The following is a 130,564-nucleotide window of genomic DNA, read 5'->3' on the forward strand; positions in this document are numbered from 1 at the left end:
AGGAGCGGAGGGATCAAACCTGGGTCAACCATTTGCAAGGCAAGCACCTTCCCTGCTGTACTATCTCTCTGACCCCCTTTATTAATATTGTTTTGTAGTAAAGTTTGATGACAACAGCATGATTCATATTATTTTTCCCTTTCAGGATTGCTTTGGTTCATCCAAGTCCTTTGTATTGTCATACTAATTTGATAACTGTGTTCTATTTCCTTGAAGAAAAATATAATTTGGGGAGCCAGAGAGATAGTACAGTGGATAAGACATTACCTTGCACAAAACTGACCCGGATTCAATACTGGCATCATATAAGTTCCCCCAAGCACAACCAGGAGTGATCCCTGAGCACAGAACCAGGAGTAAGCCCTGAGTGTTGCTGAGTGTGGTAAAGAAGAAAGAAAAGAAAAGATACAATTTGGACATTTGATAGATTGCATTGAAGTAGGTTATATGCATATTAACAATATCCTTCTAATTCTTGAGTATCGGACAATTTTCCATTTCTTTGTGCCTCCTAATACATTTTTGTATGTTTTTTGTTTTGGTTTGGTTTTGCTTTGGGACCCCACCAGACAGTGCTCAGGGCTTATTCCTGGCTATGCTCTCAAAGGTCCAGTCTGACAGTGCATAGGAGACCATATTACTATGCCAGGAATTGAACCTAGGATGGCTGCATGCAAGGCAAGTGCCTTATCTGCTGTCCTTAACCTCTCCTACCCCACTTATGACCCTTCTATTCCCAGCTTATCAAGAGTTCCCAACATAATAAGTACTGAGTCTTACCAAAAGACTTTTCAGCATCTTTTACTATGCTCATGTGTTGTTTTATCTTCCCTGTTGTTGATGTGGTATATTATGTTCATTGATTTGTATATGTTGAACAATCCTTCATTCCTAGGTATATGGCCATGGTGTATGATTCTTTTGATGTTTACTGGATTTGATTTGCCAAGATTTTGCTGAGGATTTCTACATTTGAGTTTATCAGAGATAGAGGTCTGTAATATTATTTTTTGGGTTTTGTCTTTGCCTAGCTTCAAAAGTTCGATAACGTGGGCTTCATAAAATATGTTTAGGAAACATTTGTTCTCTTTAATTTTTAGAAGAATTTAAAAATATTGACATTATTTTTGCTAAGTTTGATAGAATTTAGAAGTGAAGCCATACTCTGAATCTTCTCTAAACTTGATTGTGTTATAATATATGCACTTGTAATTAGCCTGTTCGAGCTGTATATTTCTTCCTGATGCAGTCTTGGAAGATTACATAAATCCAAGAATTTGTACTTTATCCTAAGCTATGCAATTTTGTTTGCATATGTGTAAAATCTCTTGCTATCATCAGTGTCTCTGTGGTATCTGTTATGATTTCACATCTTCCATTTCTGATTCTCTCATTAGAATTCTGTTTTTTTTTTCTTAGTGAGTATGAACAGTTGTGTTCATACTTTAAAAAATGAGTTCAATCTCCAGAGCTGGCATGCCAGATAGAGCATTCTTTTGGGGAACCCCCAGGGTGCCCACTGAGTAATAGCAAAGACCAAAGAAATGTTTTATGTATCCAGATTGCATTACCTGCTTCTGGTATTCAAAAGGCTCCTTTCTGTGAAAAGGATTGTAATGACTTGGGGGGGGGGTTGTTTTTAGTTGGGGGAGAAGGGGTGAGGGGAGATTGGGCCATATCCATTGGTGCTCAGGGTTTACTCCTGGCTCTGCTCAGGGAGCACTTCTGGCAAGAGGCTGGAGGACCATACATAGTGCCAGGGACGGAACACGGTGTTCCGAGTTCAAGGTCAACGTTCTCTCTCTCCAGCACCTGTCGTGAGTACCCTTCAGGTAGCTCACCACTGTGTTGCTGAACTTCTTCTTGTCATTAGCTTGCAGTTTCCACACAAATACCTCCTGGGTGTTTTGGCTTGTACTGATGGAATAGATCCGTTGTGAGAATTGATGACTTTAAAACATCAAGTTTCCAATCTACTTATCCAAAGAAGTATATCCTTCCTTTTAGAAATTGGAGGGTGGGGGAAGTCGGGGGGTGCTGAAGGAATACTAGGACAAGCCTCAGAGCACCAGCATTGCCAGCATCTGGCCACTAGTCAAATCCCAAGTCTCTCTCGTGCACCAAGCATCATCCTGGCAGCGACAAGCCTGACATCTCCACTGGGTGCGATTCCCAGCTCCACAGTATCCAGGCATAAGGAGGGGGTGTGTGTGGGAGACCCCCCACCAAGCATCAGCACTATATGTATGCCTCAGGTAAGAGTGAGCACTGGGGCCGGAGAGAGTACAGCAGGGAAGGTGCCTGCCTGCCGTCATGCATGTGATCCGGGGCACCCCATTAGGTCCCCCAACGCCCATCAGCAGTGATCCCTGAGCTCAGAGCCAAGAGTAAGCCCTGAGTGCAGCTGGGTGTGGCCTAGGAAGCACTGAGCAGAGCATGCAAACATCCCGACCTCCTGTGAGACCCCCACGAGCACCACAGCCAGGCGTGCGCGTTGACCCGACAGCAACAGGGAAGTTGGAAAGAAACACAAGAGAGCGTTTTCCAGGAGTCTTTCAGGTCTTCTAAATTTTGCTCAGTGAATTCCAGGAATTAGCAGTCAAAATCTTACATGTTGTGTTAGATTTCTCAGTGTTTGGACATTTTATTGTAATAATACCAAAAATGTATTTTTTATTTATATATAATAAAAAAGCATGATAAAAAATGAGTTCAATTTCATTGATCTTTGTATTGTTTAATTTTTTAGTTTCATTTACTTCTGCTCTGATTTTTATTGTTTCCTCCCTCCTACGAACTTTTGGTTTTGTTTGTTCCTTTTTGACTTTCTCTGGACATGAGGTTAGATTACTTATTTGAGACTATTTATGTCTATTGGTGTGGACTCATATTGCTATGAACTTCCCTCTTAAAACTGCTTTTGCCTGGAATCAGAAAGATAGAACAGAGATGACGGTACATACCTTACACACAGATATTAAAATTCCAGTTTAATATCTGGTACCACATGGTACCTTGAGCACAACCAGGAGTGGCCCCTGACCAGCTCTCCAGCTGGTCAGCTCTCCAGCTCGCTCCAGACAAATTTTTGTTTGTTTCTTTTTCAGTTTGGGAACTGCACCTGACAGTACTCAGAGGCTACTCCTGGCTCTGTGCTCAGAAATCACTCTTGGTCGTGTCCAGAAGACCATATGTGGTGCCAGGGATCAGACCCAGCTTGGCCAAGTGCAAGACAAGTGCTGTACCCACTGTACCACATCTCTGGCCCCTGATTTTTCTTTTTTTGCTTTTTTCTGGGTTATACCCGGCGTTGCACAGGGGTTACTCCTAGCTCATGCACTCAGGAACTACTCCTGGCGGTGCTCAGGGGACCATATGGGATGCTGGGAATTGAAGCTGGGTTGGCCCCGTGCAAGGCAAACGCCCTATCCGCTGTGCTATAACTCCAGCCCCTCTAGCCCCTGATTTTTAATATATTTATTTACCATTGGACTATCTTCAACCTCTCCAAATAATTTTTTACTTCTCCTTTATTTCCTTATTTACCCACAAATTGTTCAGGGACATTGTGAAGTCTCCACATGTTTGAGCCTTTTGTCTTCCAGTTTTCTCTTTGCAGTTGATTTCTAACTTCATACCATTGTGGTTAGGAAAGATGTTTATTATTATTTCAATCTGCACATATTTATCGAAGTTTGTTTTGTTCCCCAATTTATAACACATCCATGAGAAACTTTTACGTGTACTGAAGAAGAATCATTGTGTGGCAGGGTGTGGGGGGTGGGAAGCTTCATCTTTGTGTATTTTCATATTGTGTATTAAATCCATATGGTCAATGATTTCCTTTAAGGCCTTTGTTTTCTTATTAATTTTCTATCTAGATTATTTCCAGAGATGTCAGTGGTGTCTTGAGATCCCCTACTATTATTATGATATTGCAAATGTCTTACTTAGAGCTATTGGTGTTCTGTATATCATATATGTCATATTTATACATACTAGGTCTACATATGTTGGGTACATATATATTTTTATAGATAGATAGATAGATAGATAGATAGATAGATAGATATTTAAGGACTGGAGCTATAATAGCACAGGGGTAGGGCTTTTGCCTTGCACACAGCTGACCGGGGTTCGATTCCTCCGCCCCTCTCAGAGAGCCCGCCAAGCCACTGAGAGTAGCCCGCCCGCACGGCAGAGCCTGGCAAGCTACCTGTGGCGTATTCAATATGCCAAAAACAATAACAACAAGTCTCACAATGGAGACGTTACTGGTGCCCGCTCAAGCAAATCAATGAACAGGATGACAGTGTTACAGTGCTACAGATATTTACATCCTCTTTATTATTGTTGTCCCCTTGACCATTATATAGTATTGTCTTTGTTTTCTATTCTCCATTTCCCTTCTCCATTACCATTTTTGTTTGTTTAGGTTTTTGTTTTGTTTTGTTTTTCTTTTGTTTTGGCCACACACAGTGGTGTTGAGGGTTTATTCCTGGCTCTTCAGCGGTCACTCTTGGCAGGACTCAGGAAAGAGCATGTGCAAGAGAATCGCCCTACCCTCTGTACTGTCACTCCAGCCCTCCTATTCCTGTTTTATAGGAGGTAATAAACCTCTTTCCTAGTTTATCAGGTATGAATACAGCAATTTATGCCTTTCCCCGACTCCAGACATCCACAATGAGTCTGTAAGTCTTTAGATCTAATACATACTTATTAAATGCATAATTTGTTTTCTACAACCTAATAATATTGCAGCATGGTATGCTTTGTATCTATGTAGCTACCACAATGTCTTTAGATTGATGAGTTCACACCATTTGCATTCAGGGTGTTTATTTGGCTTATTTAATGCCATTCTATTCTTTGGTTGTTTTATATTTTATTTTGTTTTGTTTTTGAGCCACACCCAGTGGTGTTCAGGGCTTACTTCTAGCTCTGTGCTCAGGGATCCTTTCTGGCAATGCTGAGGACACAGTCCAAGTCCACAGCATGTAAGGCAAGTGTTCTGATCCCTGTATGATCTCCTAGGCCCCAATTTTATATTTTATGCTTTCTTTATAAATTTTATATTTATAATGATAAAGTTATAATGTTTTTAATTTTATGTATTTTTATATCTTATTTTCTGAGTTTATTTTTGTGTGTGTGAAGCAAGATAGTTTTTACTGAAACTTAGTTAGAAATATGTGAGGGGAGAGAAAGGGAGAAGTGTGTGTCTGAGAGAGAACAAGGGCTTCTCCAGAGAGGAAATAGGCAAGTGTAGACCAGAGACAAGCAAGCAAGCTGTGTGAGGGAGAACACAGGCTTGAAGAACAAGCTTCTCTCTATTTGCTCTAAAGAGCTTCTTTCTCTTCCTTCCTTCCTTCCTTCTTTCTTTCTTTTTTCTTTCTCTCTCTCTTTCTTTATCTCTTTCTTTCTCTCTCTCTTTCTTTATCTCTTTCTTTCTTTCTCTCTCTCTTTCTTTTCTTTCTTTCTTTCTTTATTTCTTTCTCTCTTTCTTTCTCTCTCTCTCTCTCTTTCTTTCTCTCTTTCTCTCTTTCTTTCTTTCTTTCTTTCTTTCTTTCTTTCTTTCTTTCTTTCTTTCTTTCTTTCTTTCTTTCTTTCTTTCTTTCTTTCTTTCTTTCTTTCTTTCTTTCTTTCTTTCTTTCTTTCCTGGCCACAGCCAGCTGTTCTCAGTGCTTACTCCTGACTCTGCACCAGGAATTACTCCTGGCAGAGCTTGAAGGACCATATGGGTTGCTGAGAACTAAACCCAGCTTGGCCATGTGCAAAGGAAGCACCCACTAACTGTACTACTTCCCCAGTCCCCTCGCTATTTACTCTGACAGACAGATATACACTCAAGGAAATACAGCAAAAACATTAATCACTGCACCCATGTGATGCACAGATGGATATGTACTGCACAATTCTTTCCATTTCCCCCTACACTTGAAAAATCTCAAAATGTGATGGGTAGCTTTCTCCCCACCCCCCTTCAAAGAATCCTGTGATTCCAGAAAAAATAATTAAAGACTTTTGTTCTGTTTGGGGTCTATACCCAGAGGGACAGTTCTCAGACTTATTCCTGGCACTGTACTCAGGGATGACTCTTGGTGGAACTTGAGGGACCATATGGAACCATATTACCTTGTGATATTTTTAATATCAGGGTAATTTTTGCAATTAAAAAAATAAATAAAATAGTGAGGGCAGGAGTGATGGTACAGCAGGTAGGGCATTTGCCTTGCATACAACCGACCTGGATTCGATCCCCAGCATCCCATAAGATCCAGAGACTGCCAGGACTGATTCAGGAGTGCAGAGCCAGAAGTAACCCCTGAGCTGTAGGACAACATTGGTTTGTCCCTCCTCCCTTGACACAAGGAGTTTAGGTTTAAGTGCTCTGGAGACTGTCCCATTCCTTTGTTTATCTGTAAACTCTTCTCTGCATCCTCCTTCCCAACCAGTTAATCACCTTTTCCTAATCAGATTCTGTAAGATTAGATTCTTCTAAGGATCCTGAACTTGTATTGTAAGTTAGTGCTTTTTGCATAGTTTACCTTAAAGCAATGGCCTTTCTGTATGGACACAAGAAGACAATATTATGATTTTGTAACTTGGGATTTAATTGGCTTCGAATATTATTCATTCCCGGGCATCTGCTTTCTCCACTTAAGCCTCAGTTGCCCTCAGTTCCTAGCACCCCAAAAGCAGGGTCCCAACGAGGGACAGGACGGATCCAGGGCAAGCGGTGAGTTAAGTGCTACCCTGGCATCAAGATAGGCCAAGCCAAAGGGCCACAATACTCAACTATAAGTTGAGAGCATGATCATGGACAATGCTGTCATGATCCAAAGGTAACGATGAGACTAGGACCCTGCTGGGATTAGGAAGATTGACCTGGCCTGAGGACTGTATAGTGAGATGTCCTCAGGAAGAACCAAACTTCATATCTCTTACTGTGCTCATACAGAATGACATTGCTAGAAATATTACAAGTAGATTTACTGTAACTATTTAAGCAGATTGCTAGCTCACACCCTTGTTTGGAATCACTCCCTTGAACACATTTCCTTAGGTGAGATTTCCTTAGATGAGATTTTGTTAATCTCCTCAAGAAATGGTCTTACCCTTCTTTGTTGATTTGTTGATGTTAAACCCACCTTTGTGCTACCGCCCTATGTAATTTGCTATATAAACTAAGACTGTGGGGCAAAGGAGGGGGCCAGACTCAGGAGAAGCAGAGAGAACAAAATAAACCAATCGAGCAACCAGTTTGGCCTTCTTCCTTCTGTTGCCTGCCCTTGACCAACAGCACAGAAGTGGGGTGGGGTGGGGTGGAGGGATGAGGTGGGGGTGGGGTGAGGCACACTAGGATCATTGGTGGTGGAAAATAGACACTGGTGGAGAGATGGGTATTGAGCATTGTATGACTGAAACGTAACCACGAAAGTTTGTAACTCTGTAACTGTACCTCATAGGGATCCATTACAATAAATAAATAAATAAATAATATTTTAAAAAATTTTAAAGTGCCGGTCAGGGGGACAGAGCAATAGTACAGAAGGTAGGTCGCTTGTCTTGCATGCAATCTACCAGGATTTGATTCCCAGCATCCCGGCGCCCCCAGGAGTAATTATTGAGTGCAGAGACAGTAGTTACCCCTGATCATCAACGGGCATGACCCACAAACAAACAAACAAACAAACAAATGGAAGCGCCTGTCACAGGTTAGCTCTTCAAGTCTGTTCTCCCCTGAACAAGTATGTCACTTGCTTGTCTCTGCTTACTTGCTCTTCCCAGTTACTGTTCTCTCTGAAACATGTGTTCCTTTCCTTCTCTCCCCTCCCCCTATACCTTTCTAAGTAAGTTTTGTTCAATAAAATCTATCTTGCTTCACTAAGGGGAAAAAAATGTGCTTGTCATAGAGGCTAGTGGATGGGAGGGAAACTAGGGGCATTGGTGGAGGGAAGTGGAAACTGGTAATGGGATTGGAGTTGGAACATTGTATGCCTAGAACCCAATCATTGATAATTTTGTCATCCACAGTGACCAAATTTAAAAAAATTTAAAGACTCAATAGGTAGATTGAAATGAGTCAACAATTTAAGGTAGGGGCTGGAGCGATATAGCACAGCTGGTAGGGCATTTGCCTTGAACTCAGTAGACCAGGGTTAAATTCCCAGCATGTCCCACCAAGCACTGCCAAGAGTGATTCCTGAGTGCAGAGTCAGGAGTAGCTCCTGTGCATTGCCGGGTGTGACCCAAAAAGAAGAAAGAGAGAAAGAGAGAAAAGAAAGAAAGAAAGAAAGAAAGAAAGAAAGAAAGAAAGAAAGAAAGAAAGAAAGAAAGAAAGAAAGAAAGAAAGAAAGAAAGAAAGAAAGAAAGAAAGGAAGAGAGAGAAAGAGGAAGGAAGGAAGGAAGGAAGAGAAAGAAAGAAAGAAAGAAAGAAAGAAAGAAAGAAAGAAAGAAAGAAAGAAAGAAAGAAAGAAAGAAAGAAAGAAAGAAAGAAAGAAAGAAAGAAAGAAAGAGAGAAAGAAAGAGAGAGAGAAAGAGAGAGAGAAAGAGAGAGAGAGAAAGAAAGAAAGAAAGAAAGAAAGAAAGAAAGAAAGAAAGAAAGAAAGAAAGAAAGAAAGAAAGAAAGAAAGAAAGAAAGAAAGAAAGAAAGAAAGAAAGAAAGAAGGAAAGAAGAATTTGAGGTTAATTGAACAGGCACGATTCAGTTTTTATTTTAATATTCAACTGTTTACTCTCGGACCCTTCTTGGGGAAAATCGGAGAGACAAAGTTCTCATGATCACATCTTGAAAAGACCTTGCAGATTCGAGGCCCAGAAACTCACCAATTAATAAGCATTCAATATAGTATTGTTATCATTTGGAACAAAGAAAATGGACATAGATCAGAAGAGCACCAAAATAAATTTTTTCCAGGTCTTCAGCTTATTTGTATTATAATGTAAAGTATGGGGATCCATGCTTCTGTGTAAATTTATTTCAGTGATTTTCGGCACTGCGCTTCACGTTGCCCTTTTTTGTTTTGTTTTGTTTTTGTGTTTGGGCCACACCGTCAGTGCTCAGGGCTTACTCCAGGCTCTGCATTCAGTCATCGCTCCAGGTGGGACTTGGGGGATCATATGCAGTGACGGGACCGAATCTGGGTCGACTGCGTGCAAGGCAAGTGCCCTGCCCACTGTTCTATCGTCCTGCTCCCATGTGACTCATATTTTAGATAAGGAGACTTAAACTTAGTTCACTGCTTTTTTTCTCATTTTTATAGTGAATTTTTATTATTATAACTTTTAAGATATATTCTCATCACGCTCTTCAAACACAGCATTACTATTACTAACTAAAGTCAATATGAAATATTTGACAACTGGAAGATTGTATCTTTTAACCCCTTTCACCATTTTGTCCAACCTCCATCTCTGGCAATCAACAGAGTTCTCTGTATCTTTAAGCTCAATTTTGGTTTGTTTTGCTTCATAAGATTTCATACATTTTTTAATTTTAATATTGCAGTTTAAAATATCAGAAATCCAAAACCACGCGGCCTCAATGCGGCTGTGCGAGCTCATATATTCTTCATTCTCAGCAATGGAAAACAAATTATCAAATGATGCCTTTTCAGCAGGTTTGATTTGTTGGGGGAAAATTCCAAATAATAATAGTGAGTTTTCTGTTGAAATATTGAATGTTTTCAAAGTATAGAGAGAATAAAGTGAAGATCATTAGCCACACATTTGGGGGGGTGGGATGGGGGGGTTTACTGGGCTTCTTTGTGGTGGAACATGTGCACTGGTGAAGGGATGGGGGTCTGATCATTGAGTGACTGAGAATTGAACTTGAAATCTTTGTAACTTTTTTCATGGTGATTAATTAAAAAAATGAAAATCACTGCTGTTTTGAAGTACTGGCACCTGCTCCCTTTCCAAACAAAAGGGGCTTTCCTAACGCAGGTCCCTGAGGATTTCCTGACTACATTTCCCATGATTCCCTGCCAGCGTCGGCGTTGCGCAGCTTTGTCGTCATTCCGCTCCCCTTATATCCACTTCCGCCCACGAGCCACTTCCTTTCTTTTTGGCTGCGCGCGGCGGCAAGATGGCGGTGCAGATTTCCAAGAAGAGGAAGGTGAGCAGCCGGGACCGCGCCGCGCAGGGTCTTCTCGAGATGCCGTCAAGAGGCCTCTCTCCGTGCCCTGCCCCATCGAGGGGGCGCGGGCCGCGCGGAACCTCTGCCAACGGCGGATGGCGGCGGATTGAGTGCGGGCCCGAGCGGCGGGCGCGGTGTGGTCGGGGAAGGGCAGAGACCGGGCCCGATTCCGCTCGGGCGGAGATAAGCCAGCCTGCCCCGGCTTTGGGGGCGGGAGGTCGCACTCGTGTGTTCTTCGTTTTGGCGCGTCTCGGGGTGCAGAGGAGCAAGGGGAGAGGGTGGAATCCTGCGCTCTTCAGTATTCCCGAGTTCGCTTCCCGGCGGGAGGCCGATCGGCTTTGGGCGTTGTTCGGGGAGGGGGGTGGGCAGTCCAGGCGGTGCCCGGGGACCTACCAGGCTCTGCCGGGCCAGCTGCGTGCGGGGCTGTGCGTGTCGGTGCTACCGCGGTGCCCGCACACTGCGGGTTCGGATTTTCCGAGCCTTTAATAGGCTCAGGGGAGCCCAGGTGACCGGGCTGCCCCCCACCCGCCGGCAATGACACTGAACTGTCAGCCTTCCCGCTGAGACCGTTTTCGAGAAGCGCGTGTACCCGCGCGTCACAGGCTCCCCAGAAACCCTTCAATGAAGAGAGGATGACGAGTCTGACTGGAGGTGGCCGCTTTGCCCGGGAAGCCCCTGCTCTGCGATGTGTTCTGCAGCACAGTTGTAGGGGCCCTGGGCCAAAGTAACTTCCAGAAGATGACCTCCGAGGCATTTGTCTGAGAAGGGTTGATTTCGCCTGCCCCTGCCAAGGGTGATGGGTGGGTGCAGGATTGTTTTTGCCCATTCGATTTGGGGCCAAGGCTGCGCCTGGGAGATTCCTTAAGTTTGCACATTTTGGCTGTTTGGTTAGTTTGTAGCTGATGGCATCTTCAAAGCTGAATTGAATGAGTTTCTCACCCGCGAGCTGGCTGAGGATGGCTACTCAGGAGTCGAAGTCCGGGTTACACCCACCAGGACCGAAATCATCATCTTGGCCACCAGGTAAATGCTGCTGTCCTAAATGTTACCTGTAGCTGCAGTAATGGGTGTATTCTGCAGTACGGTTTTGGTCTTGAAATACACTTTCTCATCTAATTCAAGTCCAAAACTTGGGTTGCCAGGTGAGGTCTTTAACGTTTGAAGAAAATTGTTTTTTGTTTTTGGGTCACACCAAGTATTGCTCGGAGATTGAACCTGGGTCAGCAGTGTGTAAAGCACCCTGCCCAGTCTCCAGCCCCTGTATGTAACATTAAACATTGCATGTTGGGCAGGGAAGGTTGGGCTGTGCTCAGGAGACCATGCCGTGTGCTAGGGTGCAAAGCAGGCACGTGCAAGGCTTGACCACCGTGTTATTGCTGTCAGATATGTCAGATTTTGTGAGCGCCTCAACATTTTCCTTTTCACAGGACACAGAATGTGCTTGGTGAGAAAGGCCGGCGGATTCGGGAATTGACAGCTGTGGTTCAGAAGCGGTTTGGCTTTCCTGAGGGCAGCGTTGAGGTGAGAATCCTGGCTTTTCTTAGCATCACTCCGAAGACTTGTTCTTGGTAGATGATAGACTTGGTGAGCTGGCTGTGCACATCAGTCTTGTGGGGAAGGGCGGCCAGGACAGATCTCATGGGCTGCATATGAGAGTCATGTGTGTGGCTTTTTGAGATGCTTGCTGAGTGCTGGTCTTTTATGGAAGCCGTTGGGGTGGCAACAGGCTTACGGATGTGCCTTCTTTTCCTCTTGAAAGCTTTATGCTGAAAAGGTTGCCACGAGGGGTCTGTGTGCCATTGCCCAGGCAGAGTCTCTGCGCTATAAGCTCCTGGGAGGTCTCGCCGTGCGGAGGTGAGTGTCGGGAGATGCAGCGATTGTGCTCCCTTGCCTGTGGGTCAGGGTATGGTTCCTTGGTTCTGTTAGTTAGTAAGGGTTAATGGATAATGGTTTTTCTCATCTTTACCCTCAGTAACAGTCTGGTAAAATTGGTAAACAAGTTTTGTGTGGTTGGGGGGGGGGGTCATGCCCAGCAATGTTTCCATTACTCTTGGCTGTGCTTGGGGAACTATATGCGATGCTTGGGGTTGAATCCGGGTCACCACGTGTAAGGCAAATCCCCTACCCACTGTGCTATTGCTCTGACCCCAAGCAGTCCTCAAAGTAAACTGATTTGGGGCTTCAAGTGATGGCTGGCTAGCTGCTCAATAGCTGTCTTCCAGGGTGCAAATGAATGAGTGGGGGGTGTGCATGCTACTTAAAGGTTACCATCCCATTTTATAGACCCAGATATATTTCCCAACATGCTTCATCAATGTAGTTAGGGTTTTGCAGGGGTGGGTGAGGAGGCTACACTTTATGGTGCTCAGAGCTTATTACTCCCGGCTCTGAAGTCAGGAATCATACGGGATGCAAAGGATTAAACCCAGGTCGGCAGTGTGCAAGGCAAACTCCCTGCATGCTGTACTATGATTCCAGCCCCTGGAGTATGACTCCTAATGAGCATGAGTTCTAGAGATTGGGGGATTTTGCAGTGTGAGATCCTTTTAGATTCTTCTGGATTCTTTCTTTCTGGTTGCTTTCCTGATTCAGAAATCCTAAGAGTTTGCGTTGGTGATGAGTTTATTTTAATGTGGTTGGACCACACTGAGCAGGGGGGCATTTTCAGGATAGAAACCTTGATCAGCCTCCTACCCCAATACTATTTCTCCCCCTGCCCCCATTTTTTCTGTGTCTGGAACTGAGCTATTGTCTCGGCCAAAACAGTAAGTATGTGTCTCCAACTCCCGAAGGGCCTGCTATGGTGTGCTGCGGTTCATCATGGAGAGTGGCGCCAAAGGCTGTGAGGTCGTGGTGTCTGGGAAGCTCCGGGGCCAGAGGGCTAAGTCCATGAAGTTCGTGGATGGTCTGATGATCCACAGTGGGGACCCTGTTAACTACTACGTTGACACCGCCGTACGCCACGTGCTCCTCAGGCAAGGTGAGTCTCAGTGTGGCCTTCGGCGTCTCCTTACCCCTGTGGGAAGTTCTCTGTGGGAGTATCGAGGCGTGTGGGTTCCTGGACTTTCTGAAGCAAATGGCTGCGATTGAGTCAGGCTTGCTCTGTCCTTGTCTTGACCTCCTGGCGCCCTTCAGTGATGACACGATGACGAGTCAGAATGGTCACATCCTGCTCTGGGTCCGTGTCGGTGCCACGTTCTGTGGTGCTGTGCACGGTTCCTTTTGCAATAGTGTCCTGGTAACTGATTGATTAGAGGCATTTGTCTGAGAAGGGGCCAGACAGATGCAGGTGTTCCTCTGGGGCCCTCTCTTGACCCTGTCCTAGTGGGGCGTGGGGGGGTTGGTGAAACTCCCAGGTCCTGACTGGGGCGTCTTGTAGGTGTGCTGGGCATCAAAGTGAAGATCATGCTGCCATGGGACCCAAGTGGCAAGATTGGCCCCAAGAAGCCGCTGCCTGATCACGTGAGCATTGTGGAGCCCAAGGATGAGATCCTGCCCACCACCCCCATCTCAGAGCAGAAGGGCGGGAAGCCAGAGCCGCCGGCCATGCCCCAGCCAGTACCCACTGCGTAACAGGTATGCGTGTCTGTCTTCCCCTGCCCCGGTTACAAATACGGAATAAAAAATGGGTTATGTTCACTTTGCATGGTAAAGCAAAATTAGCTGTCCTTTCGGCCTCCTTAAAAACTGCCACCACACCTATGCCTAGCAGAGTTTTGTTGTTTCTAGGTGTTTGGTTAAAAAAAAATCTTCATATAAAGTCCTTAGTGGGATTGTATGCTGGTTAGGTAAATGAGAAGTCCCAATACTAAGGTGAAGTTTTGGCTCTTACTGTTCTTTATTTGGTTTCAGGGTCTTCTTGGCTGCTGCATCTGGAGTCTGGATGTTCTGTAAGGACCTTTAATAAATATTTTTAAAAGACAAACTGCCTGGCCAGACTGTGTGCAGATTTCAGGCTGAGGGTCGTGTCCCATACAGGGGCTTTTCCTCATAGGTTGTTGGGACTGCCTGGTCACTTTCCTTCCCTGAAATCCTCTTGGTTTCAGCTGTGCATGTTGAGCAAGGACCCGACCTAGATGTAGCCAAGGAAGTGTCACACCTGGCAGAAAGAGCAAAAGGCTGCAGATGTGGAGCCCCGGGTCTGATCTCCAGCACCAGCAGGTGTCACCCAGAAACAAATATTGAGGGGATGGAGTTAATAGAACAGTAGGTGGGTCACCTTTTACGCAACCAACTTGGTTCAATCTGCAGCACATAGTCCCCCTGAGCACTCCCAGGTGTGGCCCCAAAACCTAAACAAACATCGATCTCTTGGCAAAGTAAATCTTATTGGCGGGGAAGGTTGACTGCTAAGAGGGTCACCCCTTGAGTGATTTGCCTGAACAGGGTTACGGATGGGAAGACGTGTGCTCCAAAGACGGCCACATCCCAGTCTTACATTATAATTTGGGGGTGAGGAGGATTATACCTAGCTGTGCTCCAGGGTTGCTCCTGGGTTTGCATTTGGAAATTATTCCAGGCAGTGCTCAAGTTAAGTGTTGATATTTTGTTACTGAGATTGAATGTCTTCTACATTACATCACATCTGGTGTGCTACTCCTGGTTTTATCAGTGTTGCAGAGTTTGAGGCAAATGCAGCCACTCCAAGAAGTCCAAAATTTTTAGCAGAGTGACAAAGCTGGAGTTGAATTTTTAACTGCATTTTGGGGTATTTGCATGACTGCCAGAGCTTCCAGAAGTACAGGGACCATGGTTAGCGGTATCCCATCACCAACTTCTTGGATGCCTGGGAATTTTAGTCACAAAACCAGGTTTTGACAGTTTTTCAGCAGAGAGCATTGAGGTTTGTCCGAGCAGTGGAGTCAAACCAGTGGAGGCAGCAGTTGTGGATTGGAGGTTTTCAGCTGAGGAAAACCTCAGTTTTTGGGCAGGTGGGTCCAAAAAGAATGCAATTTGTTGAACTCCTGCGAAATTGATTTATGAGTCTCTGGATCATGGCCATTGGAATGAATCCCTTCCCTACATTTTAAAGGATTTTTTTTTTTGCCCAAACCCATGTAAAAACCTGTAATGCACATAAAAGAATCATATTTGGGCCACTGTACAAATTATTTATTAGGGCAGATTGGCTTGTACATGGATAGTCTAAAGGTATAGAATTTGCTTAAACAACGTAGGTTGTGTTTAGAATCCATGTTACTGTCATATTTGAAATGTTAACAATGCTCCTGCCTTATTCTAGTGTAACTAGTAACCAACAGTGTGAGATAAAGACGACAGCTGTTCTGATATTTCAACGTTGCTTTACATAATTGAAGGGAACGCCCCGCCCTACCCACTGCAGTTCTCAGGGCTTAGCCTGGCTCTGCTCAAGGGTCATTCCTGATGGGCTTGAGGTACCGGGGATCAGGCCCACATGAGAAGCAAGTGCCCAACCCACTGCACTGTCTCTAGCCCTTCTATTCCTATTTTGTTCTGCACCATATGTAGTTCCCTTGTGATGGGACTTTTAGTGAAATTTATTTCAATTAAGAGTTGGAAGCTAGAGTCTTGGTCGTTTAAGATCTTAACTGTTCACGGTGGGAGAGAACACAGGTGGGTGGGGTGTGTTGCTTGGACAGAGCCAACCCAGCTTCATCCAACCCTGGCACTCCATATGGGCCCGCAAGCACAGTCAGGGGTCCCTTTTTATCACAGCCAGGAACAGCCCTAGGTGCGACCCAAAACCAAAAGTACTGTTTAGTGCTTGGTTAGCCAAGTCTGTGTAACAGATTGTGTATAACAAGTGGTGCTCTTAATTTGCCACTAGATGGGGCTGTAGCATAAAATTGCTCTAAAAGTAGTTTGGTCAGGGAGGGAAGAAGCGTCAAAGAGCAGATTGTTATATTAGTATACAGGTGTACAGCTCAAATTACCAACCTGAAAGTTTCGATAGTGTCAAATAAGAGTGTTTCTTTTTTTTTCAGGGTGTTCCTTTTTTTTCTTCAAATCTTTATTTCAGAAAACCATGTGTGAAAAGTGGAGAACTTTTATAGGTGAACAGCACCCATAAGCCAGGCTCTTCCAGGAAAGGAAGATCCTCGGCTATGCTGCTTCCATAGTCTTCAGCTATCCCCTTTCTGACTCTACCTTTAGAGCCCCAGGTTCCTGGCGTCTAGTGCCACTGTGGCCTTTGGCTTCTGTGTGGAGAAGGGGCTTAGACTATTGTGAAACGCCTGTCCTTGGGAGTAAGGGGCCAGTGGGTGCAAGTGCAGAATCTTTACTGGATTTTCCACCAAGAGATGGCTGTTGGGCTCTGGAGAGTTGGGGTTCCTTGCAGCTGGTGACAGATGGGGGCCTCCTGGAAACAGAATTGGGCAAAGAAACAGCTTGAGACTTAAGCGAGAGGGCAGGCGAAGGCGGGGAGCCACAGGACAGCACCAGAGAAGCAGATTCTGGAGAGGGTGGAGTCGGGCAACAGAAAGGGGCTTGTGCCCCCAGACAGCATTGGAGCGAGCCTGCTAGAGCTCCCACCTGTTCACGACTGTTCTCATTTCCACGGGGAGGTCCAGGAAACAACCACAGTCCCCAGCTCACCTCCAGCCAGTCTCATTAGCTGAGAAATAAGGCCAAGCCAAGAAGGCTGCCCACAGTAATTTTGGCTGAGGGGGACCGTTCCCTGCAGAGTATTGGACCCGGGCTCAAGTCCAGGCTCAGTGTTGTTGGGACGTGTTGTACGAATATTCGTTCAGTTGGAGGCACTGAGACAGGGAACGTGACAAATTATTTTTCACTGAGGGCCCGGGTCCACTCAGATCCTGTGACAAAGGTAGAGCGTCCTGAGATCTTTATTACCATCCTACCATACACAACTCTAACAGGCTCAATACAGTGACTTCATCAATAAAGAGTTACAGGAAGAACTTTGAGGTATTCAGGCATGTGTTGTTTCATTATGTCTACAAGCCAGTTAGTTTCAACCTCTAGAAAGAAATGCAAAGCTGAGAGCAAGAGCTTCTAGGGTTTGCGTACCAAACACAGGCTGGTCTGGGATCTGTTGGAAGAGGAACACTGACTCTTACACTAAGATTTAGGCTATTTACTGAAGGCAGTTTAAAGAAAAAGATGTTCAGCCTTATCCAAACCAGTCCAGACACACGAGTCACAGCTCGCCCATTTTCGTGGGTCCTGGTAGTCCTGCCCGTGTGTGAGTCTACAGGCTCATCCTGACCGTCCAGTCTGGCCCGAGCAGGAACGGTTTGAGGGGATGTATTTTTTAGCTCTTACTTGGAGACCACTCTTATTTCAAGCCAGTCTGCGACTTCAGGCGTCTGGGCCTGGGCACATCAGTTACTGTGCCCGGTTGCTTGTCCGTCAGTGGGCTCTACCACAGTGGCTCCCCCACGGCCAGTGCTGGGAAGTGGCACAGCCTTTTAGAAGTTACAGCTCACAGAGGCTGGCATCTGCCTCTCCTAAGGGCCCCACCTGGGGTTGGGCTCTATTCTGTCTTCTCGATGATTCTTATAAGGGGAGAGGTGGAGTGTGTGGCAGTTTCTATTACTGACCTTATTTTGAAGTAGTGATAATTTATCCTTGCATGTTGGGGGTTTGGGGAGTGTGTGGTATCTCTTACGTTTTTGGGGCCACACCTGGCAATGCTCAGCGTTTACTCCTGGTTCTGTACTCAGAAATTATTCTTGGTGGTGCTCATAGGGGATGCCAGGGATCAAACCCGGGTCAGCCACATGTAAAGCAGACGCCCTACCTGCTGTACTATCACTCCAGCCCCAGTATTTCCCTTTTTGTCTGGAGAAATGTGCTGATTCACGAATTTCTCCATCAATTTAAGAAATCAGAGCTATTGCATGTTGCTACATTTATGTCTGATTTATGTGAAATTACCTTTGTCAGGTTTCTTTTGTTCTCAGGGAAATTAAAAAACCCTGAATACTTATTGCTCTAAGCCCTGACACCTTCCTGAAAGGCAGGACACACAGTGGAACCCTACAGAGAATATGTCAGTGGTTTGTCTTCTACACAGTACTATTGTCCTTCCATATTTCCCTTATCTTAATCTTGATTGGCATAGTTGGGAAAACTCATGTGTCAGAATGAAATAATTTTAGAATGATGAAGTAGTTAAGCTTTTCAAGATAGAGGGAAAAGCCTAAATTCATTAAGATCTCAATGTATTTTTGATTTTTAAAGGAATGCAATTCATTTGATTGCAAGGTGGAATGAATTTTTTTCCTTTTTAAAAAATAGATTTATTCATCGTTTTGGAAAAACCTAAAAAAGAACGGCCATCATTAAACAGTGAGCTTTCAAATGTGTTACGCCCCTCTTCCCTTTGTTACAGCAGCCTGGCTGTTCCCCTCTTGGTGCCCGGGGAGATATGTGTTGGCTGCTGTGGTGTCAGACCTCAGACTGCCACCAGAACTGCATTTGGCACGTGGGTGGTGCTGGGGACTGAACCCATGCCCACAAGGCAGTGCTCTGAGGACAAATTCACAAGCCGGACCTTCCCATATTGCCTGGTGCTGCCTTTTTGGTCTGGGAAGGAAAAAGAAATCCCAGTTGCTCAGAGGAAATCGAGCGTCTCCGATACTGGGATGATGAGTCAGCAAACCGCAAGTGCGGGGTTCCCTTTGGGAAAGTGGGTTTGGCCAGGGAGAGCCTGTCATCACCGCGGGTCGTGAGAGAAATGTGTATAAATTACACGTCTTCTCCGGGCCTTTGCTGATGGCCTGTGCTGTCTCCGGGAGTTACGGTCATGTGTACGTAACGTGTGCCCACAGACCGTGGTTCCCTCCAAATTTGGTAGGAAGTTCCAGAACATGGGTCCCAAATTTCTATGTCAGAATCGAATACTGTTGGAAACTGAATTCCAAAGACAGCACTAGAGAACACTGGGTATTCTTCTAATTCTTGACAGTTGCCTCTTATCCATCCCAAATGCAGAACCCCAAAGATAACACCACGTCCCTTGTCCTTATGTGTTTTGTGTGACCATATTTCATGTTTCTGTTTCCCATAGCAACAGGTTAGAGCACAGAAGATTGCATGTGATCACTGATTCTAACGCTTTCACTTTTGTTTCTGCACTTCTTTCCATAAAGCACAAGACTGCTGGCATTCACTGTATCACTGTCATCCCGTTGTTCATTGATTTACTCGAGCGGGCGCCAGTAATGTCTCCATTCGTCCCAGCCCAGAGATTCTAGCAGCCTCTCCTTACTTGTGTTTCCCAACAATTGGAGGCTCTTTTCAGGTTCAGGGGAATAAGACCTGTTATTGTCACTGTATTTGGCATATCAAATACGCCACAGGGAGCTTGCCAGGCTCTTCTGTGCAGGCGGGATACTCTCCATAGCTTGCCGGGCTCTCCAAGAGGCATATAAAGATAAATAAAAATAGATAAAAATATAGTTATATATAAAGATAAAGGGTGGAAAGGTTTGGTTGCAGTGGTGGGCCCACCCGCGCACAGGTAGGACGTGGAGGCGGCGTTCAGTGGTCGGGAGCGGCCTTCCCAGGCTCGTCCAGGGCAACGGGTGGACTCCTTGGCATCGTTTGATCTCTCCCTTTACAGCGCAGCCTTAGTCTTCATTTTGGCCGTAATCCTGGGCACCAGAGTTCCATCATCCGAGTTTCCTCACAGACCTCAGTCTCCAGAGTTCTCCTCATCTTCAGTGTCTCGCCGTCCACCTTCTCGTCCTCAACATCTAGTCTTCAGCGTCTAGTCTTCACTCTAGGTCTTCTCTCGGCATCTTCTCTCCCCCCAGGTCTCTGTCTTCCCCTTCCGTGTCCTGCCTCTATCGTCCTCAGTCTGTCTCTCTGTTTCCTGCTCTCTAGTCTGCCACGGTTGTCTTCCTTTTATCCGTCATCTTTTCCCTTTTAGTCTTTGCCTCTATCTTCCTCTGGCCATTGCCTTCTTCTTCTCCCTCTAGTCTCCTTCGTCTCCTCAGTCTCTTCAGTCTCTGGTCTCTCTCTTCTCTGCAACTCCTCTGCTGCTGCCATGTGATTTCTGCCCAGTCCTCTGAATGTGTCAGAAAAGTTACCCCAGGGATAACTGCTGACATTATTTTCCTTACTGACGGAGCCAACAGCACAGGAAGGGCCGATTTCGCAATCGTGTGCGACTTCCTTGTCAATCTCCTTGTGCTGTACAAACGTTCGATTAGGTGGTCTGAGGCGCTGAAACAAGGAACGTGAGAGAAACTTTTCCACAGAAGATCACAAGACTCGCTCAGCTCTTGTGAGGAAGAGCAGCCGGCTCGCCTCCTTTTATTTGCTGGCTTGTTATAATCAGGTCCAATGAAATTTGACAGAGTAAGAGGAATCAAAATAAGGAAACAAGAATGGAAACAAGGAAACCTAGGTACAGGATGAGCATGTATCAAAGTGTATATTGTCTTGCCCTGTTGAGGAGGCAAACAGTAACAGTGACAATTCCCGGGGAGGAAAACAAGGTGGAGCACTAGGCTTCATTGGTCGGACCTCCTGGCTCCTGGGGTCTGTGATAAACAGGAGCGGGTGTTTGCATCTGAAGGTTAGCCAGGTCTGAGATATGTGAGAAGCGGAACTTGCTTCTTTGGCTGTGGGAACTTGCTGGCCGCAGAGGGTCGGTTTGGCCTTTTCCACATCAGTGGGACTCACAAGCTTAGGCTCGCCCACTTCGTGCAAAGCGAGGTCCTGGGTCTGCTTCCTGCTTGCAGGGCAGCGTCCACGGACTCATCTTCATGATCTAGTTGGGCACCAACCTCTCCCCCTTTTTTGTTTAAAATGAAAGATCAGACACAGAATGGTCAGTAACAATAGCATAACACCCATTCTCACAAACCTTCCCAGCAATAACTTAATGCTGGTTTGAGAAAACTCAAACCATCAAAAAAAGCCTCGGCTAAATTTCTAGAGACTCCAGAGTAGGAAGGTGAGTCTTAAATATACTTTAGAGTTCTGTTCTCCTCGGTGAACTATTTTATGCTTTAACAAGTCATTTCTAACCTTTTTCCCACAGAAATTCTATCTCATTATACAGCACAGGGTTTACACAAAATTAAGTAGCATTCCAGTCCCAGACTACCTAGCTAGTCTCCAAGCAAAATGACACTTTAAGCAACAGCCAATTCAGCCTGCAGTTCTGCAGTCCATAATGTTTCAAAGTTCTCTCATGCCATTATCTGGACAAATTCCACAGTCCGGGTTTTTCTTTGTTCAAAGTCACATCAGCAACCGTCTTGGCCGTAGTCACTGTGATGATTCTAACTGTAGTGATATGCAAACTCAGGAATCTCTTGGTCCGTAGAGAGAGGTGGATGAGTGGCTGCTGAAGAGCTCCCGTTCTCGGACTCTCCTCCCGTGGTCGAGGAAGAGTCACCAGCATCCTGACACCTACTTGGGCCCTGAAAAAATAGAAGCTTCCTCCGCTCATAGATGAGTTAATGCAAATATGCATGGAACACTGCTCAACGTAGCATAAGGAAGGGGCACACAAGCTCAGACAGGGCGGGTTAAATTTCTGTTGAAATAGATAGCGTCAATAGTGCTATGGCAGGGGCTGCAGCAATAGCACAGCAGGTAGGCGCTTGCCTTGCACACAGCCGACACTGGTTCGAATCTCAGCATCCCATATGGTCCCCCAAGCACCGCCAGGAGTAATTCCTGAGTGCATGAGCCAGGAGTAACTCCTGTGCATCGCCGGGTGTGACCCAAAAACCAAAAAAACAAACAAAAAAATAGTGCTATGGCCGTTCTTACTTTGGCCACCCTGCCAAGATTGCCCTTTAGTAAAAGCCCAATAAGTTAGGTTTTTGAGGAGAGGCATTTACCCGTAATGTCAGGAGAGATATGATGGCTAAAAAAAGAGCTTCAGGGGGCTGGAGTGGTAGCACAGCGGGTAGGGCGTTTGCCTTGCACGTGGCCGACCCGGGTTCGATTCCCAGCATCCCATAAGGTCTCCTGAGCACCGCCAGGAGTAATTCCTGAGTGCAGAGCCAGGTGTAACCCCTGTGCATCGCCGGGTGTGACCCAAAAAGCAAAATAAAATAAAAATAAAAAAAGAGCTTCAGGAGTTTTCTCCGTGTTAGTGTTATGTAATACCTCTTCAGCACGTCTGGTCAGCCGTGTTCCCCCGTGTGGGGATGCTGCTTGCCGTGTTGCCGGAGGGCTTCTGCATCGAGGAGGTCCATTCTGGTCCAAAGCCTGATGGCTGATCCGGAGCCTGCTTATCCCGTCCTGCAGTCTTTTCATTTGCCGTCTCTTGAGATTCATGGAGAAGCCTGAGTCTTTTGGTCAGACGCCAAAAGTGTTCCTGATCTGTGTAAGTAAAAGCCAAACCTCGCCCCCACCTTTCTACCTGACCTGGCATCCAATTCCCAGAGACCCGGTCCCTATAAAGGACTTTCCATCTCTGAATAGTTTTATCTGAATTATTTCTAATTATATTAGAACTTGTTTCTTCCGAGCTATTTTGAACTTCCCAGTGTTTTTCTGCAGCTGTTATCAGTGCGGTTCAAAAAATTTTAAGTAAACAGTGCTCTGGATAACTTGCTGTCTAGGAGAATCCGTATATACTCCCCCTTTTTGTTTAAGTAACATGTCTTTAAGTGAGCTATTTGCCCGTTCAGTAATGGCTTGTCCTGTACTATTATAAGGAATTCCTGTAGTATGATTGATACCATAAGCAGAGAAAAAAGCACGCATTTTTGCGGAGGTATAAGCAAGAGTATTATCAGTTTTCATGGTTTTAGGAAGGCCCATAACAACAGATGCTTCTACAAATGAGTAATCTATTAATTGTTTAGTTCTTTTTCTTCTTTGAGAATTATTTGAGATATTTTATACACATAAGTGACGAGTTTCTTAGTACATTTGTTACATAAAAAACTCCATTCCACAATATTAGTTTCTTGTACCATATTTTCAGTGGGAGAATGTGAAGTACCCAACACTATCAGGTTTAAATTCTCTAAAGAATCAATTCTATCTAGCTGAGCCTTATTAACAATTTCCTCAATTAGTTTCAGTTCTCAGTCAGCTGCCAGGCTGAGTTGCCTTGGGCTCTGTAAAGAGGAATAGCCAATGTATGAAACAAATTTTGTAGGGCCTAAATCGGAATGCCCAGAAAAGGCCATAGCCAATTTATACTTCACAATAGTTTTTGAAAATCATTTAAGGTTTTTAACTTGTCACTCCAAATTTGGACATTTTGAGGCGTAATTTTACTCTCCCATATTATTTGTCCCAAAAATTCCCAAGGAACCTGATGTTGAATTTTGTCCTGTGCAATTTTTAAACCCCATGACTCTAATTCATAAGTTACAGCTTCATACAACTTCTCAAATTAGTCTGAGGTGCATCAGTGATTAGATCATCTGTATAGTGAATAATTTTGACTTCGGGGTACTGTGTCCTTAGTACATCCAAAGGTTGATCAACAAAATACTGATATGGGGGCTGGAGCGATAGCACAGCGGGTAGGGTGTTTGCCTTGCACTCGGCCGACCCGGGTTCTAATCCCAGCATCCCATATGGTCCCCTGAGCACCGCCAGGGGTAATTCCTGAGTCAAGAGCCAGGAGTAACCCCTGTGCATCGCTGGGTGTGACCCAAAAACAAACAAACAAAAAAAAATACTGATATGTTGTGGGACCATTCATCATCCCCTGGGGCAAAACTCCACTGGTATCTTTCAGCGGGAATTTCATTTTTTAAGGAAGGCACAGTAAAAGCAATTGTTCTTTCTATCCTCTTCTCTTAAAGGGATGGTATTTTTTAAAAAAATTTTATTGAATCACCGTGAGATAGTTACAAACTTTCATGTTTGGGTTACAATCACACAATGATCAAGCACCCATAAGAGACGGTATTTGAAAACAATCTTTTAAGTCAGTTATAATAATATTGCACTGTTTGGGAATAATGGCCAAATTAGGCAGGCCCAGTTGTAAAGGGCCCATTGGTTCCATGCAGTCATCAACATTTCTTAGGTCAGCTGACATTCTCCCCATTTACCATTCTCTTAACAACAAATACAGGTGAATTCCAAGGACTAGAGCTAGAAATGATATGTCCCAAATTAAGCTGCTCTGCATCCAATTCATACAAAGCCTCAAATTTCTCTTCTCGGTTGGTGGTCGCAGCTCGGGAACATGGCTGAGCAGGCCACCAAGTCGGTGCTGTTCGTGTGTCTGGGTAATATTTGTCGATCACCCATTGCAGAAGCAGTTTTCAGAAAACTTGCTACCAATCAAAATGTTTTAGATAAATGGGGAATAGATAGTGCAGCGACCTCCACATATGAAATAGGAAATCTTCCTGATTACCGGGGGCAGAATTGCATGAAGAAGCATGATGTGCCCATGAATCACATTGCCCGACAGATTACTGAAGAAAATTTTTCCACATTTGATTACATATTATGTATGGATGAAAGCAATCTGAGAGATTTGAATAGAAAAAGTAATCAAGTTAAAAATTGCAAAGCTGGGGCTGGAGCGATAGCACAACGGGTAGGGCGTTTGCCTTGCACGCGGCCGACCCGGGTTCTAATCCCAGCATCCCATATGGTCCCCTGAGCACCGCCAGGGGTAATTCCTGAGTCAAGAGCCAGGAGTAACCCCTGTGCATCGCCGGGTGTGACCCAAAAACCAAAAAAAAAAATTGCAAAGCTTGGGGCTGGAGGAATAGCACAGTGGGTAGGGCATTTCCTTGCACGCGGCCGACCCAGGTTCAAATCCCAGCATCCCATATGGTCCCCTGAGCACCGCCAGGGGTGATTCCTGAGTGCAGAGCCAGGAGTAACACCTGTGCATCGCCGGGTGTGACCCAAAAGCAAAAAAAAAAAATTTTTTTTTTAAATTGCAAAGCTAAAATTGAGCTGCTTGGAAGCTATGACCCACAAAAGCAGACCATCATTGAAGACCCCTATTATGGCAATTAGTCCTATATATTTTCAAAAGGTTTACAATGCTCATAATTATTAAATATTTTATGATATAGAATTCTAAACTGTAGGAAATCATGGATAAAAGAGGGTTAAATGTTCACAAGATTCATATATTTCATTTACCTACATATTCCTCCAATATTCGCCCACTTCATCATTTCCAATGGACTGCATTTTGTGTTTTATTCTATTAGATGACTTTAACCTCCAATTTTTAATTTTCTCTCCAATATACAGCTCAAATGGCCTTATACGCAATTCAAGCTTGTATTTTAAACAATCATTGAAATCACATATATAGAGAAAGGGAGTAAAGTTTTAGATTGTCTATATCTGTCTTAGTATGAAAGTGAAATATTCCTTCCAATTTCCTGTTTTATATCCTATTTCTTTTCATAATTCTTGAGATAAAAATCTCTTCTGCCAGAATACTTTAAACTTTAAATTCCTTTTACTGCGAATAAATATTTTGTTTTTTGGATACTCAATCAAAAGGCATTCAAGACTTGTAACACTTTAGATACTAACTTCCTAACTTCAAAACTGAAATCAGATGGCTGAGAAAGGGTGGACGGAGAAGAAACATCTGAATCTAGTCTGGCATTTCAGCAGGAAAACCTGTTATCTCTTAGAACTTTTACAAAGACACAATGTGGTGACTTCAGGCTATCAGGCTGATATCTGACATTAACCCATTATAACTCCTTGCTAATTAGCTCTAAAAATTTTAGCTACCAAGAGTCTCAGAGATCAAATAAAACACTGGTAGGATAAGTTTTGCAACCAATTTTATAACTCTAGAAACTCATGTTTTGAACCAAACCAGTACCTTTTGAACCTGTTTTTAGAAACAATTATTTCAACTCTCATTTTAACAACCCAATGCAATGCAGATGCAAACAAACAAAAATATTATATATACATATATATAGACGTACTAGCATAAGAAAAACTTGGACCAATTTTTACAAAACATGAGGAAAACACCTTTTGGCTTCATTTCAATAGATCTTATACCTTAGTTATTTAATATCATGAATTTTCTATACCAAATACTTCAACAATTTTTACTTTAGTTTCAGGCTCTAATTCTGCAGTTCCTCTTTCATAGCAGCATATTCTGAAGTTCAAAATAATTTCAACTGTTAATAACCATTAATGTTTTTTTCAATAAGAGATTTTAGAGAGAGAATACCAATTTCTTTGTAGGCGCCACATTGTTTTTCTGGTTTTTGGTTTTTGGGTTTTTTTTTTTTTTTAGCTTTTTGGGTCACTCCTGGCTCTGCACTCAGGAATCTCCCCTGCGGTTCTGGGGGACCAAATGGGATGCTGTAAATAGAACCCAGGTCGGCTGCGTGCAAGGCAAACGCCTACCCACTGTGCTATCGCTCCAGTCCCAAGGTGCCACATTCTGATTAGTAATCTTTGTTTAAATCTTTGTCTAACAAGTTCCCAAAACACCTAAACCTTTTAAATTGTTGGTTGCATATCACTGACCTCTAAGATGGGCTGCTTGCCCAGTGTTAAGGATTTCTACATCTGATTTGAACCTGTCTCTAACATTTGAGTACTCAACACAGACAGACAGACAGACAGAAAGACAGAAAGACAACAAACATCACATGTACATGTGCACACATATATACTTGATCGATCGATCTGACCCTTCAAGAACCAGGGAAAAAACTGATGGACTGAGAAAGTAAGGGCAGTCCCCAGGGTAAAAATTCCCCATTGGCTGGTTGGGATTATCCCCCATTTCTCAGTCTGACTACCCTGTCTCCTGCTTGTTAAAATTGGGTCCAAAAAATCGCTTTTGTTACTATAAAGCCAGTGAAATAGATTCAGAGGAAACCCATCCTGATGGGTTTTGGACTCATAGTACTTTTTGGCTTAATTTTAAAAGTTCTTAATTACATTAAATCATAAAATCCTCACCCCAGACCCAGACACTAACAATTTCACACTACAGACATGCTTTCACACACACACACACACACACACACACACACACACACACACACACACACACAGAGACATTGCCACTCACTTAACTTTTAAATAGCAGCATAAGGAAACACCTGAACTAATTTTATCTCTGCACTGTTTCACAAAGCTCCTGTTCTTAACCTAGGCAGGTTAAAAATTAAGAGTTCAGCTAACTCCTGCCAGATCAGGAGGCCTTACCAAACAGTGCCCTGTTCCCGGGGTGTCCTGGGGGCAGTGTGGACGTCTCCTACACTCTCCGACCAGCGACCCTCCATTGCACAGCGCATTTTGCATTCACACTCACCGTCCTCCCTGGGAACAAAGGACCAGGGAGGAGCCTCTTTCGACTGGAGTCGGACTGGAAAGGAATCAGGGCCGTGGTGATTACACCGCACACGCCCCGTCCTCTGCAGAGGTCAAGTCCCCTTTCCGATGTGCATGACGCAATTCTTTCCCTACTCTCTTCCACGTTTTCAAATTGAACTGTTCTCTATTTCTGGGCTAGAGCCAATAGCAATACTTACGTTACCTCTCAAGGAGGTGCCGCATTATTTCTTCCTTCAAAGGCAACTCCCTCTGCTTTTGTTAGAGTTCAGGACGTCAATACAGGCATCCTGCTGCAACGTTACAGAATTATCTATCACCCCTTTTTTCTCCGATCTGCCGAGAGGCTATGCAAGCCCAGTGCAATGTTTTCCCGCTCAGTTTCTCCCGTACCAGCCCTTACCTTCGGGCCCCACGTTGGGCGCCATCCTTGAAAGGCTGCCTGTAGAAGGTCAGCAGGTCCGAGTGGGGGTGGTCAGTACAGCAAGGAACCCAGGCCTGAGTTCCCACTGGACGCCAACCCTTTGGGTGCTGCAGGAGCAATGGCCTCTGGAGCCCAGTGGCGGGTGGCGGCAGCCAAGTCCTCTGCTCCTGTCACATGTGGTCAGAGCAGCCCACGCGAGGGAGTGTGTGAGCAGGGCATCCCTATAGGACATGGCAAGGCCCCATGTCCCTCATGCCCAGCTGCATACGTGTGTCCCTTGTTGCTGGTGGGAGGTGCCAGGGTGCCAGGTGCCATGTGTGGCGATACCCCTGCCTTACACCCACAGGAGCCTGGAAAGTCTCTGTCCAGCCCATCACTCTAGTCTGAAGCTGGACGTTATGGTGAGTGGATGCCACCAGGGTCCGGCATGAGGGGCACCTTGCTGCTGCTGACCCCTGTGAAAGGCCGACACGCCTGCCTGCAGGTGGCAATGCCCTCAAGAGCACTGTTTTGGGAGCGCCCAGCTCTGGCTCCCACCCAAGACTCAGACAGTCACCTGTGTTTGGACAGTGGACAGTAGGCGCTATCACGACCACTCGGGCAGTGCCCTGGCCAGACTGCTGTGCCCTTGGCAGGGTGCTGGGGTGCCACAGCCTCAGGAGCTGACGGAGACAGTTCAGATGCCCCATTGGATCCGGGTTTCCTGCTTGTGAGATTCAGGGGCCCCGTCACTGTGTCCCAGCAGAAAAGGGGGTATGTGGGGGATCAGCCCTGCCATGGCGGAGACTCACAACCCCCAGGCTGGAGTCAGGGCTGCTAGAAGACACTGAGGCCACAGTCTGGCCGGGTCTAGGAGACGGGAGGGGCTGGGATGGATCCGTGTACCCTCAGGAGGACCCGGGAGGTGGGCCAGCCGCATCTGTGGCACGTGTGTGCTGTGGCCAGAGTCCCCTGCTCTAACCCACGTCGCCTGCTCTGTGCAGCCGGTGGTGGGGCCGTGGGACAGTGGGCGGGTGGGGCCGAGCCCCTGACTCTCCCCGTTGCACCCGCAGTCGTCGAGGTCAACAAGAGGGACATCGTGTTCCTGGTGGACGGCTCCTCGTCGCTGGGCCAGGCCAGCTTCAACGCCATCCGCGAGTTCCTCTTCAAGGTCATCCAGAGGCTGGAGGTCGGCCAGGACCTCGTGCAGGTGGCCGTGGCGCAGTACGCGGACACGGTCCGGCCCGAGTTCTACTTCAACAGCTACCCCGGCCGCAGGGAGGTACAGGCGGCCGTGCGCAGGATGAAGCCCATGGACGGCGCCGCCCACTACACAGGCTCCTCGCTTGACTTCGTCCGCGAGCGCCTCTTCTCCAACGCCGCGGGCCACCGGGCCTCCGAGGGCGTCCCCAAGCTGCTGGTGCTGGTCACGGGCGGGCGCTCGCTGGACGCCGTCAGCCGGCCGGCCCAGGAGCTCAGGCGCGCCGGCGTCATGGCCTTCGCCGTGGGCAGCCAGGCAGCCGACGAGGCCGAGCTGCGGGAGGTGGCCTTTGACGCCTCCCTGGTGTTCACGCCCGCCTCTGGCCTGCACTGTCCTCCCTGGTCCGCACCGCCCCCCTGCACGCCCTGCTGCCCAGCCTGCTGGCCCCGCTCAGGACCCTCTCCGGGACCTCGGAAGGTGAGAGGCGTGAGAGGCCGTTGGGGGCCCCGGGGGCAGCGTCTGGGTCACGGCACTGACACGGCGTAGTAAGGGGCCTTTGGGGCCACAGAGAGTGGGGGGTCTGGAGCATGGGAGGTTCCGGGGGTAGGGAAGGTGGGACTCCCGGGCTGTGAGCAGGGCCAGGGCTGCGCTCAGGGAGACAGAAGCCGGCTGCCCCGTGCCCAGCCCTGACCGGACACTCTGGACGACGTGACTCTCACTCGGCCACCAGGGCGGGACCAGGGAGGACAGTGCAGGCCAGAGGCCCTGGGGGCAAGCAGGAGCCACAGCCCCCGGGGCCAGGTCACACCCACACCAGTGCCCGGGCAGTGGGCACGCGGGCTCCCGGCCCAGTGCTGGGGCCCCAGCCCGCATGCGCAGGCGGCAGGCCCCGTCCAGGAGGGAGACGGATATCACGACCAGCTTGCCGCCCTCGCAGTCTGCCCTCTGGACCCGTGGCTGCACGGCCTCTTGCATGCGCCCGCTCAGCCTCGCTGGGCTTCTAGAAGCTTCTCTCCCCACGGCCTCCCTCCCTCCCTCTCGCTCTCCTCCCACCGCCCACGCCGCCTTGTCACAGCAGATGCAGCTTGACAGAAGCCGGTGGGATAAGGTGCTGTGGCACCTTCCCGGGCTGAGCAGAACTGGTTTCGGGGTCTCTCCCGTGCTGTTCCCGCGGCCTGCGTGGATCAAAGCAGGTGTCCGGTCTGTCCACGAGCCCCTCGCTGGGTGGTCGTCCCCTGCCGTGGGCCCTGGAAAGAGAATCCAGTAGACAACGTGGACGTGGAGTCAGGGCTGCGTCCACGCGGGCTCTGGCCGGCTTCGTGGCACACGCCCCGTGGCCGCATGGAAAGCCTGAGGCCGGGGGTCCAGGCCTGCCCGAGACGCATGGGGCCCCTGCAGGCCACAGACCCCCATCCTTGCTGCCACGCTGTCCTCCTGCTGCGTCACGCCCCACCTCACGCCAGCCCACCGCCACCTGCAGGACGCGCTCTGCCCGTATCCCGGGCAGCCCCTGCCACGCGTGGCCATGTGTGTGCCGTGCGGCGGGCACACATGGCCGCCCCGTGTCCGTCTCACTCTGTTCTCTGTGCCCACGCAGCTCACGCCAACCGGAGGGATATCGTCTTCCTCCTGGACGGGTCCCTGGACGTGGGCGAGACCAACTTCCCTTACGTGCGGGACTTTGTGTCCAGCGTGGTCCGCGGCCTGGACGTCGGGCGCGACGGCATCCGCGTGGGGCTAGTGCAGTTTAGCGACACTCCGGTGACCGAGTTCAGCCTAGACACTTTCCACGCCAAGGCGGACGTGCTGGCTCGCCTGGGGCAGCTGCGGCTGCAGGGGGGTGCGGGCCGGAACACGGGGGCCGCCCTCGGCCACGCGCTCGCCCGGCTCTTCACCCCCGCGGGCGGCAGCCGCATCGCCGACCACGTGCCGCAGCTGCTGCTCCTGCTGGCGGCCGGGCTGGCCCACAACGCCTACCTGCTGGCCGCCCGCAGCCTGGCCCGCGCGGGCGTGCTCACCCTGTGCGTGGGCGCCAGCGCGGCCAGCCGGGCCGAGCTGGAGCAGATCGCCTTTAACGCGGGCCTGGTGTACCTCATGGACGAGCTCAGCTCCCTGTCCACCCTGCCAGCCCAGCTCGTCCAGCCCCTGAGCACCTACGTGAGTGGGGGCCTGGAGGAGCTGCCGCTCGCCCAGCCAGGTAACGCGCCAGGGTGAGAGTCCGGCCGCCGCCCGCGCCCCCAGCCCTCGGCGGGAGTGGCGGCGCTGGGCTGCCGCAGAGCGGTCGGGGCCTTCCTGGTCTGGGGGGTCCCCGAGCAGGAGGGCTGGGGTCCGGCGGTCCCTGGCCTTGGGGCCTGGGGTGAGCACAGAGGCCCGAGGACGCGGCACAGAGGGGGACCCCCGGCACCCCATGCCAGGGCCGCTGGGCTGTCCCAGGCGATGCTCGGGGACGACATTGTCCCGGGGGTCGCACGGGGTCAGCCACACCCAGCCCGCAGCCACCGTCTCGGGCTTCCGTGTCTATGAGGCGTTTGCCCAGACCCCGCTCGGGGTGAACTGGACGGTGCGGCCAGGAAGGTTTCCGCAGGCAGGAGCACCGAAGTCACGGCCACTGTCACGACACTCACCGGTCAGCCACGCCACGGTGCACTCAGGGGCTGGCAGGCCTCGCCACAGAGCACGGGGACCATCGGGGGTTCAGCCCACAGCCGCACCACAGGGGAAAGGTCACCGCAAAGATGTGTGTGCTGGGGACCCCCCTCAGGGACCACGTCAGCCCTGATCACCAGAGACAGATTTGTTTTTTAAGTAAAAAATTTGTATCCAGAAATATGAGAAAGAGAGGAAGGAAAGAAGGAGAGAAAAGGAGAGGAAGAAGAGGAAGAAAGTAGAAGGAAGGAGGGAGGAAGGATGAATGAAGGAAGGAATGAAGAAAAAAAGTAAAGAGGAAGAAAGGAAGGAAAGAAGGAAGAAAAGTGGAAGGAAGGAAGGAGGAAACGAAGAAAAGAAGGAAGGAGGAAGGAAAAAGGAAGGAGGAAAAAAGGAAGAAGAGAGGAAGGAAGGAAAGAAGGAAAAAAGAAGGAAGGGGGAAGGAAGGAGGGCAGAAGGAGGAAGGAAGAAAAAGGAAGGAAAGAAGGAAGGAAGAAATGAAGAAAGAAGAAAAGAAAAAGGAAGAAAGGAAGAAAGAAAAGAGGAAAGAAGGAAGAAGGAAAGAAGGGAGGAAGGAAAGAAGAAAGGATGGAAGAAAGGAAAGAAAAAAGGAAGAAGGGAAAAGGAAGGAAAGAAGGAGGAAGAAAGGGAAGAAGGAAAGAAGGAAGGAAGGATGAAGAAAGAAAGGAGGAAAGAAGGAAGGAACAAGGGAAGAAGAAAGGAAAAAAGGAAAGAGGAAGGAAGGAAAGGAAAAAAGTGGAAGGAAAAAAGGAAGGAAAGAAGGAAAAATAAGAAAGAAAAGAGGAAGGAAGTAAAGAAGGAAGAAGGAAGGAAGAAAAGAGGAAGGATGAAAAGATGGAAGGAAAGAAGGAAGAAGAAAGGAAGGAAGAATGAAGGAAGGAGGAAGGGAGAAAGAGAAAGGAAGGAAAGAAGGAAGAAGTAAGGAAGGACAAAGGAAGAAAGAAAGGAGGAAAGATGGAAGGAGGAAGGAAGGAAGAAGAAAGGAAGAAAGGAAAGAGGAAGGAAGGAAGGAAGGAAAGGTGAAGTAATAAAGGAAGAAAAGAAGGAAAAATAAAAGGAAGGAAGGAAAGAAGAAAGAAGGAAGGAAGGAAATGAAGAAGGAAGGAAGGAGAAAGGAAAGAACGAAGGAAGAAGGAAGAAAGTAAAGAGGAAGGAAGGAAGGAGAGAAGAAGGAAGGAAGAAAAGAGGAAGGATGAAAAGGAAGGAAAGAAGGAAGAAGAAAGGAAGGAAGAAATAAAGGAAGGAGGAAGGGAGAAAGAGGAAGGAAGGAAAGAAGGAAAAAGTAAGGAAGGACGAAGGAAGAAAGAAAGGAGGAAAGATGGAAGGAGGAAGGAAGGAAAGAGGAAGGGAGGAAGGAAGGAAGGAAGGAAGGACCCCCAGGAAGTCAGTGAGCTCACGTCAACCCCGCACGACTCCAAACAATCTCCCCCTGACCTCACACCCACACACAAGCACACACACGCACGCACACACATGCACACAAATACACAGGAAGGAAGGAAGGAAGGAAGGAAGGAAGGAAGGAAGGAAGGAAGGAAGGAAGGAAGGAGGGAAAGTGGAAGTAAGAAAGGAAGAAGGAAAAATAAGAAAGAGGAAGGAAGGAAAGAAGGAAGAAGGAAGGAAGGAGAAAGGAAGGAACAAAGGAAGAAGAATGGAAGAAAGTAAAGAGGAAGGAAGGGAGGAGAGGAGATCAGGCGGGAGGGAGGTAGGGGGAAGGGGGAGGGCAGGCTGAGAGGTGCGTCTGAGGCAGCAGGGCGCAGCCCCTGGGGGCAGGGAGGGCCTGAGGGTGTGCAGGCAAGTGAGGTTCCCGTCGCTTGGGGCCTCACTGGGCTGCTCCTGGCCGCAGTGCCCGGTGATACTGTGGGGCCGGGGCCAAACTCAGCCCCTGGTTTGCTGGTGTCTCAGGCCATGAGGTGAGCACTGTCCGCTGAGCACACCCGGGCCTGGCCTCCCGGTCCCCCGCTGTCCGGCCAGCTTGCGTCCCTCAGGTCTGCCGCAGGCCGCGCGTCACCATGGGGTCTTCTGGGCCGGGTTTGGGGCGGTCGGCGGCACTGTCCCTCCAGCCCTCATGGACGCTGCCCTGTCCCTCACAGAGAGCAAGCGGGACGTCTTGTTCCTGCTGGATGGCTCGGCCAACCTGGTGGGCCAGTTCCCCGCCGTGCGCGACTTCCTCTACAAGGTCGTCGAGGAGCTGGACGTGCGGCCGGGCGGCACGCGGGTGGCCGTGGCACAGTTCAGCGACGACGTGCGGGTGGAGTCGCGCTTCAGCGAGCACCAGCACAAGGCGGAGCTGCTGAGCCTGGTGAAGCGCATGAAGATCAAGACGGGGAAGACTCTCAACCTGGGCTACGCGCTGGACTTCGCCCAGCGGCAGCTGTTCGTGAAGGCGGCCAGCAGCCGCGTGGACAAGGGCGTGCTGCAGTTCCTGGTGCTGCTGGTGGCCGGCAGGTCCTCGGACGGCGTGGCCGGCCCGGCCCAGGCCCTGCGCCAGAGTGGCGTGGTGCCCTTCATCCTGCAGGCCAAGAGCGCCGAGCTGGCCGAGCTGGAGCTCGTCGTGCCCTCCCGCGCCTTCATCCTGGTCACCGAGTCGCTCCCCAAGATCGGGGACCTGCAGCCTCAGATTGTGAACCTCCTAAAGACGGTGCAGAACGTCTCCAGGGCGCGGTGCCTCCAGGTACGCGCCCCTCGCCGCGGGTCCTCTCCCCTGCCAGCATGCGATGACCTTCGCGGGTCACCTCCTGGGACTTAGGGGAAGGGCAGGGTAGGGGCGAGGGGGCCACTGCCTCCACAGGGCTCCCTGGGGCCTTCCCTCCCTCTCAGGCCCCTGGACAAACAGGGGCTCGGGCACTCCCGGGAGACTAGAACAGTTGCTCATAAGGATTCAGATGACAGCCGCACGAGGACCCTCCCCGAGCACAGCCGACAGTCGACCGAGGCTGACTCCCTGTCACCAGTGACGGCCCCTGAGTCTCACCAGGAGGGAGCCCTGAGCACAGAGCCGGGAGTGAGCCCTGAGCACAGAGCTGGGAGTGAGCCCTGAGCACAGAGCTGGGAGTGAGCCCTGAGCACAGAGCCGGGAATGAGCCCTGAGCGCAGAGCCAGGAGTGACCTGGTGGTCCCTGCCGGCATCACATCCCCTGGCCCCTGCTTGGCCGAGTGAGGCTGGAGAGGCCCCGAGTGTCCTGAAGGCCGGCACAGAGCCCGGCAGTCCCCATCCTCATGGTCCCTGAGGTCTCACCCCGGCTGTCCCGGGCCAGCACATTCACTTCCTGCCCTCGCCACGATGCCAGGGCTCAGCAGCAGCGGCCGAGGCCATGACAGGGCCACGGGACAGTTGCCACCACCTCCCCCTGCCAGGAGCAGAGCACGGCCAGTCCTCCCCTGTGGTGGACCCCCAGGAAGTCAGTGAGCTCACGTCAACCCCGCACGACTCCAAACAATCTCCCCCTGACCTCACACCCACACACAAGCACACACACGCACGCACACACATGCACACAAATACACATGCACACACACATGCACACACACGCACGCACATACATGCACACACATGCATATACACATGCACACATATGCACACATGTGCACGCACACACGCACATGCACATACGTACATGCACACACAGATACATGCACAAACACACACATGCACACATGTGCACACACAAACACATATGCACACACATGCATGCACACACGCACACACATGCACACACACATGCACGCACATGCACACAAACACACATGCCCAACGGCTGTACTGTTTCCTCGTGCTCTGGACGGGAGCCAGGACATCTGGGTTAGGGGTCTTGTGAACGGCTGTGCCGTGCAGTGGGTCACTCAAAGCCGTGGTTGGTTTGTGCGTCCCCGCCTGTCTCCCGCTGCTCAGGCCTGGGTGCCCAGCTCCCGGGTGGCTGTCCTGCCAGCGTCCCAGTGCCCCTGTGTCCCGGCATCCCGGCCCCCTCCTGCAGGAAGTACTTGGCGCCTCAGTTAGGCTCTGAGGCAAAAGAGGAGGCGCCAGACCCCAGAGCTCTGCCCCGAGGGGGCTCCGGGAGCAGCGTGACTGTCCTGGGAGGGCCGGGCCACCCCCGCCCGCCACGGAAGGTCGCCCGCAGGGCCTCTGGCAGGGGGCAGAGCCAGCAGGTGACCTTCTGTCACCCCGAGTGAACGCTGCCCCGAGTCACGTTCACTCTTGGACCCGCCCTGACTCGGGTCCCCTTTTTAAACTGTGGCAGTGTCTGGGGGTGACTGTCCCCTGGTGGGGTCAGGGGCTGTAGTGCTGGGGCTGACCCTGGGGTTCCTGCAGGCAGAGCCTGACCCCCCAGCCCCGGTCCCCCGGCTCCCGCTCCCTCTGACCCTGTTCTTCTTGGAGGGGGTTGTTGGGCCCCAGACAGAGCTCAGAGCGTCTCCTGGCGCTGTGCTCGGGGACCAGGCCGGGGTCCGCCGGGGCGGTGCTGGGGACAGAGCGAGGCCAGGGCCCTCCCGCCACCTGTCTCCCGTGAAGCCCGTCCTCTTCTTGAATTAGCATTTACTTACTTTTGGGGGCCACAGCTGGCAGTGCTCAGGGCTTCCTCCTGGCAGGGCTCAGGGGACCCTGTGGGATGCCGGGGATGGAACCCGGGTCGGCCGCGTGCAAGGCTAGCGCCTTCCCCACTGTCCTTCGCTCCCGCCCTGATAACGTGTGTACGGTCCATATCCCTGCTGGGGGTGGCTAGTGTCCCCAGGCCTGAGGCCATGGCCCCGGGCGGGGCAGGGCATCTGCCCTCCGTAGGTCACCCGGCCCCTCCCTCCCAGTGTCCAGCGAGAAGGACGTGGTGTTCCTCCTGGACGGCTCCGAGAGCGTGCGCGACGGCTTCCCGCTGCTGCAGGCCTTCGTGCAGAGCGTGGTGGAGAGCCTGGACGTGGGCCCCGACCGCGTGCGCGTGGCGCTGGTGCAGTACAGCGACCGGCCCCGGCCCGAGTTCTACCTCAACTCCCACCCGGACAGGCAGAGCGTGGTCAGCGCCGTGCGCCAGCTGAGCCTGCTGGGGGGGCCCAGCCCCAACACCGGGGCCGCCCTGGACTTCATGCTGCGGAACATGCTGGTGGAGTCCGCGGGGAGCCGCATCGCCGACGGTGTCCCCCAGCTCCTGGTGGTCCTCACGGCCGACAGGTCGGGCGACGACGTCCAGGGCCCCGTGGCCGCCCTGAAGAGCGGGGGGGGGGGGGGCCGTGCCCATCGGCATCGGCATCGGCAACGCCGACATCAGCAAGATGCAGACCATCTCCCTCCTGCCCGACTTCGCCGTGGCCATCCCCGACTTCTGGCAGCTGGACACCGTCCAGCAGGTGCTGTCCGAGCAGGTGGTGCAGCTGAGCCGGGACGAGGTCGCCCGGATACGGGAGTCGGTGCTTCCAGGTGAGGCGGGACCCGGGCCGGGGCTGGGGTGCCTGGAGGACAGCACTGGGCAGTGGCCGAGTGCCCGCAGCCACTCTGCCCTGCAGCTGGTCTCAAGGGGTCACTGTGGCAGCCCAGGGGCAGCCACCGAAAACCCCGCTCACCCCTGCTCGGGCTGGCGAGGGTGCTATGTGTGGTGTGGCGTGTTTGTGCTGCGAGTGTGTGGGGTGTGCCTGAGGCGTGTAAGTGTGCAGGGCGTCTGTGGTGTGCGGGTCTGTGTGGTGTGTATGTCTGAGTGTGTTTGTGTGTGGCGTGTGGTGAGAGTGCATGTGTCTTTGTGACATACATGAGTGTGGCATGTGGGAGCAGTGTGTGCATGCTGTGGTGTGTGTGTGTGTGTGTGTGTGAGTGTATGACGTGAATACTGTGTGTCTGGTGTGAGTGTATGTGTGTATGAGTGAGTGTATGATGTGAGTATTGTTTGTGTGTGTGGAATGATTGTATGTGCATTTGAGTGAGTGTATGTTATGAATATTGTGTGTGTGGAGTGAGTGTATGTGCATATGAGTGAATGTATGACATGACTATCGTGTGTGTGGAGTGTATACATGTGTATGTGTGAGTGTATGATGTGAGTATTGTGTGTGGAGTGAGTGTATGTGTGTGAGTGTATGATGTGAGTATTGTGTGTGGAGTGAGTGTATGTGTGTGTGGTTGTATGATGTGAGTATTGTGTGTGGAGTGAATGTATGTGTGTGAGTGTATGATGTGAGTATTGTGTGTGGAGTGAGTGTATGTGTGTGAGTGTATGATATGAGTATTGTGTGGAGTGAGTGTATGTGTGTGTGAGTGTATGTGTGTGTGAGTGTATAATGTGAGTATTGTGTGTGGAGTGAGTGTATGTGTGTGTGAGTGTATGATGTGAGTATTGTGTGTGTGGAGTGAGTGTACATGTGTTTGAGTGAGTGTATGATGTACTGTGTGTGTGTGTAGAGTGAGTGTACGTGTGTATGAGTGAGTGTATATGGTATTGGTCGTGTGTGTCTGGTGTGAGTGTGTGTGTGAGAGTGTGTGTGATGCGCACAGTGCTCGCCCTCTGTCCTGGGCCCTCCTGGTGCCCAGCGTCCTCGGGAGCAGCCCCGTTCCTCACACTCTGCCCTGGTTTCTGACCCACCCCTCCTCCCAGTGGCCTGTTCCCCGGTGCCAGCCTAAGGGCTCTCGGGCACCTTCTGTAGGCATCACCCGCACCCTGGGTGACAGTGGCCAAGACCCTCGTGTGCCCGTCCCTGTGCCCACCTGGTCCATGAGGCTCTGTCTCGGCCTCCGCGGGGTCACCCTTCCTTCCGAGACCGGCTGCAGTGCCCCGCCTGACACCCCACACTGCCCAGGTTCCTCTGGGGGTGGGGCCCGGCCACTGGTGTAGAAACGCATGGAAGGCCCTCAGCCCCGTGACTCCTTGATGCTGAGCTGAGAGTGGGGGTCCCAGGAGTGGACGCCAATGGTGACCTTTGTCCCGCAGGTGTGGGCAGCAAGAGGGACATCGTCTTCCTCATCGACGGCTCCCAGGCCGCGGGCCCCGAGTTCCAGCACGTCCGCACCTTCCTCGAGAGGCTGGTGGGCTTCCTGGATGTGGGCTTGGACACGACGAGCGTGTCGGTTGTCCAGTTCAGCGAGGACCCCCGGGTAGAGTTTCTGCTGAACACGCACTCGAGCAAGGAGGAGGTGCTGGGCGCCGTGAAGGCGCTGCGGCCCAAGGGCGGCCGGCAGGTGCACTTGGGCGGCGCCCTGGAGTTCGTGGCCAAGAACATCTTCAGGCGGCCCCTGGGCAGCCGAATCGAGGAGGGCGTCCCCCAGTTCCTGGTGCTCATCTCCTCGGGGAGGTCCAGCGACAAGGTGGACGAGCCAGCGGCTGAGCTCAAGCGGGTGGGCGTGGCCCCGGTCACCGTGGCCAGGAACGCTGACCGAGAGGAGCTGCTCAAGATCTCCCTGAGCCCCGAGTACGTGTTCTCCCTGAGCACCTTCAGGGAGCTGCCCAGCCTGGAGCAGAAGCTGCTCACGCCCATCACCACGCTGACGGCCCGGCAGATCCAGCAGCTGCTGGACGCCGCGCCCTACCCGCCCCCAGGTGAGATGGGGCGAGCGCCGAGTGGGCTGGGCCTTCAGTCACTTCTCCTGGGCCCAAGGAGTTTAGGGTCTAGGGAGCCGCTTTCTCGCTCCAGCTGCGGCTAAACACTGGCCCCGGGGGCTCCCGACCAGTCCTCGGGGGCCCTGAGTGCAGGCTGCTGTGCGGGGCTTGTTTGCTGAGTCGATCCCCTCAGGAAAGGGTCTCACTTCCTGACCTCCTCCACTCAGCAGTGTCACCTCCACAGAGGTGTCCCCAGATACCGCCGTCCTGTTCCTAACTAGTGTCCACAGAGCACAGAGACGTGGTCATTTCCGGGTCCTGTGGCACTTGGCTTGACGACTGTGAATGGTGCAGCTGTGGCCTCAGGGACCAAACATCCTGACAAATGAGAGTTGACGAGCATTTTCACGGCCTGAGAGGGCCCGCCCCCCCCACCCTATGGATTCCCACATTGGGGGCCTTCTTTCACCTCAGACCACTTTCCACAGAGACTGTGGTGACTCCACTGCTACCAGCAGTGTGAGACTCTCCCCCTGGGCCAGCCCTCTCACTGAACGCTGTCCTCGCTGTTTTCTGTCTTTCGGGAATCGCCACTCTCTCGGGTGCAGGCACTGGCCCTGGGGCGATGGCCGCGTGTTCCCTTAGTTTGTCCCGCTCAGTCCCGCGACTGTGCTGGCTCCATGCCAAGTTTTGTGATGGCTGATTTCTTGTGGTTGAGTGCTGTGAGTCGGTCATGTTTGGGCTCTGCAGCGCACTGTCTGATGTAGGATGTGTGAGACTTCCTGCTCAGAGTGTGCCCTGTGGGGTCTGGCGTTCGTCTCTTCTACCCAATCAGAGCTTTTTGTTCTTCTGTGAGGCTGTTTGCTTATTTTCACATGTGTTTCATGGCTGTTGGGTTGAAGCCCCAAGAGTGTGTGTGAAGTGAATGTTGGACAGGACACTTCCCTGAGGTGAATATCAGAGTACAACCACATCCTTGAGGTGAATGTTAGGACAGCACCATTTCCCTGAGGTGAATGGTGGGACAGGACACCTCCCTGAGGTGAATGTTGGGACAGGACACCTCCCTGAGGTGAATGTTGGAATAGGACACCTCCTTGAGGTGAATGTAGGGACAGGACACCTCCCTGAGGTGAGTGTTGGGACAGGACCACCTCTTTCACTGATACCATTTATGGTTCCTGAGAATTGTTGTAGTTCTTATTTCTTTTTATTTATTTTTTTAATTAAAAAATGTTTCAATCTTAAGGCACCTGATTTACATAGTGGCTCATAGATGAGTTTCAGGTGAGCAATGTGCCATCAGCAATCCCCCCTCCAGCGACAACTCCCCTCAGGAATGGCCACAGGCTCCCTCCCACCCCCAGGCTGCCCCCTTGGCAGGCACATTGTTCATTTGGGTTGTTGTGATTTGAAACTCCTGCTTTGAGAGTCTGTGATCAGGGCTCACTCGTGGCTCATTCAGGGGAACACACATGTGTGTGTCTATGTGTGTGTGTGTGTATGCCTTATGTGCATGTGTGCATGTGTGCTTATATGGACATGTGTGTGTGCATGTGTGCACGTGTATATCTATGGGCATGTGTGTGCGTGTGTATGTGTGCATGTGTGTGCACATGTGTGCATGTGCGTGTGTGCACATTCGTGTGTGTTTTTGTGCAGGGGGCTTGTCTGTCAGTCTCTGGGTTCCTCCACAGCCTTTGCTCACGGGGCCTCTCTGGGAGCTGCTGAGCTGCCGGATCCTATGCCGGGCGCCGTGCCTGCCTGTCCCTCTCCACGGGCAGGGCCCCGTGCCTGTCAGCCTGGGGACCTTGGCTCAGGGTCAGAGGGGAGGTGGGCTTGTCCGTGGCCGCGAAGTGGAGGCTCGGGGAGGTGCGGGGCGTCTTCTGTTCGGAGACTCCATAGACAGTTAACAGCCAGCTTGGGTAGAGAAAACCCGAAAATCCTGGTGAGTCAGAAACTGCAAAGACTCTGAGTCATCCCACCCCCCAGATGTCATGGGGTGACTCCTGCCCTTTGACCTCTGCTCTTTCCCTCTTCCCTGACAAGGACCTGGCCTCTCCCAGTAGAAACGGCTTGTGATCCCTCGGGTTAGCGTTTATCAACCAGAAGCCAGGGGAGAGAGTGTGTGAGGGGGAGCCTGAAACTTGGGGGCCGGGAGGGCCAGCGGGGGAAACTGAGTCAGACGGGGCCAGGCTGGAAAAAGACGAGAATCAACGGTCAGTGGCGCTGACCTCACTGTTTCTAAATGCTGCTTTGGCCACACTAAACAACTGGCCCTGGGACCACAGGCCCCAAGTTAGAGCACACGTGGCAGAGAACATTTAGAGACAACTTGGACCACTTCAAGAGACAGAAATGCTCGGGTGCAAAGGGTGCCCTTTGGGGTGATGACACCGAGAGGCCCACGAGAGGAGCCCTCAGGCCTGTGTGGCCCTGATTCCTGCCGGGGTCCGGGGAGCCTCAGAGATGAGCGGGTTCCCGTGTGGAGCTGCCCGCGCTGCCTGCACTGACGTGTCCCTCCCCCGCAGACCTGCCCAGCGACGTGGCCGACATCGTCTTCCTGATCGACAGCTCGGACGGCGTGAAGCCCAACGGCCTGGCCCACATCCGGGACTTCGTGGGCAGGATCGTGCGGAAGCTCAGCATCGGGCCCAGGCGCGTGAGGGTGGGGGTGGTGCAGTTCAGCAACGAGGTGTACCCCGAGTTCTACCTGAAGACCTGCAAGTCGCAGGGCCCCGTGCTGGACGCCATCCACCGCCTGCGCCTCAAGGGCGGCTTCCCCCTCAACACCGGCAAGGCGCTGGAGTTCGTGGCCAGGAACTTCTTTGTCAAGTCGGCTGGGAGCCGCATCGAGGATGGGGTGCCCCAGCACCTGGTGCTCTTCCTGGGCGGCAGGTCCCAGGATGACGTGTCTAGGTTCTCGCAGGTCATCAGGAACTCGGGCATCACGAGCTTGGGCATCGGGGACCGGAACAGCGACAGGACCGAGATGCAGGTCATCGCCAACAGCCCGGGCCAGGTGCTCACCGTGCGGGAGTTCAGGGAGCTGCCCCGGGTGGAGGACAAGGTGATGGGCTCCTTCGGCTCGCCCAGGGTCACGCCTGCGCCTCCCGACGTGGACGCGTCCTCCCCGTCACGGCCAGGTAGGTGCCCGAGGGGACAGGCTTGTCACAGTGGCTGTGGAAGGTTCCGGAAAGGAAAGGCTGGGACCCCAGGGAGGACAGAAGGGCCTCGGCGCCTGCCTTCCCAGCACACACAGGGTCGCCAGTTCAAATCCCCACTGGCCCGAGGGTCCCCCGGCCCTGCTGGAGGGACCCCTGGATACTGTTGGATATGCAGTGTCCTGTGGGCCCCCAAATGAAACAGTGGAGGAGTGATTCCGTGGGAGTTTGGGGTGTCCTTGGGGTGCCCACCCAGGGGTGCGTGGAGAAGGAGCCCGTGGCCGTCAGGCTGACCCGACAGCAGGCCCTCCGACATCCAGCTTCTTCCCTATCCCTGGCCCCCGCAGGGTGGCTTCCTGCCCCTGCCCGTCCCCCGCTCCCCACCGCGACCCCTTCACTCCTGCCTCCGCCAGTTAGAATCAGGAAGTTGTCCCCAAGCCCGTGTGTTCTCAGCAGCTCTGGCAGGCTGGCGGGGCGCTGCGAAGCTGCCGGGGTCCGCGCCCTGTTTTATAACCTTCCCCTGCTCACGCCGTTCTGCCCTGGCGACACCTGCCCCCTGCCCCCTGCCACCCTCAGCACCGCTGTCTAGCTGGTGGGGGGCTCCCAGGACCACTCCCCGTGACCCCGTGACACGCAGACTCTGACGTCAGAGCTCGGTCCCAACACACCCGAGTCTGTCCGGCTCAGACACGGGTGCCCCGTTTCTCCTTTCCTCCCGGCCCTCGCTCGAGCAGGCGGGCGTGTGCTGGAGTGGGTGTCGCCAGGCCTGGCCCGCCAGCGTCCTCATCCCCATCTGCATGTTCAGCTCTGGCCTGGGGCCGAGTTTCCGCTCATTCTCCTTTGCCTCGTGTTCAGAGAAGAAGAATGCAGACATCGTGTTCCTGCTGGACGGGTCCATCAACTTCCGGAGGGACAGCTTCCAGGAGGTGCTGACCTTCGTGTCGGGGATCATGGACACGCTCTACGAGGAGGGCGACTCCATCCAGGTGGGCCTGGTGCAGTACAGCTCAGACCCCACGGACGAGTTCTTCCTGCGGGAGTTCTCCAGCAAGCAGCAGGTCCTGGACGCCATCGGCAAGGTGGTGTACAAGGGCAGGCGCCACGCCAACACCAAGGTGGGAGTCCAGCACCTGCAGCTGCACCACTTCGTGCCTGAGGCGGGCAGCCGGCTGGACCAGAGGGTCCCGCAGATCGCCTTCGTCGTCATGGGCTGGAAGTCGGTGGAGGACGCGCAGCAGGCCAGCCTGGCGCTCACGCAGCAGGGCGTGAAGGTGTTCTCGGTGGGCGTGAGGGACGCCGATTCCCAGGAGGTGGGCAGGGTCGCGTCCAACAGCGCCACGGCCTTCCGAGTGGGCTCCGTCCAGGAGCTGTCGGGGCTCAGCGAGCAGGAGCCACGTCGTCACACCCAGTGCCCCCAACAGTGGGCGCGCGGGTTCCTGGCCCAGTTCTGGGGTCCCACGTCCAGGAGGGAGATGGATATCACGACCAGCTTGCCGCCCTTGCAGTCTGCCCCCTGGACCCATGGCTGCACGGCCTCTTGCATGCGCCCGCTCAGCCTCGCTGGGCTTCTAGAAGCTTCTCTCCCCACGGCCTCCCTCCCTCCCTCTCGCTTTCCTCCCACCGCCCACGCCGCCTTGTCACAGCAGATGCAGCTTGACAGAAGCCAGTGGGATAAGGTGCTGTGGCACCTTCCCGGGCCGGGCAGAACCGGTTTCGGGGTCTCTCCTGTGTTATTCCCGCGGCCCGCATGGATCAAAGCAGGTGCCTGGTCTGTCCACGAGCCCCTCGCTCAGGTGTGGCCCCTGGAAAGAATCCAGTAGACAAAGTGGACGTAGAGTCAGGGCCACGTCCACGCGGGCTCTGGCCGGCTTCGTGGCACACGCCCCGTGGCCGCATGGAAAGCCTGAGGCCGGGGGTCCAGGCCCACCCGAGACACACAGGCCCTGCAGGCCACAGCCCCCCCCCCGCCTCCGCTGCCATGCTGCCCTCCTGCTTCATCACGCCCCACCGCACGCCAGCCCACTGCCACCTGCAGGACGCACTCTGCCTGTGTCCCAGGCGGCCCCTGCCACGCGTGGCCATGTGTGTGCCGTGCGGCGGGCACACATGGTCCCCCCGTGTCCGTCTCACTCTGTTCTCTGTGCCCACGCAGCTCACGCCAACCGGAGGGATATCGTCTTCCTCCTGGACGGGTCCCTCCGGCCCTCACTGGACGCTGCCCTGTCCCTCGCAGAGAGCAAGCGGGACGTCCTGTTCCTGCTGGACGGCTCGGCCCACCTGGTGGGCCAGCTCCCCGCTGTCGCCGCTTCCTCTACAGTCATGGAGGAGCTGGACGTGCAATACTGCTCCCCATCAGCATGACCGCCCCCAGGGCAGGAGGACCGGGAGCAGCGACAACAGAACTGGGTCGGTTCCAATCTTACGGAGCAGCTGTGACGCTCCCTGTACTGTAGCCGTGACGGCATCTCCGACCAAGTCAGGCCTCTGGGAATATTATCCCTGGAGCAGAGAGTCATCCAACTCGGCCTTTCGGCTGTTCTCCTCAAGGGTCTCTTTCTTCTTCGTCTCTACCGTCCAGACAAGGCTCTCCGGTAGCCATCTCGGCTCATGTTGATCTCTGGAAAATATACAAACGTGTCCTCTGCCCCAAGGTAGTAACGGGTCTGGACCGTTCCAGTTACTAGTCACGGGGTCCTTCCAGAGGACCTCAGGTGTGGGCTGTTGGCCAGGGGAACTTTTCCAAAATTTGTCCAAAACGCTGAGAGTCCATACTGATCCAAGCTAAAAATGTTTAAAATTAAAAGAGAAATTAAAAGAGGATAATTTAACAAATTGTGTCGGGTAGGCTTGCAATTCACCACCATCTCCTTCTTTATTCTTTTTAATTTTTGTAACGAGTGGACTGATAGCACAGCAGGTAGAGCGTTTGCCCAGCATGTGGCCGACCCGGGTTCAATTCCTCTATCCCTCTCAGAGACCCCGACAAGCTACCGAGAGTATCCCGCCTGCACGGCAGAGCCTGGCAAGCTACCTGTGGGCATAATCGATATGCCAAAAATAGTAACAACAAATCTCACAATGGAGACGTGACTGGTGCCCACTCAAGCAAATTGATGAGCAACAGGACGAGAGTGCTACAGTGCTAATTTTTGTAGCATAATTTTGAGGGAGCACTCAACATAATTTTGGCACGCTCAACAATTGCTTGTCCTCGAGGATTGTAAGGAATACTGGTAACATGTTTTACACCAAAGGTTTCACAAAATTTTGCAAATGCTTCATTAACATAACCAGGATCAGTATCTGTCTCAAATTGGTTGCTTATTCCGTAAAAGGCAAATTGAGCTGCCCGTGGACGGAGCTTCGGCCTCTGCCTCCCTGCAGCCTGGCTGACTGTGACTGAGGTCCCACACCGTCCCACACACGGCTGTGCGTGTCCCTGAGGTGCCTGGGGCACAGGTCACTATTGCTTCCCGAGGCGCCCAAGGCCACGCTCCCGAGCAGTTGCCAGCGTGGCTGGGCTGGGGGCAGCGCCTGCCCACACCCTGTCACTTTCCGGCTGCGGACAGGCCTCACCCCAAGCCGAGTCTTTTGAGGTGTCCTGGTGCGTTTCCCAGTGAGCAGCTGATTCAGCGCCGTTGCACAGGGGCCTGCCTGGAGGGCCCTGACGGGAGCCTCAGGAATGGAATAGCTGTGAGACGTCATGTTCTGGTCTAGAAGTCTTTTGTCCCTTAAATGACTGTGTGACGTGGAGACTGACCCGGGCCTCACATGCGCAAGGCAAGTGTGATCGAAGCTACACCCACCCCTTCACTGTCACTGTCATTGTCATCCCGTTGCTCATCGATTTGTTCAAGCGGGCACCAGTAACGTCTCTCATTGAGAGACTTATTGTCACTGTCTTTGGCATATCCAATACGCACAGGTAGCTTGCCAGGCTCTGCCGTGCGGGCTCCATACTTTCGGTAGCTTGCGGGGCTCTCCGAGAGGGGCAGAGGAATCGAACTCAGGTCGGCCATGTGAAAGGCGAATGCCCAACCACTGTGCTATCGCTCCAGCTCAGCTGGTTTATTTCAGTCATTTTCTTACCGATTTGCAGCAAGTCCTTATCTCCTGGAGACGTCACTCCTCGTATCAAGGGTGCTCTCTCTCAGTCTGCCACCAATGCCGGCCTCTCCACAACAGAGTTTAAAAATAAACAGGCGCCAAAACGAGAGAGTAAGAGGAAATGTGCCTGCCACAGGGGCGGAGGGGCATGGAGGGGGTGGCAGGAGGGACACTGGGGACATTGGTGGTGGAGAATGGGCACTGGTGGAGGGATGGGTACTCGACCGTTGTATGACTGAAACGCAAGCACGAGCACGAAAGTTTGTAAGTCTATCATTTTATCTCACAGTGATTCATTAAAATATTTTTTAAAAAATAAACAGGCGTTTCTTGTGTTGAGTGCTGAGGAAATTCAAATCCAACCTGTCGCGTGTGTAGTGCATGGTTCATATTTTTGGCGTCCCCCACATGCTCTGGGATCTACGGTTTCAACTGTAAACTTAATCTTAGATTAGAATCCATAGTAATTGAATTAGGCTGGGTTGAGGCCACCGGTCAAAGTTAATTCTTCACAACCTCCCGACCCCGCCCTGCCGGTAACAGAGACCGCCCATCCCCTCGGACTCCCGTCCCCTCCGCCCTGTCCCTGCCCACTCCCACAGAGCCTCTGGGAAGCTGAGAGAGCCCTGGGCGTCTCTGCCCTGCCCCGCCAGCAGGCTCCTCGCTCCTGCCGCTTCCGATCTGTGAGCTGGCTGGCTCGGTGGCTTTTCTCGGGGAGATTCTGTTTTTCAGGCGCTCGGTTCCCACACGGCCCCTCTGCAGAGCCTCTGGTGCCCCCTCACTCTCTCACAGGGTCCTCTCCTTCCGAAGCTGCTGGCCAGGATCTCCACCCGTGCCCGCTGATCCTCTGTGTGCCCCGTTTACCTGAGTCTCCTTAGAGCTACTGATCTACTTTAACCGGGACCCTACTGGATGGTGCTGGTGGTCCCCAGGGTGCCCCAGATGGGACTTGGGGCCTCACACCTCCCCGCCCCAGCACATGCTCTGCCTCTTGGGCTATGACCCTCCTGCACATATGCCACGTGTGTTCCCCGTGAGCACGCCTTCCTGAGCGTGTGGAGTCTGGCCCTGGGGGGGCCTTAGGAGTAGGCGAGGGTCGGTGGTCACCAGGGAGGCCAAGAGGCACTCCGAAGCTGGACCCCGGCCAGGGCATGCGCCAGGGAGGGGTGATGTACTGGGGCGGGCACCAGCAGGGGGGTCGGGAGCTGGGCACTGTCCAGGGTGGAAGCTGCCAGGCACTGCGGGGGGCGGGGCGAGGGGGCGAGAGAAGGGCGGGGTGAGGAGATGGGCAGGGCTCGTGTGGGGTGAGGAGATGGATGGGGTGAGGGGTGGGGAGGGACTGGGCGGGGTCAGGGCAAAGGTGGGGCGGGGCGAGGGCGGAGATAGGAGAAGGGCGGAGACGAGGGCGGTTTGGGGGCGGGGCGAGGATATGGGCAGGGCTAGGGTGGGAAAGGGGCGGGGTCAGGGCGAGGGTTAGAAGAGGGGGCGAGGGTGGGGTTGGGGCGATGATATGGGCGGGGCGAGGGCGGGGTTAGGGTGGGTCTAGGGCATGACTCAGCATGGAGAGGGGCTTTGTGAGATGAGGTGGAGGGCGGGGCTGGGGCGGGGATGATAAGATGGGCGGGGCGAGGGCAGGTTGGGGTAGGGTGAGGAAATGGGCGGGGCTATGGGTGGGGCGGGGCTATGGGCGGGGCGAGGAGGGGTTGGGGCGGGGCGAGGAGGGGTTGGGGCGGGGCGAGGAGATGGGCGGAGCGAGAATGTGGGCGGGGTAAGATGGGTGGGGCGAGGGCGGGGCAGAGGAGCTTTCATCTGGGGTCTCTGAGCTCAGCACAAATTCCCCTGTGCCACCCCAAGAATCGGGGGTCCCACCCAAGTGCCGAGGGCGCAGCCGGCTCTCCAGGCCCCGCAGGAGCTGCTGGCTCCTTAGGCCCAGGCTGGGGCTCTGCTGTGCATGGGCTGGCCTCGCCCCCCGAGAGGGGAGACCCTGTTTGGGTGGCAGGCGGGACTCACACAGCACAGCTGGGGTCCAGGCTGGACGCGAAGTGACGCCCGAGGGGCCTTTCCAAGGTGCAGCCGAGAAACGGCCTGGGGCACGCGCTGGACTCGGGGCGTCCAGGGGCGGTGGGGGCCTCTGAACACCGGCAACGCAGCCGGGGGGCTTCCCGGACAGGGGGCTCCTTCAGAAGCGGGGGGCTGGTGCCGGCACAGGCCCCTGCAGGCTGGCGGCTGGGAAGCAACCCTGGTCCTGAGGCCCTGCCCCGCCCTGCCCCTCCCTGCCCCGCCCTGCGCAGCCCAGCAGGACAGCAGGACAGAGGACAGCAGGGGAGGACACCCCGGCCCAGGGAGAGGGAAGGTGAGCCCGGGGGAAGGACGGGGGCCAGGGGACGCTAGGGGACATGGGGCGGGGGTCCTCCCGAGGGGAGACAGAGGCAGCGGAGGGAACAGCCTCGCAAGGACACGCGCCTTCCTAAGGCCGAGCTGAGCAGCGGGCAGGGGCGACGCTCGGGGTGGGGGACGCAGCTCAGCGCTGTCCACTCGGGCTCCAGAGCCCTGGCCCTGGCCCCCGCGTCCCTCCTGCGTCCCACACTCTGGTCTGAGCAGCAGGGACCACCTGTCACCTATGCGGGGGCTCCAGGCCCGTGGGACAGCGCGGTCACCCGCAGCCCAGCCGGGCCCTTACTGCCCCAAGCCCCATCTTGTCCCCAGAGGAAGCTCAGAGCTCAGCGACCAGGGACAGCGGCCGAGGAGGGACGCACACCTAGGCCGGGACCCCCAGGGAGCGTGTTAGCGTCCCCACTCGCGGCAGGGACCCCGGGAGGTCCCGGCCGCGCCCCTGCGCCCACCCTCTCCGCCGCGCCCTGCACGGTCCCCGGGCCTGGCCGGGCCGCGTCCTCCTGCCCCCGCGTCCCTGCGCTCCCGGCGCCCCCGCCCAGCCCCCGGGCCGGCCGTGCCCCCGCGCGCGCGCTGGGCGGGGGTCCGGCGTCCCCTCCCCGCGGCCGTGCGTCCCCGCGTCCCGTGACGCCATGACGCCGGCGCAGGGAGGGGCGCGGGGGCGCGCGGAGGCCGCGGCGGGGACGCCCGATGGACATGGGCACGCAGGGCGCGGGGCGCAAGCGGCTCCCCAACCGGGAGCGCCTGACCGCCGAGGACGACGCGCTCAACCAGATCGCGCGCGAGGTCAGGGGCGCCGGGAGGGGCGCGGGCCGGGCAGGGGCGCGGGGCCGGGCAGGGGGCGCGGGGCCCGGGGAGGGGGCGCGGGGTCGGCGACCTGGAAGGGCGCGGGCCGGGACAGGGGAGGGGGCGCGGGCCGGGCCGGGACCCGGGAAGGGCCGCGCTGTCCCCGCGTCCTGCTCGCCGCGCGCGTGTCCGTCGCCGGCTCCGGCGGGTCCCGGGCCCACGGGGGGGGGCGCCCACCCCACCTCCACATCCCCCCTCCCGGGGTCCCTGAGCCTGGGAGGGGGGCCCGGGCGCCGCCCCCCGCGCCAGGTGGTCGAGACTGGCCACGTGGGGGCTGCAGTGGGTGGGGGCGGGGCGGTTCCACATGGTCCAGCTCTGCCCGCGGGGTCGGTGTGGGCAGGGTCAGGCCGAGCCGTCCCGTTACTGAGCGCACCTGCATGCGCCCCCTCCCTCTGCCCCTCCCCGGGTGCCATGGATGTTTCTGGGCCAAGGCTTCTGGAGCAGGTTCTGGTGCTGGACTGGGGGGGTGGGACCGCCTGGCTGGGCCCGCGTGTTTGTTCTCCAGTGTCCAAGCCCTTCGGTGCCGCCCCGGCCTTGCCCCCCCGCCCCCCCCCCGCCCCACTCTTGCTGGCCCCTCGCCTCCGCGCCGGCGCCCTACTTTCTGCAGCGCCCTCTGGGTCTGCTGGAGGCAGGGGCGCAGTCTGCCCAGGACGGTCAGGTGCTGGCCAGGCCTGTACTCACCTCCCTTCCTCCCGGAAATGCCCATTTGGCTCTCAGACCACGGCCAGTGTGACCAGGGGGAGTGATGCTCGGGGTTTCTCCATGGAGGCAAAGGCGGACTCCTGTTTATCCCGCAAGGCCCCTGTGGCCCCCAGCCGTGCTCTCTCTCCCTAGTGGTCTCTGGGATGTCCAGCACCAGGGCCCTGATGGTCCCCCTGGGATGGGGGGGCGGGGCGAGGCGGGGGGGGGGGGTGGTGGTGGTGGCACGCAGGCCGGCACACAGGCCGGCACCCCGCGGCTGGCCCCTGAGCACAGTCGCCCGATAATAGTGGAGCTTGGGCACTTCGGAGCCTTGGCTCAGGGCAGAGCCGGCCGCAGCCTCCCGACAGCGCTCTGTGGGCGTCAGACTCCAGAGTGGACACGTGGTCTGGGCAGGCAGAGGTGCTGACCGTCTGGGGCGCCCGGCAGGAGTGGGGGGTCTGGACGCCTGGAGCCGCCTCCTCTCTGCTGGGCCGGCTCCCCGGGTGCGAGCCCGGGTCCTGCGTCCAGCAAGTGGCTTCTTGCCCACTGCGCTGTCCTGGCCGAGATGTCCTATCCCTCCCTCGCCAGCCTCTGTCTTCTCATCTCTGAAATGGGAAGGAAAGCCTGCCGCTGTCAGGGGCCGGCCCTACCCTGCACCTCCTCCAGGGCTGTGGGGATGAGAGCAAGCGTCTGTGGCCGCGTGCTGTCCACCAGGGGGACAGTCCCTTCACAGGACAGGCGGGCGCTGCCACTCCGTGCGGGGAATTCGCCCCTCCCCGCCCTTTCCCTGTGCAGTGAGGGGTGACCCATGCTGTTGATGGTGGTATGATCACAGGGGGTGGTTGTGCAGTCCGGTGCTGGGGGTTGTACAGCCCGGTGCTGGGGGTTGTGCAGTCCGGTGCTGGGGGTTGTACAGTCCGGTGCTGGGGGTTGTGCAGTCCGGTGCTGGGGGTTGTACAGTCCGGTGCTGGGGGTTGTGCAGTCCGGTGCTGGGGGTTGTGCAGTCCGGTGCTGGGGGTTGTGCAGCCCGGTGCTGGGGGTTGTGCAGCCCGGTGCTGGGGGTTGTGCAGTCCGGTGCTGGGGGTTGTGCAGCCCGGTGCTGGGGGTTGTGCAGTCCGGTGCTGGGGGTTGTGCAGTCCGGTGCTGGGGGTTGTGCAGTCCGGTGCTGGTGTTAGCGGCAGGTCACACGCGCTCATGGTGTGCCGGGGTCACACATTGGCCCTCAGGACCACTCAGCATGTGGGCGGTTCTGGGGCTTGAACGCTTGTCTTTCTGTTTTCTTTTTGGGCCACCCCCAGCGATGCTCAGGGGTCACCCTTGGCTCTGCACTCAGGAATCACTCCTGGCGGTGCTCGGGGGACCCTATGGGATGCTGGGAATCGAACCCAGATCGGCCACATACAAGGCAAACGCCCTCCCCACTGTGCTCTCGCTCCAGCCCGAACTCTTAAGTCTCACACCGACTTCTCCCCGGGGTACATGGGTGCCAGGAGGGCCCAGGAAAAGGAGTCGGATCTCTAGAGCAGTGCGGGAGGGGGGCAGCGGGAGAGCTTGTACTAGCGGATACTGTGCCTGGAAGGCTTGGTAATGAGAGCACTTGTTGCCACTTGTTGAGAGAGCATGGAAATCAGGGCAGCTTCCAGGAAGAGGTGGCGTTTTAAGCTGGTGTTGAAGGAGCCCTGACCTCACCGGTCCCAAAGGAAGCTACTGGCTCGGGAGTGGGTCCCAGGCCAGCCTCTGCCAGGCCCTGCTGTGACCTTCCCAGCTGCCCCTCATGCCAGCACCGGCTCCTGGTGGCCTCTCCCCAGAGCTGGAAGCGCCTTGGCCGCTGACTCAGGGACAGGCAGGCACCTGTCCTGTGTCCCTGTGTCCCCCGTCCCCATGTCCCTGTGTGGGGGCGGGGTCTGCCTGAGACCAGCCGGGCCCTCCTGGCCGCAGGACCTGGAGAGCGGGCACATGGGGTTGGCCAGCGGGGCCGTGCGGAGCTGGGGTCAGGAATGCGGTGATAAGGGGAGGTGCCTGGCGAGGGCCGGGGTGCCAGAGGGAGGGGAGAGGGGCCACTGGGCGCCTGCGGGAGGGCGCCTGCAGGGGGGCTGGGTCCTCTGGGACCCTCCCCGGAGCCCTCCCTGCCCCCCGCCCTTTCACGCCCCAGCCTGCCCCTGGCCCCTGGCCTGGCCTCCAGGCCGCCCGGTCTGACAGGCCCCGCCCCTCCGTCCCCACAGCCTGTGCCCACCCCCTCTCCCGACCTGGGGGGACACGGAGCCACTGAGCGCGGGAGCGCGGGGGCAGGGAGGGGGTGCTGGGAGATAGTGAGGGCAGGGGAGTGGGAGGAGGGGAGTGGGGGTTGGGTAGGGGGGCGGGGGCAGGGGAGGGGGTGCATTCCTTTCCAGGGTCCTAGCAGGCCCCCCTGGCTTCCTGGGCCCTGGGTGACCCCACAGTGCAGACCCCCCTGCCGTGCTCCCGACAGCCCCGCCTGCCCCGGGTCCTCCCCCAGCCTGCTCGGGCCCAGAGACACAGCCGGACTCAGGGCCAGACCGTGTGGGGTGTGGGGGGCCGGGCCAGGTCCTGGCAAGCTGCGGGGGGAGGGGGCCGGGCCCAGGTCCGGCTGTCTGTCTGTTGGGGACTCTGTCGTCCTAAGGACATGCTCTGGGCCGGCAGGGCCCCACTCAGCTGTGGCATCGGGGGCTATTTCTGGCCGGGTCCAGCTGTCCGCCTTTCCGGGACATCTGTGGGGTATTGGCCGTGCGCTCGGAGGAGGTGGCGGGGCCGGCTCTCGGGCCGGGAGCCGTGCGGGGGCGGGCCCTGGCCTGCTGGGGAGGGGGACAGAGGCCGGGCTTGGGGGGGGGGCCCGCCAGGCGGGTGGGGGTCTCAGCCTGCCTTCTCTCTTCACCCCTGCGAGTGGCAGGCGAGCGGGGAGACGTGCGTGAGTGACCCGGCACCACCCGCCCAGGACCCCCGGGCCTGAGCCTGAGCCCCCGGCCTGGCTGCGGGTCGCCGGGAGGGACCCCCGGGCCCCTGACCTTCCTCGGGGTCCAGCACTGCCTCCCCAAGGCGCAGCCCTCGGCGCGGGGCCCTTCACACTCAGCCGCAGTCGCCTTGGGCCTCCCCCAAATGCCGGGGGGCTTTGCCTGGCCGTGTCTGGGGTCAGCTGCAGGCGCCCCCAGGCCTCCTCTCCCCGACTTCACACCACACTGCCCCGGGGTCTCTGAGGCCCGTTTGGGCCGTCGGTCCCAGAGTCCAGGCCCAGCCCTGCCCTTTTCTCCCTGGGTAAGTGCCCGGGCGAGTGCCTGGCGGGTGCGGGCCAGATTCCTGGGACCCCGAGCCGGGCGAGACGCAGAATCCCGGGCTGGGCCGGGGCGGGGGCTGGGGGCTGCCCCCGCTGTCCCGTCCCTCCTTTCTCTGCACAACTCCCGGCGTTCTTTCTGCAGTGAATTGTTCCTTTTCCAAACATGGCTCGTCTTTGTCATCATCGCTGAGAATCTTCGCCCTTGGTGGAGCCCCTCGGCCCCTCGGGTGAATCCTCGCCCCTCCTCCCCGCCCCGTGGCGTGGCTGTGGGGTCTCTGCCCGGGCCCCCGAGCAGGCTCCTGCCCGCGTGCCTGCGCAGACCCTCGTTCTGTCGCGGCCCTGGCGGGAGCTTCATCAGAGCACAAAGCGCTCGGCTAAAAATAATCCCACAGGGCGGCAGGGATTTCTGTGTGCTCTCGGCGCGGCCTCTGGTGGGCGGGGCGGGCCAGCACGGGACTGCCCACACATGGGCACGCGCCCTGGGGCTGGGGACCACGGGCCTGCCCGCTTGCCAATTGGTCAGAAAGGGAAAAGCAAAACTGTTTTATTTTCTGCCACAGTTTTTGCATGAGGGCCGCGCCCAGCTGAGCCCTAGGCTTGCTCCTGGCCCTGTGCTCGGGGACCTGGCTGGAAGGACACGGCGCCTGGGCCGCCTGCTGTGGCCCCAGCAGTGTTAAACTGTGTAAGTGCCATGGTCTCCTCGAGCCCCCTAGTACAGTGCTCGGCTGCCAGTGCTCCAGCCCTCCCTCCACCCCGCCCCCCAGCCTGTCCCTTGGCAGCACAAAGTAATTGATCCTGTGCCGCTTGCTACGACAGTCTCTGAAAGAGGTGGGAACTGAGAATCTGTGAAGATCGCTGCTGCTCCCCCTGCGGCTGCTGAGGCCCAGGTCCCCCATGGCCTGGCCGGGCCGTGGGGCTGGGGAGGCCCCGAGTCCCCACAGGAAACCCGTGAGCTGGACGTTCCTCACGTGGCATCTGGGCTGGCCGCCTCCTGAGGGCGCCTGTCTGGGCCCTGCCCTTGCGCCTCTTCCCAGTCAAACTCGGGGAGCTGACCGCTGACCACCACTGCCCTCGCGTGGGGGCATGAGAAGGGGACTGAGAGTGAGGGGCCGGCTGGGCACCTGGAACATGAGGGGGTGGCTGGAGCCATTCATGTCCCCGCAGGGGGGGCCGCAGGGGTGGGTCTGGGCTCAGGGGGGCTGCAGGGGTGAGGCTAGGGGCCCCGGGGGAGGGCTGTGGGGGCAGGTCTCAGGCGCAGCCAGGGCTGCAGGGGTGGGTCTGGGGCCGTGCGTGGGAACAGGCTGGGACAGGGGGTGTGCAGGAGGTGGGGGCAGGGGGCTCAGGTCAGCACCCGGGGCCAAGTGCAGGCTCAGCTGTTAGGGAGGGACAGCCGGGCGTCCTGGGCCCAGCCCCGGCCCTGAGGACACGGCCCTGCCCCTGACCACAGCCAGTGATACTGTGAATACCCCAGGGAGTACAGGGGCCCACTCGCCGCCCCACCCCTGCACCCTGCCCTGCCCCTCCTCCACACACCCTCCCGCTGTACCCTCCCCCTCCTGTGCCCCTCCCCACGGCCTTCCCCCTGTGCCCTGCCCCGCCCCTCCTCCACACACCCTCCCCCTGTACCCTCCCCCTCCTGTGCCCCGCCCCCGCCCCTCCCCCATCATCAGGTACCTGGGAGGGCAAGAAGGACCCCCCAGGACACATTCCTCAGGCCTGGGCTGACACCCGCCGGGCAGCCTCACCCACTGGCCCCCGAGGGTGCTGGCCAGGGATCCCTGGCCCAGACGGAGACCCCGGGAGGGGACCTGTCTCAGCTGCGAGAGTCCGTGGGTGGAGATGGACAGGGGTGGGGAGAGGGACGGCGGGTGTGGCCGGAGTCGCCCTGATCCCCTTTAGCTGGGAAGCCCGTGATTGCCGTCACCGCTCCCGATCAATGACCTGTGCCTGAAGAGGAGGAGCCAGCCCCTCCCGGGCCCGCAGGGACAGAGCCTGCGGCTGGGGGCGGCCCCCACGTGGCGCGTGTCCCCTCGCCGCTCCGTGCCTCCCCCGCCCCGAGCCCCCCTCAGAAGGGCTTGTGAAAAGGCCAGGAAGGGGCTTCTCCGGCTGCTGGCCATCCGGTCACTCGGGGCTGAGTGCCGATTGGAGCCGCCCACCAACGGGGTGGGTAGGGCTGCAGCCCCTGCCACTTGTGCAGAGACTGGCCCGGCCAGCCCGCAGCCGGCAGGGCTGACCCGCCCGGGGTGAGCATCCCGAGGGCGGCCAGGGACGGGGCACGTTCAGGCCGCGGGGTGGGGGCAGGGCGCCTGGACACGGTCAGGCCGCGGGGTGGGGGCAGGGCGCCTGGGCATGGTCAGGCCGCGGGAGGTGCTTGGAGACCCTCCCGGAGCCCCAGGATGGGCATCGGGCCCCGGTGGCCTGGCCTGCCCGGGTGATGAGGTCACTGTCCCTGAAAGCCGCCGCAGTGTCCCTGAGGGTGCGTGGGGCCAGCAGGCCCTGGACTCTGCGGCTCCTGCTGGCCGAGGCCGGACGGGGCAGTTTCTGCGTGTTGAGACGCAGATGCCGGCACTGCCCCTGGGCCCCCCGGGATGGACGCCCGGACTCACCCCCCCTGCAGCCACGGCCACGCCTCACACCCCTGTGTGGGCCAGGGCTCACCCGGGCGTCTGTGTGTGTGAGGCTCTTCGTGGGCTCAGTCTTTGGGGGAGCCTGGCAGTGCTCAGGCCTCGCTCGTGGCTCTGTGCTCAGGAGTCTCTCCCCAAGGGGCCCTGAGGATCGAACCTGGGTCAGCCGCAGGCAAAGCCTGTGCCTCCCACTGTGCCGTTGCTCCCGAGGAGAAAGGGTGGGGGCGGGTGGTTGTGGTGGACCAGAGCCCCCGGGCCCTGCAGCCCCCGCACCGCCCCCCCCCCCGACCACGGACACGCGCCCCGTGTCACCCAGCGCCCACCCTGCTGTGCTTTTCCTGTTCCCGTGCCTTGGGCTCTGGCCCGGGGCTGGGGTCACAGTGCGGACGCGGGGGTGGGGGCCGTGGGGGCGGGGTAGAGCCCAGGCCCTGCCTCTGGCTTTGGGGGCTGCGCCTCGAGCCGCCTCCCTTTGTCTCTGCAGCCCGTGGGGGTCCCCGGCCCTCGTGGTTTTCCCAGGAAACTCAGGTGTCAGGCGTCCTGCGAGGGCGCGGCTGAGCCTGGGGAGTGGACGTGCTGGGCGCCCCTGCCCGCGCTGAGCTGGGTGTCAGCGTGTGTGCCACGCCAGGCAGCGAGGTCCCTGGGGCCAGCGGGCTGGAGAGCGGGCGGGAGCCCTGGGGCCAGTCGCGGGCCTCTGCCGCCCCTCACAGCGGGACCCTGGCTGCCACGTCCCCCGGGGCGCTCCGCTCGGTCCCACACCCGGCCCCACTCCTGCCCCATTGCCGCTGTGCCCGCTGTGCCCGCTGGTGAGGGCCCCGGGTGTGATGGGGTCGCCAGCCCGGCTCTGGCAGCCCCAGAGAGGCCAGGTGGGCAGGGGGCCTCCTCTGGGCTGGGAGACCCCCGGAGTGTGTCTAGGTGGGGGCCAGTGCTGCCATGCCTGGACCAAGGATGCTCCCCCGTGTCAGCAGTCCCAGGACGCGCCAGCAGGGGGAGCCCTGGGCCTCCTTTTGGGCCTGGGCCTCTGCAGGGCGCTGGGTCCTGGGCCCCAGACCACAGGCTCTGTCCCCACAGCCGCCTGCTCGCCTCAGGGGCGTTTCCCCAGAAGTGAGGGGCTGTGGGCTGGACAGCGCTCTGGAACCAGATCCGGAGCTGCTGGCCCAGAATCTTCCGAGGGTCTGGCTGCCCGCGCGTCCACCTCAGCAGCATGGACGCCCAGACGTGCACGGCCAGTCGGGCCTCAGCACCTGCCCCTCCGCCCGCCCTGCTCACCGGTTAAATTTCTGGGTGAAGCTTCCTGCGTCTCCCCTCTGCTCCAGCCGCCCCTTGCGACCCCTGGCCTCCGGGAGGTGGGGGCTGGGCGGGGGGAGGCCCAGGGGCTGGCGTGTGGGTGCCCTCGTGGTTTCCTGAGCACCCCAGGAACACCTCACCCCGAGCTGGCTGCGGCCACTGACCCCTGGAACGTCTGTGGGTGGAAGCCAGCAGCCCCGGGTCCCCCAGAGCCGCACGTGAGCCTTGGACGGGAGTTTAGGTGAGTCAGTTTGAGAGAGGAAAAGTCAGTCAGCAATTTATTTCCTTTAAGCCAAGCATCTATCCCGGAATGGTACTGCTTCACCCCACGAGTGAAATTGGCATTGTTCCCTCCAGGAGCACTAAGCCAAGCACCGCACACGGTCCCTCAAGTCTGCCAGGAGTCAGCCCTGAGCGTAGCCGGGAGTCAGCCCTGAGCACAGAGCCAGGAGTGAGCCCTGAGCACAGAGCCGGGAGTCAGCCCTGAGCACAGAGCTGGGAGCCAGCCCTGAGCACTGAGCTTGGAGTTAGCCCTGAGCACTGCTGGATGTGCCTCAGAACCAAGTCAGTACGTAGCAGAGTGAGGTGGGGCTGGGGGACAGGACGGGGTGGTGCTTCTCTGCACTGTTGACCCGGCTTTGGTCCAGGCACACGGGCCCCAGCGCCCTGTCAGGAGCGACCCAGAGCACAGCTAGGTGTGGGCCAGAAGCAGATCAAGGGGGGCTTCACGTGAGAGTCTCAGCCGGGGCCAGAGACCTGGGGGGCCACAGTGAGAGGCACCCGGCAGCCCGGGTGGGCGGGGACAGGGTGGCTGAGGTGCCCGAAGGATTCCGGGGCAGCTCTGGGCAGGGCTGATGGGGGAGGGCGAGGTGCCCAGGCAGGCCTGAGGGGAAGGGTCTGTCCGGAACCCGAGTCCAGCCTGACAGTCCCTAACCAATCACTCGACAAGGGGAGGTAGAGGGTGAACACACGGGCAATAGGTGATTGATAGGTAACAGGATATTGGGTGGTTAATAACAGCTGATTGGCGCGTGATGGATAGTACAGACAGGTAATAGATCATGGGTGATTGATAGGTGCTAAATCACAGATAATATAGAGAACCCATGATAGATGACTGATTAAGATGATCGACAGGTACCAGGTGATGCATATTATAGACAGTAGCTAATACATAGATAATGGTGATCAATGGAGAATAGATTGTTGGTGGTTAATAGATTGTAAATGATACAGATTGGCAGATACTAGGTTGTTGAGCGGGCAGATAGCTAGATGACTAATAAATGATGAATAGTGTAGACAGCAGGTAATAAATGGTAGGTGACTGTAGGTAACGGGTGGTCGGTCGGCAATGCAGATAGTCGGTGACGAGTGCCCAGTAATAGGCGTTGACAGATGATCGATACCTGATAGACGAAGGAGAGAGTGATTAGCTGATCAGTGCAGAGAATCGAGACAGCAGAAGGGGCTGGGCGGGCGAGCAGGGCCAAGCCCCAGGGGAGACATGTCTGTCTGGTCGGATGTCCTGGGTCCCCATGGCCTTAGACTCATCCCAGGGAGGGGGAGGGGCAGGAGGGGCGGGGGCGGGGCAGGGGCGGGGCTGGAGGGAGCAGGAAGGAGGGGGAGCCTGGCTCTGGGGAAGGGTGTGTGGGGCGGGAGTGAGCACGCGGGCATGGGCAGGGCTGTGGGCTTGTCCTGTCCCTGGGCGGCGGGTGCTGGCCCAGCCTCACCGACGAGCCTGGCGTGTGTCACGGCACAGGGCACACACTCCACCCCTGGCCCGTAACCCGGATCTGAGGGGCTCTGGCTGACCGGCCCCAGTGTCCGCATGGCGTGTGTATGTGGGGGGGGATTCACGGGAGCCCCCCCCCCGCCGTTTCCGTCCCATCACTGCAGGGCCGTGCGTGGGGTGCTCTGGGCATCCCGTGTCCAGCCCGCGGCCCAGTGCTCCCAAGTGAACCCTGTGTGGCCTCGGGAGCAGCGCTCCCGGCAGGGCCCCGCGGGACAGCGGCTGGAGCTGGCCCAGGAGGGTGGGCGGTCACTAGCGCCAGGCCAGGTCCAGCTGACCTGCATCACGGGTTCGACCCGCCACCCCCGGCTCCCTGGGACCCGCCTCTGCTGGCCTGGCTGGGCCTTCTGCCTCCGAGCCGGGTCAGGGCGTCCCTCCCGTCCACCCTGGGCAGCGGGGGTGTGTGAGCAGCATGGCATGGCCAGGCCCCGCCCCGGGGCCAAGGGGACAGAGCAGCCAGGGCAGCTGGGCTCTGCCCTGCCCGGGGCCAGGATCCGAGAAAGGCCCTCAGGCTGTTGCCTGGGGCTGCCGCGAGGCGGGGCTGGGACGCGGGAGCTCCTAGCAGGGGCAGCTCCTTCCGTGGGGCCTGAGGCTCCCTCCTCCCGGCAGTGCTCCACCAAGGCCCCTCAGCTGCCTCCTCCCGGCAGTGCTCCGGCCGAGACCCCCAGCTTTCTCCTCCCCGGCAGTGCTCCTCAGCCCGGCTGCAGTGCGGGAGCCCTGGGGCCGGGAGGCCAGAGGCCGGGGCTGGGCAGCTCCCCCTGCAGGAATCGGGCGTCATGGGGCATGCCCGAGCTCTTGCTCGCGGGAGCTCTGTGCCTCCCTCCACGGACGTCCCTCCGAGCAGGGCGTCTGCAGGAGGAAGCCGCGGGCGTGAGTCACAGCTGCAGAGACGCCCGTGGTGGTTTGGAGAGCCCCACACCCGCCCGTCCGGCCGTACCCGCCTTCCCTCGGCCACTGTGGCAGGCCGTGGGATTCTGGAGCGGGCTGGAGTCATAGCACAGCGGGCAGGGCCGTTTGCCTTGCATGTAGCCGACCTGGGTTCAATTCCTCCATCCCTCTCGGAGAGCCTGGCAAGCTACCGAGAATGTCCCGCCCACACGGCAGGGCCTGGCAAGCTGCCCGGGGCGTATCCGATATGCCAAAAACAGTGACAGCAGGTCTCACAATGGAGACGTTACTGGTGCCCACTCGAGAACATCGATGGACAAGGACGACAGTGCTACTTTGGGGAGTGTTTGCAGGGGTCACTCCTAGGGGACCAGCAAGCCCGGAGGCCCCATGCTCCAAGGAGAAGCCTCAGGCTAGCGTGCCCGGGCAGCCGCATGCTGTGTGTGTGGCCAGGACGTCTGCGCTTCAAGGGAGACATTTTCTACTTCTCTCCCGAATCCCAGACTCACGCAGACCCCGTGACTGGGGTGCGTCCCGGGCAAGCACCGAGTTCGACATCTTTGAAAGGCGCAGGGACCCTGGGCATGGGGCCGGGCTGGCCGGGCTGGGGACGCGGCTCATCTGTCTGTGTGTGTGTGCGTGTGTGTGTGAGCGTGTGTGTGAGCGTGCGTGTGTGCACGTGTGTGTGCGTGCGTGTGTGTGCGCGTGCGTGTGTGTGTGCACATGCATGCGTGTGCGTGTGTGTGCGCGTGCATGCGCGTGTGTGCGTGCGTGTGTGCGCGTGCATGCGTGTGTGTGTGTGCGCTCGCGTGCATGCGTGTGTGTACGTGTGTGTGTGTGTGTGTGTGTCTGGGGGCAGCCCTCTGAGGGTCTGTCTGCTGCTTCCCTCCGACCGTGCTTGTATTTTCGCTTTGGCTTTTGCTCTCCGATCATGGCTGAAGTTCGCTTTGGTGCTAAGGGCTGTGAACTTGGTTCGGGGGCACCTTGGCTGTCTCGGGCTCCCGTGTCCCGCCCTGTGGATCTATTCCTGTGTAACCTGCTCGCGATGCGCGTCCTTCCCCTCCGCAGCGGCTGAGCTTCCTATGGGTGACACACAGCATTGTCCCGTCTGCTCCAGCCCCCGGGCATGGTCTTGCTGGGTTTGGGCTCCTTGAGGTGGCTCTTGGGCCGACCCACTTCCTGCGTCCTCTGTGGGGCCATGTCCAGGGCTGCACTGCCCTCGCCACGGCTGATGGGGGGGGGGGAGGTTGTCTGGATGCAAAGAAACCACTCAGGTTGCTCCTGGCTCAGTGCTCAGGGAAGAAGTTTCACACCATGACAGATTTACTTAGAACGTAAATTATTCAGGGAACATCAGTCCCTGTTGAGTAATGCAGCTCTTCTTATGCCACTGTCAGCCTTCAGAAGGCTTTTGGATTTAACAGAATTACAAGCCTGCGTTTCACATAGGTGTTAAAGAAGTGCACATTCCTAATTATTTTTAAGAAAGAAATACTAAGTTTCCCACTGATGGGGTAAATTGCTCTCCTGATATGTCTTAACTAACATGTGCAAAATAACCTAACTTTGCTAGATTTTAAAGACAATCCTGATTTAAAATCCCCCTGGATTTTGAATAAACATTTGTGCCTGTGCATGCACACACATGTGCACATACACGCACATACACATGCACACTGAGAGACACACATGACACATGCATGCATACGCAACACTTACACATGACACACTTGTGCACACACCCATACACTCATGCACACACATGCTCACGTGTGCACAGCCACACGGAGACACATGCATGCACACACAAACACGCACACAGGCATGCACACGTGCACACGCACACACACCTGCATGCACAATTTTCGAAAGGCAGAAGGCGCTCTGGCCTGGCGGGCAGCCTCCCGGCTCGTCCAGGGAGAGAGTTGCTTCCCAACAGAGCTCGCCAGCCTGGCCTGTTAGCAGCCGTCATGGGCACGGTGCTGGCCTCAGCCCAATCCTGGAAGCTCAGACCCTGCCAAGAGCCTCTGAAATGGGGCCAGAGTCTCGGGGCGTCAGCCTCGGGGAGGCCGCGCTGGACGGGACCCTGTGTGGTCAGTAGCGTGCTCGGGACGGACCCTGAAGCCCTGGAAAGCCCAGTGACCCCCGCTCAGCACCGTCTGCACGCCCGGCCCTCCCCAGGGCTCAGGCCCCTGCTGCCAGCCCAGGGGACACTTGGCCTCACTGAGGCCTCAAAGCCTTTTTTCTTTTGTTTCTTGAAAATGACTCAGTTCCTGGGCTATGGTGTCGCGGGAGAGATGCTGGGGATTGAGAGACGCAGGGGAGAGACGTGGGGGAGAGACGTGGGGGGGGAGGGAGACACAGAGGAGAGAGATAGGGTGGAGGAGAGACACAGGGGAGAGACAGGGCAGGGGAGAGATGCTGGGGATTGAGAGACGCAGGGGAGAGACGTGGGGGAGAGACAGGGCGGGGGAGAGACTCGGGGGAGAGAGACAAGTGGGGGAGAGACACAGGGGAGAGAGATAGGGTGGAGGAGAGACACAGGGGAGAGACAGGGCAGGGGAGAGATGCGGGGGAGAAAAACACAGGGGAGAGACTCGGGGGAGAGACAGGGCGGGGGAGAGACTCGGGGGAGAGAGACAAGTGGGGGAGAGACACAGGGGAGAGAGACGTGGGGGAGAAACTGGGTGAAACGCTCTGATTGGCTTATTTGTCTGGGTGCCGCCCAGAGGCTGCCCGGGGGTCCCACCAGCCACTCTCCACCATGGGGGATCGTGGGAGGGGGTGCAGCGCCAGGCAGGCTGAGGGCTGGCGTGTGCCATCGGGTGGGGTCTGGTGGCGCCTCGGTGGGCGTCTGGGGAGGGGTGGTTTCCCCCGTTCCTCGGCCTTGTTCGTCTCCCAGTGTGGAAACACACAGATTATTTTCTACTGTGAGAAAAGAACGAATCAGACAGAACACAAGCTTTACCACGTCAGTGTCCTGGGAGCCGTGCCGGAGCGACCCCCGATTCCCGCCCGGCCCCCCCACCAGCCTGCAGACCCGTCTTTGCATCACTAACGGGCGTTTCCGCCACTGTGGTGCGAATGTTCAGGTTGAAACCGCGTCCCTGGGGCGTCCTCCGCAGAGCGGCTGTTGGCGGCCCTGTCGCCCCGGCTCTGGGCCTGATGTCGGTAGAACCGTGGAGGGGCGCAGGAGCCGACTCTGGCTCCCGGCAGACCCCTGCTGTCACACGCTCGGCTGTCCCCTTCCGCCCCGTTTCCCCACCTTCCCTGGAACTTGCGGCCCAGCTTCTGTTTTCTGGGGGAAACCGCCCACGGCTCTGTCTCTTCCTCCTTTCGTGAGATTACGAGAACAGACCACGGGGCTGAAAAAAAGTTTGTGGTAAAACATACACGACTCGGAGTTGACTTGCAGGCGTGGGTGAGGGGCTTGCTTCTGCTTGTGGGTGTTTTGCTTAATTGGCGGGAGCGGGAGCGAGGCCAGGCCCAAGCTGCCCGGGCCCGGGCCGGGCTCTGGGTTCAGGGCTCACCCGGAGGTGCTTGGGGACCTCGTAGGGCGCTGGGGATCGAACCCGGGTCAGCTGTGTGTTGGGCCGACGCCTGAAGTCCTGTACTGGCTCTCAGCCCGTCGTAACCATTTTTAAGTGTCCAGATCAGTGGACCGTTATTTGACGCTCCTTGCAGCCAGCCTCCGCCTGGCGCCCTCCGGAACTTTCTTGTCTTACATCAGATCCCCAGTTCCTCTCTCAGGGAACCCCCTCCACGCCCACAGCTGCTTTTGTATCTGGGGCCCGACCGAGAGTTTGGCACCTCTGTGGGAGCGCCTGATACCCGAGGCCCCGGGTCCTGCTCCGGGCATCTCCCCAGAGCTGGCAGAGCAGCTGTCGGGCGTTTGCAGCAGCCCAGACGCGGGTGTAGCTGTGCCCGGGGCCCGGGGCTGTGTGCACGACTGCTCGCGTTCAGCTGGGAGACGTGACGTTTTTGCCTGTTACAGCAAAATGGAAGAACCTGTGGAGACTGCAGAGCAAAGTGGGTTAGGGCAAGAGATTGGGGCGCCCCGCCCGTGTGTGCAGGGCGAGGGTGCAGCCGCGGGGCGGACAGAGGAGGTGGCGGGGATTAAGGAGTAATAACCTGGTGCGGGCCGGGAGAGCACAGCAGGGAGGGCACTGGCCTTGCCCGCGGCCAGCCTGGGGGCTCCCAAGCCCCAGTGGGAGCGAGCCCTGAGCACTGCTAGGTGTGACCCCCCCAGCCCTGAGCACTGCTGGGTGTGACCCCGAGCCCTGAGCACTGCTGGATGTGCCCCCCGAGCCCTGAGCACTGCTGGGTGTGACCCCCCAGCCCTGAGCACTGCTGGGTGTGACCCCCCCAGCCCTGAGCACTGCTGGGTTTGACCCCCCCACCCCTGAGCACTGCTGGGTGTGACCCCTGAATCTAAACAAACCAGCGGCCTTGGCTCAGGCTGGGGCTTGCCCAGCCCAGGGGCCGTGTGTGCTAGGCTTCTGTCCCCAGGCTGAGTGCTGGGGGGCGGGGGCGTTGGGGGGTGGTTCGGAGCCTCGGCAGCGCTGCACAGAGGAGCGTCACGAGCTCCCGTTGCCTAAGACGGTGCCTTGGAGACTCGCCAGCCTCATCCGACTCGAACGTCCAGTCCAGCCGCCCTGCGCCCGCTGGGCCTCTCGCTCTGAGCCGTCTCGGGGCTGCTCCTGCCGTGTCGGTGCCTGGCTCCCGCCAGAGACCAGCTCCGAGGGGAGGCTCCACACCCGGGGCCTGCTGGGCCCCCACGCCCCGCCCCGGCCGCAGAGGGAAGGCGGCCAGGCGGTCTCTCAGCAGCGATTCCCAGGTTCTTCGGTACTTCCGAGGATGGAAACACGGAATGATAAGGATGCTCAGACCCAGAGCTGGGGAGTGGAGACGTGTATTGGGAAGCAGAGGAGGGAAGGGACGACCCCCACGTGGGAGGGACGTGGCACAGGACCGGCTTAAGGCCAGGGAGTTTTAGGGCTCCCGGCACCCCTTATCGCTGGCAAGTGTTTATGGAAGATGCCAGAAAATCGCCAGGTCCAGCTGGTCTCAGTCTCTCGGGGCATTTTCCCCTTATCTTAGCCTCCTGCCGGCCGAGGCTTGGGGACAGAGTTTCAGGGTCCTGGAAATCTCTGACCGCTGGGCAGGACTCTGGGAATGCAGTGTGTCAGGTGGGTGGGGAAAGGCAGCAGGAGGAGCTGGTGGCTTCCCCCCACAGCGGGGCAGGGGGGGAGGGGGCGGCAGCCCTCCAGGCCTGACTGCCAGTGACCTCAGTTTCCCCTCAGCCTGGGCCCCAGGACTGCCGTTATCTCAGTTTCCCCGTCAGCCTGGACTCCAGGGCAGAGTTTTGTGCTCCTGGGAGGCCCTGGGAGGGCTGAGACGGCACCTCGGGGTGGACCGTGGGTCAGGTTGACGGGAGAGACGAGCGTCTGGAGAGACAGACTGGTTCCTCGTCACTGGCCAGGGACACTGGGCCTTCCTGTGCCGGGGAGGGGGGCGGTGTGTTCTTTGAGCGTTTCCCTGCTGGCCCCAAGGCTCGGACACACCTGTGAACTGCCTACCGTGTTAGATGAGGAAACTGAGGCAGACAGCGGGGCTGGGAAAGTGACCTGAGGCCGGGAGCCCGCCCAGGAGGTGCAGGCCGAGCCCCCCACTGCGGGGTCAAGCGTGCGAGGTGGTGCGGGCGGCTCCTGCCCCTGCTCTCCCTTTCCTGCTCAGCCCTTGCTCTGCGGTGGGTCGGGTCGGAGCTGGACAGGCCTCTGGACTGGTGCGCAGTGCTCCCTCCCAGGTGCACCCTGGGGCTCCTCAGCCGGGGCCATTGTCAGGCCATTGTCAGGCCTGGTCAGGCCCTTTAATCCTTAACAATGGCAGATCCGCCTTTGACTGCCGGGCGCTCATTACCCCCTAATTGTGCTGGGGGGGGGGTGGAGCTTCTCTGGAACCAAATGGGCAGCGGGGCCGGCCCGAGAAGCAGCAGCGGGCAGGGCCATGCGAGGGTCCAGTGATCAGCCGGCCCAGGCCCGCCCCCGGCCGCCCCCGGGGCCCTTTACAGGACGATACAAACTGCACCGGTGGAGTGAAGGCCTGGGCGGTGCTGGCCCCCTCCCTGGGTCCTGACCCCACCAGGAATGAGCCCCGAGCGCTGCCTGGGGTAGCCCCAACCAAAATAATGAAGGGATAAATAGGGAAAACCTAGTTAAAGTATTTATAATCAAATCAATAAAACACAGTTATGAAGAAAATTGTCACTCCACCCCCAAGGGATTTAAATTAGAGGTAAATGCATTAAATTAATCAAATGTAGTTTCAATCCAGCCCCAGGCTTCAATCTCCAGGGGTTCCGCTTTCGCCAGCAGCCCCTTCGGGGAGCGGCCAGCCCCAACACGCCTGGGGAAGCTCCGGCTCTTTACCCCGGGTTTTCGGAGGAAACTGAAGTTACCTTTGAAGTGCTGTTCCTCGGAGCAGCCGACCCATGACGTCTCTCGGGCGCACCCCCCCCTCTGTGGGCCCCAACGTGTGGCCTATGGCCCCCTTGCAGAAATATCACTTGGTGACACTGCCCCCCCGCCCCCCAAGAAATCAACCCGCTTTGAGCCGACCAACAGAAAGTGGACCCAGTTGTCCCAGGTCTGCCCGGGGGGGTGGGGGGGGGTGGGCGGGGGAAACCGGCTCCCGCTCGGGAAACGCTTTTCCCCCAAGGCCCGCCCGACCCCTCACCCCCCCGCCCCCCCACACACACTGGTGCAGCGGGGCCAGCCCACATGCTGGCCGCGAGGCTCAGCCAGTAGCACTCCAGATTAAAGCTGAGGAACCTCCCCTGGGGGTCCCTGGGCCCTGGGGGCCTGAGCCCCTTCCCTGCCAGAGAAGCCGGCAGCGGGTGACCAGCAGCGGGCGGGCGGCCTCAGGCCTGCAGGCTGGGCAGTCTGGTCCTGTTGGTGGCCGCCTTGTCCCTGGGAGCTGGCGACAGTGCGGGCTGCAGTGGGGGAGCCGGCGGGACCCCTGTGCCGTGGACACGGGGCTTTCCACAGCTCTGCTGCTCCCACGCCCCCTGCGGGGCCCAGCACTGCTGACCTGGCCCCCGCCAGGGCCTACATCTGGGCAGTGCCCACTGCCCTCCCGTCCACCTCGTCTTCCTCAGCCCTGTGCTTTGTGGTCACTTGCCTCCTTCCGGCAACAGGGACTTGTTCCCGGCCACCTGCGTGGCCCCGGGGCCCTGGACGGGGGAGACCCGGACCCAGAGGGGCTGGAGTCCAGCGCCCGCGGGCAGGGCTGGAGGAGACCTGGGGGGCGCTGGGGGAGCCTTCAGGAGCCCCCTGGCCGCTCGCCAGGCCCGCCCCTGTGTGGCCGAGGCGAGCAGGCAGTGCAGGGCGAGAGGCGCGTTAATTGACCTCCTCGCCCGCACTCGATGACGTGGTCAGGAGCGGCTATTTGATCTCCAGTTATTCCAGAATTTCCACTCCCGGCGAGCGTGTCTCCCGGCTGCTGCTCCCTGCTGTCCTAGACCTGCTGGAAGCGAGTCGGGATACTCAGGTGAGCGACCCTCCCGCGGGGACGGGGAGGGGGTGCAGTGGGCACGGGCCATGGGCTGGTGATGCCTGTCTCCACCTGTGTCTCTCCAGTCTCCTTGGCAGGGATGCCGGCCTCAGCCCCCCACCCCCCCCACCCCGTGCCAGGATGCTCCCTCAGCCCCGTGAGCCCCGGTCTCCCCGCCGCCCTCCCATGGGTGACGTGTGTCAGTCACACTGCCTCGTGCATCCTGGGTTCTCTCAGCTCTGGAGTAAAGAGTGTCCCGGCCCTGGTGGCCTTTGGGGTCCTTTGTGGGTCCTCTGGCCTGTCTCCCACGAGGTCACGCTTAGGCAGCGTCTAACCTAGGTGGTCTTCTCGAGGTCGGTATTTTCCAGATTGTCTTTTCTGGGTGGTCACTCCCCGGCAGGGCAGCCTCGGCCCTGCCCAGCCCCTGGGTGCCCGTCTGAGGGAGACTGTGCTGCTCAGATTCCGCCCCTGAGCCGCTAGGAAGAGCCCGGCCACTTCCTGCTGGGCAGTCGAGATGCTGGTGCAGATGGGATGGTGCTATTCCCCGCACCGTTCCGGCCACTCTCGAGAACTCCTGGTCCCAGCGGGCGCAGACTCCCGTCCCAGCGGGCACAGACTCCCCCTTCCCAGCGGGCACAGACTGCCCCTTCCCAGCGGGCACAGACTCCCCCGTCCCAGCGGGCACAGACTCCCCCTTCCCAGCGGGCACAGACTTCCCCTTCCCTGCGGGCACAGACTCCCATCCCAGCGGGCACAGACTCCCCCTTCCCAGCGGGCACAGACTCCCCCGTCCCCAGTGGGCACAGACTCCTGTCCCAGCGGGCACAGACTGTGTGCTCAGATTCCGCCCCTGAGCCGCTGGGAAGAGCCTGGCCACTTCCTGCTGGGCAGTCGAGATGCTGGTGCAGATGGGATGGTGCTATTCCCCGCGCCGTTCCGGCCACTCTTGAGAACTCCTGGTCCCAGTGGGCACAGACTCCCCCGTCCCAGCGGGCGCAGACTCCCGTCCCAGCGGGCGCAGACTCCCGTCCCAGCGGGCGCAGACTCCCGTCCCAGCGGGCACAGACTCCCCCTTCCCAGCGGGCACAGACTCCCCCGTCCCCAGCGGGCACAGACTCCCCCATCCCAGCGGGCACAGACTCCCCCATCCCAACGGGCGCAGACTCCCCGGTCCCAGCGGGCACAGACTCCCGTCCCAGCGGGCACAGACTCTCCCCTCCCAGCGGGCACAGACTTGCCCTCCCCGTGCTCCCGGCGTCCAGGAGCTGTGGCCGCGGACTGGGCCGTCCTCCGTGAGTGGGTTTCGTGGTTCCGTGCTCCTGGACAGAGTGGCCGGGACGTCTGCGTGTTGTGTGGGGTTGGCTGGAGGGTGAGTTTATTCCCGCGCTTGGGGGTACTTGAGAGCCGTGTGAGGGTCTGCAGGAGGCACTCGGGGCTTAGGAGCTGGGTCCAGGGGTGGCTCAAGTGGACAGGTCGGGCCCTCCATGTCCAGGCCTCTCTGACCTGTGGAGGCGTCACTCGTCCTGTGCCTCGATGCCCCGTCCACTGTCGGACATCCCGAGTCTGTCCCTGTGCCCTTCCCCACCCCGTGTGCCCGTCCCCACTCCTGAGTCCATGGCTGGGCCCGTCCTTGTGTCCCCTGTGGGGCTGCCACTGTCCCCCGTCCCCGGGGACCTGTCCCCGTGTCCCGTGTGGGGCCGCCACTGTCCCCCGTCCCCGGGGACCTGTCCCCGTGTCCCGTGTGGGGCCGCCACTGTCCCCCGTCCCCGGGGACCTGTCCCCGTGTCCCGTGTGGGGCCGCCACTGTCCCCCGTCCCCGGGGACCTGTCCCCGTGTCCCGTGTGGGGTCGCCACTGTCCCCCGTCCCCGGGGACCTGTCCCCGTGTCCCCTGTGGGGTCGCCACTGTCCCCCGTCCCCGGGGACCTGTCCCCGTGTCCCCTGTGGGGCCGCCACTGTCCCCCGTCCCCGGGGACCTGTCCCCGTGTCCCCTGTGGGGCCGCCACTGTCCCCCGTCCCCGGGGACCTGTCCCCGTGTCCCCTGTGGGGCCGCCACTGTCCCCCGTCCCCGGGGACCTGTCCCCGTGTCCCCTGTGGGGCCGCCACTGTCCCCGTCCCCGGGCCTCCCTAGCATGGTGCCCAGCAGCTCCCTGGCCCCTCGGCCTCCCTTGGTCTCCAGCTGACCCACCGTCCTGCGTCTGGGCGGGCAAGAGCGCGGCCCGACTGGCGCTTCCCTTCCTGCCCTGCCCCACCCCAGCCCCCGTCACCCGTCTTGCTGGAGCCTTCTGGTGGTGGGTGGTGTTTAAAGCGACCCCTGGATGAGCAGAGGGAGAGCAGAGGTGATGTGGGGAGGGGGGGTCCTGGTGCCCCTGGCATCGCTGTGCCAGGCCTGTGCTGTGGTCACTCTGGGTGGGCTGCCCGGACTCCTGGACACTGGACACGCTTGGTGATGAACTGAACTCTGAGCCAGAGAAGCTGGAAATGAGAAAAGGGGTGGGCGGGGTTTGCCCCCAGCCTCGGGGCTGACCCCGCTGCAGGGGCCCTCGAGGGTCCCACCATCACGCCCGGCCCCCTCCCCGCTTCCCTCGGGCCGTCCGGGCGGTTCTGTCCCCTGCTGCCACTTTGGTTTCTCAGCCCCAAGAACCCCGGAAGCTGACGTCCACCCGCCCTTTCTGAGTCCCCAGCACTGCCTGGCCCTGCTCCATCTGCCCAGATGCCCCTGCACTCCCCTGGCCCCCACGGCCCGCCCCTGCCCTCAGCCTGGAGGCCTCGTGATATTTCTTGCACAAATGTCTGACTCTAGAAGTCTTACAACAGCAGCCCCCGCATTGAAGGCTTCCCGGAGACGTTTAGTCTCGGGTCACGGCCAGGAGTGCTGAGGGCTCTGTGCTCTGGACTCACTCCCCTGTGCTCGGGGACCCAGCGCCAGCTGGCCCGAGGCGAGCGCCTTAGCCCACCCCGCGCTTCCCTCAGCCCTGGAGGGCTGCCGTGATCATGCTGTCTTTACTCCAGCTCCTGGTTGGACAGAGGAGTCACACCCACCTTCTGGGATGTTCTAGAATGTTCTGGGGGCGACTGTTGTGCTCCTCTCGCTGCCCTTGTCTGCCTCGGCTTGTGCAGGCACCGCTCTTCTTCACCGGGTCCAGCTGCGCACGGTTCCTGCCTCCTGCCTCTGTGTCCCGGGTCGGGGGTCCACGAGCACCAACCCTGGCGCACGTGCCCGGGACCCCTCCCGCACCTGCACTTCCTGCACCCTCGAGTGCAGCCCACCCCAGACTCACACTCACCCTTTCCTTCAGGAAGGCCAAAGGTATTTTGCCCTAACATATTCTTTTATGAAAACTGTGTGTTGGGGTGCTGGGTGCTGGATATTCACCCTGAATCTTTCAGGCTTCATCAGTGACTTGCCCCTTCCCCCCAGAAGCCTGTCGTGCCCTCGCTAGCTTCCCTAATTTAGTTAAAGTCTGTCCTTAACCTTTCCTTTGTGTTTTACCTCTGTGTCTCAGTTCTCCAAGTCAGTCTTGATTACTTACAAGCCAAAACTTCCTGGTTATTCTGGACTGTATTTGAAGTGCTGTGTATTTGTACCTGCTTTTCTGTTTCCCCTGTAGCTTTTTCTCTCTTTTTTTTTTTGTTTTGCTTTTCGGGTCACATCTGGCGATGCTCAGGGGTTACTCCTGGCTCTGCACTCAGGAATCACTCCTGGTGGTGCTCGGGGGACCATATGGGATGCTGGGAATTGAACCCATGTCGGCTGCGTGCAAGGTGAACGCCCTACCCGCTGCGCTATTGCTCCAGTCCCCCCTGTAGCTTTTTATATTTTACTATAGAGCAATGTTCTTTAGTTAAACACAGAAAGACCATTAATGCTGTGCTCCTAATACTTGGGAGCTGATAGACTCTGAAATATATCTACTCCTGGGCATCTGTCATAATGACTTGACTCAGGCTTCAGTTTCTGTAGTTCCCAACACCCCAAAAGGGAGGTCCCGCCGTGGGATTGGGCTGGAGCCGGGGCGAGTCGCAAAGCTATCCGACATCGAAATGGGACATTCTAGAAAGCATAAGTGCATGAACTTGATGCAAGATGTTGTCACTTAAGAGACAGGACCCCCATAGGGAAGGACTAGCTGGACTGGCCTGAGGACTTAGTCTGGGATTTACGGTAAAAGCCTTGCTTGCTCTCAGCCCAGAGAACTAAGTAAAGTGTTGGGATCTTTGTCTCTTATTGTGTTTATCCAGACAACTGCGAGGATTGATAACTTGTACAACTAGAGGGAAAGATGAAAGCAAAGTAGATGTCCCTGGGAGACAGAGTGTCTCCTTGAGTTGATCTCCCCAAGAGAATGTCCTTTGCCAAGTGTTTATCTACTAAATGATCAATCAGCGAAGGTCCTTACCTCAACTCCCTTAGGTGTGCTCGAAGTATGCTGGCCGCTCTGCATTCAGCGGGCCATTTTCACCATCAGGCTGTGGTCTCCGGCTTCTGTCTCTCTGTCTCTCTGCTCAGGGGGCCCTGAGGGGTGGGGAGGGCTCCGCAGTAGCACCCGTGCATTATTTCGTGAACTCACAGTTGGGCACTACCAAGTTTTGCAAATAAAATTCCCCAGGACACTATGTTTACAAGAGAATCTTCCCAGCTGCAACAGAAATAAGAAACATGTCCAGTGACCAAGAACTAACATCCTCGCCGGGTCGACCCGCCTGCCCACCCGCCACCCGTCGTTTATTCTCCCACTCCTCTGCGCACTCGTCTTTCATCCATCCGTCATCCACTGCTCAAGATCATGACAGCGTTGATGCTTGTGAAGGGGTTACTCCCTCCCTTCCCTTCGCTGTCACCCCATTGCGTGCCCACTCACTTTGGGTCACGGGCCAGGCTGGCGTGCCTGGTTATGGCGTGTCGGAAACCCCAAGTGCCGGGGCCTGAAACGTGGGCGCTGCTGAGACCCGCCAGTGTGCCCCGGGCCCTTGTTTTATGAAGAATCAGCATCCCCCTGCCCACCTGTCCAGTCACAGCCGCTCGCCCACCTGTCCTCTCTCTGTCCATCCACCGTCTGTTCATCCATCTCCCGTCCCTCCGTGATCTGTCTGCCTGTCCGTCCGCCATCCGTCTGCTCATCACCCATCACCCGTCATCCACCCTCACCCCTCCTTCCCTCCATCCACCATCCTTCTCTCCCGCTCATCCTTCATCATCGTCCGCTTTGTCACCCGTCACCCGTTCATTCCCCCCATATTCCCCAGACTCCACCCACAGTCTTCGCACCCACCATCCCTCTCTCCCTCCCGCCATTCATCTCTTCATCCCTCGTCTGCCCGTTGTCTCTCCCCTGCCCGAGCCTCGTGTCCTAGTGCCCACCGGGCTTCCCTGTCCCACTCAGGGTCCCGGGAGCGCCTGCTGCCCTGGGCACCAGCCGGCTGGGCTTCCCTCCTGCCGCTGGCGGCCACTGGGGGCGGCAGGTGCCACCCAGGTGAGCCCAGGTGCAGCGGGCACTGCTGACTGCAGGCGGGTCGGCTGCTCCTGGGTGCACCGCCCCCAGCTTGGGGTCTCCTGGGGGCAGCTCTGGCCCTGACCTGGGTGTGTGCAGACCCCGGCCAGCGCCCCCAGAGCAGGAGATGCAGATTCTGGTCTAGGGGGAGCCCGGAGAGCGCCTTGGAGTTCCCCGAGCCTGTGTGTTCCCGTGTGGATCCGAGGGGGGCGGGCGGGGGGGGGGGAGCAGCCGGGTTCAGACCTGGGTGATCCCGGTGAAAGGCACTTGGTTTCCTTCCCCTGCTGTGTCAGTGCGCAGAGGAGCACCCGAGCACGAGCGGGACCTTCTGCAGAGGTTGGGAGGCCCAGCCCTCAGGGGGGCTTCAGCCGCCCTCACCCTCCTCACCCGCCCCTCACCCACTTCTCTCTCCCTCTCCCTCGCTCTCCCTTTCCTCTTTCCCTCCCTCTCTCTTTCTCTTCCTCTCTCTCCCTCTCTCTCTCCTCTCTCCCTTTCCTCTCTCTCCCTTTCCTCTCTCTCTCTCATTCTCTTTTTTTTTTCTTTTTGGGTCACACCCAGCAATGCTCAGGGGTTACTCCTGGCTCTGCACTCAGGAATTACTCCTGGCAGTGCTTGGGGGACCATATGGGATGCCGGGGATCGAACCCGGGTCGGACACGTGCAAGGCAAATGCCCTACCTGCTGTGCTATCGCTCCGGCCCCTCTTTCTCTCATTCTCTTTCTCTCTCTCTCCCTCTCTTTCTCCATCTCTCTCCTCTCTCCCTTTCCTCTCTCCCTCTCTCCTCTCTCCCTTTCCTCTCTCTCCCTCTCTCTCTCCCTCTCATTCTCTTTCTCTCTCCCTCTCTCTTTCTCCCTCTCTCCTCTCTCCCTTTCCTCTCTCTCCCTCTCTCCCTTTCTCTCTCTTCTCTCCCTCTCTCTCTCCCTCTCCCTCTCCCTCCCTCTGTCTCTCTCTCTCTACCTCTCTCTCTCTCTCTCTCTCTCTCTCTCTCTCTCTCTCGCTCTCTCTCTCATTATTATGTTTTTGGGGTCACACCTGGCGATGCTCAGGGTTCCTCCCAGCTCTGCACTCAGGAATCACTCCTGGCGGAGCTCGGGGACCCTGAGGGGAACGGGATGAAGTGGGTGGTCCATGTGCCTGGCCCCTCGCCTGCCTTTCCCTGGTGGTCTCAGGGGCTCTCCTCAGGGCTGCGTCTCTGGCGGCCCTGTTGGGCGTGAGCGCCTTGCTTGGGGACACAGACGTCAGGCTGGGGTTGGGCAAGTGGCTGAGCGAGGCCGCCACAGTGCCCGCCCGTCTGCTGGCCGGCCGGCTGCGTGCCCAGGCTGGGCAGGGCAGCTCGCAAACCCCAGCAGGCCGCCGCCTAGCAACAGACGGCGCCATGGAGACGGGAAAGCGGGCCCAGCGCCTGGCCACCTCCTTCACTGTGACTGGGCTGCAGCGGTCCCGGGACCGCTCAGCCCCACCCCAGCCAGACCCTCAGCTCAATTCTCCTGCAGGCCCCTCCCAGTCCTGAGCCCCCCTCCCCCCCAGTCCCTCTTTCCCACCATGGAGGGAGGGGCCGGCACCTCTTGGTCACTTCTTGGGTGGGACGCAGTCCTTTGCCCTGCCTTGTCTTGGGGCCAGCGGGCGGGTGTGCCTAGGCAGTGGCCCTGCCCTGCCCCCTGCCGTGCCTGTCGTGGCCCAGCTTCCTGTGAGACCCCTGGTAAGGAAGCTGCCCAGGTCCCCAGTGGTGGCTGAGCCAGGAGGGTCTTAGCCCAGGGCCCATTTACCCAGGCTCCTCTGCTAAGGTTCCGGGAAGCTGGCACTGGCTCCCGGCAGACCACCGGGGCGGTGTCTGCTAGAGGCGTCCCCTAGCAGGCCTAGAATTTGCCTAAGTGGGAATCTTCAAACGGAAGCCTCGTCTGCTAACGTTACTGAAATTCCTGTTTTAATGAGCTTATAGGCACCGGAGAGACAGTATAGTGGGTGATATGCTTGCCTTACGTATGGCCGACCCAGGTTCGGTCCCCAGTAGGGTCCCTTGAGCCCTGCCAGGAATAATTCCTGTGCGGTCAGGAGTCAGCCCTGAACACTGCCGGGTGTGACCCCAAATAAATAATAGGTAACCTTATACAGCTACCTACTAGAATCTCGCACGACAGCCTGGCAAGCTACCTGTGGTATATTCGATATGCCATAAACAGTAACAACAATGGGTCTCATTCCCCTGATCCTGAACTCGACAGGGATGAATGGAGACATTACTGGTGCCCTCTTGAGCAAATCGATGAGCAACAGGAGGACAGTGATACAGTGATAACAGTTAGTTTCTTCAATTGCTGTAACTTGTTGAATCAGGTATTGGAAGGCACCAACTTTTTTAAGAGTTACTGGAGGAAAACATGGTATTTAAAGGTACATAAAAACATGGTATTCCGTCCTGGTGATTTTCCTGAGCTCAGAGCTTGTGGGTGTCCTTAATCAGAGTCGAGCCCCCTGAGTCTGCCCTGGTCTGGGCCTCTGGCATAGCCTTTAGCCCCCAGTGCCTGCGGTGGGCTCGGGGGCTCCCTGCCGCAGCAGAGAGGGGCTGCACAGGGCCTGGAACAGGTGGCAGTGGCCCGGACGGCATAGGGGTGACTGGGCCAAGAACTTCCAGAGCCGCCTTAGCAGAGGGGAGGCCGTGCCGTTCTGTTGCAGGGTCGCTTTGGGGCAGGGGTGACATCTGTCCTCAGGGCCTGCGAGAGATGGAATGGGGGAGGGCCTGGCCAACCCGGTGGACACTCGCTCAGTTTCCCCAGCGCTTGCTGGGCAGGAAGCTCCTCCCTTTTGCAGAACCAGCCTTGTGGGGGAGGGACGTGCAGGGCGTGGGACCCCTGCTCTTGGCCGCACCCCGCTGGCCCTGGCCGAGTGGGAGGCCAGTGGGATGGGCGCACGCTTTAGTCATCCAGGCACCCCCTGACCGGGGTGTCGCGTTTACTGGGTGCTTCAGGAGGTCGCCTCCTCTGGAAAACTTAGTTTCTGCCAGAGTGGAGAGCGCTTCGGGACGGGGGAGTCAGGGAGGGGGCGTGTGGGGTTGGGTGGGCAGGGCCCCACGAGGCCCCGCCCCGCGCAAACCACACCCCACGCAGGCCTCGCCCGCACAAGCCACGCCTCGTGTAAGCTCCGCCCTTCGAGGCCCCACCCCTCTAAAGCCACGCCCCCTGCAAGCCACGCCTCTTGCAGGGTGTGCCTCGGACGCGCGCGTCCTGAATGCCCCGCCCCATTCAAACCACGCCCCCTGCAGGCTCTGCCCTGTGCAAGCCATGCCTCTTGCACGCCCGCATCCCGCAGGCCCCGCCCCGCGCGAGCCCCGCCTCTTGCAAGCCCGCCCCGCAAAAACCACGCCTCTTACTAGCCCCGCCCTCTTGGGCGCACGCTCCCTGCAAGCCCCGCCCCGCGCGAGAGGTGCCTTTAGCACGCCCGCGTCCTGCAAGCCCCGGCCCGCGAGGCACCGCCAGCGCAAGCCACGCCTCTTGCATGCCCGGGCCTTGCAAGCTCCGCCCTCTAAGCCCCGCCCCTCGCAGACCACGCCCCGGCCGGCCACTCCCCAGAGGACCCCGCGGCCCTCGCGGCCCTCGTGGGCGCAGACCCCAAGAGGGCCCCTGCACTAGCTCCCGGTCTGAGGGGGCGGGGGCGTCCCTTCCTCCCTCGCATTTCCGGTGCTTGGTAGCCGGCAACGACTGCGGGGGCAGAGCGCGGGGTCCGGGCCGGTGTCCAGGGCGGGGCCGGCCCGGCGGGGCGCGGGGTGCCCGGTTGCCCGGCGCGCGGCGTCCGGGCGGTGTCGGGGTCGGGGTATCCTGGCGCGCGGAGTCCGAGACGGTGTCCAGGCCGGGGCGGGACGCGGGGTCCGGGCGGGAGTCCAGGGCGGGCCCTGGGGGCGGGGCGCGGGGTCCGGGCGGGGCGCGGGGCGGGGCGCGGGTCCGGGCGGGGCGCGGGGCGGCCCCGGGCACCTGCGTCCGCCCTGGGCCGCGCGGGCCGGGCCAGTCGGCGCGCGGGCAGCGGGGCAGAGCGGGGACCTTGGACCGCAATGGACTGCCTGAGCCCGGAGGCGCAGCGGCTGGTGAGCGGCGCGGGGGCTCGGTTCCGCGGGCGCCGGGGCTGGGCCGCGTGGCCGGACCCGCCGGGACTTCGGGGCGGCCAGAACTGGGCCGCGTGGCCGGACCCGCGGGGCGGGGCGGGGGCCGAGTCCCCGGCTGCCGGTCATTGCCCCCGAGTCCAGCCGGGCCCTGCTGGCCGCGCGGCGGGAGCGGGCTGGAGCGCGTGCCCTGCCTGCGCGTCCCGCAGCGCCGAGGGTCCGCAATGGACTCCGGCCGGTCTCCCCGGCGACGCTCCGAGATTTCCCCGCTTTCCGGTGTCCGCGGCCAGCGCCGGGCTCGTGGGCGTGGCCTTGCCGCAGGGACTGGGATGGGGAGAGCGGGAGGTCTGCGCGCGCCCTGCTGGGGCAGCGGCCGGGGGCGACCCAGGGCGACCGAGGGGGCGGTTGGAGGTGAGGTCCTAGTCTGGGCCCAGAGGGTCCCCCCACCGCACCCCTAGACTTTCTCGCTCAGGCCCTTGCGGCAGAGCGGGAGCCCTAACAGTCACGCCTCCAGGTAGGGATTAATCATCCCTGGGCGTGCGCGGAAGATTCCGGATGAATAAATCGGCCCTGCCCTCTGGGCAGCTCCCCGGCGGGCAGAGGCACAGCCCTGTATGAGTCTGGGGTGCGTGTATAAGGTCCTGGGGTGCGTGTATAAGATTATGGGGTGCGTGTATAAGATTATGGGGTGCGTGTATAAGATTACGAGGTGCTTGTATAAGATTCTGGGGGTGCGTGTATAGGTAGGTTCGGGGGTGCTCTATTTAAGTAGGTTCTGGGGTGCGTGTATAAGGTTTCGGGGGTGCCATGTATAAGTAGGTTCTGGGGTGCATGTGTAAGTGGGCCCTGGGAGTGTGTAAGCAGGCCCTCAGGATGTGTGTGTAAGTAGGCCCTGGGGGTGCGTGTGTAAGTGGTCTCTGGGAGTGTGTGTGTAAGTGGGCCCTGCGGGTGCATGTGTAAATGGGCTCAGGGGTGTGTGTGTAAGTGGGCCCTGGGGTTGTGTGTGTAAGTGGTCTCTGGGGGTGTGTGTGTAAGTAGGCTCAGGGGTGTGTGTGTAAGTGGGCCCTGGGGGTGCGTGTATAAGTGGTCTCTGGGGGTGCGTATGTAAGTAGGCTCAGGGGTGTGTGTGTAAGTAGGCCCTGGGTGTGTGTGTGTGTAAGTGGTCTCGGGGGTGTGTGTAAGTGGTCTCTGGGGGTGCGTGTGTAAGCGGGCCCTGGGGGTGCGTGTGTAAGCGGGCCCTGGGGTGACAGTCAGGACAGTCAGCAGAGTCTGTGTGTCAGAAGGGCTGCGTCCCCTCTGTGACGGTCCTCGCTGGGCTTTCCCCACCTTTGGTTCCTGGGGCCCCTGAATCGTGGGCGGGAAGACCCCCCAGAAGGAGGGCCTCCTGGCAGCCCTGGCCTGGCGGCGTGGGCGTGAGTCCGAGCCTGGGGGCCTCCTCGCTGGGCAGGGGACCTGGAAGAGTCCACTCAGAGAACCGGGCGGGGAGGGGAGGCCAGTGGCCAGGGAAGGAGGCGGACAGGCGCCTCTGTCCCCTGCTGGCCGAGACGGTGTCCCTGCACCAGGCCTCCCGACTTTTCGGGGTCCAGGGCATCCCCGTCTCCTCTCTGAGCTGCAGGAGTAGCTGGGCGGTGGGCCGGGGTCAGGCCCCGGAGACGGGCTGTTCTGAACGCGTGAGCTGTCTGGAGAGCGGGCAGGGGGCGACTCCAGAGGAGCTTTTTCTTGGTAACAACAACTGAACACCTTCCGGAGTGGGGCCCGTGCACCTTCCGGAGCGGGGCCTGGGCGCAGAGATGCCGGCGAGACGGAGCTTTCGGGCGCCTGTTGCAGGAGCTGGGTCAGGCCTGACGCCGCCGGGCCCCGCTGGTTGGGGAAGAAGTTAGGCTGGACGGTCAGAGGAGAGTCCCCGGTGCACGCGGACTCCCGCGGGGGACATCTCCCTCCCGGCCACTTGGCGTCAGGCCCGAGTTAAGGGCCCCCATGTCCCCGGGAGGAAAGAGCCCCCTGGGTGTGGGACAGGAACCTGGGGTTGACAGGACGCTTGGATTTGCCAAGTTCCACGTCAGCTGGCCAGGCCGGCAGCCGGATCCATCCTCAGCCGAAGGCGCTGGTGGCCGGCGCGGAAACCGCTGGTTCCGGCCGCTGTCGTAACTTCCAGGTTCTCCGGGTTGTGCCACCTCTGTCTGTCTCCACGGGCCTGTTCTACCCCTGCAGCCGGGCCCGTCATCCCGCCCCTCTGACGGCAGGTCTTGGCGTTAGGGGTCATTTCCCCGGCCTCCCGCGAGGGGCCCCTCCTCCCCCGGGCTGCAGTGGCTCAGTTTCCCCGGTAAGAGCCTGCCTCTGTGGGCCTGGGGCGGAAGTCTTAGCAGAATATAGAGAAAAAGTTTTCATTCTGAACCGCCTCGAATACCTACACAGGAAGTGGGGTTATTTATAGTCCCGAGCTCCTCTGGGGCGAGGTCTGGGGCCGGTCACCTGATTGGCCTGAGGTCCTTATCTGTCACTGCTGGGGCTCTGTGCCGCGGTGCCCGGCCGGGTCTGCTCCTCAAAAGGCAATGCGGGAGGGCGGTGACTCAGCGGGGACGCTCTGGCGGCTGCGCCAGCCTGGGAGTGTGTCCGTCGGGCAGGCTCAGGTCACTGACCGGTTGTCCCCAGCCCTGTCCCCCGCCGAGGCGAGGGCGAGGAGGGATTTTATTACCTTCCTGCTCCCCAGCCGTGCTCAGGCAGCTTTCAGGGCTCAGGCTGCCGTGAAATGAAGGGGCGGCGGGGCTGTGGCCACAGCAGGCGCTGATGAGCCACTGGGGCCACTGCCCCACCGAATTCCAACCCACCCCCAAAAAAACCTATAAAACAAACCAGAAAAACTTAAAGCAAAGAAAAAGAGCAACTGGTCCAAACACCCTTCCCGTGCCCCGGGCAGGCTGGCCGAGGGACCCCAGCCCTGCGCTGTCGGGGATGGAGTGATGGAGCCATGGCCTCGTGGTGGGGCCCTTCCTGCCAGTGGCTGGGGGCGGGGGGAGCTGCTCCCACGCCTTCGCCAGGGCCGTGAAGACCCCGCCTTTCTCACCTCGCCATTTCCTGCCGTGGGGGCCACGTGGGGGCTGTTCTCCTGGGGGCCTGCGGGAATGGCCACACCCTCCTGAGATGCCCCTCACCCGGTGCTGCCTCCCCAGGCACCCGCCGGTCCAGCTGCTCTCAGCCCCCAGGCCAGGAGCTGGCCTTTCCGGCACCCTCGGCGCCGCCGTCCCCGTGGGGACAGGCCCCCCCTCCCGAGACCGCCGCTGCACAGGAAGCGGAAGCCAAGGCCCCCGCAGCTGGCAGGCAGGGGCTGGGATCCGGCCTGGCCCCGCGGGGGACGGTGTTGGGGCCGCTGCAGACCCGTCTGGAGTCAGCCCCGGGCTGGGCCCCGGGGTCTGCCTTTGGCCATTTCTGGACGCGGCGTCCGCCCCGGCGCCTGCTGGGAAGTCTCGGTTTTACCACCGTTTCTATTTCTGGCAGTTTTCAGGACAAAGAAATTTGATGCTCTTTATTTTTCTAAATAAGGAAAAGAATCCTGCGAACATAGGGGCCACGGCGCTGCGTGCTTCCCTCGGGGACTCAGCTGTGGCCTCTGTGTGCCACCAGCGCTGCCTGGGTCCAGCTTCCCTCTCGGTCCCTGCTGGGGGCCCTGGCCTGGCCGTCACCGGGAGCCTCCTCTGGGATGGACTCCAGCCCCTCCCCCTTGGGGCTTCCCAGACATTTCCTGGGATTTGGGGCGTGCGGGAATGTTCCCTAGGGGCCAGCCCAGGTGACCGGGCCGCCCTCGCCTGCTGCGACACCTGGGGTGCTGGTAGCCACCCCGCCCCGTCCCCGTGTCCCCGACTGTGGAGGAATGCCCATGGTAGAGCAAATGCAGTGGGACTTGCCGTTTTCGTGGCTGCCACCAGGGCCCCAACCTGTGACGCGTGGGGGTGCTGGGGCCCCTGGCAGCCCTGTAGGGCCCCGTGGCCCTTCGCTCCCACATCGTCACCATCCTCTAAGAAACTGAAATGCACTTTGTGGGTGGCCAGCCCCGCTGTGGGCAGCCACGATTTCCGTGGCCCCACCCCAGGGACACAGTGAAGGCAGCCGCTGCCACGGGACACTCCCACAGGACATGGTGAGTGTCCCCGCTGCACCGCTCTGGCCCTGGGAGTCCCTGTTCCGAGGCGGGTGATCGCACCCTGTGACCGGTTGGGCTCAGCCGACCGGGGACCGGGGCTCTTCCCACGTGCCTGGGGCCCCAAGGCCTCTTCAGCACCGACTCCCCCCCGGGAACACCCCCCCCCAGAGCAACCGGCCGAATCCTCACAGGGGATGTGTGCCCAGGGTCCGAGGGTTCGGAAGACACAGCCCTGGACTTGGGGGCCAGGAGGGGTTGGGGTGGACTTGGGGGGGCCAGGCTCAGCCCAGGGCCACCAGCTGTGAGGCTGAGACTTTGCTCTGACAGGTGGAAGGGGCCCATACACGGGCCCACACAGGGTATCCCACACACACAGGGTACCCCACAGACAGGCTACTCACACAGGGCACTCACTTACACAAAGGGTACCCCCGCACACACAGGTTACTCATACACAGGGTACCCCCCAACACAAAGGGTACCCACACATACAGGGTACTTATACACACAGGATACCCCCCACATATACAGGGTACCCACACACATACAGGGTACCCCCCACACATGGTATCAACACACACAGGGTACCCACACACACAGGGTATTCATACACAGGGTACCCCCCCCACACAGGGTATTCATACAAGGTACCCCCAACACACAAGGTACCCCCAACACACGGTATTCATACACAGGGTACCCCCCACACACACAGGGCCATCCCACAAGCCCCCCCGCCCACTGGTGCCCCGAGCGCAGCTGCAGTGAGGAGCTGCTGTGCCCGCCTGTGTCCAGGCCCTGTGCTGGCTGTCCTGCAGCCTGGGGTGGGGGTGAGACAGGCTGTGTGTCAGCCCCGTGTGCGGAACAGGAACCTGGCGGCCCGGGGCCACGAGAGGTTTTGTTGGGAAGTAAGCAGAGGCCGAGAGGGAGTGATGTGGGCCCGGGTGGAGGCTCTGGCCCTGTGTCCTCAGCCCCGGCCACTGAGGATGGGTGGACACGCGTGGCCTGTCTGCAGTGAGGGGGTCACCCCAATGCCCTCCGCGGCCAGAATCCCCCGGGCAGCTGGGATGTGGCCCTGGTCCTCTCCTGCCCTGTCCCCCCAGAGGGCCCGGGTGTCAGGCTGCTCCCTGGAGCCGGGCCTGTGTCATTGGCTCTTCCCCCCTTTCATTTGTGCTTGGGGTCAAACTCTGGGTCTCACATCTCGAGGCAGGTGATAGCCACTGAGCCATGTCTGGTGTCGGTAGTTTCTGGGTCCCACACTCGGTGGCCGTGGTCTCTGGGCCTGTATTCAGTGGCTGCAGTCTCAGGGTCCACAGTTGGTGGCCGTGGTCTCTATGTCCACACTCAGTGTCTGAGTGGCACCCTCGGCCCTTCGTGCTCTGTCCCGCTTGGCCAAATCCCTCCCGGCTGCTGTGGGACCCCGCTCCGTCGCCCTGCCCTGCCATCAGCTCTCAGGAGCCTGTCCCTCGTCACATGACTAGTCACACGCTCCAGCTTCCTGGTCTAGGCCAGCAGGAGAGGCACCTTCTAGAACCTTTACAGCCCCTGATTGGGTCAGGCCCGCCGGCACCACTGCCTGCTCCTTGCCCCTGATCAGGGCAGGCCCACCTGCCTTCTTGACTTAGTGGAGGGAGGGCTGAGTTGCAGCTGCCAGCCCGTCCCCGTGTCAGGAGTCCCGAGACCCCTCCTGAGGGTGAAGCCAGTGGCAGAGCTGCCCAGGCAGGGGCGGGGCGTGGAGTGTGGAGCGGGACTGGGGGGCCTTCCCTTGGCCACCGGCCCTGCTCCCGCCCCCGCCCAGGGCCCTGGCCGGAGCGGACAGTGGGTAGCCCGTCTGGCCCCCTCCGGAGGAAGCCTATGTGGCCGGAACTCCGGCCCTGAGCCCCCTGCAGCCTGAGGCCGGGTAGACGGGAGCCCCGAGGCCCTGCGCGGGCAGATAAGGCGGCCCTGGCCGGGAGATAGTCCTGTGGGCTCTGCTGGGTGTGACCCCCGCCCCAGGCCTGGGACACCCCCAGCACTGCCTGGCCAGGAAGGGCCACATCCTTGGCCCCTGGCGCTGAGCCGCCACTGCAGGTGGGGCGGGGGTCGATACCGCCGGGGGGTTCCTGTTGCCCTGAGCACCCGGGGACTGCACCCCCTCCCCAAACAGAGAAACCAGACCCTAAGGGACAGTCGGCAGGAGCGGCCAGCTCTGCAGCAGGGGCAGGTTTGGGGGACACTTGGCCACTCTCTGTGCGCCCTCCTGTCCAGAACCTGGGAGACCGTGAGACTGGGGGGGCGGGAGTGGACAGTGAGTGACCTCGTCGGGCGGGAAGATGGGGGTCTCCTCAGTCACCGCTAGCAGGAGGCCCCCAGGAGGCCTGGGGTGGGTGCGTCCGCCCCCCTCCCCCCCTGAGCACACTCGCAGCTCAGCCCCCGCCCCGTCTGGGGAAGGGTCTCTGCTCCCTGCTGGGGGGCTGGGCCAAGGCGTGCTCGCGGGCACTTTTCTCTGCCACTCACACAGCAGGCGGCTGTGTGACCTCGGCAAGGTCCTCGCCCTCTCTGGTCGGGGAGCGGGCAGTCACAGTGCCCCTCTGAGGAGGGGAGGAGCTCGGGCAGGGTCTGTCTCAAGCCTCAGACGTCCTTGTGCAGCCACTCAGCCTGCCCGCTGCTGCAGGAGCCACTGTGTCAGCTGGCGCACGGACCCTGTCGCGGCGGCTGCCCGCTGTCGCTGTTGTGTTCTCACCCGGCCTGGTCTCTTGCAGGCCGAGGCCCGGCTGGCGGCCAAGCGTGCGGCCCGCGCGGAAGCCCGAGAGATCAGGATGAAGGAGCTGGAGCGGCAGCAGAAGGAGGTAACGGCGGGCGGGGTGGCACCTGCAGGGCTCGGCCGCGGCCACGCCCAGTGTCCTGGGGCACCCGGGCCGACCTTGTCCAAGGTCAGGCAGGGCGGGGGCACAGCTCGGGTGCGGGACCAGCCCCCCAGAGCACACGCGGGATCCCGAGTTCCCCCTGGGGTCCCAGCCCCCCACACGTATGGGATCCCCCCCCCCACACACAGGATCCCATACACATGGGATCCCACACACACAGGATGCCCCCCATACACACACGGGATCCCCCACACACGGGACCCCCCCCACACACACGGGATCCCCCCACACACGGGATCCCCCCACACACGGGGTCCCAGCTCACCACCGCACCCAGCGCACACGGGATCCCCAAACACAGCCTCCGCACACAGGGAGCCCCACCTCCCAACCCGGGGGGACCCCCCAGCCCTGCCCCCGACAGGCACAGAGCAGCGGGGTGCTGGCTGGAACCCCAGGCCGACACCCCGAGTCTGGGGGAATGCGAAGGCGGCTGCCTCGTTACCCACCCATCAGGCCCAGGTCGTCCGTGGGCGTGTGGGTGTCCCTGAGCTCGTCTGTGGGTGGGCGCGTGCCCCTGGGCTGGGCTGGTGCGGGAGTGTGGCCCCCGCGGTTGGGGACCTGGCTGGCCGGGGCGGGCAGGACTGTTTGCACACCTGCTCCAGCGGCCTCAGCTGCCCGGCTGCCGTGGCCGTCACGCGGGCCCGCCCTCTGCCCTGCAGCGCTTTCCGTGGCTTTGGAGAGTGACCGAGAGGTAGGCAGTGAGCCGGGCCCAGCTCAGGTCTGTCAGAGGCCGCTGGCCGCACGGACACGAGCTCGCACAGCCCTGGGTTCCGGCGGAAACGGGCTCTGCGGGCGCCGTGCCTGATGTCCAGGTCAGCCTGCCCGGGGCAGAGTTACGGGACACGCCCTGCAGGGGTGCAGGGACGGGCAGGAGGGGCCTCACCCCCACCCGCGCTCAGGCTGCGTCTGCGTCTGCCGGAGAGTTCCTAGCGGAGTGGGGCTCCTGAGGTTTGGGTTTTCTCCAGTTTCCTCAGGGACACACTTTCTCTGGGCTCCCGGCCACGAGGTCCACGTGCGACTGGAACCTCGGGCATTGTCAGGACGTCCGTGCTGGTGTGGCTTTGCGGTTGGGGTCACTCTGGGGGGCTGATGCGTCACCTGGGGTGTCCCCCCCCCCCCGTCTCCACAGTGGGTGAGAAGCGGGTGTGGGACCTTCCACAAGCCCAGGGCGGGGACCTGGCCAGGACCGGTCACCTGGGAGCCTCAAGGCGCGTCTGTGGTCATCTCTGGGGCGGGCTGGAGCAAGGTCACTGTGTCACTGTCACAGCCTGCCATGCTTCACCTCCGCCAGGGAGCCCCCCGTCCTGCTCGGCTTCTGCCCAGTGTGTGCGGAGGTCTGGCCACCTCACCCGCGCTGCTCCTGGCAGAGGTGCTGGAGGACACGTACACATACATGTATATGTGCATCTTTGCATGTGTATGTATGTGTGAGTGTATGCGGGTGCGTGTATGTGTGTGTGCTTGTGTGAGTGTGTGTGCAGTGTGTACAATGTGTGTGGGTGAGTGTATGTGTGTGTGTGTGTGTGCACATGTGGGTGTATGTGTATGAGTGTCTGTCCCTAACACATGTGGGTGTATGTGTGCATGTGTGTATGAGTGTGTGTCTGTCCCTGACACATGTGCGTGTGCGTGAGTGTGTCTGTCCCTGGCACGCCTCCCTGCTATGCTCCCGGCATCACAAGCCGTCACAGAGCTGTGTGGGAATTCTGTTTCTGGGGGCTGGGCTCTTGGAGCCAGGCCAGGCAGCCTGAGGGGCTTCCGGGAGCCGCTGTGAGGGACCAGCCACACGGACTGTGGCCTGGTTGCCCCGCGGGACTCCAAGGCTGCCCTGTCTGTCGTCCGTGCCCACTTCCCTGCGGTTCGGAAGGTTCTTCTATGATCCACACAAGACCCAGACTTGGTGGAGGGCTGGCGAGACAGGACCAGCCGGTGTGGGGGGCCCTGGCAGGTGCCCAAGCTGACCTGGGCGCTGCCCACTGCAATCTGGGGGTGTTTCCACGCGACAGCCCACAGGTGTGAGCTGGGGCCGTGTTTGGGGCATGCAGTGACCCCGTGTTTGGGGTGTGTGTTGACCCCGTGTTTGGGGCGTGGGATGACCCCGTGTTTGGGGTGTGGGTTGGCCCCTCTGGAGAGGGTCTTGTCTGTGGGTATCTCTTGAACTTCCTGTGGCCACGTCCTGGCTCTGGCTATTTTTAGGAGCTGCTAACACGACTTCAGGTTTTACACCTGAGCGGGCTGGCATTTGAAGTTGTTGACCCAGTGGGAATGAGTGTGTCTGCCGACCGGTCGGACCAGTGCGCCGAGAAACCCCATCCCGTCCTTGGGCAGAGGCCCCGGCTGCCGGGTGCACAGCGGGAGGGGGTGTCCGTCCTCACTGCGGGAGGGGGTGTCCGTCCTCGCTGTGACAGGGGGTGTCCGTCCTCGCTGCGGGAGGGGGTTTCCGTCCTCACTGCGGGAGGGGGTGTCCGTCCTCACTGCGGGAGCGGGTGTCCGTCCTCGCTGTGGCAGGGGGTGTCCGTCCTCACTGGGGGAGGGGGTGTCTGTCCTCACTGCGGGAGGGGGTGTCCGTCCTCACTGCAGGAGGGGGTGTCTGTCCACACTGCGGGAGGGGCTGTCTGTCCACACTGTGGGAGGGGGTGTCTGTCCTCGCTGTGGCAGGGGCTGGCCGTCTGTCTGCATGTGGGGGGGTGTCTGGGGTGTGGGCTGAGGTGAGTCTGCCTGTGGACGGGGGTCCCTGGGGCCCGGGAGAGGAGGGAGGAGGGAGTGGGAGCTGGGCCGAGGGCGGGGAGGCTCCGGGGCTGTGGCTTCCCACACGTGTGCAGGGAGGTGAAGGGGGTCTGACTGCAGGCTGGTGGGGGGAGCGTGGGAGCGGCCAGGGGACCAGCCCGCCCACCCCGCGCTCCGTAGGTGGGGCTCTGGCAGGACCACCCGGCCCAGCCCCTTGGTGGGCGTCAGGGAAGAAGCACCTGGAACCGACTGTTCTGTCGGACTCCTGCGGGCCTGCTGCTTCCCACGTGGGCCAGGCGAGCCTGTGGACGCGTCCCGGTGACCACAGGGACTGTCTGGACTGCGGGGCAAGCGTTCGGTTGAAGGCCGAAGTCTGTGGTGTTGTCATGTGTTGTCAGAACCTGAGACACGCAAGACCAGAACATGCGACGCTCCTGTGTCACCTGTGGGAAGCCCCAGTCAAGTTGGTATTAAATGAACAAATAAATGAATGAGTGAATGAACGAATGAGTGAATGAACAAATGATTGAATGAAGGAGTGAATGAACAAATGAGTGAGTGAGTGAATGAATTAGTGAGACCATTATCTGTCACACAGTTGTAGGGAGACCCTCGCCACCGACTAAGGTGGGGCCTGGCCCGCTCACCCCAGCGGTTCAGCTCAGCCGGGCCTTCCCGGTCAGTTTGCACCTGGATTCGGGTCGTGAAACCCTGTTTCCAGTCCGTGTGAATTGGCCCCGGGGACTTTGCACTGACGTCGTTTCTGTGCTCTGCTTTGGTTAAACTTTCACCTCCATGGGAAAGGGTTTCGCATTGGAGGTGAACCAAGCTTCCGGCACCTGCCAAGGCTGGGGGGCCCCGGGTCCTGGTGGTGACCCCAGGGCGGGGTCAGCCCAATGTGACAGAACCTCTAAAGCAGAATGGAAAGTAAATTACGGTCCGAGTCTGTGGAGGCGTCTGGGTCGTCCCTCTCTGGGCCTGTCCCCCCGGGCCCAGGGCCTGCTCGCCTCTCCCCGCCCTCTGGACTGTCTCCTCTGACCCTGCCTGTTTCTCCGCCCTTCCCTGCAGATCTATCAGGTCCAGAAGGTAACTGCTCCCCGCACACGCATGCCCGCTCCACGCTTCCCCCGCTCGCTCGAGTGACAGTGCTCAGGCCCTCGGGCCGCCCGCATGCACGCCGTCTCAGCCCCGCTTCCTCAGGAAGCTCGAGAGTCAGTGCTCGGAGAATGAGAATGATCCCAGGGCAGTAAGGTCACGCGCCAGGATGCAGGGGCCCTTGGGAGCAGATCCATGATCTGTTCAGTGACTTTTCGAGTCAGGTTATCGCCCGGTGAGGTTTGGTCCCGGGCCGGCGGGGGTTGCGCCTGTCTCGCGCACGGCCGCTCCGGCCTGATTCCCGGGTCCCTTGTGGTCCCCGAGTTCCACCGGGAGCAGCCACAGGACAGGCAGGAAGGCTGCTTATGCAGTGATTGAGACCTGAGTGAGGAGTCGAGCGACGCCCGGGCCGCGGGAGTCCAGGAGCTTAAGGGCAGCCTGCCGAGGCCGGCGAGGCCACAGACGTGGACGCAGGGAGCTGGGGACCTCCCGGGACCCAGTACTCCGCCGCGTCCCGGGGCCTGCTCCGCCCCGACAGACACGCCTCCCGCTCTCGGTCACAGATAAGGAAATAGAGCGACGGGACCACCTCGGGCCGGGCAGCCGGCCCCAGGCCCAGCTCACTCCGCCCCTGCCCTGGCCCCCCCGCCCCCCCACCCCCAGCACCCAACTCCCAGCACCCAGCACCCAATCCCCAGCACCCAGGCCCCTGCCCCCCGGTCTCCCCACCCCCATGGCCCTGTGATGCTGGTGGCAGGAGGCAGCTCAGAGACCAGCATTGGCCTCGCCTGTGTGTGGCCTGGGTTCGATCCCTGGCACTGTCAAGAAGGAAAAAGAGAAAGAGGGAGGGAGGGAGGTTTAGTTTCGGGGTGGGCTGGATCCTGAAGTCCCCCAAGACGTCCTCCAGCCCTTGGACTATCTCCTGGGTTCCAAAGAGTGAAGAACTACTTTTTGGGGCCGGGGCCGGTGAGCTGGCGCTGACGCCAGGAGTGACCCCCAAGCCCTCCCAGATGTGGCCCCATGTCCATCCCCTGTCCTGAGGGCGGGAATCATCCCGGGCCCCAAGTCCAGAGCGCACAGTGGACAGTCAGTGTCCATCGGAGGTGGGGCGGGGCCCAGAGCCCCAGGGGCCTTCGCCGGGGGGCACTGCTTGTCACGGCTCCGTCCTGCTCACTGTCCACTCTGCACGGCCAGCCCAGCGGGCACCCTGCATGCCTGCCAGCTAACCTGCCCTGCCCGGGCTCCGCGTTTGCCGTGCTGCTCTGACTAACCCCCGCACGGGGAGGGGCGGCCCACGGAGGGGACAGTGGCCACAGCTGCCCCCGGCCTGGGGCTGGACAGAGGGTCGCTACTCTCCCTCCCTCTCTCCCATCTCTCCCTCCCTCCCTCTTTTTTCTTTTCTCTCTCCCTCCCCCCTTCCCTCCCCTGCGCATGTGGCAGCAACTCTGACTTGACGGCTGTTTCAGCCGAGTCTAAATCTTCTCTCCCTTCCGTCTCCAGAAATATTACGGGCTGGATGCGAGATGGGGTGACATCGAGCAGTGGATGGTAGGCGGGGCCCCTGGGGATTCACGGCTTCAGAATTGGATTCCAGGTCGTGTGACCGTCCACGCCGAGCCCAGGGCCTCGTAATTGAGTTCCAGGAGGCCGGCTGCTGGGCCCTCAGCCAGGGGCTGGCCAGGCCTGGGCTGCGGCTGCTGGGGGGGCTGGCCCTGGGGGTCTCCAGCTGCTGCTTCCCGAGGCGCACAGGAGGCTGCAGGCAGCTGAGCCCCACCCCTTTGGCCGCCAGGCCCCTGGCAGTGCCCTCGGGAGCCGAGAGAGGCAGGACAGACCCCAGAGCGACCCCGTGCCTGTCCTCTCCGACCCCTGGAGGCAGGCGGTCTGCGGGGAGAGTGGGTGGTCTCGGGGTGGCGCTGTAGAGGCGGGGACGGTCCCCGTGGACACAGACCCCCGGGCCTGCATGCCGGAGAGAGGGGGGCGTTGGCAGCCAGCAGCACCGTCTGTCCATCCGTCCGCCTGACCTTCCCTCCTTCCCTCCTGGCTGCTGTGGCAGGAAGACAGTGAGCGCTGCTCGGCCTGGTCCCGGAGACACCCCTCGGTCAGTGCTCCGGGGAGAGCCGGCGCCTCTGGGCCTCTCGGCTCTAACTCGCCTTTGGTGAAGGGGGGAGGGCTACAGTCGCTGGCCTGACCTCGGGGCTGGCACTGTGGCGGGCAGGGTGGGCGCGGCAGCGGGGTCAGGCAGAGGGTCGGGATCAGGGTCAAGTGCGGGTTGGGGTCGGGGCACAGGGCTGGGCTCGGCTGGGGCGGGGGCTTCTCCCACAGCAGGTCCCCGGCCTGTTTGCCGTGTGGGGCGTTTCGAGCCTGTTGGCGTCGCGGGCACAGCACTGGGACACTCAGTGCCCTGGGTCTGGCGCAGCCGTGCCCAGAGCAGGCTGTGTCGGAGAGGGCCCCCGGGGTGCCCGCGGGGCCTGCCCCTCCCCCATGCTACCCGCTGGGCCTGCTCCTCCCCGCCCCCGTGGTGCCCGCTGGCCTGCTGCTCCGTCCAGGCGGGGACTCTGGGCCCACCGCTGGTGCTCAGGCCCGCCTCGTCCTCTCTCCCCAGGCCTGTGACACCGAGGAGCGCGTGTCCCTGGGGAGCCGGGGCAGCTGGAGGGTCAGTACCCGCAGCGGCCAGCCTGGCACTGTCACGGGTTGGGTGCCCCCCGCAAGAGGGAGAGGGCGCTGAGGGGTCCCCAGGGGGTGTCGGCAGGGCAGGGCACTGGCCCCGAGCCGGAGCAGGGTGAGTGGCCCTGTCCACTCCCCGCCTCGCCCACAGGGGGCCGAGTGCTCTGGCCTGTCACAGACGCACAGGAGGGCGGGGGCTGGACAGCGGAGAGGCCGCTGGCCTTGCATGCAGCTGACCTGGGCCCCACCAGGAAGAAACCGTGAGCACTGCGGGGTGAAGCCAGGAGGGGGCTGGCAGCACCTCACCTCCCCTCCCTCCCTCCCTCCCCCCTGCAGTCTCAGCTGGACACGGAGCACAGGGGCGCCTTCGCCTGGGTGAGCTGCCGGGTGCCTGCGTGTGCGCTGCTAACTCCCGTGTGCTCACTAACCGTGGCTGTGGGGGCGGCGTGCCGGGGGCTGGGCTGTGCCAGGGCCCCGGCTCCATCCCGGCCGGGCACCCTTCTCCCGGGGTCTGAGTGCAGCCTCGGTCCACGCGCGGGCCCAGCTGCTGTGGATGCAGTAGGGCCGGTGGGCGGCGGGGCCAGTGGGCGGTGGGGCCGGACAGCAGCCAGGTGCCGACTCGGGGACATGTCCTCGGCCCCTGCCCCCAGGAGCAAGGCCTGGCCGGACAGCCCCACTCATAGCTTTGCTTCACACCTTTCTAGAAGTTTCTCCACGTTTCTCTCTCTCTCTTTTTTTTTTTTTTTTTTTTTTTTTTTGCTTTTTGGGTCACACCTGGCGATGCACAGGGGTTACTCCTGGCTCTGCACTCAGGAATCACTCCTGGCGGTGCTCAGGGGACCATATGGGATGCTGGGATTCGAACCCGGGTCGGCCGCGTGCAAGGCAAACGCCCTACCCACTGTGCTATCACTCCAGCCCCCTGTCCACGTTTCTCTTGCGTTGTTGTCAGGAAGGCAGACGGGACGGGAGGCACCGCGGGAAGTCACGCCCTGGGCTTCCGAGTCTGGGCCGTGGGGCGGCACGTGCTGGCCGAGCTCGTCCTGTGTCCGGCCCATCGCCCTGCTGCTGCCTCCCCCCCCCCACCCCACCCCAGAGCTCTCTCGGGGTCGCGCCTCACCTGTGAGATGCGGCTCTGAAACCGTGTGCCCGACTCGGGGCGGGGGCTCCTCGACCCCCTCACCTTCGGGGTGCAGAGCGTGGGGCCGACCAGGGCGCTTCCTGCCAGCCCAGCCCCAAGGGGATGCGGGAGGGGGCGGTGCAGAGAGCAGTGGGGGGGTCCTGAGATCATCCTGGGGGCTTCAGCACTTGCAGGGGCTAAACGGAGAGTCCTAAGTCTGTCTCAGACCTGAGCGCCCCCCACCCCCTACTCAGATGCCGGGTGGTCCCGGCCCCCGCTCAGCCGCTGCCTCCTGTTCCCCTGCGGTGGGCGTGACGAGCGAGTCTCTGCTCGCCGGGCTCCTGGTGTCTCGGTCTGCTTCCGGGCCACGGCGGGTGTTCGGGGCTCACCCCTGCCCTCGTGCAGGAATCACTCCCGGGGACTGTGTGGGACGCTAGGATTGAGCCCAGGAGGCCGCGTGCATGGCGAGTGTCCCAGGCCTGTATCGGCTGATCCTTAGCCACTGAGATGACGTTTGTTCCCAAGTTTAGTTTTCCGCTGACGGGTGATATCCCCCGCCCCCACATTCTGGACCATCTCCTGGGGGGTCCGCGCTCGTCCTGGCTGACCACTCGACCCCTGGTTCAGCCGCCCTGTGTATTAAGGCCCGGGGGCAGTTCCTCTGATGGCCCCAGGCGTGTGGTCATCAGTGCCTCCACGTGGCGCCTGACCTTGGCCAGCGGCTCCTCTAGGCCCCTGGACCTGTAATGGCCAGTGTGTGTGGGGGGGGGGGCTCACACGTGTGTGTGCGGGACATGGAGCTCTTGCTCACACATGCGTGTTTGTGTGTGCCGGACACGTGTGTGTGCCGGACACGTGTGTGTGTGCAGGGACGGGAGTCCTAGTATTTCCGCGTGGCTCCGGCGTGGCAACGTGGCCTGGATGCGCTGCTCCAAGCTGCCGTGGGGAGACGCTGAGGAACCCCCCGAGCTCTTCCCTGATGGGGGGCTGGGCAGAAACAGAGACCCCTCAGGAGGGGCCGGAGAAGCCTGCAGCTCACAGGGGACGTGGCTGCAAACGTGGGAGGCCCTGTGTGGGGACCCCAGGCCCCCTGGAGCGGCGTCAGTGCGGCCAGAAGCGGCCGTGGGCAGGAGAGCCGGGGTGCCCGTCGCTTGCCCCACCTGCTCGGGGCACACTCGCTCTCCCAGGGCCTCGGCTGTGGCCGACAGGAGTGCTCCCTGCTCCGGCCGCAGAGGCTGCCGTGGCCGCTGCCCCCTCGCAGGGCTAGGCCGAGGCCCTGTGGGTCTCTGGGTGGAAGCAGGACCAGGAGGGAATCACCCGGGCACGCAGACAGTGGACAGTCGCCCTGAGAGCGTCACAGGGTCACACGTGCGCCACATGGGGTGCGGGATTCCAAGCGAGAGCTAACGCCACCCACCACCCCGCGTCCCCGAGGCCAGGACCCTGGAGGGACGCTCAGCCGAGGGCCCCGCCTCACCCCGCTCTGCTGCTGACCTCTCCTACTGAGTGCCGCTAGCGTGGACAGAGGGGACGGCGGGACGGAAGCGGGGACAGTAGGGAAGCCCTTCTGACTGTCCTCTTTGAGGCTCAGAATTCCAGCCATGGCCGAGACACGGGCAGATTCTCGGCGCCTCTTGCCCGAGGGAGGAGATGCGGGTGGGTGCCTGCCCGGCCCCACATCTGAGGGCAGCGGGCTCGGCGCGTGTGTGGACTCGCTTCTCTCCCAACCCCACGCGCACCCTTCTCTTCCCAACTGGCCCCTGCCCTGCCCCAGGGTGATGGCGGGGAGCAGAGGGACACTGCTGTTCTGTGGCCGCACGGACCAGGAGGCAGCAGGTCACAGAGCCTACACACATACACACTCACGCACTCACACTCACACACACTCACAGTCACACACTCATATACATACACACGCACTCACACTCACACACGCTCTCACACTCACACTCAGTCACACACTCTCACACTCACTCTCACACACACAATCACACACTCACACAATCAAATCACACTCACAAATTACATGCACATTGATCTCACACTCACGCACATACTCATACACTCATGCACACACACTCACACACTCACGCTCTCACACACATACTCATACACATACTCACACACTCAAATTACACAATCACTCACATTCATCACACACACTCATGCACACACTCATACACACACAGACACACACTCACACTCATACACTCTCCCACGGGCGCCCCTGGAGCGTCACTGCAGCGCAGCAGCTTCCTGGCAGTCCTGGTCCCTGTCCGGACCGACACCATCTCTGGGCCCCGGGAAGCGGCCCCGTGAGGCACAGCGCCGAGACTGTTAGTGCTGGCAGGAGTCGGGCCCGGCTGAGTGAGGAGCAGTTCCCCAGCAGGAAGCCGCGGCAGGATGTGAGGCCGCCTCGGAGAGCTAGTGGGAAAGAGGAATAAATAGAAACGAGCCAGGTCGGCCCCCGCCTCACCTCTGTCCCGGGGGCCCAGCTGGTCACTCAGGACAGCGCGTGCTGACGGGGCACCTCCTGCAGAAATGCACGGGCGTGGTCCCGTGCGAGGCCACGCCGCCCATCCTGCCCACGGGTTTGTCGTGCCCAGGAGAGATGCGTGACCGAAGTGCATGGGTGCAAGTGTCCCCCGACCTTAGGCAGTGGGGCTTGAGGATAACGGCCCCTGGTGTTGGTTCTGATGAGCGGGAGCTCTGGGCGCCTTTGCCAGTTCCTGCTATCCCAGGGCCTGGCAGAAGTGGGTTGGCTGTGGGTTCCCTGGGGTTGGCTGCGAGTTTGCTGCAATTTTGTTGCAGGTTTGCTGCAATTTTGCTGCAGGTTTGCTGAGGGTTTGCTGCAATTTTGTTGCAGGTTTGCTGCCGTTTGCCATGTCTCGCCCAGAGATGGGCAGGGCTGACCCTTCGCTTCGCCCCCTTTCTCTCATTCCAGGGACCCTCTGGCTCCGTCAGCCTGTCCAGCGGTGGCCTTGCTTCCCAGGCCCTGCCAACCCAGAACGGAAGCTGGGTGTGTCCCCTCGCGTCTGGCTGTTGTGTGGGGCCCTTCCAGCTCTTCTGCGGGGACCCCGGAGATGACACGCCCCGAGCTCTTTCTCTTTAGTTTCACTTTGGGGGCCACACCTAGCGGAACTCGGCACTGTAGCGGGCGGCAGCGACGGGCCAGCCTCCTGCTTCCTGGGCGACCCCTTCCGAGAGCAGAACCGTCTGTCGGGGGCGCTCAGGCCTCAGAGCCGCTGGCAGCGTCCAGGGAAGCCCAGGCCCGGCCTCGCGTCCTGCAGGGCCTCTCCGCCTTCCAGCAATTGTTCCCGGCTGGGGCCCACGCCTGGGCACTAAAGGTGTCCAGGAAACAATCTGGAAAGCGCCCAGCAGAGCCTCCTGCCCCACCCCCCACTCTGGACAGGGCAGCGGGAGCCCCTTCCCTGTGCAGGAGGGTGCGCCCGGCCGGGCCCTCACGCTGGCACCCTCACCCCTGCCCCACGCACAGATCCAAAGCCGGCGCACGGCCCCACACCCACCCCAGCAAAGGCCTTTCTGCTGAGTACCTCCCACGGTCCAGACTTCTGTCCACTGCAGATGGGGCGGCTCCTGCTCCTTCCCACAGTGCTCCTGTGGCCCCTGCTCCATCCCACAGTTCTCCTGTGGCCTCTGCTCCATCCCACAGTGCTCTTGGGGGCCCTGCTCTATCCCACAGTGCTCCTGGGGGCCCTGCTTCATCCCACAGTGCTCCTGGGGCCCCTGCTCCATCCCACTGACACCCTGTGGCCACCCTCCAACCCTGACAAGCCGCGGTGATCCCCATGGTGTGGCCGTGGGCTTGGCCTGTGCGCCTGCACTCCTGCCGGTGGGGTTGGTGGGAGGAGCGGGCCCGGCCCCACAGCTGCTGGATGGGCCACCTGCTCATCTGACCAAGGTTCTGTCCAGTCGGGGCCCTCCGCCGTGGATGGGCTCCCACCCTGCCCTCTTCTCTCGGGGGCTGTCGGGGCTCGGGGCTGGGCCGTGCGGGGCCAGGGGCGTGGAGAGGCCCCTCCTGACCGTCTGTCTCGCCCTAGGGGACGCCGTGGGGGGAGAGCAGCGTCCTGGACGGGCCCCGGCGGGCCAGCGTCTGCGTGCCCCTCGCTGTAAGGCCTGACTGTGTGCCGTGTTCTCTGTCCGCTGCATGACCCGGCCTTGCCGTCTGGGCACACGTGTGACCTGCTTGCCGGCCCTCTGCACCAGCCAGCCAGCGAGCGGGCACTGCTGGCATCGGGCCCCGGGCAGTGCGGGCTTGGCGTCCTGCCCCAGGCCACCCCCCAGCTCCGGGACACCCCCGAACAGAGGGGTCGTCTCTGTGGCCAGGGGAAGGGTCCCAGGCACAACGCCTCCCTGCGTCCACACCACTCGCCTCTCCCCGCCTGCCGGCAGCACCCAAGGGCTGTCCGGCATCTGCACCCCATCCCCTCGTACTAAGGACACTGGATGTGCTTTGACCGTATTTTGCGTGTGGAACTAATTGGCTACTTACCTGAGTGACACGTTAATGCAGTTAGGATGCTTCTGTCTGTCTGTTTGGGGCCACACCTGGGATGCTCGGAGCTGACTCTCGGCTCTGTGCTCAGGGCTGACTCCCCGCTCTGTGCTCAGGGCCCTGTGCTCGGGCTCACTCCTGGCGGGCTTGGGGCACCATCTGGAGTGTCGGGGATCAGACCTAGGTCAGCAGAACAAAGGCTTCCCTGTGGTCTCCTTCTGTTACATCTCACTTCGGTGTTTCTGCAGCCATAAGCTTTGAGGATTTCTTACGGAACAAGCTTATCTAACCTAGAGTTTTCCATTAGAATCAAATTTTCTTTACATCAGATCTGCCATCGATGGCATGAGGAACACTGGTGTAGTTGGTGGCTGACCAAACGTGATCAGCTCGTGCCGTGTCACCCTCTCCCGGGCCCCCAGCGTGTGGCCGCCCTGGGAAGCCCAGGGGCGGCTGGAGAGCTGCTCCCTCACGGAGCCTCTGGAAGGGACGGACACTACCCAGCACGGGGGCACTCGCGCACCTGGGGGCGCTGGACACGTGTCAGGTCACCTGGTGTCCCCTGGGAAGCTGGTCGCAGATGTGCTTCTCCCGGAGTAGCTGCTGGCCGAGACGGTGACACTTTAGGGCTCAGACATTAGTCTCGGCGCTGGCCCAGGCATGGCCGGCGGGAGCTCTGAGACAGGCGCGTTGTTGGGCCTGGCCCTCAGCCAGTGGGTGCCCGGCTGGGCCACGGGAGCTGCCAGGCGGGCTCTGCTTGCGGCTCTGCCTGCCGTTCACCACGGCCACGAGGCCTCTGCAGGGACACGCGTGGCCTCTGCGTCCTGCATGTGCCGGAGCACGGAGGGCTCTGTACCCCGCACTGGGAGCAGCAGCGAGAGTGTCCCGGGCAGTGTCCAGCGTCAGGTTGGGGTGGCCGGCAGTGTCCAGCACCAGGCTGGCCTGGCCGGGCAGTGTCCGGCGTCAGGTCGGGGTGGCCGGCAGTGTCCAGCACCAGGCTGGCCCGGCCGGGCAGTGTCCGGCGTCAGCTGGCCCGGCCGTCTGCACAGGGCTCTCCTGCCTGTGTGTGGGCGGGGCCCTGCACCCTCGCAGGCTCTGAGGCAGGACCCTCGGGACTGCCGTGGGGGAGGGGTGTGTGTGTTGGGGGCTCTGGGCCTGACCCCCGCACCCCGCGGGCCCGGCGGGCTTCCTCTGTGAGCACCCTCTGCAGTGCTCGCGGGGCTGGCAGGGGCGAGGGCCCCGCACACACCTGCAGCTCCCAGCTGACACCCCCCCATGCTCCCGTGCTGCGGCCTCGCCTCTCGCCCTCATCTTGATCGTTTCTTCGGGATGTTGGGGCCACACCCGCCCTGCTGTCCAGCCCCGGTCTGTGGGATTTCGTTTGTCTGGGGCCACCTTCAGTGCCCGGGGTCCGTCCTGGCGGGCTGGGGGGCGTGAGGGGGAGCCGCATGCAAGGCCAGCGCCCTCCCTGCTGTCCTGTCTCTCGGGCCCCTTCTCTGTCCTCTGGGCGCCTGGCGGGTGAGCGGGGCTCCTCTCCTGCTGCTGCTGACCGGCCCTGCCTCTGCCTCTGTCCTGCGCTGCTGACCGGCCCTGCCTCTACCTTCTGTCCTGCTGTGGCAGCCCTCGGAGCATGGCCTCAACTCCAGCTCCCGCGCCTCCTCCAGGGCCAGCTCTGCAAGGGCCAGCCCCGTGGTAAGTGTTCCTCCTCTTCCTCCTGCTCCTCCTCCTCCCTCCTCCTCCTCCGTCCTCCTCCTCCCGCTCCTCCTCCCGCGCCTCTTCCTCCTCCCGCTCCTCCTCCCGCGCCTCTTCCTCCTCCTGCTCCTCCTCCCTCCTCCTCCTCCCTCCTCCTCCTCCTGCTCCTCCTCCTGCTCCTCCTCCTCCCTCCTCCTCCTCCCACTCCTCCTCCTTCCTCCTCCTCCTCTCTCCTCCTCCCGCTCCTCCTCCCCTGCCTCTTCCTCCTCCTGCTCCTCCTTCTCCTGTACCCCCTCCCGTTCCCCCTACTCCCCCTGCTCCCTCTTCTTCTCCTGCTCCCCTTGCTGCTCCTGCTCCTTTACCTGCCCCCCCACCTCCTGTCTGGCTGTTCTGGCCACAGTAAGAGCAGGGGACACAGGCGCCTGCCCCTGCAGGGTCACCTTGGGGCTCTGTGGGCCTCTGGGAAGTCATTTGGCCTGGAGCTGGGGCAGGACGCGGGGACACGGCCCTAGCTGGGCAGACATGGGCAGGTGTCAGGGCTCCGCTGCATCTGGGCTTGGACCTGGGCCCCAGCGCTGCTGTCCCCCAGCTGCCCACTGTCCCCCAGGGACCCTGCCATGTGGACCCCAGAGCCTGCTGCCGTGTCTCAGCAGGACTGGGCCTGGGCCTGCTCCGGAAGTGGAGGTGCCCTGGCCGCGCCGGGGAGCTTAGCCCGCAGGCCTTTCTGTGCTGCCCCCGAGCTCCCCGCGTGCGCCCCTCGGGGACAGTCCTGCTGCGGGGGCCTTTGGGGCATTTTCTGCTCCTTTTCTCTTCAGTTCGGAATTGAGGCTGAGACTCACTGTGCCAAGTGCATGTGGTCTCGGTGAGGGGGGACGGGGAGTGGGGTTGTGAGGGGGGGGCCTGAGCCTGCAGGGGCCGGGGCGCGGGGTCAGCGGGGGTCTGAGGCCCACAGGCCCGGGGAGTGGACCCGGTGGGTCTCCCCGCGCACAGTGATTGGCTGCTCCCTCCCGAGCGGGCAGGTCTGGGCTCCAAGTGACTGTGCTGGTCAGGGGGTGGGCGTCCCAATGTGGCTCCTCGAAGTAGGCGCTCCTGGGGCCTTAGGACGCGGGGCCCTCTGGAATGGCCTGGGTGGGCTCCCAGGCCTGCCCTGCAGCTGCCCTGCTGTCAGACCCTGTGACCCCCCGGCCCCCTGGTCCCCAGGACTCAAAGTCCCCCTCCATCCCCCTTCGTCCCTCTCCATCCCCCTGCCCCTCCGTCCCCCTCCATCCCCAGGACCCCCCCTGCCATCCCACTCCGTCCCTGGGACCCCCGCCGTCCCCCTCCGTCTGGGCGCCCCCACCTGCAGCCTCCGCCCTGGTGTCCAGCTGCCCCTGTGAGCACCAACTGCCTTAGTGGCCTGTTTGCCTCAAGGCCACAGACGGGGCGCAGGGTCCAGCAGACATGCGTCAGGCTGGGCTGGGCAGTGTGGACAGGGGACCTTGGTTCGTCGGGGATGCACAGCAGGTGCCCCCACCAGCCACACTCAGGGGGCAGCCTGGTTCCAAAGGACCACCCGGAACATAAGAGGGCGAGGGGCCCCTGGGGGTCTCCAGCCGTGGCTGGAGCTTCGGGTCGTGACCCCTGACTGCGCGCCTCAGGGCCAGGTCAGAGCCCGGGGGGGGGGGTGCCAATCCTGCAGTGCCCACCGCCCTCTGCACCTGCTTGCGAGAAGCATCACCCTTACATGGATGTTTATTGAGCCCCGTTCAGCTGGGCCCTTTGTCCCTCAAGGCCAGTGGCCAGCCTGGTGGAGGACATCAACCAGCCATGCCCCCATCCACTGGGTGCCGTGACTCTCAAGACCGCCACCTGGTGGGCGCATGCGGAGCCACAGCGCCGTGCCTGGGCGTTTCTGCCCGCGGGCTGCCCCCTGCCGGCACCTCCGCAGAGTCCATCCTGGCAGTGGCCCCCCAGCTGTGGTCTTCTCTGTTTGGGCCCTTTTTTTAAAATTTATTTATTTATTTATTTATTTTTTGTTTTGGGGTTACACCCGGCGATGCACAGGGGTTACTCCTGGCTCATGCACTTAGGAATTACTCCTGGCGGTGCTCGGGGGACCATATGGGATGCTGGGAATCTAACCCAGGTCGGCCGCGTGCAAGGCAAACGCCCTACCCGCTGTGCAATATTGCTCCAGCCCCCTGTTTAGGCTCTTGATCTCAGAGCCCAGGCTTGATTTTTATGTTTTGTCCTTTAAGCACTCGGGTTGAAGGAGCAAGCAGTGTTTTTTGTTTTGGGGCCACACTGCACAGGGTGCTCCTGGCTCTGCTCCGAGTTTTGGGGTGTAACCTGCGGTGCTGAGGCTCAAGCCCAGCCCCCGTGCACAGGGCGGGCTCCACACTGCTGCCTCCCAATGCTGCTGCTTTCTCACGGAGTCCCCCACCCCCACCCCTCTATCCACAACCCCCCCCCACCAGGGCCATGCCAGGTGCTACCCAGGACCCAAGACGGTCTGAGACCCCTCCCCGAGCTCAGTCCCCCTCCTGGAGACGCGTGTCCTGCCGCTCCAGTGCGCATGCCCGTGAGCCCGGGCGGTGACGCGGAGCTTTTCCTAGTGGGAGCGGCTGCACCCCGTGGGAGGGAGAAGGGCCTTGAGCCCACAGCACAAGGTGGCCCTGAGGGTGCCGGCTGCAGTTGGGGGCAGGGAGGACGCCCTGGGACCTGAGTCGGCCCCGTCCATTCCAGCCCCTGGTTGGTCACCTCTCGGGCACCAGGAGGCCTTTGAGAGGTACCAGAGGGTGCCCCCCGAGAGTCACGGTGGGGGGAAGGGTGCTTCAGGGCAGGCACGGTGGTCCCTCGTCTCCGGGGACCCCCAGGCCTCCATCCCGGGGCCCTCGCCCTCTTGGCAGTGCAGAGGCTACTGTGCCCATCTGAGGCCGCCTGGGGAAGGACCAGTGTCCTCGCAGCCTAGCGGCCACTGAGCCCAAGCTGGGGCAGGGGGAGACGGGCGCAGAGGGGTGCAAAGGGGAGGTGAGAAGCCAATTCCCGGGTCCCGCTCTCGCCTCCCCATGGCGTCCCCTCCACCAGCTCCCCGAATCCAGGAGTCTGGACGTCTGGCAGAACCAGGAGCTCCAGCCCCGGCTGCTTCCTCCCCTGCGGGCGCCTGGGATCAGGGCGGGGTGGCCACGTGGCCCAGACCCCCACACTTCCTTGGCTGGGTGGGTTGGCCCATTCCGGGTTCATCCGCCCAGAGTTGGGAATGATGCATCGCGTCCTGAGCTCAGAGTCAGCTCCTTCTGGATCTTTCTGTGCTCAGCATCCATGTACCCGAGGACACGGAGCCTCGTGGTGACGACAGGCCGTGTGGGCCTCCCAGGCTACGAGGGCAGATAGAGGCGGATAGGAGCCACGTTGGCCAAGGAGTTTGGGTTTAGTTTAGGGGCCACCGTGGGCGGTGCCCAGGGGTCCATATGGGATACCCGGGAGTGAACCTGCCACGTGCAAGGCAGCACCCTGCCCACTGCTGCAGCCCTGGCCAGGGCGGTTTGAGTCACGAAGGAAGCCAGTATCCCACCATGAGCTCACCCTGCTGCCTTCCCTGCCCCACAGGTGGAAGAGCGCCCAGAGAAGGAGTTTGCCGAGAAGGTGAGAGGGTGCCTGGACCAGCCGGGGGAAGGAAGGGGCCTGGGTAGTGGGCGGGGCCTGGTAAGTGGGAGGGGCCTGATAGTGGGTGGGGCCCAGGGTAACGGGGCAGGCCTGAGTGAAGGGGCGGGGCCTGGGTGATGGGACTGGCCCCGGGTACTAGGTAATGGGCGGGGTCGGTCAGGCTGGAAGTGTCCAGTACTGGGGGCAGACTTGGTGGTCAGGCCTGATGGAGGATGCAGACCCCGGGGCCAGGCCCCCCACGAGACCCTGAGGGACGTCAGCGGCGCCTGGGCCCCGTGTGAGGTGCTGACCCCAGCCCTCTGCCCTCCAGGCGTCTCGGAACCTGCCTGGCCTGTCCGCTGCCACACTGGCCTCCCTGGGCGGGGGCGCATCCCGGCGGAACAGCGGCGACACCTGCACCTCCGTGGACACCGAGGCGTCCGTCCGGGAGATGCGGGTGAGTGGCCCCTGCTCGCCGCCTCGAAGCAGCCTCCTGTGAATCCGGGCCCCGGGCCACCAGGACCCGTCAGCTGCTCACCTGGAGACGCTGGCACACCTCGGGGAGGGCTGGCCGGCCTGGCATGGGCCGCAGAGACACGCAGGCCACTTTCAGGGGACGGCCACCCCTCTCTCTCCTGCCCTGGCCCCACACTTCTGCCCAGGACCCGCTGTCCTCCGCAGCAGCCATGGCCTCAGAATGGGGATGGTGGGTGCCACTGGAATGGCCACGACACTGTCCCTTCACCCTGCGCCCCGGGAGGGATCTGGAAGCTCATTCTGGCTGTGTCTCTGGAGGAGCTTCTGCCTTTCAGCACCAGTGTGGGCACCGGTGAGGGGGTACAGGACCCCCCAGGCACCTTCTCCTCAGCTGGCAGAAACCACGTGTCGTGGGCCACCTGCTCCCATCAGGGTATCCAGCACACCGCGGCCTCACCCCAGGCACCTGAGCACACTTGTGGTTCATGTGCATGTTTGTGTGTGTGTGTGTGTGTGTGTGTGTGTGTGTGTGTGTGCAGGGTATGGCTTAGCCACAGCTGGACCCCTGGGGTGTGGGGAGCCCACCCCGCAGCAGGCAGAGCTGGACCCTGCATATGAGCTTCACAAAATAGGCGCAGTGGACCAGCCCCGTTTCCTGAAGCTCTGCCCGTTTCCCAGCTGGTGCCGGAATGTCCCTTGAGGGACACTAGATTTGACTCTTGGTGGTGTTGGATTGATCTCATTACTGAGAACTGTAACTTATGTTCTCTTGAATTTATACAAATCGGTTTGTTTACCCCTTAATGCTAAGAAAGTCGAAAAGAAGCCCCCGCGGCCCCGGGGGTCCCGCCGCGCCCGCCTCACTGCCCTCTGTGCCCTCCCCAGGAGCTCAGTGAGTTGCAGGAGCAGATTCAAGATGTGGAAGGCAAATACATGCAGGGGCTAAGAGAGATGAAGGTACCGCGGCAGGAATGCTGCATGGTGTGAGACCCCCGCCCCGACTCCCACTAACAGCCTGCCTGGCCCGTCCTTCACCCCGCCGACCCTGGGGCTCCCCTCGCTCACTGCAGCCGACCCAAGTGGCGGCAGATTGGTCACTCAGGAGGGCCGTTGTCTCCACCGCCACTGCCCCCCCACGCAGTGTCCTCAGGATGCTGGGCTGAGGGCCGGTCGTCCTGCGGACACATGACCCCGTGGCGCCCCGTCCCGCTCCCTGGAGCACCCCCGCGGGCCGTCACCTGCAGAGCATCACCTGTCCTCAGGCAGGGAGGGCTGAGACTGGCTTTGAGGTCGGAAGCGGCCGGGGGCCGTGGCAGAGCCATAACCACCCTCCAGTCTGGTCTGCAAGTCCAGTGAGGGCGTGCTGGCCCCCGCGGTCTCCTGGGCTCCCCAGCACAGCCTCCTCTTAGCCTGGGGTGCTCCGCCCCCACCCGCTCCCGGGCTCCCCTGAAGGCCGTGGACAGACACAGAGTCCAGGAGGGCTGCAGCTCAGAGCTGAGCTTGCCCGGCCCAGGCCCGGCCCAGTGCAAGCGACTGTGGGTGCAGACCCCAGCCCCGCGCTGAGCACACAAGCCGGGCGGGACAGGGGGAGCGTCTGCCTCCGCTCCTGCCCTGGGGCCCCTACATGTTCTGGCTTGAGAACCCAAAGAGCGAGCCCCATCCCCTCCGGCCCACAGGCCCCAGTCCCCTGCGTGGCCTGGCATGGTGTCCTTTGCCCTAATGTCCAAAGGCCGTTTCCTCCCCAGACGTGACTAACCCACAGTGCTCAAGCAGGGAGGTTTCGCCACTGCAAGGGGAACTTGTGTGCAGGTCACCGCGTGCTTCTGACTCACCTGTTGCTCTGAGAGCCCAGGCTTCCCTTTAGAGCCGAGCTACTGTAGATTTGTGTGTAAGAAGCTAAGACTGGGGACGGAGACGTCGGCCAGCAGGGGAGGTGCTTGCCTAGCCCATGGCCACCCCGGGTTCACTCATCAGCACCCCGGATGGTCCCCTGGGCCTGCCAGGAGTGATCCCTGAGTGCAGACAGGAGTAAGCCCTGAGCACCGCCAGGTGTGACCAAATATAAATAAATCAAACCAAGAACAGTAAGGCTGATCTTGGTCTTCGGTTCCCCCTGAGTGTCCAACTATGAGCCGGTTTCCACAGGACTCGCTGCTAGAAGCTGAGGAGAAGTACAAGAAGGCCATGGTTTCCAACGCCCAGCTTGACAACGAGAAGACCAACTTCATGTACCAGGTTGACACCCTCAAAGACATGCTCCTGGAACTGGAGGAGCAGCTGGCGGAGTCTCAGCGGCAGTGTGAGGAGAAGAGCAAGGTCAGTGTCAAAGTGAGAGAAAGTGCACACGCACACACCTGCATACACATATGCACACATGCTCACCTGCATATACACATTCATGCACACGCACTGACGTATACACATTCATGCATACACTCACCTGCACATATACTCTTTCACCTTCATGTACACTCTCACCTGCATATACACATCCGTGCACACACTCGTTTGCGTATACACATTCAGGCACACTCACCTGTGCATACACACATACGCTCATCTATGTATACACATTCATGCAGCCACTCACCTGCATATACACATCCAGGCACATACCCATCTTCGTATACACACATGCTCACATGTGTATACACATTCATGCGTGCACACACCCACCTATCTTCTGTATTTAAAAACAAAACTATGGCGATCCTCGTCTGCCCCGGCGGGCCCCACAGCCCCTCCCGCCGGGTTCCAGAAGGTCGGGGCTGAGCCTCTGGTTCCGTCCCGAGAGGTGGGTGGGGCCTTGGGTCTGGCGGGGGTGGGGGGGTCCTCTCGCAGCCTGAGGGGTCCCAGACCCAGACTCCGCAGGGCGGTGACTGGGTGCCCCGTCTCGCAGATGCATCCAGGCGGTGCGGGGGATGTCGGGGGCGCCGGGCCCGGGGTCCCCACCTTGCCCGTGTGGCCCGGGGCCGCGGGGAGACAAGGCTCCCCGAGGCCTTTGCCGGGCGCCCCCCTCAGTGCCCTGCCGCCCACAGGAGCTCGAGCGCGAGAAACACGCGCACAGCGTGCTGCAGTTCCAGTTCGCCGAGGTCAAGGAGGCGCTGAAGCAGCGCGAGGAGATGCTGGAGGTGGGGAGCGGCGCGGAGGGAGACGGGCGCGGAGGGAGACCACGGCACGTGCGGGAGTCGCCCCGGCCTGGGCCTGGCCTGGGCACGGTGCTCGGAGGGAGACGGGCGCGGAGGGAGACCACGGCACGTGCGGGAGTCGTCCGGCCTGCGCCTGGCCTGGGCGAGGCGCGCGGAGGGAGACGGCCGGGCGCGCGGGGGGAAGGCAGCCAGGTCCTGCCTCAGGCGCGGGTCGGGGGCTGGGGGGACGGGCCCGGGGGGCGCGCGGGGGGGCAGCGAGGCCCTCAGAACGCCCACGGCGCCCAGCGTGGACCCTCCAAGCAGGGCCTCGGGCCGGCAGCAGGGCCGGCAGCAGATACTGCGGGTTGGAGGCTGTCAGGGCGGGCCGGGAGCCCAGCGGGGGAGGGGCGGCCCTGAGGCGCCGGGAGGTCTAGGGCCCAATGAGCGCCCCCAGGGACTAGCCGGGGCCCTTCAGGCTCCAACTGGGAGGACAGACAGCGACCTGGGGGCAGCAACCTCGGGGACAGTGACCTTGGTGACAGTGACCTCGGGGGCAATGACCTTGGTGACAGTGACCTGGGGGGCAGTGACCTCGGGGACAGCAACCTGGTGGGGACGGCGCCCTCGGGGCAGTGGCCGCCTAACCCTGTGGCTCTCTCCCCGTCTGTGCCCAGGAGATCCGGCAGCTGCAGCACAAGCAGGCGGGCCTGGTCAGGGAGATCTCTGACCTGCAGGAGACCATAGAGTGGAAAGACAAAAAGATAGGGGTAGGCGCGGCTGCGGCCGGGGTTGGCCGCACCCCAGCATGCCCGGAATTAGGGGCCCCTACCCGCCCGGGTGCTGGTACCCGGCCCCTGAGCCTGCCCCCCTGCCCGGAGATGGTGGGGAGGGGTCGGCCAGGCTGACCTGGGAATGTCCACGGCCCGTCCCAGCCTGGACTCATCCCCCCCCCACCCCGCCCCCTGCCCTGACTCTGCAAAGTCCCCCGGAGCCCTCAGACTCTCCCTGCAAAAGTAGAGCCCCCCCCCCAGTGGCATTGCAGGGTGATGACGGGGGAGGGAGCCGTGCAGAGCGGCCACCAGGGTCCTAACAGCAGGACCAGCCCCGTGGACGGCCGCGGGCCTGTCTGTCTGTCCTGCATGGAGCCCCCAGAGTCTGCCACCTCCCACTCAGGAGGCCTGGGTGCATGTCTGCCTGCCGTGTCTGCATGGCGCACACCCCTCTCGCTTCCCGTCCCTCGTTGCTGTTCCCGTCACAGCCGGCCCGCTGGGCTGTGCCCGATGAGAAGCAGCGGCGGTGTCTGGGGCATGCATGCAGCGGCAGCTCGCTCGGGCTGTGTTTGTGCTGTGTCTGTGTCGTGTCTGCGTGCCGACCGCGGCCGCCCTCTCCCTCGCCCTCTCTTTCTCTCTCTCTCTCTCTCTCTCTCTCTCTCTCTCTCTCTCTCTCTCTCTCTCTCTCTCTCTCTCTCTCTCTCTCTCTCTCTCTCTCTCTCCCTTTCTCTCCCTTTCTCTGCTTGCCGGCACACTCAGGCTTTAGAGAGGCAGAAAGAATTCTTTGACTCCGTACGGAGTGAACGAGACGATCTTAGAGAAGAAGTAGTCAAGCTCAAGGAGGGACTGAAGGTACGAAGCCGCAGCGCAGAGCACTTGCTGAGGAGAGCCGACCCGGGGTGCTCGGGCTGCCGAGTCAGTGTGGCCGCAGTCCGCGGACATGGTCTCCGGGCTCGGTCTAAACCGTTTCTCGAATCCAGGACAGCACGAAAGCAAACGAGTGTCTGTTCCTGTACGTGCGCAAAGGCGCTTCTCTGCCAAGCACGATGTGGGTTGTGTCTGGGGCAGAGGGGCCACCGATCAGACCCGAGGGTCCCGTGGCATCTAGGTGGGTCCTTGTCCCACCTGGACAGCGTCAGAGGCTGCTGGGGGCAGCTTGGAGACTGGTCTGGGGGGAGGTGAGGGTTTCCTCGCTGAGGCCCTGAAAACATGTTTCAGCTGCTCGGTGGCCAGAGGTCAAGGCCAGAGCCGTGAACGAGCGAGAAGGGGCTGAGGGCCAGGGTTCCTAGTGCGACTCCTGCCGGGGCCAAGTGTGTGCCGAGGGTTTCTGGGCCCCCCCGGAAGGAGCACACTATGGCGCGCCTGGGTTCCCGGGGCTGATGGGGCCAGGCAGTTTCCAGTGTGGCTCTCTGGATGACGCCTTGAGCGCCTTCTCTGTCTTTCCTTCGTCCCTTGCCCAACACAAGCTTCATGGCTCTCTTACCTGTCACTGTTTGATTTCTGGCTTTTTGGTCCTGGGGATTGAGTCGGAGGCTCAACATACCGGCCGAGCCGCACTCTGGGCCGTGGGGCCCCGGCCCCAACCCCTCTCAGAGAGTGCAGGCAGACTTCGAGCGGCCATCTCCGGGGTGGCCTCCCGTGCTCTCCCTAGATGGAAAAGTGCAAGAGGGTCCCCAGCACGCTCCTCCCAGGGTTACGCGTGTGACTGTGGCTGTTCCCTCGGTGGCCACACCTCTCGGTACTCTGCCGTTCTGAACCTCAGGGAAAAGCAGTTTTCTGAATTCTCTGTGAGGTTGGCTTTGACCTCTTGCCCCACGGGGGTCATCACACGCCTGTTTTTGTTCCCAGAAACATGGAATAATTCTCAATTCAGAAACAGCCACCAACGGGGAGACATCCTGCAAGCTAGCCGACGCCGTGCACCCGAGTCTCGCCAGCGCCAGCAGAGAGGGGTTCAGCGCCCTCCCGGCCACGGGGGACGGTGCTCCAGGTAAGCGGGCCCCCATCCGTCGCATGATTGCCTGCGTGTGGCCTCGGTTCAGTGTCCCGCAGCATGGCTGGCCCCTTCACGGACGCTGCCGCATGTCTTTGCCACGTTCGCCTCACGCTGCTCGGGGCTCTGAGTCCCCGCTGTCCCAATGGTCCGAGGCGATGAAGGGGTCGGTGGCCAAGGCCGCATGTCAGCGGGGCGTGCGTGGAGAATTTGGGGTGTGACATGGTGGGGAATGGATAGACGGCCGAGGCTGGGGGCTGTTAAGGTGCCCTCCCGGCCAGTGACGCTGGGCTGTCCTCTCTCAGCTGAGCCCTCCAGATGGCACCCTGAGGCTTCCTGATGGGCTCTGCTGCCTAGGCTCCTGGCGGATCCCCAGTGCAGGATCCGTCATCGGGATGACTCGGAGCGTGTCTGGGTTCCGGGCTGTCTGCCAAATGTGTCCTGGTCCCGGGACCAATTTCCTTCCGGCTCCTGGCACGAGGCTGCTCTGAGCTCGGGGCCAGGGTCCGCCCAGGAAGCGGCTCATCTGTTACTCCGTGGTTGGCCATGGGCTTCTGGGCTGCGGCGCCTCAGGCATCTCCAGGGCCGGCTGCCATGGTGCTGGGAGCGGGCAGGTGAGGCCGTGTCCTCCCATCTGCTCTGACCACGCTTTCCCGGCTGCTTTTTGAGCACCAAGGACTCGAGCTGACCGAACACACTTTCCCAGCTCTGGAAACAGGGTGTGGATGGAGCCCAGAGCGAGGTTCTGTGGAGATTTTCCCGTAGGCTTTCGCATTGTCTGTCCTGGTCAGCCTTTGTGGGCACATCAAGTGGACACCTTCAGTGTCCAGGTCCCCAAGTGTGCCACTGCAGTGAGAGAGAAGTTTAAGTCCAGACGGGAGTCACACTACTTGCCCATATCCCTGGGGTCCAAGCCCCATGGGGGACCATTGGCCTTGCCTTTCACTGACCTTTTGTCTCCTGGGCAGGTGTCCATGGCCATGGGTCTGGAGGCGGTGGCTTGTTGTCCTCCCTTGTGGCTCCAACCCCGTGTGATGGAGCAGCGTGAGCGGAGGTGGTGGCTGGTGATGGCTCTTGGGGCCCGGGTGGTGCCTACTGGGGCCTCCTGTGGCTCTTTCCAACACTGTCTGCCTCAGCTGACCCTGAGGTGGTCTCCCTTCAGCCACATACTTGGGAGAGGACCAAGAGGCCACTGTGAGGGCCACCTCTGTGGCAGCATGGAACTGCCCGCGTCCACTCCTGTTTGCTTTTAGCCCAGCGCTCTCTCTGCCCCAGCTTCACCTCACACTTCACTGTCCAGCCCGGCTCACCCCAAGGGCGCCGGCGCAGTGACCTGGGCCGGGCAGTGCCCCTGGACCGGCTGCTTGGCTGAGCCCGTGTCCCCGCGCCTCTAGGCCGCTGCTCTCACTAGAACGGGGCCGGGTGGGGACGAGCACGCACATTTGCGTGTTAGCATGTATGATGTGGCCGTCGCACCACACAGAGTCCCTTCAATGTTCTCAATGGTCATTTTAGGAAGCGCCAGTGAGGTACCATGGACACGCGGATCGGTGGCACAAGTGGGGCAAACAGAGATCTCGCCGAGGACTGAGCGAGACCCACCTGCAGAGGCCCCGGGGGAAGCTGGCGCGGCCACAGAGGCGGCACATCCCCGTGGGGAGAGTGGCCAGAGCCAGCGAGTCCCTGAAGAGCGTGCCCCTGTGCCCAAGTCCCTCCCAGAGTGCTCGGGGCAGGCCGGGGAGCCGCGGCAGAGCCCCCCAGGGGCAGAGGAGCCTGGGTGTGGGGAGCCAGCGAGCCCGCGCCCCTCGAGTCCCCTGAAGTCCAGCAGTGACCAGGTGGATCCCGAGGGGGGGCAGCCAGCAGGTGCCACCGAGGAGCAGTCCCCAGGCATGCAGGAGCCCACCCAGGGTGCCCAGGTGGGTGGGGGCGGCCACGAGGAAGAAGATGAAGGAAGGGGTCAGGGGGGCGAGAAGCCCATCCACACCAGGCCTGGGGCTCCGGTGGCAGCACCGAGCACGGGAGAGGCCAACAGCGACCCCCCAGAAACGAAAGAAACCGACAAAGAGATGCAGGGGCCCCCAGGAGAGGCGGCGGACTCGTCCCAGAAGAAGGCCAAGAACAAGAAGAAGAAGAATAAGAAGAAAAGAGCGCCAGCCCCCGCCGACAGCGGCCACAACGCCGAGGAGGACACAGCCTCCCAGACCTCAGACTTGGGGGCCGTGAAGGGAGAAGAACCTGTCGAAGGGGCCAAACAAAAGCCAGAGGCACAAGCTCAGGACAACGGGCCTCACACACCACCGCCGGAAGTGGCAGCCAGAGGCGGCGAGAACCCAGAACATTCTAGAACTGAGTGGGGTGTAGAGCAGCAGCAGGAAGACGAGGCTGGGAGTGCACTAGCCACACCAGGGTCGGTTGAGGGGGTCCCAGGCACTGCCGAAGGCAGCGCCCCTCAGGAGGAAGAGGAGGGGCCTTCGGAGGATTCACTGGGAAGCCCCCTGGGATCACCGTCATCCCCCCACTCCAGGGCCGGGGGGGATACGGAACAGGCCGGTGCGGAAGACGGGGACCCGGCCCCCGCGGGAGAGCCGGAAAACTCTGAGGACGCCAGAGGCAGCAGCGCGAGGGGCAGAGGCAAGGAAGAGTGCTCACTGTCGTAAGGGGACCGCCGGCCGCCCTGCCTTCCGGCCCTACAGGTCCTTCCACCGCCTGGGCTAAGTTCTAGGGACATTCCCGTGGGCTGCCACTGCCGTCCACCCTCACGGTTCTGCTTCGGGTAAAAACCTTTTCCCATTTGTCTTGGGGCTGTTCCGGACCAAACCCCGGGGCCAAGCTGAGCATTCCAGGGCGGTGAGTCCCGCGGGGACACGCCCGGCTCCCCTTCCAGAGGCGCCATCCGGGCTGACTCAGAACCAGACACTCGGCCCCACAGGGCCCTTCATGAAGAGGCCGTGGGTGGTCGGGAGAGATGCCCCCCCGCCGTCAGCCGCCGGCCCCCGCCTCCCCCGCTTGTCGCAAACCAGCGCATTCCAGGCATTGATGCCTGAATCTTTGTCACAGGGGATTCCTATTCATGCTGATCTGATAGAGATTTTATTTTATTTTCTAAAAGAGACCTGTTGAAACTACATTTTCTACTTGCAGTATTTTGGGGGAGGGGTATCGTTTCTAACTCTTTTTTTTCTTTTCTGTTTATCTCACCACTATTTGAAGGAGCAAAAATAAGGGTCTTAGCTCATCTGTATTGCTCTTTGCCTGCAACAGGAATTTTAAAGAGCTGACACATTCCCTTTGGGCATAAGCATTTTCATTTGTTTTTTTTCTTGGCATATTCTTATTGGAAAACTCTTGTCTTGAGCTGTCTGAATGAAATATATTTTTTTCTATATAAAGAAGCATTTAAAAATAATTATGGACAAATAAAAATTGTAAAGTATTAAATCACAAGGGACTGTATGCTGTTCGGTATGAATGCTGTTGTCACTTTATAAATCCGTGTAAAGTTGCTGTTACACCGGTGCCTGTGTACGGTCTGGGGTACACCCTCGTGCCCCATGTCACTGAAATAAAACCTTCTGAGCAGTAGACGTCTGTGAGCCCCGTCTCTGAGCTGTCTTGGCCCTGAGGCCGCCGTATCTGGGCTGGGGTGCTGGGAAGTCGTCAGAGTTCTCTCAGGGGGGACGTTGACAAGCCTCTCCCTCCAATCTCTCCTGGGAGCTGCAGTCCTGACAAGGGGCCCCAAGAAGGACATGGATCTGAGGGGCCCGGGAGAAGTCTCCCCAGTACTGTCCTGTCCGCCGTGGAGGGTGTGAGGAGGACGGGGCCTGAGGCCTGCCCATGGCGGTATCGCTGTGGAGAGCTCCCGTCTCCCAGACGCCCCCTGGCCTTTGGCACCCACCTGCATGGCTCTGTGCCCAAGGCCGTGCCCAGGCCACTAGCAAAGTGGACGGCGAGAAAAGGAAGTGAGGGAAGAGGATGGCGACACCGTTACTTCCCAGTCTGACAGCCCTCATGGCGACCATCCTCTGCTCCTAGGAACAGTGTCCTCGTGGCCAGCATGCTAACTGATGGCCACAGAGAGGGTTCTGAAGTCATGAGCCAGTGACCTTGCAGGTGCGCAGTTGAGGGGGACATGAAGGTTCCCAGGCAATTGGGGAAATGTGTCAGTGTCCAGGCGTGAGAGCTGGAAGGATGACCTGTCCACTCTCCCCAGAGGAACCCAGACGGCCAAGGCCTTACCCGAATGTAGAGCAGAGGAAAATAGCGACCACCGATGCCTTAGATCAGAAAACTGGGGCAGTTCAGCACTGAACCCCAACATGGGGCCATGCCGTGAAGCGTGGCCCAGCCTGTGGCCTGGTGCAGGTCTTAGAAAGGGGAACACGGGGGGGGGGGGGGCGTGGGCGTAGCAGATAGTGCAGGAACAGAACCTTCGCTTGTACATATCGGGGCGCAGTTGGGCTTGTCACGGGAGTGAATGTGCTCTGTTGGACTTTCTGTGATGTGTCGTATTCCCACACACGGAAGTCCTAATGCATGAACGCCTAGATTTCTGGACACCTGGAATACTAATTCTGGGGACTGCCCAGTGTGGGGGTCCCACTTCCTGTGGCTAGACTCCTTTCCCAGGACATTGCAGTGAACAGCGCAGCCTGCTACCACGGCCACTGGACCAAGGGACACGCAGTAATAGGTTCAAATGTCCAGACCCCTGAGGAAAGACAGAGATGTGGCGATTTCCCGGTGTGGTGGCTGTAAGCCAAGGACGCCTGTCTCCCTGCCTGCCCGTGCCCTGGGCCCCCGCCTCAGAGGCAGTGCCTTCTCGGGAGGTGCCTGGGCCCATGTGGGTGCAGCCCCCCCATGCCGAGTGCTTGTTCTGTTCCTCTCCTTGCTGAGGGTGGGAGCCTGGTCCCGGGGGAGGATGACAGGCAAGGTCCAGTGCAGAGGGGGTTTCAGGGGACCCACCTAAACACCGCTGATGGTCTCTGCATGTCTGGAGGCGGCTGGGTCTCTGCAGGTACAGCCAGGGTGGCGGACACCCCTAGGGACACCCCCGTCTCGCAGCCAGGTGCCCAGGCAGGCAGCCCAGCCTCCCTGCAAGTGGGGTCGCAGCTGTCCTGTGGGGCTTCAGGGAGGATCAGGCTAGGGTGACACGGGCAGGAGCGGGGGCCTGAGGCCAGGGCCGTGTCTCAGCTGGGCCCACAGGCTGGGCACTGTGCACCCTCGGCCTTGTCCCAGCGCAGCAGAAAACAGAGCCTGGTGGTCACATGACATGCCACCGCCACCTCCCTGGTCATTTAATCCAAGAGTTGATCCTTAGCAGTAACACCATGCCACGTGACTGGGCTATTTGAGACATGGAGACTTAACTGTGCCTCGTTCCTATAAAAGTACCCGTGACCCCGAGGAGATGCCCCCACTCGAGGGGGACGATGACAGCTCCCGCATGGAGGAAGTGGACTGAACCCGCCCACCGCACCCCCCTCCCTTCCCTCCGCCATAGGTCTCCAATGACTTTCCTTTATTTTTGTTAAAATTTAAAAAAACTCTACGGCATGACATAACTACTTAGGGAGAAGCTAAGATTTCTTTCTACTTCTAAGTGTGACCCCGTGATGCATCCGCTGCTAGAGCAGAGCTAGTCCCTTTAGTTTTGTGTTGGCTTGTTCTAAGAGATGGTTGTAAGATGTACGTAACCTAGTGTTCATTTTGTGGTCTAAAGTGTTCAGTGATCGAGCAGATTGCTTAGTAGACCAAACCTTTTGTCACTGAAGTGTGGAGCTAAATCCATGATGTTTAGGGGAGACACTTGCTAACCCAGCTCTCAGCTTTAGAACTTGCCATCCTTGTAGTCGCAACTGCATGTCCCAGGCCTCTAGGAATGAGCCTTTCCCCGAGCCAGCCTGACAGGAGTGACCATCCATAGAGCACCCAAAGAAAAGCACTGTTTGGAGTAGTACGCTACTCTGCTCCCTCGGCGTGCTGTAAAGCTGTTTCAGAGCTCAGCTGAGTTTGTCCGTGGAAATGCAGTGTCCTGCTTAACGGTCGCAACAAATACAGAGGAATTAAAGGAAAAAAAAAAAAAAAGTACCCGTGACCTGGAAGTAGTTTGTGTCTGTGAGTGAGCCCAGTGTTCAGAGTATTTCTGACCCATCTGATCGTAAAGACGGTCGGGAACAGTCTTCTGAGTCTAGCAGGGAGGTGTCCCAGTTCACATACTAGATTTGGCACTAGCTTTTAAAGTGTGAAAAAAAACTGCTCATTTTTTGTTTTGTTTTTTTTTTGGGGGGAGTCCACACCCAGCAGTGCTCAGGGGTTACACCTGGCTTTACACTCAGAAGTGACTCCTGGCGGTGCTCGGGGGACATTGAGGGAGGCCGGGGGTCGAGCCTGGAGATGGCCGCATGAAGGCAAACACCCTTCCACTGGACTACGGCTCCAGCCCCAGTAGTGCTCGTTTTATTTGCATCAAATAACTGTGCCTCAGTCTTTGTTCCATTTTCTTAACCTTCATCTTCATCTTTATCTTTTCTCTGGTTCTACTTCAGATATTCCCCTCCTTCGAAGTTCTGCTTCTCTCTGTATAATCTTTCATGCCCTCACATAAGATGAAAGACCAGATTATCCTGATTTAAAATTTTTTCATTATTAACTTCTACATTTTGAACAGTTTAACTTGCTAGTAGCAGATCCTAATCATCTGGGAAGATAAAATGCAGGAAACTCGTACAGCCGGTGGCTGGGCCTCCAGACAGCCCGCTGTGCCCGCTGATGCCTGTCTGTGCCAGCGTGCGGGGAGGAAACGGCTGAGGGACAGTGCTGGGCGACGGCCGCCTGGGCTGAGAGAAGGGAGGGAGCGGAACCCCTGCCTGGGAGCAGTCGGGCTGCTCGTGGGGCCCAGAGAGCTGGCAGCCGTTCCAGACGTCTCTCCCATCATACCTGCCCCTCCCCGGGTTCACTTCTTTCCGTGCCTCTCGGCACGGCCCAAGCTGCTTGGGAAAACAACCGGAGGGGCGTGGAATTGGACAGGCGCGTGGCTAGACAGGGTTTAAGGAGCAGAGACGTGTTTTCCAGGAAGGATTTCCATGTCACGAGGTTGAGCCAGTGCCCGGAGTGTGAGGAGGCCGGGCGGTGGCCGCGGGCTAGGCGGTCTGGCCGGGCTGCAGGGGGGCGCTCGGGTACAGCCCACGGGCGCACCCACTGTCCTGACTGCCCTTGGCCAGTGTCCCAGACCCCTGGCCTGGATTTCTCTGTATTCAGGACACCACACTATGGGCCTTCCCTGCAAAGACTGTTTTGGGGACTCCTAGATGCACCCCTAAATACCAGGCTGGGCGGCTGCCGGGCCCAAACATGCTCCCTCAAAAGAGCAGCAGCTCTGACCGGCGTGCCAGCGGGGCTCTGGGCACGCAGGATTCCGACGCCGAGCAGAACTCGGGCGTTGCCTGGGCCACGCCGGGGGGAGCACTTGTGCGCGGGGACATGCCTCGGGCGGCCCGGGCTCGGCCCTGTGATGATGCTAAACTGTGAAAACTGTGAAGCCTGTGAGCTCTTGTGTTACAGTGCGGTTCGGCCCTAGCGCTCTTGCATGCTAACCCCACGTAGAAGAGTAGCCTGTTTGCATGCAGCCGGAGGCGGCCCCTGACGAGACAGCATGTTCTGGGAGGCCAACCGTCCCTGGGCTGAGTTCCTCCCCATTCACTGTGGTACGTGTATGATCGTTCATCAGAGTTTCACTAACCCGATCTCGAGCCTCCACTCAGCGCGCGGAGGGGCCCGGCGCTCGGGGCGCCCTAACCGGGGTCTTTCTCGTCTCCCCAGATACCAGGTTGAAAAAGCTCATCGACGAACGGGAATGCCTGCTGGAACAGGTAACAGCGCCCGCTGCACGCGCGTTCTCTGCCTGCACGTCCTCATGCCTTTACATCCTGCTTCAGGATGGTACCACACAGCCCGTCCTGAGCAATTGGCGGCCTGCAAGTTCTTGTCCAGTGCCCAACTGCTGTGTTATATCTCCGTCCCCTCAGTGATTTTTCCTAAAGTGGTGACAGTCCTTCCCAGAGGTCGAAGGGCAGATTGTGACGTGTGGCCGCGTTTCTCTCATCATTAAGCATGTCCCCCGGAGTAGCTGTGCCCAGGCAGTGCTCGACTGCGACTCAGGGTGCTGCTTCTCCCTGGGCACGCTGCTTCCTTTTCTGTAACTAAGCAGGCGCCTCCCTGTCCTTGGGATGGAGAAGTTCACACCCTTTCCGGCGGTTTCAGATAAAGAAGCTCAGAGGGCAGCTGGACAGCAGACAGAAGAACAGCAAGCCCGACACCCCGAGCCCTGCAGACGACATCCTGGAAAACGGAACTGACGTGCACGTGCTGGATCTCCAAAGTAAACTCGCCAGGGTGGGCCTGGCGGGTGGAGAGACGTGCTCTGAGCCGGGAGAGCCTGGGCTTGTCCCCACCCCGGGCCCCGGCACCCCTGGGACACGAAAGTGCAAAGACGTTCCTTAGTGGGGTAGAGCAAGGATGCTCTGCCTGAGCCTAAACATTGAACAGACCCCCTAGAATGTGCCCCAAGAAGCTACTACCTGGGCTCTGCAGGGCTCACGTCTTTCTGCGGCCACAGCAGGCCTCTGGCCTGCTGACCAGCGCCCAGACAGGCATTTCCTACGCCAGCCCACGGCACACCTGCCTCTCGCTCTCTCTGTCTGTCCTTCACCACTTGTTTTATGTTATTGAACCACCCTGAGATACAGTCAGAAAGGTGTTATTGGTTGGGTTTCAGTCAGTTTCCCAATTATCCCTTCACTGGTGTACGTTTCCCACCACTGATGTCCCCGGTTTCCCTCCCGTCCCCACTCTGCCAGCCTGCCCCATAGCAGACCCCCACACTAGGGTTATCATGAATGTCATTTACCTCCTTTCAGCACCCAGTTCTTGCCCCAGTGATCACCCAGAGTGATCATTTCCAGCTGTCATTGTCATAGACCCTTCTCTGTACCCACTGCCCCCCACCTCCCTGCTTCTGTCTGCTCTCGCTTCCCCTGGCAGCGGGTGTGACGACGTGTCCTCTCAGCCCAAGAAGGGACGTCCAGATGTGCAGGACCATTCGGACACGAGGCGTTGTTTCCCAGTGGCCAAGCTTAGAACATTCTAGAAGGCCAAGAGCTTAACATGTCTTCCTTCTCTTTCTGCCATTAGGGGATGCCAACAGACAGATCAGCGACCTCAAATTTAAACTTGCCAAGTCTGAGCAGGAGATCACGGCATTAGAACAAAACGTACGTGAAGCCTTTGGTGGTGGCCACGGTGCCTGGACGGTCTCGGGTTCTCAGCTCCCTGGAGAGCCCGGGGAGGAAACGGGAACCAAAACGGGCCCTGAGCAGGAGGGATGGCGGCGACTCATCTCAGTGTTGTTCTCCCAAGAGAGAAAATAAGGGCAGGAAAACCTTCTTACAGTCTCTGCAGTGCCTCTGAGACAGCTCCCGCCGGAGGGCCGCTCAGATGGGTTGGGACCTTGCAGGGTTTTCTAGTGCCGGCCTGGGTTTGATCACCAGCACCGTGAATCATACAAGAAAATGGGGACAGAGAGGTACTGCAGGGGGTCAGACACATGACTTGCATATAGCCAACTCTGATTCGATCCTGGGCGCCACATGGTCCCCACAACAGTGCCGGGAGCAGCCCTGGAGGTCCCCCAGGACTGCTGGAATGGGCAGGTGTCCCTGGCAGACCCCCACAAGGGAGGTTCTCCTGAGCACTGGGTGATGGGCAAACGGCCTTCGCCCCCTTCCTGAGCCCCGCCCTGCGACCTCAGCAGCGAGAGCGCAGCCTGGCCATTGACACGTTCGCTCCCTTCCTTTAGGTAATTAGGTTAGAGAGCCAAGTCTCACGGTATAAATCCGCGGCTGAAAATGCAGAGAAAATAGAAGACGAGCTCAAGGCCGAGAAGCGGAAACTGCAGAGAGAGGTAAAGGTCTGGCGGGAGGGCCAGGAACACGGTCCCGTGAAGTCACCTCAGGCCTCATTGGTGACATCGTCCCAGCCGTGGGTGTGGCCCTGCCACGGGCTCTTCTCTCAGGACAGAGCAGACTCAGCCTCGCGCCCAACTCCACGCCCTGGGATGCTGCTCCTTTGCTTCTGTTCTGTCTAGCTGTTCACCCTGGGGGGCGCTCTGGGGGGCTTCTGCCGGCTGCTCTGCTTGGACTGTCACATTCATGGCATCTCGGACTTTGCTTGGAATCAGTTTCGGAAAAACCTTCCACCGAGTTCTTAAGCAGCATCTCCCAGCTGTCTCCTGTTCCCCCCAGATCCCACGTGGGGTCCCTGCCACACACGTCCTGTCTCGGGCTGCCCTGTAGCTGGACAGGAAGCCCTTGCAGACCCCTGTCTCGCCCCCTTTCATGCCCAGCCTGCCTCCTTGCCTCCCTTCTGCTCCCGGCTACCTGGTGGTCTCTAAAGATTTCACCATCTCTTCCTTCCCGTGCCTGACAGTGGCACCAGCACACGGGGCATCTCATTCTGTCACCTGGCACTCCTGCTGACTCACTGACTCTCCCTCGAGTATCTGGTGGCCGTGAGGCCGGACTCGGGAACAAACCTCTGCACCTGGGGTGTCCAGGTCCAGAGCTGGGGCAGGGCGGGGGTTGGCCAGTGCTCGCACCCCGCCACCCTCTTTGAGGCTTGGCGTCAGATGCAGGAGACGACCCAGGTCTCCACACCCCGTGGGCATGGCCCTGCACCGCTGCTGCGGGGGCCGCGCCCTGCTGTGGGCTGCCGCTGTCCGGGCCCTGTGGCCGTGGCTCGGGCCCAGGCCTTCTTGCTGTGGTTCCCAGCTTCTGGCTGTTCCAAGTTGTGGGGATTTCCCTTCTGTCTAGTCCCAACTCACTGACTTTCTTGAGACAGTCGCCCGTCCTCCCCCCCCCAACCCCATAGTGACCTGAAGACTGCCATATCTATAGCCCAGTTGTGTCAGAGGAGTTTCACTTCCTTAGTGACTTACAAGGCCAGACTCCGGGGTCTCATGACTTTTGGAGGGTGGAACCTTCCCAGCAATGCTCGGGAGTCTGAGGGCCAGCCTGGTCCCAGGTGTGGGGTGATGCCATGGGGCCTGGGGTTGGACTCGGGGCCTCGTACATCAGCCTTGGGGCTGCCACCCTTGAGTTCAGACGTACACGCACACACACAGGAATGTGTGTCCACGTCTTCAGGACCTGGCGGGTCCGATTATAGCTGATTTCCGGTGGGCCTGCCTGGAATCTCGGCAGCGCTGCCATCCCCAGTTCACTGCTGTCCCTCTGTTTCCAGCTCCGCTCAGCACTGGACAAGACAGAAGAACTCGAGGTGAGCAATGGGCACTTGGTAAAGCGTCTGGAGAAGATGAAAGCCAACCGGAGTGCGCTCCTGTCCCAGCAGTAGCCCGGCGCTGGCACCCGAGCGGTGACTGAGAGCTGGTCTGTTCCGTCTGGGGCGCCGCTGCACCCTGCTTCCCAGACGACACTCCGTGAGCCCTCCGCTGCTCCGTGACCACGACCCGAGCTGGCTCACCCACGGGAGCCCCGGCAGCCCCGAGACCTCTGCCTGTGGGGCCAGCCCCCAGCCCGCGGGGGCTGTCAGAAGCACACTGGGCCCACCCGCACGGCAGCATCCAGGCCGGGGACCGCGGCGAGCAGAGTCGAGGAAGGAGGGACTGGGGGTTTCTTTTCCTGTGTCTTGCTGAAAATTAAGGGGATATGTGACAGTGTGGGGACTTCTTTTCACGGCCGAAGCTACAATTTGGGCGACTTCAGTAGTATCTTAGTCTGTGCTTTTCACACACAGCACTGGAACCACAAGCCATCACCAAGCAAAACTCACCAGGAACGGACGGTCTGCACGTAACTGTGGCCTTACGAAGACTCTTTACAGGCGACCAACAAAGCTTTTCTAAGGGATTTTGCATCCGTTCAATCATAAGAACACCTTTTTTCAGGGTAATTAGGCAATAGCTTCACTGAAAATGACAGCTTTTCATTTGCATTATTTAATCTTTATCTTTGGAATTGAAGTTGTTAACTTCTTTTAATGAATGTATTGAGAAAAACATTAAAAATGAAATGTTGAAAGACTTTAACTACGTGTTCTTGTTTTCCTCCCGCCACGAGAGCTCTTTAGCTGATTTCATTTTGTTATAGAGTCGTTTTTTTAAATGCAGTTAAATGAATTCATTTTTTTTCTTTCCCATTAGTTTCTTTTTTCTTTTTCTTTTTTTTTTTTTTTGCTTTTTGGGTCACACCCTGTCGTGCTCAGGGGTTACTCCTGGCTCTGCACTCAGGAATTACTCCTGGCGGTGCTCAGGGGACCATATGGGGCACTGGAAATTGAACCCCAGCCGACCACGTGCAAGGCAAATGCCCTACCTGCTGTGCTAGTGCTCCAGCCCTCCCGTTAGTTTCTTGAGCTCTATTCCTGGTGGTAAGAATAGTGTGCCTGAGGCTGGAAGCACACGCAAGACAGCAGATAGGACGCTTCCCTTGCACCTGGCTGCCCAGGGTTGATCCTTGGCATCCCGAATGGTCCCATGGGAATGCCAGGAGTGATTCCTAATCTCAGGGCCAGGAGTCAGCCCTGAGCGTGACTGAATGTGGCCTCAAAACAAAAACAAACCAATGAAAAATGAAGAGTGTGCTTCTAAGAGTCTGGTCTCAGAATGCAGGGAGAACTCTGGAAGCTGGGAGAGATGCTGCAGCAGTGCAGGAAGGTCTGGCGCCCTGCTGGTCCCAGAGCCGCACGACGTAGGCTGTGATTCTGCAAAGGCTGGTACATATCAGCAACCACAGACCCCCAGTGTCGCCCAGAGTCAGCCTGGATGCCTGGGGATTGCCGTGCAGGTTGTGAGTTGGGCGTCTAGGATTAAGGGGACATTCCCTCCAGCACCCGGAAGTGACGCACTCCGGCCCTGCTCCGTCCAGATCCAGGACGCACCAGGAGGGTTCCCAGCAGGAATGAGAGATTCCTGGCTATGTCACAGCCAGTCTCCCTCCTGAGTGCCCGTAGGAGCCGCCTCCCAGATCAGCCGGCTGTGACTGGCTTACTCATCACACACCTCCTGGCACTGACCCCACGTGTGCCGTGGTTAGGAGAAGCAGCACGATCTGTCTGCTCAGCAGAACGAGTCTTCGGTTAGCCGCTTTCCAAAGTTCCTAACTTGGCAACTCTGCTTCCCACAGGTTCAGCGTTTGATGTTCTTTCAGAAGTCATCTCTCCACCAGGCCATGCCTAGGAACAGACACCTTGTGGTGATCTGCCCGCGCAGCCTCATAGACACTCAACCTATAACAGGGAACTAACGCTTGGGACGAGCGGTCCCTAACACACCTGAGCTGAGGGAGAATCTCAAGAAAAGGACAAAAGAAGGGGTTCAGTCCTCATGGGAAGGGTTGGGGCCAGGGGGCTGGCAGAGCAGATGGGACAGAGCAGGCTGGAACTGGTACTTGCCCACTCGTCCTCTATGGAACGGTAGGCGTTGGACCCCGTTTTTCCACACCTGGAACTTGGCAGGGCAGAAACTGACCTTGCCTCTGCCCACTGGGCCCCACCGTTGGCCATGGCCCCAACCTGAATTAGAATGTTGGAAGAAGCAAGAGCGGGCCGAAACCCCGAGAGTTGTTCCTTCCTTCAGAAATGCCTTGGCCTCTCGTGGGGAGCAGCCTGCCGAGTGCCGCTCAGCCTTCCAAGTCGTTGCCTCCCCAGCAGTGCTCAGGAGGCCCCATCCCTCCCAGTGATACTAACCAGGCCAGAAGGCTCACGGCTCGAGTCCAGCAGTGTGGCCTGCTCTGGGTCACTGCCACCACCAGCAGAGCTTGGGGCCTCCAGGGCTACACACAGGACACACAATGCTGGGATTGAACCTGGGGCCTCGCACGTGGCAAGTGCACAGACCTGACCCCTGAGCTGTCTCCCCCACCATTCCAGCCAGTCCCTGGCAAATGTACACTGAGAAGTCATGAGTGTGGTTTCTGCCTGACTCGGCAAGTTCTCCCGAAGACGAGACTCTCTGGGCTTTACCGTCCGTCGATGGTCCCGACTGGGCATTCTAGGATGAGGGAACCGGCAGTTCTGTTCCAGTGGGAAGAACAGGCAATACGCCTGAAAGTAGTTGGTGAGGACTGTGAAAGAGAAGCTGGTACTATCGGGAAAGGGGCGAGTGAGTGTGGTCAGGAATGGCGCAGTATGGAAGGCTGCATGGAGTAAGTTACATTTAAACTGACAAATTATGAAAAAGCTGAGGCACTGGAACATCTGCAGCAACAGTGTCTGGAAGAAATATAACTGAGCAACACGCATCATCTAAAATTTCTTAGGTGCTATATTTAAGAAGCAGGTGAAATTTACTACAGTTATTTTATTTAACCCACCTTAGCTAAAATGTCAACACCCCAGAAAATGTTTTAATGTGGGAGGTTAGTCTCACATTTTTTCACAGTAAGCTTTTTAATCTAGTATATTGTATATTCGATATGCCAAAAACAGTAACAATAATGGGCCTCATTCCCCTGACCCTGAATGCAACAGGGACAAATGGAGATGTTACTGGTGCCTGCTCGAGCAAATAGATGAGCAATGGGACAACAATGATACAGTGATGTATTATATATATATTATATATATGTAGTACTTATATATATGTAGTACTTCTTACTTATATAGTATTTCTTACCAGCATTTTTTTTTTTTTTTTTTTTTTTGCTTTTTGGGTCACTCCCAGTGATGCTTAGAGGTTCCTCCTGGCTCTGCACTCAGGAATCACTCCTGGCAGTGTTCAGGGGACCATATGGGATGCCAGGAATTGAACCTGGGTTGGCCACATGCAAGGCAAACGCCCTAACCGCTGTACTATGGCTCTGCCCCGGCAGAGAGTCTCTTGCCCGCTGCACCTGGCTGTCTTCCCCGGGGCCTCCTCTGAAGGGATGGGCTCCAGCTTCCTCCCCACCCTGAGCAGAGCACCCAGCGGCCAAAGACTTCCGGAGCCTAGCCACAGCCATGCTCAAGGCCCCTCTCCACACGTTCAGACGAGCCTCACGCATGAAGGAACCGGCAGAGGAACCCAGGTGTGTGGGACCTGGGGCTGAGACCTCCAAGCCTGCTCGGATCGGGACTGGGCCTGCTCCGCCCAGATTTCCCATCTCCCAGTAGCTAGGCAGTCACACCCAGGGACTGCCCCCAGTGCCCGTGTAATCCTGTCAATGGCCAGCATCCAGAGACTTAAAAGCAAGCTCCTGGATGTGAAGCAGCCACGCGATATCTTATAGCCTCTGTCTCCCTCTGGGAGAACCTGGCAAACTACTGGGAGTTTCCTGCCCACATGGGAAAGCCTCGCAAGTTCCCCATGGTGTGTTCATATGCCAAAACCAGTAACAAGTTGGATCTCATTCCCCTGACCCTGAAAGAGCCTCCAGTACAGCATCATTGGGAAGGACAGTAGAGAGAGGCTTCTAAAATCTCAGGGCTTGGACGAATGGAGACGTTACTGAGACTGCTCAAGAAATTCAATGATCAACGGGATGATGATAGTACATTTCAATTCTAATGCTAAATTTTCACCATATTTGCTGCTTATTTCTATTTCATAAAATGTACAGCTGAAAGGCACACTTACATAACTGGGTTGTTCTAAATATAAAGTTTTTCACAGGCCCAGTGAGATACTACTGAGGTTAGGGACATGCCTCGCATGTGGACGAGCCTCTGGTTCCACCCCTGGTAACACATGGCCTCTCTGAGCATCACTGGGCGCAGACCTGGAGGCCCCCAAAGCACCACTATGTCCCGGCACCACATTCTTGGGGCCCTGCAGTGAGTCATAACCCTGTGGTCCCAGAGGCATTGGGAGTTGCCTGTAAGCCTCCTGAGCACCACTTGAAGGGCACCTCTCAGAGTTTTCCAATCATTGAATTCCCCAAAAGAAGTTTCCTTTAATAACTGCACCCACATTGATGAAACTGGATTATTAAATATATATATATGTGTGTGTGTGTGTATATATATATATATGTTTTGTTTGGTGACCACACCCAGTGGTGTTCAGGGTTTATTCCTGGCTCTGCACTCAGGAGTCACTCCTGGCAGGGCTTGGGGGACCATATATAGTGCCAGGGATCAAACCTGGGTCAGCCACTTGCAAGACAAGCGCCCTGCCCACTGTATATCTCTGCGGCTCCAGATGTAAAAGATTTTTTTTAATGTAGGAGCACTGCTATTTATTCAGCTATTGATTAAGCTGATTGAATTGGGCATGAACTCCACATTACTTTTTTAAAAATTTTTAATTTTATAAGTTAGTTCACAATGTTTGGTTACATTCAATATTCAAACACCAATCCCATTACACCTTCCCACCACCAAATTCGGGATGTTTCCATCCCATGCCCCAATCCCTGTCCCAAAACACAACCGAAATAGTATATTTCATTTTGCCTGTTATGAAGAACTGCTGAACATGCTTACAAAAGAGTGTTCAAATAGGAAACAGTGTTAAGATTGTTCTATTTTGGCAGGAGCCATTAAGACATTCTATAGGATATCACTAACATGTTGTTAAAGTTTGGGTGATGTGAGCTTTGGTATATATATCTGAAAATATGTATATATATATATATCTCCCTCTATGATTTGTTGCCTACTATCTGAACCCCATCAAATGTGCAAAAGCAGCCGCATGGTCCAGGAAAATGTTTACTCATAGGTGAGGCTCAGCCCGAGCGCATGGGGAGCGGCCTTGACCGTGGCAGTGGTTGGGTTGTGGGGGTTTTTGGCTGCCGGGACTGGGTCCCTTGGAGTGGGGAGGGCTCTCACCCGTCCCCCTCTGGGGTGCCTCATGTGAAACAACCTCGTGCGGAGTTCAGTGGCATGGTTATGGGGGCCTCATGTTATGCTCCCTTTCAGGAGAAGCAGCCATGTGATCTGGATGGTGGCCGGTGAGATTATCTGGTGCCAGCAGGAGGTGGCTAATGGGCGTGGCCCCTGGGTCACCGGAGACTAGGAAAGCTGGCAGAGGATTTCTGTTCCTGGTCCTGTTGAGCCCAGAGTCCAAGGACACAAAGTTCTGCATTACCTGTTTCCGTAGGACTTCTCTCATGCGTGAGGCTAGGCCCAAGCACATGGGGAGCAGCCTTGAGCATGGCAGTGGTTGGGTTGTGGAAGTTTTTGGCTGCTGGGGTTGGGTCCCTTGGGGCTGGGAGGGCTGTCACCTGCCCCCCACTGGGGTGGCCCCGTGTGAAATAGCCTGGTGTGGAGTCTGGTGACATGGTTATGGGGGTCTTATATATGCTCCCTTTGGGGGGAAGCAGCCATGGGATCTGCACGGTGGCTGATCTCTACATTACTTTTTTTTTAATTATTAGTCTGAATGTTAATTTTATTATTTTGTTATTATTTTCCCCCTTTTTTGATTCATCGTGAGATAGTTACAAAGCCTTCAGTTTGAGCTTCATCATTATCACTGTCATGATCACTGTCACTGTATCACTGTCATCCGTTGCTTATCGATTTGCACCAGTAACTGGAGCAGGCATCAGTAACGTCTCCATTGTGAGACTTGTTGCTACTGTTTTTGGCATATCGAATATGCCACAGATAGCTGGCCAGGCTCTGCCGTGCAGGCGAGATACTTGCTAGCTTGCCAGGCTCTCTGGGAAGGGCAGAGGAATCGAACCAGGGTCAGCCGAGTGTAAGGCAAATGCCCTACCCGCTGTGCTATCACTCCAGCCCTTCATCACGATACAATCATCAAATACAAACATCGAACACCCATCCCTTCACCAGTGCACATTTTTCACCACCAAAATCCCTAGTATTGCCATGCCCCTTCCCTGTTCAAACCCTTCCCCTGCCTGTGTTGAGCTTATATAGCTGAGCCAGAGGTGGTTTGTGGGTGTGTCTCCCACATGCCTAACTTTTGGCCATTTAATTTCTTGGTAAACTTGGTCCCAAGTTGTTGGGGTCCGGCCAAAGGCACAGCGGCAATTTGGGGGTATCAGGAAGCCTGAAGGCACCATCAGACTGCTGATGCACTCACCCCACAGGTACAGGATGACCTGAAGGCGGCACCATACCCCCCAGATGTAAAAGATTTTCAAATACCCATAATTCAAGGTTATTTTTTTAGGCCATGAATTGACATTTCAAGTTGAACTGGGATATAATTTTAGAGGGGCTTTTTTATCATATGGGAAATTGGTGGCTTAACAAATTTTTTAAAATTATGATGGCTTGGTTCTATGCCATTTCACAACATGAGCACTAGGGCTCCACACAAAACATGAGGGATGGACAGGCAAGAAATGCCGAAATCCAAGACAAAATAATGTTAATACAATCAATTAAAAATTCAGAATTTAATGAAAAAAATCCACCGTGAAAGAAATGCTAAACTTGGGACTGGAGCCATAGCACAGCAGGTAGGGCGTTTGCCTTGCACGGGGCCCACCCGGGTTCGATTCCCAGCATCCCTGAAGGTCCCCGAGCACCGCCAGGAGTAATTCCTGAGCACCGCCGGGTGTGACCCCCCCCAAAAAAACGCTAATTTAACTTTCTTGTTGCTTTGGGGGCCTTCCGGCTCAGGGGTCGCTCCTGGGTGTGTCGGGGGGTCAAGCCGGGTCTGCCCCCCGTAGGGCGGCTCGGAACCCCAGTCCCATGCCTCCGGCCGGGTTGGGGCAGTTTGGGGGGCCAAGGGCGCACACTCGGCCGCAGGTGGTCAGCGCCGTGAGCTCTGCCCGCAGCCCGCGGTACTGTTCTCCCGGTGGCTGGGTTTGGGGAGCCCCCGTCAACCCTGGCGCTCCCGACTATTCCTCACGGGGGCTGCGCCCCAAGGGAAGTCCGGCGGCGGCGGGCAGCGGGCAGCGCGGCCTCCCCGTGGCGGCAGGTGGTCAGCGGTCAGGTCAGTGCCCCGCAGCCGCGTCCCCGGCGTTCTCGGCGCCAGGCGAGCGAGTCTCGCGCCACAGACGCCTCAAGGCTGTTCCAGTCACACGAGGCGGCTGCGGGCCTGAGCGCCACGTGAGGCCCGCCTTGGCGCCCAAACAGCGGGCCAATCACGGTGCGGCGTCGTTCATCACGTGAGGCCCACCTTGGCGCCCAAACAGCGGGCCAATCACGGCCCAGCAGCGTTCGCATCCGCCAATGGTGGCGGACCCCGCCTGTCGGGGGCGGGCCGCGGGCGGCCGTTACACTACCCGGCAGGCACCGTGGCTGCGCGTGTCGCCCCAGTTGCGCTGAGGCACCGGCGCCGGCTGGATTCTTCGCGCGTGGTGGCGACGGGGGCGGCGGCTGTGGTGCGGCTCAGGTGCGACGGGCGCAGGTGCGGGCCGGGGCCGGGGCGGGCAGCGGCCTCCCGGTTTCGTTCGGCCCCGACGGCAGCGCCGGCTGCGGGTCCGAGGCTCGCGTGAAGCAGCGGGGGGCTCCGTGCCTCCCAGCCCGGGTCGGGGCGCGCTCGAGGGTGGAGCCGGAGCCGGGGGTCGCGGGGTGGCAAGGGGGGCTGGGTCAGGGTTGAGAATTTGGGGCCGTGGGCTCGGCGTGCGGGGACCCCGCTCAGGGGGCGACCCCCAGCCCCGAGCGCGGCCCGGCGAGGCCCAAAGCTGAAGGGAAGGGAAGGAGAGTGATGGGGCGTGAGGGGCTGAGGGACGGCGCAACCGCCGTGTCTCTCTCCAGGGGGCTTAGCCACGTGGCTCCAACGTTTCGTCACCGGCGGCGAGACACCGTCTCAGCATCTCTGTCCCCCGCCGACACGTCGTGGGTCTCAAAAGAGACACCCTTGGGGCTGGAGCAATAGCACAGCGGGTAGGGCGTTTGCCTTGCACGTGGCCGACCCAGGTTCGATTCCCAGCATCCCATATGGTCCCCTGAGCACCGCCAGGGGTGATTCCTGAGTGCAGAGCCAGGAGTAACCTCTGTGCATTGCCGGGTGTGACCCAAAAAGCCAAAAAAAAAAAAAAAGAGACACCCTTGAGGGATGCTACCTCGTTTGTGCTTTTTACCCTTATTTCCCTGGTGAATAATGTTATTTCTCTCTGTATGTTGGGATATTTTCCTCGGAGAAAATGTTTATTCAAGTCCTTCAGTTAGTTTCCAGTGTGTCTTGTCTGTATAAACAGTATCCTTTTACGTAACTGTCAATTCATTATTTTTAATAAATTATTTAAATATTCTGCCAGCCAAGTAGGGCCAGAGCGATAGTACAGTAGGTAGGACGTTTTCCTTGCACGCGGCCGACCTGGGTTCGATCCCCGGAATCCCATACGGTCCCGCAAGCACCGCCAGAAGTAATTCCTCAGTGCAAAGCCAGGAGAAACCCCTGAGCATCACTGGGTGTGACTCAAAAAGAAAAAAAAATATTCTGCTAATCATTGTTTGTTGGTTCTTTGATATTATATACAAGATGACTGTCCGTTTATCATTTTTCTAGTGATAAATGATTTTTTATCACTAAACATTTTTCTGTTTTCCTAGTAGTTCTTACAGCATAGTGTTCAAATCTAATAATAGTTTAATATTTATGCCTCTTCTAGAATACATCCCTTGAACACTGCAAGGCGCTGCAGTGGTGGAGATGGATTCTAGTAAAGGAAACCACAGTAATGGAGGAACTTTCCAGAGATGTGAGAACTCGAGTCAGTTTTATTATGGTGGAGAGAGGTAGTAAACGCAATTGGGCAGTAGTTTCCCCTGCACTGTTGGTACTCTGTGAACCTCCTTCCCAGTAAAATGGTAAGATTCCGTATGTTCCATTTTAGGGTTTTGTTTTGGAGGGGGAGACTTCTCCCAGGACTTCAGTTGGATTCAACAAAAGTCTTCCTGGCTATAAAACCTTTTCTTTTTCATTCTAGGGCTAAGATTTACGATAAAGTTAATGATAGTGTATTATGCAAACAGTGTTTGAACACCACACCCTCCACCCAAGTTACCCCCCCTTACCCCTTCAACCTACTTTGCTCCTTGTTCCCCCAATGTGGTAAACTTGGTTTTCAGAATCTGTTAACCACGTGGTATTCCCATACAGTATTTCTTTATGTCCCACATAAGAGAGAGATCATTCTGTACCTATCCCTCTCCTCTGGCTTCACTCAGCATGATGCTCTTCAGAACCATCCGTACATACGTAGTAGCAGATTATATGATTCTGTCTTTGCTTATAGCTGAGTAATAGTGTATGAGTATGTGTACCAGTTTCTTACCCCACCCTTCATTCTCCAAGCTTCACTTAATAAACACTGGTTTATAAAGTTGTTCCTGATGAATTGTTACAGACATTCAATATTTCAACACCAACCCGACCACCACTATCACCTTTTCTCCACCATTGTCTCCATTTTCCCAACAACCCCTCAAGCCTGCCCCTGTAGCAAACCCAAAGATACTTGTTTTCTTGTTTTCGATTGCATGTTACCATTAAATAGTGAACAGAATGATCAAAAATACTTCCTTAGATTGAACTTGTATCTCATGATAGGGACATTAAGTCCTTGTCTGAGGGATTACTAAGATGTTATTACTAGTTAATTCTGTGTAATGTTTTTGTTAATCAAGATTTTTTTTGTTTTGGTTTTTGGGTCACACCGGTGATGCACAGGGGTTACTCCTGGCTCATGCACTCAGGAATTACTCCTGGCAGTGCTTGGGGGACCATATGTGATGCTGGGAATTGAACCCGGGTCGGCCGCGTGCAAGACAAACGCCCTACCCACTGTGCTATTGCTCCAGCCCCCAATCAAGATTTCTTGGCTTTGATGTTATATCCCATCTAATCTGGTGTGCTACTAAATTGTCAGTGTTGTAAAGCTTGGAGATGTCCTGCACTCCAGGAAATCTAGAATTTTTACCTGGGCAGTGCAGTTGGAGTTAAAATTTTTTTGGGGGGTCACGCCCAGTGATGCTCAGGGGTTACTCCTGGCTTTGCAGTCAGGAATTACTCCTGGCAGTGCTTGGGGGACCATATGGGATGCCGGGGATCGAACCCGGGTCGGCCGCGTGCAAGGCAAACGCCCTACCCGCTGTGCTATCGCTCCGGCCCCCTGGAGTTAAATTTTTAACTGGGCTATGTCTGGGAAATTTTTGTGGCTATTCGATTTCTTTTGAGATTTATTTATGAGCCTCTGGAACAAAGCTGGTAGATGAGCTTGCATGGCCCTGGAGATCCATGTTTGCGGGTGTGGTTGCTGGAGCTTCCAGAAGTACAGGGAGGTAGAGGGAGGTAGCCTGTCCAGGCATCAAGATGGTCTGGGGTTTTCAACCACAGGGAGCTTTGTATCCAAATTTTCTGGCTGGTATATTTCTTCGTGAGGTTCAGTCCTGAGGTGATCGAGTTTGGCCAAAGACATGGTGGTGGCTTTGGGGTGTGA

At 58.8% G+C, this 130,564-nt stretch overlaps 3 protein-coding genes and 2 non-coding genes across 28 annotated transcripts; all 5 read left to right on the forward strand.

Annotated features, from left to right (window-relative positions):
• Window positions 1-10,042: 10,042 nt before the first annotated feature.
• On the forward strand, window positions 10,043-14,079 carry RPS3 (ribosomal protein S3). The gene is made up of 7 exons (XM_004620688.2): window positions 10,043-10,120; window positions 11,034-11,164; window positions 11,569-11,662; window positions 11,901-11,995; window positions 12,934-13,121; window positions 13,521-13,717; window positions 13,994-14,079. The coding sequence occupies exons 1-6, from the start codon at window positions 10,091-10,093 to the stop codon at window positions 13,712-13,714; spliced, it is 732 nt and encodes a 243-aa protein (XP_004620745.1). The 5' UTR covers window positions 10,043-10,090; the 3' UTR covers window positions 13,715-13,717; window positions 13,994-14,079.
• On the forward strand, window positions 10,758-10,908 carry LOC129400580 (small nucleolar RNA SNORD15). The gene has a single exon (XR_008627792.1). It is a non-coding gene; the product is annotated as a small nucleolar RNA SNORD15 (small nucleolar RNA).
• LOC129400579 (small nucleolar RNA SNORD15) lies at window positions 13,271-13,414 on the forward strand. The gene has a single exon (XR_008627791.1). It is a non-coding gene; the product is annotated as a small nucleolar RNA SNORD15 (small nucleolar RNA).
• A 10,193-nt stretch (window positions 14,080-24,272) lies between the features above and the next one.
• On the forward strand, window positions 24,273-46,560 carry LOC101540089 (collagen alpha-3(VI) chain-like). The gene is given in 10 exon segments (XM_055121183.1): window positions 24,273-24,315; window positions 28,790-29,367; window positions 29,370-29,463; window positions 30,584-31,183; window positions 33,747-34,317; window positions 36,428-36,851; window positions 36,853-37,054; window positions 38,553-39,158; window positions 41,690-42,304; window positions 43,178-46,560. Coding segments are annotated over 10 exon segments (4,698 nt in total). The 3' UTR covers window positions 44,143-46,560.
• Window positions 46,561-49,449: 2,889 nt separating this feature from the next.
• Window positions 49,450-120,306, forward strand: LRRFIP1 (LRR binding FLII interacting protein 1). 24 transcript variants are annotated; one of them, XM_055120721.1, is made up of 21 exons: window positions 49,450-49,606; window positions 84,233-84,319; window positions 88,196-88,213; window positions 89,723-89,770; window positions 90,276-90,320; window positions 94,951-95,025; window positions 96,068-96,136; window positions 98,143-98,214; window positions 101,803-101,838; window positions 102,170-102,295; window positions 103,201-103,272; window positions 104,461-104,631; window positions 105,354-105,446; window positions 106,118-106,210; window positions 106,973-107,065; window positions 108,062-108,203; window positions 116,025-116,074; window positions 116,466-116,583; window positions 117,396-117,475; window positions 118,060-118,164; window positions 119,502-120,306. In XM_055120721.1, exons 1-21 carry the CDS (start codon window positions 49,511-49,513, stop codon window positions 119,610-119,612), a joined length of 1,800 nt encoding a protein of 599 aa, XP_054976696.1. In that variant the 5' UTR covers window positions 49,450-49,510; the 3' UTR covers window positions 119,613-120,306. The 24 variants fall into 24 exon arrangements, with proteins under 24 accessions (XP_054976696.1, XP_054976675.1, XP_054976674.1 ...); XM_055120700.1 differs by lacking the exons at window positions 94,951-95,025; window positions 96,068-96,136; window positions 116,025-116,074; ... (2 more) ...; window positions 118,060-118,164; window positions 119,502-120,306 and adding exons at window positions 90,825-90,875; window positions 91,223-91,261; window positions 109,722-112,514; XM_055120699.1 differs by lacking the exons at window positions 116,025-116,074; window positions 116,466-116,583; window positions 117,396-117,475; window positions 118,060-118,164; window positions 119,502-120,306 and adding an exon at window positions 109,722-112,514.
• The last annotated feature ends 10,258 nt before the right edge of the window (window positions 120,307-130,564 follow it).

Source organism: Sorex araneus, chromosome X (assembly GCF_027595985.1).
Source record: "Sorex araneus isolate mSorAra2 chromosome X, mSorAra2.pri, whole genome shotgun sequence".
Taxonomy (NCBI): Eukaryota; Metazoa; Chordata; class Mammalia; order Eulipotyphla; family Soricidae; genus Sorex; species Sorex araneus.

Bases quoted from the DNA above. Each gene is read 5' to 3' on its own strand.
- RPS3 (XM_004620688.2), top strand. From the start codon at position 10,091: ATGGCGGTGCAGATTTCCAAGAAGAGGAAG. The intron at 11,663-11,900 runs GTGAGAATCCTG...TCCTCTTGAAAG, and splicing joins TTCCTGAGGGCAGCGTTGAG to CTTTATGCTGAAAAGGTTGC. The intron at 11,996-12,933 runs GTGAGTGTCGGG...CAACTCCCGAAG, and splicing joins GGAGGTCTCGCCGTGCGGAG to GGCCTGCTATGGTGTGCTGC.
- LRRFIP1 (XM_055120699.1), top strand. From the start codon at position 49,511: ATGGACATGGGCACGCAGGGCGCGGGGCGCAAGCGGCTCCCCAACCGG. The intron at 101,839-102,169 runs GTGAGAGGGTGC...TCTGCCCTCCAG, and splicing joins AGAAGGAGTTTGCCGAGAAG to GCGTCTCGGAACCTGCCTGG. The intron at 103,273-104,460 runs GTACCGCGGCAG...CGGTTTCCACAG, and splicing joins AGGGGCTAAGAGAGATGAAG to GACTCGCTGCTAGAAGCTGA.